At 52.2% G+C, this 139806-nt stretch overlaps 5 protein-coding genes and 4 long non-coding RNA genes across 14 annotated transcripts; 6 read left to right on the top strand and 3 right to left on the bottom strand.

Annotated features, from left to right (window-relative positions):
- Positions 1-10263: 10263 nt before the first annotated feature.
- Positions 10264-15241, top strand: LOC105416460 (uncharacterized). Of its 2 annotated transcripts, XR_003891168.1 has the most exons (5): positions 10264-11087; positions 11813-11887; positions 13138-13388; positions 14331-14444; positions 15143-15241. It is a non-coding gene; the product is annotated as an uncharacterized lncRNA (long non-coding RNA). The 2 variants fall into 2 exon arrangements; XR_964560.2 differs by lacking the exons at positions 10264-11087; positions 11813-11887; positions 13138-13388 and adding an exon at positions 14214-14234.
- Positions 12053-12928, top strand: LOC115252896 (uncharacterized). Its single transcript, XR_003891169.1, has 2 exons — positions 12053-12217; positions 12327-12928. It is a non-coding gene; the product is annotated as an uncharacterized lncRNA (long non-coding RNA).
- Positions 15242-15844: 603 nt separating the features above from the next.
- On the bottom strand, positions 15845-29120 carry wnt3 (wingless-type MMTV integration site family, member 3). The gene is made up of 4 exons (XM_003961035.2): positions 28683-29120; positions 20853-21094; positions 18700-18965; positions 15845-17661 (listed from the first exon to the last, which is right to left on the bottom strand). The coding sequence occupies exons 1-4, from the start codon at positions 28760-28762 to the stop codon at positions 17182-17184; spliced, it is 1068 nt and encodes a 355-aa protein (XP_003961084.1). The 5' UTR covers positions 28763-29120; the 3' UTR covers positions 15845-17181.
- Positions 29121-35231: 6111 nt separating this feature from the next.
- Positions 35232-38056, top strand: ormdl3 (ORMDL sphingolipid biosynthesis regulator 3). 3 transcript variants are annotated; one of them, XM_011604285.2, is made up of 5 exons: positions 35232-35490; positions 35885-36092; positions 36209-36391; positions 36466-36617; positions 37004-38056. In XM_011604285.2, the coding sequence occupies exons 3-5, from the start codon at positions 36218-36220 to the stop codon at positions 37137-37139; spliced, it is 462 nt and encodes a 153-aa protein (XP_011602587.1). In that variant the 5' UTR covers positions 35232-35490; positions 35885-36092; positions 36209-36217; the 3' UTR covers positions 37140-38056. The 3 variants fall into 3 exon arrangements, with proteins under 3 accessions (XP_011602587.1, XP_003961085.1, XP_011602533.1); XM_003961036.3 differs by having other exon boundaries at positions 35232-35646; XM_011604231.2 differs by having other exon boundaries at positions 35232-35646; positions 36206-36391.
- Positions 38057-52638: 14582 nt separating this feature from the next.
- On the top strand, positions 52639-100294 carry thrab (thyroid hormone receptor alpha b). 2 transcript variants are annotated; one of them, XM_029840904.1, is made up of 10 exons: positions 52640-53090; positions 70049-70127; positions 82158-82499; positions 85659-85720; positions 87228-87328; positions 87415-87562; positions 87747-87952; positions 91299-91445; positions 91814-92072; positions 92148-100294. In XM_029840904.1, the coding sequence occupies exons 3-10, from the start codon at positions 82444-82446 to the stop codon at positions 92396-92398; spliced, it is 1230 nt and encodes a 409-aa protein (XP_029696764.1). In that variant the 5' UTR covers positions 52640-53090; positions 70049-70127; positions 82158-82443; the 3' UTR covers positions 92399-100294. The 2 variants fall into 2 exon arrangements, with proteins under 2 accessions (XP_029696771.1, XP_029696764.1); XM_029840911.1 differs by lacking the exon at positions 70049-70127 and having other exon boundaries at positions 52639-53090; positions 92148-92398.
- On the bottom strand, positions 56597-58329 carry LOC115250802 (uncharacterized). Its single transcript, XR_003889388.1, has 4 exons — positions 57918-58329; positions 57634-57726; positions 57338-57551; positions 56597-56884 (listed from the first exon to the last, which is right to left on the bottom strand). It is a non-coding gene; the product is annotated as an uncharacterized lncRNA (long non-coding RNA).
- A 4062-nt stretch (positions 100295-104356) lies between the features above and the next one.
- Positions 104357-107029, top strand: LOC115250801 (uncharacterized). Its single transcript, XR_003889385.1, has 3 exons — positions 104357-106093; positions 106210-106318; positions 106427-107029. It is a non-coding gene; the product is annotated as an uncharacterized lncRNA (long non-coding RNA).
- Positions 107030-107249: 220 nt separating this feature from the next.
- dhx8 (DEAH (Asp-Glu-Ala-His) box polypeptide 8) lies at positions 107250-113907 on the top strand. Its single transcript, XM_011604405.2, is given in 24 exon segments — positions 107250-107405; positions 107494-107579; positions 107650-107716; positions 107790-107881; positions 107982-108085; positions 108163-108465; positions 108808-108952; positions 109290-109481; positions 109558-109645; positions 109709-109806; positions 110104-110251; positions 110626-110807; positions 110873-111067; positions 111274-111459; positions 111529-111739; positions 111799-111980; positions 112055-112195; positions 112277-112432; positions 112515-112652; positions 112750-112878; positions 113071-113267; positions 113345-113372; positions 113374-113525; positions 113606-113907. Coding segments are annotated over 24 exon segments (3543 nt in total). The 5' UTR covers positions 107250-107302; the 3' UTR covers positions 113826-113907.
- A 1-nt stretch (position 113908) lies between these two features.
- etv4 (ETS variant transcription factor 4) lies at positions 113909-131561 on the bottom strand. 2 transcript variants are annotated; one of them, XM_029840892.1, is made up of 12 exons: positions 131310-131555; positions 130788-130878; positions 130629-130676; positions 127241-127294; positions 118889-119018; positions 118599-118781; positions 118118-118500; positions 116701-116775; positions 116311-116358; positions 115768-115940; positions 114525-114626; positions 113909-114399 (listed from the first exon to the last, which is right to left on the bottom strand). In XM_029840892.1, the coding sequence occupies exons 1-12, from the start codon at positions 131364-131366 to the stop codon at positions 114172-114174; spliced, it is 1572 nt and encodes a 523-aa protein (XP_029696752.1). In that variant the 5' UTR covers positions 131367-131555; the 3' UTR covers positions 113909-114171. The 2 variants fall into 2 exon arrangements, with proteins under 2 accessions (XP_029696752.1, XP_029696757.1); XM_029840897.1 differs by having other exon boundaries at positions 114211-114399; positions 115768-115869; positions 131310-131561.
- Between the last annotated feature and the right edge of the window lie 8245 nt (positions 131562-139806).

The following is a 139806-nucleotide window of genomic DNA, read 5'->3' as shown; positions in this document are numbered from 1 at the left end:
TTTCCTGTGGTTCCTCTTCACGTAAAGAAATGGTGCAATCTCTTTCTGAATAGCAGGCCAGTTTAGGGAGGCTGGATATTCCTTTGGTTCCTCATCAGTTACAGAAGGGCTGAAATTCCGGTCTTGAAAACGGTCTTTTCTCCTAAATCTCCATCTGAATGAGGAGAGTAGGAACCTGACTCATTATCCTCCTCGTTTACAGAAATGGTCTCACTTGCTTTCGGATCTCCATCTGAATCATAAGAGCGTGATGGAGATGGGCTAGGAGAGATTGAAGCTGAGTCTTCATCCTCCTCACTGACTGAAGCTGTTTCTTTGTCTTCCTGAACTACAGAACTGAACTTTTCTCCTTCTGATTGAGGAGGGATTGAAAATGGCTCTTTGTCTTCCTGACTTTCAGGAGTCACTGAAGGTTCCTGTGTTTCTTGGTCTGTCACCTCAATCTGTGCTTCTTGTACTTGTTCCTTAGTATCTTGTGAAGTTGCAATTTCCTCACCATATATATTACCTGATAAATGGTCCTCTGTTAAAACCATGCATCTGTTGGAGACTGGGGTGTCTCCTACGTCTGTAAATACCTGATCCTTCAGTTGAATGGAGCAGGGGATGAAGCTGGAGCTGGCGTTAACAAGGCTGCTTAATTTTTCCATTATTCGTTATTGCATATAATTTCTTGCATTGGAGTAGAACATATAATATCTCTACTTCTACCTCCCTTACCTAAACAAAAATACAGGACCGAGTTGGCTTGACTCATGGAGGTGTTCTTGAAAAGGTGAAGAGAATAAGAACTGAAAGATGACTGTGGTGACATATGGTATGTCTCATAAGTCACCAAAGGACATCTGCCTTAAAGCTGTGAATAGTGGTGATTTCAGCAGGCCACACAAGGGTGTGATATCCTGACTAATAAATGTTGCACTGAGTAAATTGAAAGGGAAGGGTCTATCCCTTTCACTATCCAAAACAGAAGGGAAAATCCATGCTTGGAAAAAGTATGTTGAACCCTTGACCACTTGGAGCACCTTTTGTCACTGTAAAAAAAATCTCATTCACATAGCAGAAAATTCCCGGAGGTACTTTGTGTAGCATCATCACCAACATGGCCAACATGACTATCTTGCTTTCCACTTAGGGACAATGGATAGTGGTAAAATACAATTCCCATGGCAACGCAACACTCTAGTCTGCTAGTTTATGAATAAATGAGGGATGTGATCCAAAATTAACATCTATAGTTAAAAAAAAGGTCTTGTAATGAGATGAAAGCCCAAAACATGTGCAGAAATTCAAAAACGGCATTTTTATTTGACATTTTATGAAATAATGATCAAATTAAAACATAAATGTGTTAAGGTTGGGGTTTTCACAGGACCCGAAAGCAGGCAAAAAGCAGTGCTAAAAAGTCCAAAAACCAGTTTTTCTTTAACAAACAAACTGGTAGTCCTCCTGGACCGTGGGGGAAAACTCGTCCAGTCTTCTGGGGTGCACCAAGAGCTCCACAGCGGAGCCAACAGAGGGGTCAAGTCTCGCGCGCTCTCCACTCCCATTGGGCGCCGTGGAGACCAGAGAAAACACCCAAACTCTCCGACGCTGGTAGACAGGCGCTTCGTCCCTAAATAGGTGGCCTGATGTAAATTGCCGACAGGTTGCTTACTGCAACTATTTCTTCTAGTAATCAATCATCAGCAGGGATGATACAACATGTTAAAAACTCCCAAAGTTTCTGAGCCTTATGTGAGAAAAACCTGGAGAAAATGTTCCTCTTTTTAGATGGCCTCTTGAGGAGTTTACGCAAGATGGTGACCATGCAGTCTGCAACGACTGGCTCCTCCGAGTACTTGAGTAAGAAGAGAACCTTGTTTGGATTGCCTAACTCTTTGCGCAGGATCTTTTGGATTTTATCGTCCATCTTCTTAAATGAGTCATCGGTGATACATATATCTTCATCTTTGACTCTCTCCCAGATGTATTCATTGAGGTACGCGATGAGGTCATCACTGCATGGAGGTTTCATATTTGCTTTGGCATAAATTTGATAAATGATCTTATGTATGAACAGCTTGACATATGTCTTGTGTTTAAACGTCTCTATCTTTTCTTGTAGTTCGTCTTCACATGAAGAAATGGTGCAGTCTCTTTCTGAATAGCAGGACAGTTTAGGAGAGGCTGGAGGTTCCTGTCGTTCTTCATCAGCGACAGAAGGGCTGATATTCCATCCTATATCTCTATCTGAACAAAAAGAGACTAAAGGTGGTTCTTCATCTTCAATTAAAGAAACGCTCTTATCTCCTAAATCTCCATCTGAATGAGGAGAGTAGGAACCTGACTCATTATCCTCCTCGTTTACAGAAATTGTCTCACTTGCTTTTGGATCTCCATCTGAATCATAAGAGAGTGATGGAGATGGGCTAGGAGAGATTGAAGCTGGTTCTTCGTCCTCCTCATCTACAAAAATGACCTTATTTCCTTCTGATCGAGGAGAGACTAAAGCTGAGTCTTCGTCCTCCTCACCTACTGAAGCTGGTTCTTTGTCTTCCTGACTTTCATGAGTCACTGAAGGTTCCTGTGGTTCTTCATCAGCGACAGAAGGGCTGATATTCAATCCTAAATCTCTATCGCTATCTGAACAAAAAGAGACTAAAGGTGGTTCTTCATCTTCAATTAAAGAAACGCTCTTATCTCCTAAATCTCCATCTGAATGAGGAGAGTAGGAACCTGACTCATTATCCTCCTCGTTTACAGAAATTGTCTCACTTGCTTTTGGATCTCCATCTGAATCATAAGAGAGTGATGGAGATGGGCTAGGAGAGATTGAAGCTGGTTCTTCGTCCTCCTCATCTACAAAAATGACCTTATTTCCTTCTGATCGAGGAGAGATTGAAGCTGAGTCTTCATCCTCCTCACTGACTGAAGCTGTTTCTTTGTCTTCCTGAACTACAGAACTGAACTTTTCTCCTTCTGATTGAGGAGGGATTGAAAATGGCTCTTTGTCTTCCTGACTTTCAGCAGTCACTGAAGGTTCCTGTGGTTCTTCATCAGCTACAGAAGGGCTGATATTCAATCCTAAATCACTATCGCTATCTGAACAAAAAGAGATTAAAGGTAGTTGTTCATCCATAATTAAAGAAACGTTCTTTTCTCCTAAACCTCCATCTGAATGAGGAGAGTAGGAACCTGACTCATTATCCTCCTTGTTTACAGAAATGGTCTCAATCCTCCCTTTTACTTGTGTCTGAATATCTTCTGAAGTTGCAACTTCCTCGTCATATATATTATCTGATAAATGGTCCTCTGTAAAGACCACGTATCTGTTGGAGACTGGGGTGTCTTCTAATTCTGTAAATACCTGACCCTCCAGTTCAATGGGGCAGGGGCTGGAGCTGGTGTTAACAAGGCTGCTTAATTTTTCCATTATTCGTTATTGCATATAGTTTATTGCATTGGTGTTGAACATATAATACTTTTCCCTTACCTAAACAAAAATATATTAATGGATCAAAGCCTTATAGCACAATTAATGTGTTGTGCTTTGATCCATATCTGCTCTTTGTGTGTTAAACCTGTGATAATAACTCCAAAGTCACAAAACTGCTTTATTTATATATTGCCCTTATTCTCTTGTTTATAAATAATTTTATGCATTACTTGTGTCTATCATAGAATAAATATCTGGATCTCAATAACAAAGTAGCAATTAAACTACAAATAACATGTTTTTGGATATAGGCACTATAAGAGGCCATCAATTCTATGCTTAAAACTGTGTATACGCCATCACACTGTGCTTTTATACTTCTACAAACTGGCTGTAGTCTAGTCCCCAACTGACACGTGGAAGATATATGTAACAATCTTTAGATTCTCTGGGTGATGTTTTTATTTGACCTGGACACATTGAGGCAAGTTCCAAAAATATCACCTAAAATACACACACGCACAACCTCACCAGGTCCCAATATATTTTATTAACCTTTTCTGTTTAGTACAAGTTCTGTTTTTTGTGTCTTACTTTCTGCAGTATTGATTATACATAAATACCATTTTCATCAGCCTATTTTCTGAAATAAACTTTCAAGTCAACCTGGCTAACTTTTATTGTAGGATTTTTGGTCACTTTTAAAAACAATTAGCCTAGCCATTTTTTTAAGCTTTCATTTGAAATTCTGATGAATCCATGATCAAATGCTGCAACCTTTTCTTCTGATCGTAAAAAAGGGCATCTAAAATCCTGCTACAGACTATGACACAATATTTGTTTGGGTAAGGTCTTGTTCTTCAACTTCTGGCAGCTTATCCAGGTAGTTGGGGTAGCAGCCTCAACAGGCAAGGCCAAGCACTCCTCTTCCCAGCTACTTCCACTCCTCATGGGAATTTCATGGTGTTCTCAGGCCATCCAAAGGATACGATCTCTCCGCTGTATCCTAGGTCTGTCCCGGGGTCTCAAACATAGGCATGCCGCAAACACGGACATGCCCCATTGAGGTATCCAGGAGCCTCCCTACGGATGGTTGACCACCTCACCCTACCTGTAAGGCAGAGCCCAGCCACGCTGAAGGAAAATCATTTGACATCTTGTATTTTCAATCTTGTCATTACCCAAATGTTATGACCATTGGTAGGGGGTTGGAATGTAGATTTGCTGGTCAACAGAGAACTATGTATCCTGGCTCAGCTCTCTATACCACAGCACAGGACCTGAGTGGAGGTGTTCTTGAAAATTGCCGACAGGTTGCTTACTGCAACCATTTCTTCTGGTAATCAATCATCACCAGGCATGATACAACATGTTAAAAACTCCCAAAGTTTCTGAGCCTTATGTAAGAAAAACCGGGAGAAAATGTTCCTCTTTTTAGATGGCCTCTTGAGGAGTTTACGCAAGATGGTGACCATGCAGTCTGCAACGACTGGCTCCTCCGAGTACTTGAGTAAGACGAGAACTCTGTTTGGATTGCCTAACTCTTTGCGCAGGATCTTTTGGATTTTATTGTCCATCTTTTTAAATGAGTCATCAGTGATACATATAACTTTCAGATATATTCATAGAGGTACGCGATGAGGTCATCACTGCATTGAGGTTCCATATTTGTTTTGACATAAATTTGATAAACTAGATTACTTATGAACAGCTTGACATATGTCTTGTGTTTTAATGTCTCTATCTTTTCCTGTGGTTCCTCTTCACATAAAGAAATGGTGCAATCTCTTTCTGAATAGTAGACCAGTTTAGGAGAGGCTGGAAATTCCTGTGGTTCCTCATCAGTTACAGAGGGGCTGATATTCCATCCTAAATCTCTATCTGAACAAAAAGAGACTAAAGCTGAGTCTTTGTCCTCCTCACCTACTGAAGCTGGTTCTTTGACTTCCTGATTTTCATGAGTCACTAAAGGTTCCTGTGGTTCCTCATCAGTTACAGAAGGGCTGATATTACATCCTAAATCTCTATCTGAACAAAAAGAGACTAAAGGTAGTTCTTCATCCTCAATTGGAGAAATGATCTTTTCTCCTGAATCTCCATCTGAATGAGGAGGGTAGGAACCTGATTCATTATCCTCCTCGTTTACAGAAATGGTCTCACTTGCTTTTGGATCTCCATCTGAATCATAAGGGCTTGATGGAGATGGGCTATGAGAGATTGAAGCTGGTTCTTCATCCTCCTCATCTACAAAAATGACCTTATTTCCTTCTGATCGAGGAGAGATTGAAGCTGAGTCTTCTTTCTCCTCACTGACTGAAGCTGTTTCTTTGTCTTTTTAAAGTACAGAACTGAACTTTTCTCCTTCTGATTGAGGAGGGATTGAAAATGGCTCTTTGTCTTCCTGACTTTCAGGAGTCACTGAAGGTTCCTGTGGTTCTTGGTCTATCACCTCAGTCTGTGCCTCTTGTACTTGTTGCTGAGTATCTTGTGTATCTTGCAACTTCCTCATGGTCCTCTCTAAAAACCAGATACCACATGGAGACTGTGGTGTCTTTTGATTCTATAAATACCCGACCCTTCAGTTCAATGGGGCAGGACTGTCTCCTGGAATCTCCTCCATGCTCTTGAGACTATGCTGGGAAGACACAGCAAACCTTGCAACGACACATATCGATCTTCCATCCTGGAGGAGTTGGACTACTTGTGCAACCTCTGTAGCATCCAGGTTCCACACCATGCTATCAACAGAGATGTTGATCCAAATGAATGACTACAGCAGTAGAAAGTTAGTCAGTAAAAAATCAGCCAAAAGAGATGAGGAGGGAAAAAGTATCAATGGCCTCAACCTGGAAAGCCATTCTTGTTTTGGGGGCCGTCTCATTGCTGCCCCTCTGATGCTCCTGGTGTTGATTTCATTAATAACAAAGCAGCAGAAACTGATTAACAACCCCCGATGCTACTTAACTGACCAGATCAATATCCCAGAAGTTTTACTGATAGGTTGCTCTACTCTGATTAAAAAGTGTTCCTCTAATTTTTTTGAGCAGTATATTTCTATGATCTCTGCCTGTTCTCTCCTCCCCCTTCTCCTCTCTCTCTACCCAGCCGGCCATCAGCAGGAGGGTCCCCCTACAGGAACCTGGTCCTGCTCAAGGTTTCTTCCTGTTAAAGGGGAGTTTTTCCTTGCCACTGCTGTAAAGCACCTAGAAATAATTTTGATTGTAACCGATGCTATATAAATAAAGATTGGTTGATTGATTGAATAATGGTTAATGATAAAATAAAGTGCTATATAAAGTAAAATAGATTCTGATATTTTGAGCGTATTTCGTATATTTGTTCTTTTAGTGATACTAAAACATTACACTCAAACTTGATGTAATGGGATGGATGTGTGTGGTGTGTGTCTGTGTGTGTGTGTGTGTGTGTGTGTGTGTGTGAGAGAGAGAGAGAAATTACTGTTGTTTTGTTGGACCATGAGGCACTGAGCCTCACTCTCCACCACCTAATGAGGGCCTGAGCTCTCTCCTGCTATTTAGACAGTTTATACACACACACTCACACACACTAACTTTCATCTTCCTCCTCTCTTGTCTCCTCTGTCCTCTGTCCATCCATCTGCCCCCCCTCAGGTATGACCAACAGGCCTGACCTGATAGATGAGGCCCTGCTGAGGCCAGGAAGGTTGGAGGTGAAGATGGAGATCGGTGAGGTTTCACACCAGTTTAGTTCCACTTTAAACTGGGACTGAGAGGATGATAAGTTTTACACAGTTTGTATCAGATTTTTCTGATTTCACAGGTTTCAGTCCAGTAAAAGTGTGAAATATTCTTAAATTCGTAGTTGCCCTCACCTAATCCATGAGCATTAGCATTAGCACCACTGGTCATTACCATTGAACTGGTACCAGTTCTCGATCCCACTTCATCCTCTTTTATTTTATGTTTTATTTTTTCTCTCAGCTTAACTCTACTTGTTGACCCTGTCTTTGTGGCAGCATTATTTTGGCTGCGTTCCTCCTCTTCCTAGTTCATCATTTGTCCTACCTTTTGGACTGTTTGTCCCTCCTTGAACCTCACATACTACCTGATTAGCACAACCTGAGGGACATTTGAAATGAATGAATACTGTGCTGATATATGGTATCAGTTGTAATAACATCCGTGACCAGCAGAGGGCCCTGTGCAGTATATAGCATCTGTATGATTGGTAAGAGAAGAAGACAAGTTCCTGTTATTGCTGTGTTGTGGAACGCAGCTTATTGAAAGTTGAGGGCAGCTCATGATTGATGAAAACTAGATCTTGTGAATGAAAAATCAGGTGTGCTATGACCACACACGGTTGATTTTAGACCGTTACCCATGGTTCAGACTGGTCCGCCTCCTCCCACCGGACCCTTGCTGGTAATTTACTTTGATAGTCATCTGCATCAAACCATTAAGCAAATCAGAGGTGTAGAAAAACAAACTTAAGTTTTAAATACATTCATTTTAATAGAGCAGAGCCTGATCGTCCCAACAAGCGCATTAATGAACCTTCAGTGTTGCGTTGAGGTGTGGGTTCAGCTTGCAGAGTGTCAGGGTCAGAAGGGTTAGTTGGGATTGTCAGAGATATCCGTGCATGTGAGAGAGAAAGGGAAGGAAAACCCTCAGGGACATTCTGTTTGTGCCACTTATGTGTTGTTGACGGGTTTGTGAGAAGTGGTGCAGGGCCGGCTCTTGAATGCTGGCTGCAGTTCTCCTCTGGGGTTGTAAAGCGCTGCTCCCAGCGGGGCGTCTGGGGCCGGGGGGGGCGGGAGGAGAATGGGCTCTGTGAGAGAGCCAGGACCTGGCAGCATCGCCGCCTGTGTGGCACCTCATCTACATGCAGCATCACAACCCCCCACGCCATGGGGGGGCAGCCGGCTGCCATAATCCCCCTGTCTCCTCTACCTCCTCTCCTGTGCTGCCGTCATGTCCTGGTCCTCCTCCAACGTGGGCTTAGCGGAGCATCATCTCCCCTCTTGCCGTTTGTCCTGTAGAGGTTGACGTTTTACCTTAAAAATGAGAGTTGGATTTAAATTTGTAGGCCTAAATGTCAAGTATTTTATGTCACACTGTCCCCAAATGCCCAGATGGGTCTTTTAGCGGGTGGAAAAGGGGCTAATGATGGATTGATTAGATCGATGATGTTGGTAACCGCTGACACCCACTCCTATAATGTCTTATTTGATTAGAACTTAATTGTGCAGAGTTGTTGTTGTTTACTCTCCCTGTTCTGCTCTGGTTTACCGGGATAGGAAACCATAGATATCGTCTTTGTGCTCGTTGATGATGCCAGGAAAGTTATTTTGGGACACTGTTGTCGGCTTATGTTTAGGTTTGTGCCTGAAACTCTGAGTCTCTGGAGTGTTCTCTGAGAACCGGGCTGCAAAACATAGTTTGCATTAAACTCTCATCTTCCTCCAATTCAACTCTATATGTTGACGCCACAGCAGAACCTGTCGGGTTTGCCCGGAGGTGTTGCTAAATGGAGCCTTAGCCGAGCTGTCAGAGCAGAGCGTTGAAGACGCTGCCATCAGAACTTCCTTTATGAATCCCACAACAGAACCCTCAGAGAGATGAAGACGCAGCAGAAGAAGTGGGCCAAGGAACGCTGCCGGCGTCGCCCCAGGACGGGACTTTTCCTGGTGGAGGCTGGAATGCATGTCAGGAAGCCTCTGTAGTCATGTACGTAGCGTGGAGACGAGGGGAAACTGAAGAAGGTGTAAACTTGTGAACCTGCCCTTCAGGAAGACGGAGCTGCACACAGAGAAGCTCTGGAGAACCACCTTCCTTCGCAATTGGTGAATCATAAATAGGAAATTATCCCAGATGATCCTGGACAAGAAGTTTCACGGTAACTACCTTCACATTTCTGTAACGGCGACCTCGCAGATCAGCGGTTCACACTCGCACCCACGCTGTTGCAGGGATCCTGGACCAGGGCGAAGGAGTACTGATCATATTTGAGGAGCCGCCGGTGGACAAGACGTACGAAGCAGCTTTGGAAACCATTCAGAACATGAGCAAAGTGGTGGATTCACTTTACAACAAAGCCAAGAAGCTGACACAGGTACACAGGGTCAAGCACGGGTCCCACAAACCACCACAAACCAGCTGCAGGAACCAGGCTCTCTCCTCCTCCCGTCCATCATTTCAGAATCCCAGTTTTTGGAACGTTGGGCCCCTCTGGTTTCTCGGTTTGAGTCAAAGAGCGCCCTCTAGTTTTTATTTCTCTTTTCACCGTGTCAATGCCTTGTCTGGACTGGAGATGTCAGAGCCGCAGAGGTGTTTATTAGGGCGATAAAGGGCTCCGTCTGCTGGCCAATATCTGTTATTACATATAACCACAGCTTAACATTTGTATTATATTCCCTTTCTGACTTTTAAAAAAAAAAATGGAATCTGTATAAAATGCAGTTGATTGGATGATTTGTAGAGGTCGTCTTTACTCTAGTCTGTCTCAAACTTTTTATTTTCTCCATCACATCAGTGACTGGATGTCAACTTCCTGCAGAATAAAAAGGCAACCCTTGTGACCTGGGCAACCTGGCCAGCGATTTCATCCAGCAAATCAAAAACCAGGCCTTTGGCGTCAGCAGTAGGTGATCTTTGGACAAAAATCACGTGTTCATAAAAGGAAAGATCCGATTTGAGGTGCCAGTGATCCTGGCACCGCTAGAGGGCAGAATTTACACACTTTTCACCGTGACAGTTGCAATAGAATGTAAGCAGATCTGACAGAGTTTATGTAACATGAAATATATATTCAACTCTGTGTGTGTGTGTGTGTGTGTGTGTGTGTGTGTGTGTGTGTGTGTTTTCAGGTAAATCAAAGACCAGAGAATCTTGCCACCCGGGCTGAAACTTCAGATGGGTCTTGGACAAAGAGTTTTCACTTTGTTGCTCCTCGTTAAATCTGTGACTCAAACCTTAGAATCTCTCTGCACAAACAGATGTGTACAGTCACATCCGACCTCAGCCCCACCCCCCCAGACCTTTGGCCAGCACGCATCTCCACTGCAGGGCCGTGGCGCTCTGGGGCCGGTGGAGGCATCAGCCTGCATGTGAGCTGACCTTTGGCTGTGCACTGCAGTCGACCTTTGGCTGTGGGCAGCTGGCTGCTGTAATAAGATGGCACAATCTGATAGCACCTCAGCTAAAGGTGAAGCTGTAATGGCCAAGCGTGTAGGGGGGGGCAGCCATGGCAGGTGCTGACAGGAGCGCACGAACAGGACTCAGCTCTGAGTTTCACCTTGTCTGCTCTCAGAGAAACAGACAAACACGTCACTCTTCTCCAGGTTGCCCCCCCCCCCCATCCCAGCTCTGATATTGATCTGGGACCTCTCAGCCTGTCTGGACTAAATGTCATCCAACAGGTGCAAAGGCCACCAGAAGGCCCACGTTCTGAAGGTCGTTCTCCTCTTGCCATGTTGTCCAAACTATCATGTACATTCCAGCAGCTGAAAGTCAGGCAAAATAAACTCTTGGGAATCATCTTTGGGAACAGGGTTTGACGGCTCGGAAAACCCTGATGGCGCGTCAGATCGGCAACATGCTGAAAGCCCGAGAGCCTCAACAAGTAGGTTGAGGAGTCTAAAGCCAACATCAGGAAGCTGTTTGAGGCTGCAGAGGAAGAACAGAAGAGGGTGAGTGAAGGACGTGAGGAGGCCTGAGTGTTGTCATGGAAACAAAAGGGTTGTTTCTCCTCATCGTCCTCACACAACACAGATAAATATTTCATCTGATTGGAGAGACAAAACTCATTTCTCTAAGAGTGGAGAGATCTGCCCTTTAGCCAGACGCGCACGTGTGTGTGTGTGTGTGTGTGTGAATGAGTGAGAGAGAGAGAGAGAAATGTACTGATGTTTGGTTGGACCATGAGACACTGAGCCTCACTCTTCACCACCTAATGAGGGCCTGAGCTCTCTTTGACCTGCTATTTAGACAGTTTAAACACACACACACACACACACACACACACACACACACACACACACACACACACACACACACACTGTGTCCAGCCTGTAATGAGGACAGCTCCACAGCTGCTTTAAATGCTGCAGCAGCGACTGGCAGCTCTGTGGATGGACAGATAACCCCCCCCCCCACCCTGCTGCTCCCCTCCCTCACTTTCTCCATCTCTCCCTCTGTTGATGGAAAAGTGGCTGATTCAGATGTTGTTGTGTCACATTTATGAGGAAACTTGTGTTATTCTCTGCCAAACTGGAGCTCCTGGGAGGTTTGATGTGTGCAGCAGTGAACAGCTTATTGACAGATCTGTGTGAGCAGAGCTCCTGTGCTCCTGTTCTTTCATCTTCCCCCTCTCTTGTCTCCTCTGTCCTCTGTCCATCCATCTGTCCCCCCTCAGGTATGACCAACAGGCCTGACCTGATAGATGAGGCCCTGCTGAGGCCGGGAAGGTTGGAGGTGAAGATGGAGATCGGTGAGGTTTCACACCAGTTTAGTTCCACTTTAAACTGGGACTGAGAGGATGATCAGCTTTACAGTTTGTATCAGATTTTTCTGATTTCACAGGTTTCAGTCCAGTAAAAGTGTGAAATATTCTTAAATTCTGTTCCTCCTCCTCCTCACCTACTCCACTAGCATTAGCATTAGCACCACTGGTCATTACCATTGATGAACTGGTCCCAGTTCTCCGTTTCACATTATTGAGACCAAAGCGGTGCAGAGCTGGAGGTCCTGGTCCACCACCAGTCCACCACCATGAACACGTCAGAGTGGCGTCCGTGTATGAAGGGAGACAAACCTACAGGTCCAATATCCACATGTGCCGTTGCAGATTTCTGTCCCAGCGGGTCGACCCTCCTCCAGCTCAGGGCGTAAATACTCACGACAACACTTGTTCTTGCTGACTGTTTCAGCAGCTGTCTGGTCGACTGTGGGGGTCCTGGGCTGGTCGGAGGTCGTGAGGCCGGTTGGAGGCGCTGCTAAATTCTCTGAAACGCCTTTGGAAACGGCTCAGAGATGAACATTCGGGTCACGGGCAACTGCTCGCTCCCTCAGAACTTCACATCTGCGGCTGTGCTGTGCGATCAAACTGCACATTTCTTTGTGGAACACCTGTGCAATAATCATGCCGTCTGATCGTCTTGATATGTCCCATCTATGAGGCGGAAGGATATCGGAGCCCCGGAGAAGTGCTCACCAACGCGGATTTAGACAGTTTTGTGAACAACAATTGAGGAAAATGAGCCTTTTGTGTGTGTGGAAAAGTCTGATGTCGGAGCCCAGCTGATGAAAAGGGTGCGTTTATATATTTGAAGGGAGCGCCTGAACACAAATGAAGGCCAGACCTGAAGGCCACACAGCTTCAGATATTGGAGGGTGCTGATAAATGACTGACAAGGCGCTTTAGTCATGTCTGATGGCTGTGACATTTCTCTGCTTCCCTCCTTCTGCTCGGTCTGACCTTTCCGCTGTGAGGGAGTCCACTGTCTCCAGAATCAGCTCGCAATGTACAAAACTTGATTAAAGTTCATTGAGCAACTCTGTGTGTGTGTGTGTGTGTGTGTGTGTGTGTGTGTGTGTGTGTGTCTTGCTCTGTTTAGATACTGACAAATATAGAAAAAAAACGCCGGCAACTGCAACATTGCATTTGTTGCTTGCGCTGTTTTATTTTGAATTGTGTTTATTTTCATGAAAACTGACCGAATTCTCTTGGTTTTTTTTTAGTCTTCCCGCCCGGCTCGTCGGGATCGCGCACAAAATAGTGCACAAAACCAGAGGCCGAAACTATGGCTGCAGGCTGGGGGCGGGAAGGAAACCATTCACGGCCGGCGTGTCCCTGGCCATGAATGGACCTGAGGACGACACCAGCTACATCATGAACGGGATCATCCGCTGGGGCGACCTGGTGTCGATGGTCCTGGTCCAGCAGACCAAGAACAGCGACCGCACGCCAATGGTGTCAGTGCTGCTGGAGGGTGAGGACACAGAAACTGCTTCTCCAACCCGGTGTTCCAAGCTTTGCTGGTGCTGCTGAAAAAAACCTCTGAAGGTAAAGAAGACTGAGCTGCACCTCCCAGGGTGGCAGATAGAGGGCAGCAGATCTTCTGATGAGGGTTTGTTGCAGGTCTTTGGCTGGCCTGTGTGAGCGGATGGTTATTAGTGAGTGTTTTGTTGTGCTCTCACTGAATGGTGGAGCTGGAGACCCGTTTCTCATCACTTCTTGCTCGTGGTGTGTGTGTGTGTGTGTGTGTGTGTGTGTGTGTGTGTGTGTGTGTGTGTGTGTGTGTGTGTGTGTTGTTGTTGTTGACGGGTTTGTGAATGAGAGCATCACTTCTCTGTGTGGCTCCGTGTGCATGAGAAGTGGTGCAGGGCCGGCTCTTGAATGCTGGCCGCAGTTCTCCTCTGGGGTTGTAAAGCGCTGCTCCCAGCGGGGCGTCTGGGGCCGGGGGGGGGGGGGCCGGGAGGAGAATGGGCTCTGTGAGAGAGCCAGGACCTGGCAGCATCGCCGCCTGTGTGGCACCTCATCTACATGCAGCATCACAACCCCCCACGCCATGGGGGGGCAGCCGGCTGCCATAATCCCCCTGTCTCCTCTACCTCCTCTCCTGTGCTGCCGTCATGTCCTGGTCCTCCTCCAACGTGGGCTTAGCGGAGCATCATCTCCCCTCTTGCTGTTTGTCCTGTAGAGGTTGACGTTTTACCTTAAAAATGAGAGTTGGATTAAAAAAAACAGGTGTGTGTGTGTGTGTGTGTGTTTGTTTTATTAAACCATCCACATCCCCAACATCTCCAGAGGGGAGCAGCTGGTCAAGGCTCTGGAGGTAAACATGAAACTGGGTCACGGAGGGTTTCTGATAGGATCGATTGATCATCAGGACTCTGAGCTCTTCTTCTCTGCTCTGCTCGTCCTCCCACAGCTGCTGGGCAGTTTTCAGGACACGGAGCGGGCCAGCATCGCCAAAGCTGTGAAGGGCAGAGCTCTGTGGATCGGCATCAAGAAGTTACTGATGCTGATTGAAATGTCTCTGGAGGTGAGAACCAAACTCTCTGGACGTGGTTCCATGCGCCAGAGCCAACGTGCACGGCTCTAAAAGACTGGATCATGTGACCCTGGCTCATCCTGTGGCTGTTCTTTAATGGTTTTCATTCTTTTTTAGCAGCATTAATAAGGATTTTCAGCTTGGGGGCGGGGCATAGCAGGACACACCCACTGACACACCCATCAGCACCACAACAACACAAGGAGACATTTTCAGATACACAAACTCTGTAACCTGTAGACGCCGATACCAATTCATGACCCCCGTGCGTGTCTGTTGGCGCACGTGTGTGTGTGTGTGTCTGTGGTATGCTGATGATGTGCGCCGCCTGTTTGTTGGAACTGTTGGATGCTGTGTAATTGCTGTGGTATGCAGCCACGTTCGACACCCCGCGCCGCCTGTTCCGCTGAAGTATGAACGCGTGTTTGCCGGGACACGCTGCCTCGCCGCTCTTTTCCTCTCATTCCGCTGATCTCTGACGTCTCACGCCTTCACTCTTGTTTAGCTACAGGCGGTTCCAGACATACTGTTAGTTCTAGCATTGGCTGCTACTAAATTTACCCCCCTTCGTCTTCCAAACAGCCGTGTCGACTGGTCACAGTTTTAAACTGATGCTCCCTCACAAATAAGACGGTAACTGCAGGTGTTTCGCTGCTGCTGTGGCTGAAATCAGACTGGTTGTGTTTCAGATGAACGCTGGTCAGAGCGTGAGCAGGTTCCTGTCTTCTGAAGGAAGAAGGAGCGTAAGTCTGAGCTCAGCAGCTCTCACCTCAGTGTTTTATTGTTCCTGCCACAAATCTGTGTTGCTCTCTGGAAAATGCAATATAATGTTCTGGGACTTTGGATCTTATTCCTCGTACTCACCTGTTTTTACTCTATCTATGTTACCGAAATCTATTATTGAGGAGGAGGAGGCATTTGTGGCGTTTGTCCCGACGCATTGAATGTCAGACGTGTTGAAGTCAGCCTGTTATGGGATGGAGCAAAGCGCGGCGATCCTCCCCAACGTCCGTGCTGTGTAACCTCGGGAGCTGCTGCAGACGTTCGCTCGTGGGCATCAGTGAAAGCGCATCGGTGCCAAATTAGCAATGGAAACTATTGTTTCATCTGTCAGCGACGGAACTTGTCCTCAAATTCCTCCCAAGGCTTTGGATAAATTCCCCGTTTGGCGAAACACTCGCGGGAAACAGACGAGACCGGAGACGTTTTTGTTCTTCAAATATATAATCTTAGTTCAGTCATACAGATATATACATCGTAAAATAAATAATATTTATAAAAACATAACATTTACGATTATAAAATAAAAAGGGAATTATTCACTTTAAAACATTTTTACAAAGCTTTGGATGATAGCAGGAGTGACGGTGGGGTGGGGGGTGGGGGGGGGGGGGACTGAACATTGGGTGGGCCCACGCATGCTGAGCAGGGTCACATTAGACAGGACTTTTCTAACAAGTGGTCGAGCTCCAAAACTCCTGTTGAAAATGTTTCACAGCCAATGAAATGACCTTACAGGGACGGTCGGAACGACTGCTTCAGAGCTGATATGCGATGCGCAAATTTACAGACCAGGTTCATGGAAAAAACCAACAGACGTGGTGGCAAAAGCCTGACGTCTGTTAAAGAAACCTCACTTTGAATTAAAAAAAATGTATTAGCATTATTGTCACTAGCAGGTTCTTTCAGTTGGTCTTTTAGAGCATCACTCCTGCGGCAAACTGAAGCCTTTCAGCATTGTTGTACACTGAAAAGATGAGAAGCCTTTAGCGCCCCCTGTGGCTGGAAGAAAGGTTTCATGGGCGAAAGCAGAACGTCTCCAAACAAGACCAGAATTGATTAATATTAAGCATGCTAAAGCTTGATTTGAGGTCGGCGCGTCCCAAACAAAAACAGCCATAAATTATCTTCCACTATGATTGGAAAATATGCAGGTGTGTTGCACCACACTTGTGGAGACATTTTCCACAAGGACGTGAAGCGTTTTCAGTTTGATCGTGGCTCAAAAAGAAAAAGATCTGGGATAAACAGCCTCCCGCTGGCAGGGGTGTGGGGCAGAATAGTGCACACGTATTCGCGTCTGGGGCTGTTAGTTAGCGGAATGAACATGCTTGTTCACACACATGCTGCATACCTCCATTTCCAGCCTGATGGGGATATTTCAGAAATGCGGGGCTATAAAAATGGAGCCGTGGCAGGTATCTCTCCGAGGCTCCTCGGTCGAGTCAGTGTGCAGGGGGGCCAAACTCTGAGGATTCTATCAGCTCAGTAGTCAACAGAAGACCTGCCTGTTCAGTTTCAGTAGTGATGTTTTCCAGGGGCTGCCCACAAGTTCAGAGTCACAGCGAGGAGGTCGGCTTAGTTTAAAAATCAAAACGGGGGGGGGGAAAGAGAACCCGACCACGTGGGCCGGGGATGTGAGGCGTAAGTTAGAAGATGCTTCTACATCAAAAAGCAACGAGTCTGGAAGTTCTTTTACTGCATTAATGTCACAGGTCAAAGGTGTTGCTGTACATGCCGCGCTGGTGATGGAGGGGAAATAAATAAAGACAAAGGGGAGGAGCCTGACGCTGCAGGGGAGATGGTGGCGTTTTTGTGGAAGGCCAAAGGAAGCATCTGATTACCGACCTGTCGCTTATTGAGGCCTGTGGGTGTCGTGCAGGGGGCGGGGCGTTAGGTGTGTGTGGGGGGGGCGCGGCACTTGTAGTCCAACAGTCAGGCCACTCCCTCACTTGCATGTGTGAACGTCATAGATGCCCACGCACTCCTGACAGCTGACGTAGCAGCACCAGTGGAAGTTGCAGTGGCATTTCTCTTTACGCTTCTCAGTCCGGGTGTTGTGGCCGCGGCCGCAGCACAGCAGGTCGCAGCCCTCTATTCCGTGCGACGACACGTTGCACACGCGATCTCGAGTCCCGAAGGAGCCCGTCTCGGGGTTGGGCTCGCAGAAGTTTGGCGAGCCCTCGTAGTAGACCAGGTCGCGCTCAGTGGGGTGCTTAAAGAAGTTGTACTTGACCCGCAGGGTCTCCACCCAGCCTCGGGACTCGCGGTGCTTCTCCACCACCATCTCGGAGGCGCTGTCGTACTTGTCCTTCAGGTAGTCGCCCAGCATGCGGAAGACCGGCTGCGCCCACCAGCACGTCTTGACCTCGCAGCTCCCGGACAGGCCGTGGCATTTGCAGCGAAGGTGCATGTGGTCGAGGATGGTCTGCGAAGCAGAGAAGACTTAGAAAACAATGTCCCCAAAAGAAAGAAACTTGTGTCTTTTCAATATTTCTCTTGGTGAGGTTTGTTGTTGTGGTTCAGGGGAGCTCAGACTTTACAGCTACTTTCAGTAGTATATTATATTTACGTGTAATACAGTAGCATGCTATGTTTATTACTAAACATGTATAAACTGTTCCCTGGCTGGTTGCTGAGGGATATCAGGTGCTGAGAAGATGGTGTTGAACAGGTGGACGATTCAAACTTTACCGGACGTTCAATAATGCACAGCAGAGCAGAGTACAGATGCTCTGAAGTCCTCTTAATTCCCTTTATCTAGCATCTTTATCTAACGTCACTGCGTTTCATGTATAGCTGCTGTTTAGCTACAGAACACCCCTCGCCTAGGCAGTCGGCAGGTGGCTGGGGCACCTCTGCAGAGTTGGGTGACATCACTCTGTGGAGCTCGTTATGCCAAACCAAGCTGCCAGGAGCCCTCAGGGCTCAATAATGGAGCGTGAGAGGGCCAGGTGGAGAGGAGCGCCTCGGTTAGCCACGGTGGTCTCGGCTCCTGTGTGCTCAGATCAAAGGGCCGTGTTGTTGCCGTGTGCTCCCTCCTGTTTGCCCCTCAGCCAGAGATGTTTGAGTCCGTGCTGATGTCCTCCTCCCCCCCTCCTGCTCATCGTATTTGACTGGCAGGGAATTCCTTTCATTGGGATGCAAGGTATGAAAAGAGCGGTAGGTGTGTGTGTGTGTGTGTGTGTGTGTGCGCGCTGCAGCAATTACTCAGTCATTCAAAGCTAAGACATTTGGGATGGACTGGAACAGCACTGTACTGGAACAGTGCAGGATATGCTGACCCTCAAACTCAGTCCTCGAGGGCCACGATCCTGCCGGGTTTTCTGTCCTACCAGGCTGAAAATGCATTCAGTGGGACAGAAAACCCGGCAGGGTCGTGGCCCTCGAGGTCTGAGTTTGACATGCCTGCTCTAGAGTATGAGAAGATAAGAACATGTCATGATGGAAGTGTGGACGTGTTTACCGTGCGCCCTGCTTCATTGTTGTGTCGGTTCATCGCCGAGCGAGCATCCGGACGATTCTCTCTGGCGTCGGCGAACTCCCTGGACACCAGCACACCGAACTCCGCGTCCTCGCTGCAGCCACCCCATTTCCAGCCCTCCCCGGGGGGACCTTTGTGGTGGGCATCACAACCACACATGGTGGATGTACCCTCGGCACAGGAGCGCGTCACTGCGTACGCCACGCCTGCCGATGCTATGGCGTGGACAAACGCTGACTCCCGGGTCGCTGAGACAGACAAGATGAAGAGAGACAGGTAAAGAGAAAGACAGACAGGTTGTCAAACATGTACATGGCAATTCTTTATAACTGCCACCGACCAGAAAGGTAATGAAAGGAATACCTGCAGGCAACAACCTTTTAACGCTACATTTCATCTTTGAGACAGCATGTTTGCGTACTGGAATTTGTGGGAAAACAAGGAATCTGTAGAAAGGAACCTTTTCCAGCATGTTGGCGCCAAAGCACGAGGGTCATCAGCCATAATGAAGCAGAGTCCCTGCAGGATATAAGCTCTTTGTGGTTGTGCCATGACGGCCAAATGCTCAGCAGGATCTGACTGACCTCCTGTCATCCCTGAGGTGTGCTACTTTGCATCTGGATAGTGTTTCAGGAATGTTGTTACCCCCCCTCCCCATCCCCTGTTCACAGCCCAAGGCCTTGTGGTGAGACCTAGCAGCGTGTCAACCTGCGTCTTCTTCACCAGGATGGAGTTACACCTCCTTTGAAGCCAACAGCTTATTATGTAACCAGACACCATTGTTTCACAATCACAGCACACTTAGTTACACTCGTTTGCCCTCCAACAGGCCCCACACAACCAGCTTCTCCTGCTCTGATACACAAATTTAAACAGATTCGTATGAACTTGACAGCAGGACGAAATCTGTATTTTTCAGACCGCAAGTTTCCTCCCAAGCCACTAATTCCTCTGCAATTTAACTGCCGAAATGTGGCTTTCGAAACCCAATTAGACAAGTTTGGGAGCGGTCAAATTTACTTCTCTATGACTGACAGATTGACCCTTTTCTCAAATAATTTATTGGCTAATGAAAGAAATTAGAAATTTTCTGGCTGGTAAAAAAAAAAAAAAGGAAACCTGCTGATGTAAATTAAAATTGTGCCTTTTGTTTGACTCCTCGTTGAATCTCTACTCAGTTTGTTGACACGCAGCCTTCAATTTTAGCATCCTTGATTCCCCTGTAAGCCTGGCTTGGTTCTCCAGAACAGGGGCCTGTGAGTCCGGGGCCTCTGGATGTCTGGCTGTTAACCAAGGCTAGTGCTTCTCCTGCTACCTGCTGGGCCCATCAATCCGCCTTTGTTTCCCTTGTGTCACACTGTATTATCCACACAAAGGGCCCAGCAACTCGCGCCCCAACAGCCCCGCTCTGCCCAGAGCTGGCATTCCCTAAACTCCCTAACCCCCCCCACCCTCTCTTCTTCTCACTCTCTAGACCCCCCTCTACCAACACCCTGAGTTAAAATCCCATACACCGCCACCCACAGGACCAAAACACCCTAACAAACGGCTCAACCGCCAACAGTGCCACCATAAGATACAGAAGCCGATTGGTAGCCCTTCCATCCTGAACATTTCCAGTCATCGCTTCCAAAGTTTTCACCTCTTCCTCTGCCCTTCCTTCCTTCACTTCCCTTTCCCAAAGTGCACACCCGGCCGAGGTTGGGAGAGATCCCCTTTCAGCATGTTTTCATGACAGAGTCAAAAGGGCGTGTGAATGGGGCGTCCATGAGAGCTGGACTGTGTGAGGCGAGCACTGGTCTTCATGCACAGTAGGGGTTGAGCGGAGCCCCTGGCCCTTTTCTATTGCCTGTAATCTCATTTGGCCTCCCCTCTCCCTTTCATTTGACTGTGGAGCCGGAGCCGCTCACACTGCCCATTTCAGTCCAGATTCTTCCCCCTTTGACATACAGGGTAATTCATTTTTAACCACGGGTCTCACTCGCAACACACAATCTTCTACCTTTACAATATGGCGCTCAGGGCAGGTGAGACCCGTGAGTCTCCCGTTGTGCAGATGTTTTCCTCCGCTTGGATGTTGGCATTATAAATTGCAGTGGTTCGGGCTCAGGACTGGCTCTTTGTGAATGGTTTACCTTTGTCAAGCACAGGTCCAAAGATGGCCAGGTTGTCCTTGATGGTAGTACAGTTCCATCGCCGGCCCCTGAACTGATGCTGGCACTCCTGAATCCCCAGCTTGATGCCTTCTGCAACGCTGGGCATGATTTCTATGTAGTTGCGACAGAATCTCAGCTGCTTGGGCACCAGGCCGGGGATAGAGCCACACAGGATGGGTTGGGAGCCCAGAGAGGAGTACTGCTGCCCCAGTGCCAGGGACCTGCAACACACCAGATATCACTTTTAGTTACTTTGCAGAGCTTAAGAGACGTGACTTCTCCTTGGGTGGCACTTTTTTCACACACTCCTGAACAGATAAGACAACCCACGCTCCCCAGCAGGGATCGATCACCACAAGACGGCAAAGACCACTTAGAAATGCCAGAAACCACAATGGCTTTATTCAAGTAATTATTTTTAATTGCTTTTGCTCTTCAATTACCCATCCATGTTTTGACATGTTGTCAAAGACAAGCTCAAACTGTTTCGCTGTTTTACAGTCAAGACTTTATTTCTTTAAATTGTTTCCACGCACAAACGCGAAGGCCGGGGGCGTTTTACAGTAGAGGGATGCGACGTGGATGTTATAGGGTTCTGCTGCATTACTGAGAGGAAAACTAGTCCCGATCGCATGCTGCTGAGTCTGGGCGGCATCGTGGCGCTGGGGCCAAGAAGGGATGATGGAGGGAACAATTGAAAGCAGTCAGATCAGGCCGTCACTCAAGATGACCTCAGGACCCCCGCGGGGTGCAACCCTATCACAGCAGACACCGACTCTGACAGATGAGTGGAGAGCTGCCCCCCCAACCCAGACATAAAAGTCAAGCCATTGAAGTCATGGGGAAACCCCCTCCCCTCCCCTCCCCAGGTTCATAGCTCATGTTATGTTGTTGCTACATACAGACAGGCCACCCCCCCCACTCCCCCCACACCTCTACCCTCCTGTCAAGTGTTTGTGATCTCAGGTGAGCTCTGTCACCAGGTATTACATAAATTGTTAAACTATTAGATTAAGCGATTTGGAAAAAAAAGAAATAAAAAAGATTTTACATTTTATCACGAAATTCCACTCTTTTGAATCTGTAACACAGATTTAATATCCCACAGCATTCTATCGATCTGAGTTTGCGTTCCTGTCTGAGGGTGAACTGAAGCGGAGGAAGCCACATTAGCTCATCCTCCATCCCACTCCCACCAACATCACCCAGTTTGAGTGTTGCTGACTTCATCCCGTCTGCTGACTAAAGGACCTTAATTACACTGTCTGCAGCCTCGACGCTGCCCATTAATCTCCAAGTTGCGGGGATGGGCCAGAGGGGAAGAAGCCCTGCAAAGAATTCGGTTTCGAGCTCAATATTGTTGCAAGTTCCTCAAAAAGAAGACCTTTTTAGCCTGAGAACAAATATCTGTATTTAAATACCAGTGCCAGCGTCTGCAACTTAACCGGTTGCCCACCACCCTGAACTAGAGGCTTAGCCAGTAAATCTGTGATTTCTGATGGAATCAATTATCTAACCGCATAATACTTTGTGGTGGGCATTGCATGTTTAGACTACAAGCCAAGGATCTGCCAGCTTATTTATCTTTGTTTGCAAAGGATGTCTTTCGGGTTGATCCTTATGGACAGACGAGATGAAAGAGGGATGTATTTTTGGCCAGGTGCTAATGAGAGTCTTAACCCTCAGGGGGCCGTGAGGCATATCGCCCAAACAGACACACATGCAAGGAGGGCCACATGTGTGCCACACCGATCCCGCGTGTGCTGCCTCACTTCTGGGAAGCCACGAGCGACGTGTCTCAACCAAGTGAGGGAGCAGCAGAGGCAGAATGCTGGGGGAATCTGCTGCAGGGGAAGAGACAAGCAGCAGAGCAGCAGCAAACCACAGGGCTTGGCAGGTGCATGCCCTGGCAGGTCCGGATGGGGCCTCTGTTGGCCTGGGGTGTGTGCGTGTGTGTGTGTGTGTGTACAGCTTGGTGGGGGTTTTCTCAGCAACTAAATGGGGCTGGTGTGAAAGTATGACGGGCCACTGGAAACCGCAGAAATGAAACGGAGGAAACAAAGGGATTCCACCTCACAGCCCACCGAAGCGTGGAAATTGAAATTCACCTAACGGCAAATGACAACAACAATATTTCTCTCAACCACTCCCAAAGCAATTAAACTTCAGCTAAAACCTCCCCACACCGCAGCCGCCGTCTTTGTTCGGTCCTGGCTCTGGTCAAAGGTCACGCAAGGTCTACTGTCAATAAAATGTTGCAGCGAAATGTCGTGGGAGGTCTGAATTACAGGGGTCAGCAGGCATCGCTGCAAAGAGGAGCCTTCAGTGAGGTAGCCCTCTAAGTCCACAGGCACTGAAGTTTCAGATGACCCTCTGAACCTGTGACACCTGACCTCACTGCCTGAAACCTGATGGCTGCCACAAGGGTCTGAAGTTCATGACCAGTGCTCAGAGGTGAGTAAACACTCAGGCGCATCTCGGTTGTGCTGCTCATCATTACAAAAATACAGAGAACTAGTAGTTTCAGATCTTGCTCTGGTGGAAGGTATTAATGCAGAACACTGTCCTGCACCATTTAAACTCTTATTTTGGCAAATAAAAGAGCTGATCTGGATAAAGTAACAATAGAAGCAGACTGGTGCCTAAATAGGGTGCGTTTGGTTTTGCTACAGTGGCTATTGTTAGCTGAGTGTTGTGGGGCTAAAGCTGGCCGATGCCTGAGCTTCATGATACCAGCAGGTTAATGCTCTGATCATGGAGGTGCACACTTTTCTCAGGTGGAAACTGCTCTTATAATGTCTTATTCAATTAGAAGTTAATTGCGCAGAGTTGTTGTTGAACAAGTAAAGTTATTTTGAGACACTGTTGTTGGCTTATGTTTAGGTTTGTGCCTGAAACTCTGAGTCTCTGGAGTGTTCTCTGAGAACCGGGCTGCAAAACATAGTTTGCATTAAACTCTCATCTTCCTCCAATTCAACTCTATATGTTGACGCCACAGCAGAACCTGTCGGGTTTGCCCGGAGGTGTTGCTAAATGGAGCCTTAGCCGAGCTGTCAGAGCAGAGCGTTGAAGACGCTGCCATCAGAACTTCCTTTATGAATCCCACAACAGAGCCCTCAGAGAGATGAAGACGCAGCAGAAGAAGTGGGCCAAGGAACGCTGCCGGCGTCGCCCCAGGACGGGACTTTTCCTGGCGGAGGCTGGAATGCAAAGCTCGCCTGTAGTTTGTTGTCTTCTCTTTTTCACATGCACATTTTTGATTTGTAGTCCAACAGCTCCTGGCTGATCAGGAAACAAAACAATGACACCCCCCCCCCCCCCCCCCCCCCACACACACACACACATGCGTGCATACACACTGCAGACTGTAGCAGGGAGTGTGTGGGTATATCAGGAAGCCTCTGTAGTCATGAACGTAGCGTGGAGACGAGGGGAAACTGAAGAAGGTGTAAACTTGTGAACCTGCCCTTCGGGAAGACGGAGCTGCACACAGAGAAGCTCTGGAGAACCACTAGACGCATGTGTGACCGCAGGCCCGTCTGCAGGTGGATGTACGTGATCCAGTACTAGATCCTGTAAAGGATGCTCTGAGTCTGGAGTCTTGGGAGACCTGCAGGGTGATTTTTCCCCATTTTGATGCTTCCTTTGCAGTTAAGAATTAAGAATGTTGTGTTCTGTCCTCAGCTGGATGTCAGGAATCAGTATCACGTTTTATATTTGAAGACACAAAATTGGTCCAGGGTGCGAGGGAGCAGTTTCAAGAAGGAAGCACAGCCACTTCCACCTGCTCCTCCAGGCCTATTCCAAGGTGTTCCCAGGTCAGCTGAGAGATATAATCTCACCTGCCTGTCCTAGGTTTGCCCTGGAGTCTCCCCACAGATGGACATGCCTTAAGCACCATCCCGAAGGCATCCGAGCCAGATGCCCCTACCACCACCAGTGGCTCTACTTAGAGCTCTTTTTGGCACTCTGACCTCCCCACCCTGTCTCTAAGGCTGAGCCACCCACGGAAGACATAGGTGAGGGTTGGAAGGTAGATTGACCGGGTCAGCTCTCTCCTTACCACAACAGACCAGCTCAGGTTCCGCAGTACTGCCCTGATCCGTGTGTCGATCTCAAGATCCTTTTATTCGCTCACTTGCAAACGAGATCCTGAGATACTTAAACTGGGGGCAGGAACTCCTCTCTGACTCAGAAAGGGCAGCTGAAGACCCTGGTCTCAGATTTAGAGGTGCTCATCTTCATCTCTACCACTTCCCACCCAGCCGCGAATTGTCCCAGCAAGAGCTGAAGGTCAGCGATCGACGAGGCGGCAAGCTTTAAAACCACCGGGAAAAAAACCCAAAATGTGACGTCAGCATTTGATCAGTTTCCCCAAAGCTCTTGTCACCGTGGTAACTAATGGACCCAAATTAGCTCCTCTGTTAAGTTGAATTGTTTTCAATCTATTTTTTAAATGATCATCTTTTAGTGGCGGGATCAGCGTGCTCACTCCAGTTTTCACCCAATAAAATGTGACAACAGGGAGGTAATAAAGACTTTAAAAGGTGAGTTTTTGGCCCTCTGCACGTGGCTCTTAATGAGCTCTTGTGCCTCTGGCCGTTGGCATTTTCCCTTTGAGGAACCGTCCTGGCCTGTGTTTTTGGCTAGCTAATAGCTGTGTGCGGGGGGACTTGTCATTTCCTACAGGAGCACATTGCCTGGCCTTTGATGGAGGCTAAAGATTAGGAATGGCCTTTGCTTCTTTGAACTGCCACTCTCCTTTGAACCTCTCACCTAGCTGGAGTTGGGCTGCCCTCCCACTCGTCTGCTCCTGGAAAACGATCTCTGAATATTTGCGTATCGATCAGCTCGGGGACCTGCTCTGGGTCAAAGTCCTCATTCTGGAACATATTACATCCATGTTTTTGAGGACTTTACTTCCTTTTTGTTCCCACTTCTCTCTGGGGAGACATTTATTCTGGGATTTAGCACAATATTGTCTTTGACCCTGGCAGGCTGGAGCCATTCAAAGCGGAACCCCGACGATTCCCGTGAATGACATTCTTGTGGAATTATCTCCACCTTCTAGCGCACCATTGAGAATAATTCTCAAACATCCTTGATCTTTTCACACAGGCGGGCAGACGAAGGATTTTTCCACAGAAAGGATCATTTAAGTGATCCTTGTGCCAACGGTGGGGGATTCTGGGTTTAAAGATTGGATTGAAGATTGGAGGTGGGAGCAGGGTGGGGGTGTTGCAGTCGGATAATGACATTCCTGAGACCCAGAGATGGACTCTGGAGACCCCGCTAAGCTGCTCAGGTTGAGCTAGAAAGGTCTGTGAGCTGTGGGAATTTTGGGAAACCTCGATACCTCCAGATAAATCCATCGATTCAGAAGCTTAATTTTAGTCAGTGTAGAAAAGCATGCTTCCAAATTAAAGTGCACGGTTGAAGTTTATTTGGTTTTTTTGTCCCAGACGCAGCCGTAACAGCAAATTAATAAAAAGGACAAAGATTGCATTGATTTATTTCTCTGTGCTAATCGGATTGCAGAGTAATTGACAGTCGGCACGAGTAATGGCAAGAGTCACTGATAGAATATCTGCTGGTTCCAGGTTCCTGCACAACCGTTTAGAAGATAGGGCTTGACTCTTGATGGTTCGGGTTAGCGGACCGGGCTGAAAACCAACAAATATCCGGTTCCAACAACCCTGGAAAGCCGTGAATGTGTTATTGGACGACCTGGGAATGATACTAAACAACTGCTCGTTTTTTGTCACTCGTAATAATAAATTGAAACTTTTTGGTTTTGGAAACATTCTAAAGACATTTTTACACAGCCTGGAAAATCACAAAGACGATAATTGTGAGATTTTTCTTCTGGAAGAAGAAGTCTGTTTTGGCGGAGAGGAGGAGATATCCATTTTTTTGTGTCAAGTGTTATTTTAGGATGCATTGTTGAACCAGGATGGTGTCATTACTTTAAGCTAAAGTTGTTGGTGAGTTAAACTGATGATGGCAGAGTCAACGTTAGCGTCGGCGCTGATGTATCATCACCTCCGCAGAGATGACAGCTACACCGAGCCAACAACACAAGCTCAGACCTTTATTAGCTCGTTCTTCAAGTTCCGAATGTTTCCCTAAAGTTCTCTGAAGCGCACGCAGGCGACGGTGTGGGGCCGCGGCGCATTCGCTCGAGCCTGGACTTTGGCCATTTTGCATAAAAGATGTTTCCCCCAGTCTTCTTGCATTTCCAGCAGGCAGATAACTGGTCTGTCTCGCCTTTCCAACCCCACATCATTAGTTTGCCGCGCACCTCGCCTGCGTTCATGCATATGTGCATATCACAGGAGTTATTTATGCTCTGTTTAGTTTTCAACACCCCATCTTGTCAAAGCAAGGCTGCCAGGCAGGAAGCAGTCAGAACTCCTCTCTAACCGGTCCCACACCGCCCGGAGAATTTACGGTCGAGTCCTCGCCCCTGAGAGGAGCCCGTCCGGGCCCCTGCCGACAGCCGGCACCCTCTCGCTACCTCACATTGCTTCCTTTTGAAAGTGTTTGACGCGTCTCGACACTGTCAGAGGTGTGTGACTCTTGCTCAGGCTCCAGGGGGTGCAGCCAGCCCCCTGCCCGGCCCACGCTTGAAAACTTGTCACCAGAATCAAAGGTGGGTGAGCGATGCCGGGGTTCAAACAGCGCACCGGTGTCATGTTAGCTCCTTGAAGTGAGTCGCTGCAGGTATCTGACAGCCCTGCCTGTGTGTGACTGGAGCCAGCAGTCGGTGTTCAGTCCTCTTTACCACTTCTGCCCTGTGGCCTGCATGTTTGGCAGCCGCGCGCCGTGTAAATGAAACCAGAAGCTGCTCGTGGTTTTGGACGGCACCGGGACCACATGCTAGCCGGGCTACTAAAAAGTGCAGTAGCTCTGACAAGCACGGCGGCACGGGCCAAAAGAGTTCTGTCATCCTCCCGTGCAGATATCTCAAAAATAAAAGCTCCACGTTACAAAAGGAGCCGAGGAGCCGTGAGGTGGCTGAATTTGTAATGAGAGAGACGTCTACGTTTCGGTGGCTGGTGCCAAACCCGATCTGGGGAAATTTAACAAAGACTAAAACCCCGCGGCACCTTAACATATTGTCTCTGGAAAAGTCTGGAGCAGCTGGCGGGGGCAAAAACGACATGCTTAAGTGTTTTTCTGTGTCAACAATAAAAGAATTAATTAAATTTAGCAGAACGCTGAGAGGATTCAAACCAATAGCAGCAAAAATAATCCTAATCATACATTTTGGTTTTTTTCTGACAGGCAATAACAGTCCGGACAAACTCATGCATTCTATTACTTCCTGAAACATTCCCAGAATTGCGCAGCTGATCTGGACCCCGGACCCTTCAGCGATGTCATCTACCGGAAAGCAAAATCTGTAATAGCTATTGTTCAACGTTTTAGCTTTGCGCTCCAACACAAGTTGCTGTTGACAGTTGCTATCATCATGGCAACCGTCCACAGACGCGTCCCGAGCCGAAGTGAACGGATCCGAGCTGAGGAGCCATCCTCTTCGCATCACAACATGTCCCAGTATGATGGATGGACCCGAGCGTGGAGGGGAAAAAGAACGGCCAGCCTTTTCCGCTACACAAGAATTTGAGGTTAAGATTCTTTGGACTGGGCCGGAGAACGGTTTTTCCATGCAGTCAGCTAAAAGTACGCATTCTGCCCTCTCAGAAATGATCATTTGACCAAAAACAGGACCCCCCCCCCCCACCACCACCACCTTTAAAAACAAAATAAAAGGTCTTGATGCTGAAACAGTGGATTTGTACTCACCACCAGATGGGATAGCCTCCAAGCACCCTCGAGCTGGACAACCACACACACATCAAATATCCAATCAGATATAAATCCATGAGGTAAGCCCTGCTGTGCGTGCGCCTGCACGCGCGCGCGTGTGTGTGTGTGTGCGTGTGTGTGTGTGTGAGGTTTGAATGGATCAATACATAAAAATTCCAACAGTCAATGAAGAGTTTTCCAGGAAGAGGGCCGCTTGATTGTTGAATGATGGGGAGGTTTAAATGATATTGAAAGAAAAAGCAGTCTTCCCCCCTTCCTAGAGTCAGGCCAGGAAAAGTGTGTCTGTCTCCCAGTAGTTAAGAGAATAAGTGTCTCTAGCACACACGCTCCTACCCGTCTTCTCCTTCCCTCCCTCGCTCTGAGGTTCTTCCCTAAGGTAGATATCTCTCTCTCTCTACTTTTTTCTCCCTGAGGATGCCTCATCCAAGGCCCAATATTAAGGGGGGGGGGGGGGCTTTGAGATGTCAGCTGGCAAGCCAATCACAGGAGATGGCCTTAGGTTACGAAAAAAAAAAAATTATTATTCGTTCCCATCTGTCAATCACACGCCACCCCCTGGTAATGTGGAAAAGAAAGGAGAGAGTGAAAAAGGGGAGGGGGGGGGGTCGAGGGAGGGAGGGACACATGAAAAAGGTAGACTGGAGTTGATACTCAACTTGTTTCATCCAAGAAAAATAAAAAAAAAACACAACCCAGAGTCCCGGTGTGGCTGGTGGAGGGATGTAGGTCAGCATCTCTGCACCGGAGCGCTCGCGCACACACACACACACACACACACACACACACACACACACACACATGCACACACACGCCTGATCTCCAACGAGCGCACATTGGGACATTTACAGTGAATTTTCTAAATTGTTGTCCGCCCGCCCCAACAGGGGAGGACATAAAAGGGGACACAATAAAGCCATAAACGCTGGCGGTGGCTGGGCCAGGCATGCAGGGTTCTGTGCTCCAGCGGCCCAAAGGCGACACATTTTACATCAACGCTATTGTCATTCTGATGGGCTGCTGGGCGAGCGACTGTGGGGGGGGGGGGCAGAGAGGGACGGACACTTGTGATGGACTTAGCCTGAAGTATATTTGATTCAGGCTGTAGGAAACTGAGGGGGACAACAGCAAACAAGGCGGATGACGCAGAGCAAACATGGAGATGGTAATCAGGGTGGGGGTTAGCTTAGGTTGTGGTTATGGTTTTGGTCATGGACCTCTGCGGCTCGGTTCAGTCCAAACAACAAGACTACGCAAGTCATTGATCCAAGACATCGCATTTGACTCCAGAGCTATCGAACTCCCTTAAAACATCCCTTAAAGGCAGATGGGATTCCCCGTAAATCCCATTTAAATTTGCAACAACAAAATCTATAGGAAGCCACGTTTGATCAAAATTTTCACTCAATTAAAAAAGAGAGGGAGCGAGAACATTTCTGGCTTATTAAAAATAGATTTACAAGTCATTAGTCCAGATGGATCCCATGATGGGGATCACAACAGATTGAGTGTGCGGAGCCATATGGAAACCAGCCTTTACGGGACCCGTTTCCAAGGAAGGAAGGTCATTATAGGTTCAGCGACAAAGTCAAAGATGTTTTGCTTCCTTTTCATTAGGTTTGGAATCTGTTGCTACCAACGGATGAACCGGAGCGGTTTTAGCGAGTTCGCGCTGCCGCTAAAACGTTCCACATGTGACGTTTGTTCTCCGTTTTTGTGACCGGGTTCAACATCTCAATCGTCTCGGCCTCTGATAGGTGCTGCCCAGGGCCCCCGCCGACTCCGCTGAAAGCCTGAGGGGGCCGGAGGGTCACGCAGCAGGGGCTGGGAGCGCGAGTGCCCACCACAGAGACGGCAGTCGGGAGGTCAGCACCAGCGTGCCCCCCCCCCTTCAGCCACCACCGTCGTTTTATTCCTCCATAACAAAGAAAATAGGGAAACAGGCAGTAACTGAGCAGCACTCGACCCACCACACTGTTGGAGGGCGGCGGGACAGGAGGGGGGGGGGGGCTTGTCTGTAAATGTGACAATAATTAATAGATATGTTTGGAAGATGTGTCAGAGGCCGCCCCCCCCCCCCCCCCGGAGCCCTCCACCTTCCCCCCAAATAAAAATGCTTTTTTGTGTCACAGCCGAGTCCACGGTGAGTCACGTCTGTTTCCAATCGGCGCCATCGCCGGGTGTCCAATCAGAATTGTGCCGAGCTCAGCTCCGGGAGCTGGACGAGGAGCCGTGAGCGGCGTTCCGGGCCAGGATCTGGGGAATGCGGAGAAGCGGAGCCCAGACACGACGACACTAAACGTGTTATTCGGTGTAAAAACGTGTTGTTGGAGGTCCCCCGCCGGGCTGGTTTCTACGGCGACTTGAGAAAGACCGCAACCAGGTCCGGGTCTTTCTCAGGCCTAATCAGTGTATTATCACAAAAAAGGACATGTGTTCGGCCCCCCCCCACCGCCCTCCCCAGTCAATCCGACTAGCATGGCTGGACACAAGCAGCCAATAAAACCGGGATTAGCGGGGTAGCTACACACACTGGGCTGTGGCGAGAAAGTTCCTGAACACGCCAGATCCTGCCCCACTCCCCTCCCAAACAGCTTCGCATCACTCTTCCTCCTTCATTCCTTCCATCTCTCACTTCGCTCCACGTGTTCCCGTCTCTCCAGGAACGTTTCAGGACCTCTGACCTCCTTCATCCAGGAATTACTCTGGACCGGCACCACCTCCTTCTGACCCTGTATGCAGATGGTTGCACCTCATTTGTGCTCCTTTAAACCACATTAACCCCCTGTAAATGTGACAATAATTAATAGATATGTTTGGAAGATGTGTCAGAGGCCGCCCCCCCCCCCCTCCCCCGGAGCCCTCCACCTTCCCCACTCCACCTTGGAGTGTTTAATTAAGAGCAGAGAGCGATAATAAAACCCGAGTGTTTGCCGTCTGTACAGGAAGTGCATCATGTTTGCTGTCATGTCTGGGGAATTTTGGAAGGCCTGAGCCTCTCGGTACTTGGACCACCTCGGCCCGGAGTCCTTGCTGGGGTGTCCTGGAAATGGTTGGGTGTTAAAGATAATATCAACGCTTTTGTCAGGGGGTTTTAAGACGGGGGATAAAGGACACCCCCACGTCAACCTTTTTTCATTAGAGCAGCAAACACTTCATCCGTCGGCTGCTGGAGGGGAGCCCTTCTGGGGGGGGGGGGGAGCTCTCACACACAGGGACAGGTCTAAACCCTCAGCGGTCTTCAGCCGGACACCGAGGCAGCCTAATTAAAGGGCACTTAAGCCCCCGAATGTGCGGCGGTGCAGGTTGGAGTTGGTGGGGGCTCCTGCTGAGAGGGACAGGATTCATGGCACTAGTAAACAAGGCAGACCAGGACAGAGGGACTGAAGAGGGCTGCGAGCCAGAGACTTTGTTCACACGAGATGAAGAGTCAACAGCATCACCATCCCTCCCCCCCCCCCCCCCCCCCCCCCACCCCCACCCCCCCAGCCAGCCCCCCTAATAACCACCTTCTTCAGAGGGGCTGTGCACACAATGCCATCCCACTCCCCTCCTCTTGCTCTCAATCACTGCGGGGACAATGAGAGGAACCCCCACCACCACCGCTGCCACCCTCCTCCTGCCCCTCCCCGACCCCCAAACAGACACTTCTTTTATTGAAGTTCTTTGGTGTTCTAATCCTCCGCTTCCTCCGGGGGCAATAATGGACTCCCTGCGTCAGCCTTTTCCAGGGAGACTCTCATCCAGGCGGGCCTGGGTCACAAGTCCACCTCTCCTATTGGAGACCACCGTTCCCGTCCCATCCGGCTCATCTACAGCCTCCATTTGCATCAATCTGGAGTCTGAGAATTCATGTTTCAGGACGTTTCAGGACTGTCTGTGTCTTAAAGAGAGGGCTTGGACACTTAAACCTGCGGCACTTTGTCTTGAACCCCGAGCCCAGCCTCCAGGATGAGCAGCATTGACGGTCAGCACGAGATGATAGCGCCACCTTCTGGCCACTTTCTGTCATTCCTGCTTTCTTTTCCCCCCCTTCTTTTTTTAATGTCAGATTCAGGGTTTAGGTGACGTCAGTGGTGTTCTTTAAATGGGATTAATCCAGGAAAACAAAATGATCCAGGAGAACGCAAAGAAGAAAACGTTCTAGCGCCTTCTTGAAATGTGAAATCCGACCTGTTGACGTTGACGTAAGCGCAGTCACAAGGTCATGACTTCATTCTGCCCGAGGAGAAGCAGCTTTGCAGACGACGTGTGAAGAATTGAGGTCTCGGCCCCCGAATGCCAGAAGAAAACCTGAAACGTGCCGCATTCGAGAGCGCCGTGGAGCATCGTGTTACGTCTGGGGGGCTCTGCCTGATGACCCGTGGGCATGACTCAGCGTAGAGACACGCGCCCATGAAGCTGGGTGGACCTGATGACGCCATTGCAGGCCGCGCCCCCGCCCTGGGCCTGTGACACGGGTCCAGGCTTTGTTCCGGGGCCAGCGGTGATCTCACCGTACCGTCACCCTCCGCTCGCGGCTAAAGCGAGCTCTAGGTTTACAACAGCCGGGGCTGCAGGCGCCACAGCGGCGCCCTTGTCCCGGTTCTCACCGTTCGCCTTACAAACGTCGGGTGTCAGCTAACGTTGCTACCAGAAGGACGTAGCTGCCCCCCCCCCCCACTCCCTACCCCCGGCCCCAGGCTGCTGTGGGCCTAAATTAGTGGGAGGTGTTGGGTTGGGATCAGAACACAAAACCGTTGATCTGTGACGGTGGGACCAGAAGTTCACCTCCATCAGTCATCTCATCGGCCTGCAGCCCCTCACCTGGAGACCAGATCAGCAAGGAGCCTGGGCCAGGAACCAGTGGGCCAGGAACCAGTGGGCCAGGAACCAGTGGGCCAGGGTCCCCCCTCACCTGTTCAGCTGTTTCAATACATCTGTCGTCATGGACTGGTTATACTGGGGCAGAGAGGATACAGGGACTGGTTTTACTGGGCAGAGAGGATACAGGGACTGGTTTTACTGGGCAGAGAGGATACAGGGACTGGGTATACTGGGGCAGAGAGGATACAGGGACTGGTTTACTGGGCAGAGAGGATACAGGGACTGGGTATACTGGGGCAGAGAGGATACAGGGACTGGTTTTACTGGGCAGAGAGGATACAGGGACTGGGTATACTGGGGCAGAGAGGATACAGGGACTGGTTTTACTGGGCAGAAAGGATACAGGGACTGGGTATACTGGGGCAGAGAGGATACAGGGACTGGTTTTACTGGGCAGAGAGGATACAGGGACTGGGTATACTGGGGCAGAGAGGATACAGGGACTGGTTTTACTGGGCAGAAAGGATACAGGGACTGGGTATACTGGGGCAGAGAGAATACAGGAACTGGGTATACTGGGGCAGAGAGGATACAGGGATTGGGTATACTGGGGCAGAGAGAATACAGGAACTGGGTATACTGGGGCAGAGAGAATACAGGAACTGGGTATACTGGGGCAGAGAGGATACAGGGACTGGGTATACTGGGGCAGAGAGAATACAGGGACTGGTTTTACTGGGCAGAAAGGATACAGGAACTGGGTATACTGGGGCAGAGAGAATACAGGAACTGGGTATACTGGGGCAGAGAGAATACAGGGACTGGGAGGATGGAACCGGCAACTGGGTATACTGGGCAGAGAGATACAGGGATGGGTATTACTGGGGCAGAGAGAATACAGGGACTGGGTTATACTGGGGCAGAGAGGATACAGGGACTGGGTATCACTGGGGCAGAGAGAATACAGGGACCGGGTAGGTATACTGGGACAGAGAGGATACAGGGACTGGTTTACTGGGCAGAAAGGATACAGGGACTGGGTATACTGGGGCGGAGAGGATAAATGGACTGTGTTTAGTGGGAAGAGGAGGACCACATGACTGGGTTTACTGGGGCAGAGAGCATACATTGACTGGGTTTACTGAAACACAGGGAATGAATGGATGAAGTATACTAGGGCAGAGTGGTCATTCTGGGATGGAGGCTGGACTGTTATACTCGGGCAATCATTTAACTGGTTATGCTGGAACAAATGGAGTGGTTTTCCGCGAACAGATAACTGACTGGTCATACTGGGCCAGAGAGCACAGATGGACCACTAATAATGGGAAATTTGCGTGAGTTAATATGGCATTTATTTAAATTCACTACTGTGGTATGTTTACATGTCTGCAGACAGTAAGAACATGACAACAGTCTCAAACATCAATGTGACCGGTTGTATTTTAATTTAGTTTTTATTCTGTTACTTTGTTAACATAAGAAATGATCTGAAAATATATTGATATGATATGATTTTGCCGTATATAAAAAGCCACACATTTATATTTCATCAATAATTATGCTTAAAACTATTTTTATCGACAAAAATGCCGCTTTGTGAACGCCCCCTTCGTGGTGACGTCAAAAGGGGGCGTCGTCCTCGATGGGCAACGCATTCAGCGCTGATTGGCTGATCTGGGTCATGTGACCGGCTGCAGCCAGTGCGAGCCGAGTGCGGTGTGGAGCCGTGAGCCCGAGCAGCGGTGACGTTCCACCCCGAAGTGTGCTGTTGTGTCGCCAGCTGTTGTCTGGAAGACGACGGGAGGAGAGTGTTTGAGTCTCGGTGGGTCGTGAGTCGGCTGGAGCGGACGGTGGGACATGTGGAGCCGGAGGACGTGACCGGAGGACCGTCCCCAACTGGCCTCCAGTCCCACAGTTGCATCAGGTCCATTACTGGAGCCATCGCCAAGACAAAAACTGTGATAACGGACCAGTGCAGGTACACGTCGGAGTTGAAGCCATTTTTGTCTGGAGTGGGTGTGTTGTACGGTGGCCGACAGGTGCAAACGCGCTGCAAAACGTTAAACGCGCTCCACAATCGGTGCGCCGGGTCTCTGGGACGCTGATTTAATTCTTTGAGAGGCGGACTAAAAAGGTACGTTTGTCCTTTATGTCGTTTTGAAACACGGCTGTAAAAGAAAGATTTGCGTTGCTAAAGTTGGAGGCTTTAACCTGTCAAATCTTGCGTTCGTGTCAATAGGATTAATAAAACACTGCAAAAATCTAAAATAATATCATATAAGTTACTGAATATCATCCTCTTAAAATATGGGGGGTTTGGCTCAAACTGTAAATGACCGGTTTGTTGATTTTCATTCATAATTTTTCTTCAGACAAATGTTGGGGTCATGAGTGAGGTCACTTCCGGTCCCAGTGCTGGTCCGAACTGCTGCTGCTGCTGCTGCTGCTCAACATCTGCAGCTCGTCCGTTTCAGAGGTTGAGCGTTGAGCTGCCGGCAGCCTTTGAGCAAACGCCAGTGACCTGACAGCATATTTGAGCTCGATACGCGTTTCTGAATGAGACGCTAGTGAAGATTAACGGTGCGTTTAGTGGACTGTTACCCCGGGAGGAGCGGAGGGGGGGGCACTCAGGAAGGCTTTGAACCCGCGTGCATTTCAGCGCGTGTCGTGTGTGTGGGGGGGGGGTTTCGCAGCAGGTGTTGAACATGAACGTGGGCACGGCGCACAGCGAGGTCAACCCCAACACCCGGGTGATGAACAGCAGGGGGATGTGGCTGTCCTACGTCCTGGGCATCGGGCTGCTCCACATCGTCCTGCTCAGCATCCCGTTCGTCAGCGTGCCCGTGGTCTGGACCCTCACCAACCTCATTCACAACCTGGTGAGCCACGACTTGGGGGGGGGGCAGCTTTGAGATGTGATAATGGACTGGGGGGGGGGCACCTCTCTCTGCAGTGCATGTACCTGCTGCTGCACACGGTCAAAGGGACGCCGTTCGAGACGCCGGACCAGGGGAAGGCCCGCCTGCTGACCCACTGGGAGCAGATGGACTACGGGGTGCAGTTCACCGCCTCACGGAAGTTCCTCACCATCACGCCCATCGTGCTGTAAGTGTCGCCGCCGCCTTCAGGGGCGCTTGGTAACCGTCCTCCTGCGTTAGCGGTTCCATCTGAAAATGTTCTGGAATTCTCTGTTGTCCGGGGGAGATAACGGAGCGCCGTCACCTCGCCGCCGATAGCCGGGCGCTCCCGTCAGACCCGTCGCGGCTATTGAGATAAGGCTCTTATCAACCGCAGATGGGGGGGCGCGGCTGCATTTGTTTTGAAGAGGAGCGGCGCGGTTAGCCGCTACAGCGGCGGCAAGAGGAAGTAGCCGCGGTGTAACCTGTAACCGTGGCAACGTCTGGAAATGAGGACACGCTCCTCCCCCGGCAGCTCTCGGACCCTCGGTGACTGACCGGTTGTCTCTTTCCGCTCTTGTCTCCGATATTCAGGTACATCCTGACCAGCTTCTACACCAAATACGACCGCATCCATTTTGTGGTCAACACCGTCTCCTTACTGACCGTGCTGATTCCCAAGCTGCCCCAGCTCCACGGCGTCAGGATCTTTGGGATTAATAAATACTGACGGGATGGGCCGCACACAGCTGAAGAGTGTTGGAACCCCCGTGGGGTCCAGTCATGGCACCAAAACCCGGGAGAGGGGGGACCGAGGGACTGACACGTTGTGTTTTGTTGGTCTGACGGTTTCCTGGGGAGACATGTGAGGAGAAGAAAATCTGCCTTTAGCCTCGTTCCTCCTGCTGGATTCTGGGTCCAGATGGGAAGAAACTGTTTGCTGATCCGAGAGCTGCAGCCCGGGCCAGACTGGAGAACCCACAGAGGCTTATTTTTAGCCCTTAGTGTTCCTCTCTAGGCCCAGCTGGGAACCGCAAGCTTATTTTATCTGCCCATTTCCCTATTTGAACTATTTCAACCGACCCGACAGAAGCAGAAGTTCTGCAGAACTATTTTTGTTAACCATTTCTGGCTGCTTTGTCCTGCCTGTTACCTTGAGTAAAATTACTCAGCACCCACATCAGAACTCGATTTTTGAGTTGAACTGGATTTTAGAGGAAGAAGAAACTCCTGACGTGATTTTTTATGAATTTTTCCGACATGTAGGCGAACTCCAGGATCAGTCTGCGATGGTGCCACCGAACCTTGATTTAGCATCATGGACTCTCACGGACACCAAACCGGGACTGACGATGTCACGTTTGTCTCTCAGCAGTATCGTTAGCTGCAGTAGCACAAATATCACTGATGCTAGCTGGACTCATTGGGCTCTTGTGGTTTAATTTATGAACAATTTATTTGTGGACCAAAGAATTGTGAGCCCGTTTTTATTTTTTTTTAAAAAGAGTTTAGTGTCTGCAGTTCTCTCCGTTAAGGGCTTTTCATTAATGTCTGCTTGGTAAACACGCAGCGGCCTCATTTTGGGACGAAGGCTGATGTCAAACAGTGTGAAATATTGAATACAACATTTTCCAAATACAATCAGAATCGTTGTTTTGTTTTGTTTTTGAAAAGAAAATGAAAGAAACTGAGGTTAAGGGTCACGTAACCACGCCACCATTCTTTACAAACAGCCAGCAAGGAGCAGATGAAAGCGTGTCCAGCAGAGGGCAGCAAACCGCCGCCATTGAGCTTAATGTAAAGCGACGTTCTGCTCCTATAAATAGGGACCCCTGCTGGGGGGGGGGCTGTTGCGCTCTACTTTCACTTATGCACTTCGTTTGCCCTCACTGTGCCCGACATGTGTCTGTAACACGTCAAAACAAAGATCCACATATGTTCCTATACGAGTTGAGAGTCGTTTCTAGAACTGCTGGTTTCACTCAGCCCCTCAGAAATAGGCTGCTAGCTTCAACATGTCACTGACCCGTAGCAGATGTATGTACATGTCAATATCCGTCACTGCAGGACTCCGTTTCTGCTGCTTCAGCAGCTTCTTCTGAAGCCTGAAGCATTCTCAGGCAACGTCATCTTAGTGTGTTCTCCGTTCTCACCAGTAGGGGGAGCCAGATCTCAGCCCGGGCTCATTGGAATTATCTTCTTCTGCATCTCTCATCTTCATCAGAGGAAACCAGAGTCTCATGGTCATGAATAAAGTACCTCTGGTTCCATCAATTCAGGTGTTCCAGGTGTTGAACTGTTGCTTGATCATTTTATTTGTTTCTGCTTGTAGTTGGAGTTCGGTTCGATTCCCGAGTTGGTTCTTTTCTTCTACCAGGTTTTGGGTTTGTGTCTGCTGTCGTGCACACAAACACCTTCACATCCTCCTCAAACATCTGTAATATGACTTTTGCTTGACTTAAAGCTGGTTACGTCTGTGACTTCCTGTTAAATTGGGGCTAAAAGATCAACCTGCTGAATATTTCGAGGTTGGATTTGAAGGGTTGAGCTGATTCAGTCCCCTTGGAAACCCGCACGTTCATTAAATTTGGATATAAGCATTCAAACAGTCTTTAAAGCCCACTGGAACCAGCAGCGATGAGAGCCTGAAGCTGTCCAAAATTGTCCCTGTGACGGAGACACCGTGGTGTCTTCAGGTGGGCGGAGTCAGACCATCATAACTCTTATCATTTAGATCATGACAGCAGCCAGTTCATATCATTTGCTGGTCACTGTGGTTCCAGGATGAGGATGTAATCATGAATAAAACCCTCCATGAGTTTAGAGACCGGCCTAATTAGCTGCTTCTGCAGTTCCTCGCTTCATAAGTGTTTTTGCAGGCTTTGTGCGTTTGTTTTCGCCTTTTCTTTTTCCAAGGACGGTCAGAACAATTGTTTCACTGTTGATCTGAATGTGTGTGTGTGTGTGTGTGTGTGTGTGTGTGTGGGCGGTGTTACCTTCTGTCGTGTTTCATTACGGCTTCATGAAAGCTGCGGGGGGGGGGGGGGGGGGGGCTGACAATGAGAACACAGAACGAGGGGACAACGTGTCCTGGAGTGTCGATGATGTGATGAAACCAGCACAATGCAAATCTTCCGTCTGCAGCTTCTGAATCGATGGGAGGAGGAATCAGTCGCCCAGAAATCACTGATTATTGATTCTTGATGGATCGATGCAGCAAAGGTTCTGATCCCACTGTTCCCATTTACAGCAGCGCCGCTGTCCCAGTATGAACAGTCCATTTATCCTCTCTGCCCCAGTTTAACCAGTTAAGGAACTGGCCCAGTAGTTTTGCCATTTGCACTGTGCTGAACCACCCAACATGTCAACATTTAACTATAACCAGTCAACATGTAAACTATAATCTGTTTACAATAATCTGTTAACATGTTGACAGGTTATTGTTAACATGTTGATAAATAACCAGTCAACATGTTAACACTAACCAGTCAACATGTTTATTATAATCAGTCAACATGTTTATTATAATCAGTCAACATGTAAACAATAACCAGTCAACATGTTAACATTTAACAATAACCAGTCAACATGTTAACAATAACCAGTCAACATGTTAACAATAACTGGTCACACCTTTCTTAAGGTGCATCATGTACAAACGCTTCAACAATGACTCAAAGACGTGAGTGCTGCTAGTTTGACCTCCTGACCTTTGCAGGTGAGTTCCTGTTCCTATTGAAGACGTGAGTGCTGCTAGTTTGACCTCCTGACCTTTGCTGGTGAGTTCCTGTTCCTATTGAAGACGTGAGTGCTGCTAGTTTGACCTCCTGACCTTTGCTGGTGAGTTCCCGCCCTTTCTTCAGCCACCGTCTCTTTTCCATCATGGCAGCAGCGTTTCCGTGGCGTTCGCTCCTCTCATCCGTCACAGATTGCAATCCTCCCTTTTATCAGACTCATCAGCTAATTGCTGCGATAATCTCTCAACACGCTCCTGAATGTAAACAATTTCTTTAGTGTCACTGAGCAAATCCTCATTTTCCACTCGTTAATTGTGTTGATTGCTGATCCTATCATTTGCATGCTGTTCCATCATCAGGACCCCCCCCCCCCCCCCCCCCCCCCCCTCCAGCTGCTGCCAGAGGCTGACGCTCTGAAGAAGATTCTTCATCCCATGAGCAGGAATCATCACATTTCTCCTGCAGACGCCGGCCCGATGGCGTTGTTAGCTGCTCCCTCAGGTCAGCTGCGGCCAATAAGCTGTTGGCGGAATTTAAATTAAATGAATTCATGTAGAATCTGTTACATTTGTTATCTGTCAGGACACTTTTCTTGTTTTCTTTCCCCTTATTTACAGGTCAATCCACAGAGGTGCGCTCGTTGTTGTTTTTAAATATCCTTTTCCACCATTTTAGTCTGTTCCAGTAACTGGAAACTAGAAAAATACATTTTTGGCAGCTCATCCTCGTACAGCATTTAACATGTGGAAATACCATCTGAGGCGGGATGTTCTGCTCAGTTTAGCTTGGCTGCTGAGGGGGAAATCAAACCCACGAGGGCTATGAAGTGTGTTGGAGAAGACAAAGGAGAGCGGTTTGAATGTGGTTTCTTACGTCAGCAAAAGATCCATTAAAAAGCATCACAACATTACGAACGGAGCCGTCGAAACCGTTTCATGGAAATCGGAGACTTGACCACATTTTCAGTTTGAAAGGAGCGACGTTCTTCTGCCCCCCCTCTCCGACGCGTCCTTTTTCTTTTATTCCCTCCTCTTTGTTGGCTTTAAGATGGATGTTTGGCTCATTTGTGAGGAACCAGTCGGAGCCGGTTCGGCGTCGCCCACGACCAACGTGCCACGTTGGCAGATGCTCTCCCCCGGAGGTCTGGAGAACACACACAAACCACACACATTCATGTTGCATTTGTTTACTCCTGTTGTCAGTGTTGCTGGTGTCCTGCCATTTCTGGAGATCACAACAGTGCGAGGTTGGTTCGCTGTTGGCCCGCTGACTAAAAATGCTGTATTTAACCCTGGAAAACCTGCCTGGTCCCGTCTGGAGCTGCAGAACATCCATCAGAACGCGCACGCGACACGTTTGGATTGGCTCTAACAGCTGATGTCAGGAGCAGGACTGATGACTTTAACATTTGCATGTTTTACCCTCTAAAGTCGCAGTTTTTGATTGAAGACTTCCGGACGCAGCAGGAACGGCCCAAAAGCCGCAAATAAAGAAGATGGTCGGTCTCTTTTGGTGGCCTCGGCTTCATTAGGGGTTCAAATTGGGACCAAATCAACATAAATTCACAGGCGCGACGCCTGATTCTCTAGTTAAAGCTCACTTGATTACGCCGCTGCGTTTTTAATAACTTGACTTTAATATCATTTATCTGGTCGGCTCCGCGCTCGCAGGCATTTGGCTGCTGGAGAAGAAATTATGACCTTTCTCGATGACTGATTGGTCCGATCTAATCTAGCAGCTTTTTCAATATTGTGTCGCGATAGCATCAGTAGCTGGCGGAGCCAGTTTCCTGTTACATCCCCATTCGGCTGAGGTGGATATTACCTCTTCTATCCGTGTCGATAAATCCTGCAGCCCTGTCCAAATGCAGTTAATATATAGCGGTGGCCAGCGTGTCCTTGACTACGAATCGAGGTGCTTTGTGAACCAAACACTGATTCTAAAGGCTCTGATCAGGAATGCAACACTTAGTGGCGACCACACAGCACTCAGCAAAGGTCCTGGGAGGGCTGGGGGGGGGGTGCACAATGTGCATGTATGTATGGCGACTAGGGGAAGACGCACACGCCGCCTATTAGTCATGAACGAGGCTGGAGCAGCGATTAGCTGACGGCGAGGAGACGAGTGGGCCGTCCGCCAGTCGGGCATACATCACCGCGGTTCCTCTGCTCCCATTAGGGAATCGGCCCCTCCGTCATATTTCTTAGATACGGTCCGAGCGGATCAATGAGGTGAAATGGACTGGAGGCTAACGGGCCACTTGAGTGGAGCCGCGTCTCCTTGTCCATTCTGGAGCGGTCGCCCCCATTAGCTCGGCACTTTGCTCCGGGGTGATGACGCGGAGCGCCGCCGGTGAGCCACTTCCACAAGGTGCTCATTGATCCGCTGTCTTCTGGAACACCGGAGGACTTCTTTATCCCCCTCTCCACTCCCAGCTCATTAGCATGGAAAGAATCACTTGCAGACAACAAGCGATGCGGGTTTTGACATCCAGCACCGAGCCTGTGCATCATTTGTTCTCCTCCAAATTGGCTTTGGTGGACGACAGAACCTCCGTTGGCCGACGTGCGGACGCCAATTCATTATTCTGAGCAAAGAGACGCTCGCTTCCGAGAAACACCTCCCTGCATATTGAATTGTGCGCCGCTGATTAGAATTCCGCGCTCCGCTCAGTCCGACTTTGTGCCGTTTGTGCGCGTTTCCTCTGAGATTAAGCGTTTGTTTGAGAAGCGGATCAGAACGGAGGAGAGGGATGAAAAGGGCTGAAGAAGCTCTGACTGGTTCTCTGCTGCTGCATCTGCAGGTCCTCTGGTATCCACACGCGTGTGCACACGATACGACTCAGTTTGGGTTCAAGGAGACGCCCTGACGGCGCATCTGACCCGTCATCAGATAAGAACCAGAACATCAATAAAATAGTTGTTTTTTTTTGTTACGGACAAACCCAAATGTTCTTAGTTCCAGCATGAGCAGCTGTACATCATCTTTCCTTGACAGGAACCGACCTGTCGTTCTGGAATATGTGGAAAAACCTTTCTGGGAATCTGACGCTGACGGCGCCACCGCCGCTCCCTCGGAGTTAAACGCCAGGATTTACCGTGCGCCCTCCTTCTCCCACACTGCTTTGACATCCTTTTGCATTTGCTTCCTGACAGATGTCATTTAGGTCACGGTGGAGCGGATGCTCACTCATCTGTGAGGCTCAACACGTGGCCTGTTTAATGTCTCGCTGCCCACCGGTGTTAGCCGTTAGCCGTTAGCCGTTAGCCGTTAGCGGCGTCGGCATGCGTGCGCCTTATCCCCCTTGGAGAAGCGGGTCCAGCATCCACAGACAGTGCTAGCGTCTGTCACGATGTCCCGGTGGGTTCTGCTGGAGCCACCACCCTTCATGGTGAAGGCTTTTAATGCGGAGTGCTGACAGTAACGCTCATGGAGCCTGGCAGCTCGATGGCGGCGAGCACACACGCCTTTCAGCGGCGCTCCAAGCGCTCCGTGCACGTATACATTTATTCAGAGGGTCTGGCCTCGTGCAGATGAAGGTAAAGTATTGGACCAATACAAACGGCAGAAGGGGCTCCGGCCACACTCGACTGGATAAAAGGGCCGTATGGAGCCGTGGACTTGGCTGTGGTTCTGGAGGTTCTGGAAACCCAAATATGGATAAAAAGCCGGGGGGTGGATGAAGAAATGTCCACTCTGGGCCTGGATGGCACCCAGACTGAAACAGCAGCAGCAAAAACTCCCTTTAAACAGGAAGAAACCCCGAGTAGGCCCAGGCTCCTCCGGGGGAAAACAACCTGCTCTCCGGGATTCCCGAACAGGGAATATTTTCATGAAACCAATTAAAAGTGAGATGATCACACGTGTGTTTGTGGTGTCTTTGCTCCTCCCAGGCTTTTTTGGCAGCTTTGCTCCCAAGTCTTTCCTCGACGACCCGCGGCGATGACCCAGTCCCCGCTGGCAGCTGCTTCCCGCGCTTCTCCCAGATAATTAAGGTAGAACGACGGGACGGTTCCAGGCGCCGTCCTCCCGTTTCTCCCGGATTTGTTCTTTTGCTGACAGAATTTTAATTGACTGATTATGACTCTGAACCTGCCCCGCATTTCCATCCGCACCTGTTCACATAGCAACGACTTCCACGCCGCACGTTTGTGACCGGGACGAGGTTCAGGCCCAGAACCCACCAGCCTGGCAGCCAATTAGCTCCCGCCTGCCTGTGGCTAGCTTCTATAGCCTGAATGGATGTTTCTAAATCGAGCCTTCAAAGATCCATTTCAGAGTTACCTCGTCTTTAAATGAAAATCCATAAAAGTGGACACTGGCCTCAACTGCTCCACTTTAAAGTAAGTCGGAGCTTAATTACGTTCCTCAAAAAAAAACCTGTTAAAGTATTTTTGGGGGGAGTGAGAGAGGTTTTGAATAAATGAAAACTGGGAGGGTTGACATCAAGGCCAGGAGAGAAGGAAGCAGCTCGCAGTCGGAAGCAGCTGCGTCCTCACACGAGCGCGTCTCTTTGATGGGGTTTGCATTTTTTAAGACCTTCTCAGTCAGGGAGCCTCTGAATTCATCCCCGGGCTTTAGCCCGCTGCTGCGTGAAATGTCAGCCCAGAGCTGGCGGCCCAGGTTCCCAGGAAAACTCTGCAGCGCGGCCGGCGGGGGCTCGAGGCGCGTGCGGACCCTCTCGCGGTGGACGGCGCCACTCCCCTGTCTTTGATGCAGCTGTCCTCGGGTGTCTTGTCCTCCAGCTGCTGCTCTGATGCGACAGCTTCGTGGAAGCCGGTAATCCGCCGGACGGCGAGGCCTTAATAAGAGCCTCGCTCTCATTCTCTTCTCATCTCCTCGCCGGATTTAATCCTCCCACCTGCAGCCCAACACAAGAACCACCATTTTCTAATGACTGTCGGGGAAAAGATGCAATCTTCCGCTAACGTCTGACTGGTGCTGCTCATGGTTTTTTGTCACAGGCGTCCTGATGGTCGGGTTCGATGTTTTCCTTTGACGGTGACCCAAACCGCTCCCGACTCAAGCTGTGAGGGAAGAATCGCACCATAATAAGCTGCTGATATTCGAAAGATCAGGAAATCGGCACTGAACCGCATGATGTTCTCCATGTTCGGCCTCTGGTTTCATTCATCCAGGGTTATTTTTCAGCCTTCATACATGTTTTGCATAAATAAGTTCATTTTGATCGACAGGACCTCGGACCTGATGGTGACGTTAGCTCCGTCTTCATCAGGATGTGGACGGACTGAGAAGCATTTATACGTCTGTGCACATCGGAACTGGCCGTTGATATGAGCTTGTGTCCACTGAGAGACACCACGGTGATTTATCGGACGTTTTGTACCCTCAGAAAAGAGTGTCGCCCCCTGCTGGTCAGTTACAACCCTCTGAGTTTCTTCTGCAGCCGTTGGTGTGGAATTGATTGTTTTCGTTGGTAAAATTGTAACTTCCTGCCACATTGATTCGTCGGTGATCCAGACCCATTAAATCAAGATGTTGCCATCGGACTATGGATGTTCTTAAATCACAATAATCCAGGTTCTGCTGCTCCTAGCGAGGAGTTTGAGGGGTGATGCCCAACAGGCCAGTAAACTGAGGTAAATCAGCCTCTTAACTTCCTCCTCGGGGACTTTTGGACATCAGTGATTTGTTTTGAATCTTCTTTAATGAGTTTAAGTTCTGACTGAGTGCTGATGTGAGTGAGATGAAAAGGACCTGGTTTAAAGAGATGCGCCGCGATCGGAGACACTTTTCAGAGGGCGAAGCGCCGCGCGGACGCTAACGGGCTCATTCCCGATTCAAAAGAACGCGTCGTTCTGCGTGTAGAATTCCGATTACAGCCGAGGAAGATGAGTCAGAGCAACACCAGGAAGATGAAGCGCGCCGCCGTCCTCCCAGAGGGAAACAGCCTCGTGCTTTTTTAACGGTATGCTCGACACTTCCAGGAAATATGGCCGAATTCTCATCAATCCCAGAGGAAAAGTTACATCCTTCTTCCCTGGATTGGACGTGTTTTTGTTGCAGCGGCACCAGAAAAATGACCCACCATTATTCCTGCCGGCGACGCAGTCGTTGCCATCTGTCACAGAGTTATGCTTTATATTTTAAATCGTCCATTGCGGCTCAAAATTAAGCTCTCATATTCTTTTTCTCTTAAACAATGTTGTCAAGGAGACGCATGGAAACGGGAAACACACCGGATAAGAAGCCATGCAGGCAGTTCTGTTTGGATTCTTCCTGGATTCTTCATGTTCTACAGGTGAGCGTGATGCGTCAGCGTCGGGCCTGACCTCCAGGATCTCCTCGGGATCCGGCCTGTGAGTTTTTGATCATCTAGGCCTGAGAAAGAAAGGGAGCAGCTCCCCTGGAGGCGACTCCCTGCCGAGGAAGCCAAATTAGCAACTACAACTGTGATATTTGGAATTCCAAATGTGCTTCCTGGTGGTGTCGATGTCTCCAGGGTTGGGAATAATGAATACGGAGAAATAGGCAGAAGGACACGGCTCATTTTAAGAAGGGAAAATTTAGCTTTGGGGGTTAAAAATAACAGCTTTATTTGTCCATTAGCAGTGAATTCTGCATGTTTGAAAGGAAAAGTCCCACGTAAACCTTTGAGGGTCATTCCCTCCTCGTTCCCGCTAACGTAGAGCTGCTGCTCGCCCAGCTGCTGTCACGACTCTGCTGAAGAACCCGCTCGAATGTGGCACACCAGGCTGCAACCAATCGCTTATTCAGCCAGAACAAATGGGCCCTTCCTGCAGCTGCGCCTCCCCCAACACCGCCCACGGAATGCTGAAATGAGAGGACAAACGGTGCCGCATTCTCCCAGGGATGAGGACGCACCTGAGAGGTTGAAGACAGAGCGCCGTTTGACCCTTTGACCTCCACTGGAGCCGCCGTGCAGGAGGCTCAGGTGCGTCACAGAGCCGCTTTAAATGGTTTGAATCCCTGATCACATGGTTGTGCTCCCTCCGCAGTGCATTGTGGGATGCGGAGAACATGCAGAGGGGTCAGCTAGAGGTCAGCTGGTCGGAGCAGCGGGTCGGGAAGGTCACGGAGACCCGCTGAAGGTCAGAGTTCGCGAGGCGTCAGCGAGCGTCTCGTAACCCTACGGATTAATATTTTACACAAATGAGCCTTTATCTGCGTCTGTCCTCTTCGCTCCGTCTTCCTTCTTTGGATTCGTTCTGCAGCAACATCAGATCATCGTTGTTGTTGTTGTTGTTGGGATTCACAAATTATTCATGTGGAGAAAACGCGGTGAGGCATTCATCATCATCAGCAGCATATAAGAGGACAAATCTTCCACTCCTCTTCTGCGTTGTTGTTCTTGTACAACCATCTCTCCCTCCCTCTATCGCTCCCCCACTCTCTGCCCCCCCCCCCCTCTCTCTGTAACGCTCTGGAGGCTGCGAGTGGTCACATGATGCACCACACACACGGACGCCATGACGGTCGCTCTGGTTGATCCCCCCCCCCCCCCCCCACACACACACACACAGATTCCTGTAATAAAAGTTCCCTTTAATCCGATGCTTGACACAATCTGTTCCTGCGACGTTCCCCTTTCCAGTGGACGATAAGGTGGGTCCCTCTTTAATATTTAATGGCGGAGGAGATAATGCGTCCCGCCGCACCGCCGCTGCTTCCTGCCGCTGCTGCAGGACGCCGTTTGTCATCAATTCCCAGCGTTCCTCACTCCGGATGCTCCGGTTCTCCATAAACACAGAGGGCGCCACCAGCTCCTCCGGTGGCGACAGTCTTTGAACCTGATCTATATTTCACCGCCTGATTCAAAGAGAATAACTTGTGTTTCTGCGGGGGCCGGTCGGCGGTCAACGCATCGATCCGTCCCACGTGGCCCTCGTTGGAATCATCCATCGACCGGCCGCGTCCGAAGATCAATAGCGACCGCTGGAATCATCAGCGCCGCTTTGGTGTTAGAGGAGGACACGCCGGAGACGCCGACGGCTGGAGACGCTCCGGTGAAGCCGCGGGCTTTGTTCTGGTTCAGATCCCGATCTGATCCGGGGCCAGTTGGCACCATCCCTGCCCTGATGTTTCTGAGCGGTCGGTTCACCAGAGCAGCGTCGGCTCTGCGTCTACCGGCTTTGATCTCTTCACGCTTCACCACCACCCGCTTCACGGGTTCAATCTTCTGCTCCTGCATTCATCTCCGCAGACATTAGTGGGTAATAGACGGGGCTGCAGCCATTTGTGGGGCTGTTTCGTGCCCGTCTGGCACGTCCTTCTGGACGCCTGTAGATGTTCAATTATCCACAACACACGGGCTTCTTCGGGGCTGGCGGAGCACAGGAAGCTCCATCAGAGGGAGAGCGGCTCCGTCATTATGTGGAGAGCTCGGCGTTTCAGCGGGGAAGAGGGTGATTATGCTGCAGCCGCGTCTTAACGATGTTTACCGGCTCACTGGCGGTTCCAATCCGAGACGTTTGGAGTTCGCTTTAGGTGTTTAGGAGAGGAGGACCTCCTGACAGGTGGTTCAGGTGGTTCAGGTGGCCCCTCAGCCGGCGTCCTCGTTCTCCAGTGGGGATCCGTTTGGGGTCAGGAGTAGACATGCTGCCCACAGGAAGCGGAGGAAGTCTGGAATGGTCCCGGCAGGGATCACTGTGGTGCTGATCCCTCGCTCCGTGAATCTAGAGTTTAATCAGCCTGTTGCCATCCCTCAAATGGAGGGTGTCACACCCCCAGCGCGCCTCTTCTCACCGTTTCCTCTGTTGATCAGCTTCCTCCTGAGGGTGGAGGTGGACCGGCTCTGCAGCCGTGGATCCCGAAGCAGCACCGTCAGCTGGGGAACAACGCCGCGCCGCTCATTAGCCGCCTGTAAACACAAACGCAGCTTTATGGAGGCTTCGGGAGCCCCGCTGGTCAAGTTGTCCCTTCATCTCTGTCAAGTGTGTTTTGGACAACGGCCGTGCTGCGCTGAGCCGATTAAAAAGGGAAATTCCTGATAATACGATACGTTTTAGTCGTCCTGGGCTTTAATTTCAGGACGTTCCAGTCACACGTTGGGCTTTTGTGTTTAATCCTTTGTTAAATTGTCCAAAATGACGGTGTGAATGTAAAGATGTGCTTCCAGGGGAGGGGTGAAGTGAACGCTTTGTAGTTCTTTAGCCCCCCACCACACACACACACACACACACACACACACACACACAGATTGGTGCTGCCTCGCCAGCAGATTATTGCCGTGTGTGGGTGTTTCTGCTGGACACGGAGGTCTGTGAGTCTAGCCAGGAGCTCAGGTTGTGTTCGGAATTCAGACCCTGCAGAGGGAAATGAACCCACTACTGCTCTACACACACACACACACACACACACACACACACGCTGCTCATCCCCCACTCCTTCACACCCACTTTACATCCCAAACTCACGCCTTCAAACTGAAGTTCTCAAACGGATAATGAAGAAGTAGTGGGAGCCCACAGGATGAGCGGAGCCACAGACGGAACCCCTCGTACCTAGAACCACTCACTCACGAGGATCCGTCACGTTCCCGCCCCACCTGTCACATTCACCGACTCAGCCGGCATATTAGACGGCGCTCCGCTTGGCAGGAGAAGAAAGGTGGAAGCCGAGGGAATCTGCCGACTGGAGGATAAATGAGCGCAGCATTAGTATGCAGAGCTGCGCCGGAGCTAAAATACATCAAGACGTTCCAACAAATGTGAGGAATGATTGGATCCGACCCGAAATGTGTCACGTTTAGCACCTTTATGTGTGAGATTTCGCAGGTCCGAGCCATTTCAGATGTAAGCGGGGGGACTTCAGGCTGTATATCAAGAAGAACCGGTTTCTTATTGTGTGTGTGGATCACCATGGAGACGACTGTCCACACAGCCTGAGTTCTGTGGCCTGACGTTACTTCCATCAGCTCTATATGAGCCGTCGTGCTCGGGAGACACGTGCAGCTCTGAAGAAGGACGGATTTCTCCCGCTTTTACAAATGTCTGCGTCCCGCAGGAGCATTTCCACACGGAGAGAAGGGTGACGCGAACCCGCCAGAGGTGCCGGCGCCGGCGCCGCCGCCAGACGCCCGGAACGCTGTTCTGACCAACAGTAATAGCATAAGACAGCCCAAACAGCCAGGCGCCGCCGGATTCTCCATTATCGGCCTCTCAAATCTTCCCGATGTTCAAACCAGGCGTCAATTTTCTCCCAGAAAAAGGTTTTTGATTACAGACGGATGAGGATTGTCAGATTACCTCCGGGGCTTCACTTCTCCTCTTCATTTAAATGGAGTTTCCATTACCTGCTCTTCAGATTACTGCTATTTCATCCCCAAGCGTTGGCAGAAACAGGGATCAGGCTGGAGTCTGGGATAACAAGCGTGTTGTCTTCCTTTACAGTCAGGTTTTCACTCTGGACGATTGTTCCTGCAGCCCGGGCCCCCGCCGGAGAGCCGGGTTGCTGCTCAAACAGGCTTTTTCATCCATTACAAACGTCCGTCACGCAAAAAAGGCTCCATCTTACTGAAGAGGCCAAAGCAAAAGAGCCCTGGGCTCGTTAGAACAAAGGTTTTTGAGAGTTTCCTTAAAATCCCCCTGAATTTAACAAGAATTTGCACCGTTTTTGTGCTGGGTCAGAAAAGTCTGGATTTCCAGGTCACCTGAACCTTGACTGCTCCTATCCAACAGGTCACCGTTGGGAATTCACCTGGAAAAACCTGTTTTTTTTACAGCGTTTTCCCCGAGAGCACCTGTGAAAGTCGTCTTCTCGCCCAAATAGATCATCTCTCTAAAGTTCTCCCTCTGATCCATCCCAGAATAATCCCGTCCAGTTTCCAACGGCCTGTGCGGTTTATTAAAGACGGGAAGACTTCCGGCATGAATAAATGATCACGTTTAGACCGTTTGAGCAGCGGCCGCCTGATCGACAAACCTGCGGCGTCGGCGACTTCGCCTCGTCCTCGGGATGCGTCGGATTTTAATTCGTGCCTTTCCTTTCACGCCAACTCTCCCTCATTACTCCCAAACAAACGTGCGCGTCCTCCGAGGAGCCCGGCTGGCGTTTCAAAGGCCTATCGCTTGGATTCTGCACCGTGGGGATTTCGCTCCTCTCATTTCCTCGCCGCCGCCGCTAAACCAAAGGAAATCTGCCTGAGCCTGAACTGAGTGCCAGCCGTAATGAGATTTGAGGGACTTCAAAGTGCGTCTCCTTTGAGAGGGAGCGATGGATGGGATGAAAAATAGGCCTGAAATGCTAATGTCCCACTGTGATGATGGGGATGAGTCAGCTACGGCGGCGGCGCGGCACAAAGGCGAGTTTGGGCTGATCAGAAGTTGGCTGGTGGGTCCGCGTGTTGCCACCACGTCCACGTATAAAAAAGGCCGGCGGGGGGGCGTCCGCGGGAGAGGCGGACTCATTAGCATCGCCGTGCACCTGGCGGAAGACCGGCACAAAGGTATCGGAGTCCTTCACCCCTCCTGAGGTCGGCGACGGATTTCCAGGCCGTTCCTCGTCCCGTCGGGCGGGATTAGAGGGTCTGGCTGGCCAACTCTCACCTGAACGTCAAGGTCAACCGGAGCGCTGTCGCCCCGGCAACAGGGAGCCATCGACGAGGCTCCCCACTTCAACAACAGACGCGCTAATTACGTTTATACTGCATAAATTGACTTAGAGGATGTAGAGTCTGCGTCCCTGACCTTGTTGACCTCTGACCTCCCTCAGAGGAAAGAACCTTTAGATCCAAAAGTAGGTTTATGCCGGGCTCCTAAAGGTTAAAGGTCAATCTGACCCAAAGGCGACACCAAAGCCGGCCCCAACCCCCGAAGCCGTCAGAGAGAGAAGGCGACAGGTTAGCGATGCTAACGGCCACGACGCAGACCACAAATATTTGTTTGCTCGTTTGTCTTCTCAGCGACCCAGAACAGCCCGCGAGCTTCAGTCAGTCCAGAACTCGGTGCCGCCGGGTTATTTTAGGTTCTCGGATCATCACCGTGAAGAACAACTGCTTCGTTTAGAGTTTTACACCCCAACAGCCATCAGCTCTTTAGACTTAAATGACTTAAATGTTAAATGGGTCGGTGCCGTCCGGGTTCTGCATTTATACTCAGCCTGGCTTGTTGCTCATTTGTGAACGTGGTTCTTCACCGTGTGGACGAGCGTCACAGATTTAACGAGGGGCAAGAGTCCGAGCCGCGGGCGTGAAGATCCACCTGAGGTTTAAAACCCAAAATTAGTGCCACTATTGTGCCGGGCTGGAAACCGGGAGGAGTTTACGGACCCCAAGTTCTGCCAGGGCGGAGGATGAAGGTCGGATGAAGGTCAGTCTGAATCACTCACAGCGTGCACGGGTGTCAGTGGACACGTGCACAGCCGGGCAGCATCTTGACTGGGTCCAAAACAACGGAACCAGAGTCTGTTTCAGTCCTCTGGTGGAGTCATATTGGGTGGGAGGGGGGAGGCGGGGGATGGAGGGGGGCTCCTCGTAAATAAATAAGAGGAGCAGAAGAGGCTCCGGCCGCGCGGGAGGCTGGGTTTGCGGTGCTGACATGTGTTGTGCATGTACAGTGCGTGCTTTGCGGTGGCGCTCCTGTAGAGAGCGGTAGACGGTTTGCAGAGCTCGGGCCGCTCTACTGTACAGCCGCGGAGGGAGGAGCGAACCGAGGGGGCTTGCTTTTCGGTTCCTTCCCTCCTGTCGTTGCAGCCTGTTCAAACGCTCCTGGAAGACCGCGAAGGGGGAAAACTAGTCGTTTCCACGCGGGCAAAAACAGAGCTTGTTTGTCGGTTGGAGGTCGTTTGGAGCGGAGGGAGATAATCCGAGACCGAGAGGAGCGGCAGCCCAGCGGAGGAGCACCGGGCTCGGAGAGGAGGACCGGGGGAGCCGCTGCCGCTGCACTGCTGGAGTACCGGACCACCATCCCGCCTCATTTCTGCCCCGATATCCCACCCGAACTGGAGTCCGCGCTCGGCTGACGGTAAGTGTGATTCAGCTGAAGGTTGCGTGCGGTGCGTGCGGTTGTTGGCGGTGCTGGCGTCGGTCGCCGGAGCTCCCGTGACAGGTCAGCCGCGGCAGGAGTGAACCGCGCCGGGCTGCTGTCGCTGACGCCCCCCTTCCATTTCCAGGCCGTAGCCACGCACGGCTTCATCGTTAGGAACCGCGCACGGGCCCGAACTTGGTATGGCGCGCGCGCGCGCGCGGTCCAGTCACGCACGCACGCACGCGAACTTCTGGTTCCATCGCGCTCGTGCCAGCTGTGCAGGCGCAGCGCTGCCCTTTAATGTTCTTTAAGTGTTTGCCTCACGCGGACGTGCCTCTTTGATGACATCACGCACCTTGACGCTTGACCTCTGACCTGTTTCTTCACTCCTGGGATCCTGATCTCAGAGGAGGACTGTCTGAAAGCTCCGCTCCTGCAGGCGCAAATGTGCATTTCATTAGAGCTGTCAGGGCCGCGGATTAAATTACCGCAGATGTTGTGCAAAAATTCTTATGCCGAAGATTTTTACAGTAACGTGGAGCAAAAGATCAGAGCAAAAGATCAGCGCGCGCCTCAAATTCTGGCCGCCAGCGGCTCCTCTGATACAGCCTGAGGACTTTAGAGCTGCCGCATGCCTGACGGCAGGAGGCTCGTTCCAGGTCAAAGGTCGAGGCCCTTTCGTGTCACCGCGGCCACAGTTGCTGAGGAAGTTCTCAGGGTCAGGTGGATTCAAGCTGCAGGTGTGAGCTGGAGGAGAAGCTGAGGAGAAGCTGAGGAGAAGCTGAGGAGAAGCTGTGGAGAAGATGAGGAGAAGCTGAGGAGAAGCTGGGAGAAGCTGAGGAGATGCTGTGGAAAAGCTGAGGAGAAGCTGAGGAGAAGCTGAGGAGAAGCTGAGGAGAAGCTGGAGGAGAAGCTGAGGAGAAGCTGAGGAGAAGCTGGGGAGAAGCTGGAGGAGAAGCTGTGGAGAAGCTGAGGAGAAGCTGGAGGAGAAGCTGGAGGAGAAGCTGGGGAGAAGCTGGAGGAGAAGCTGGGGAGAAGCTGAGGAGAAGCTGGAGGAGAAGCTGGAGGAGAAGCTGGAGGAGAAGCTGGGGAGAAGCTGAGAGGAGAAGCTGGAGGAGAAGCTGGAGGAGAAGCTGGGGAGAAGCTGAGGAGAAGCTGAGGAGAAGCTGTGGAGAAGCTGGGGAGAAGCTGGGGAGAAGCTGAGGAGAAGCTGTGGAGAAACTGTGTAACTGGAGCCACTTTCCTCTGCAGAACTAAACTCTTCTGCTCAGGCTGAGGTTACTCTGCAGCTGCTCGGTCATGTTTAATTTATTCACACAAAATCGATCTCCTCTCTCCTCTCCTCTCCTCTCCTCTCCTCTCCTCTCCTCTCCTCTCCTCTCCTCTCCTCTCCTCTTCTTCTGGGGCCCCTTCAGGGGGGCCTAGAAGTGACCTTCTAAAGTCCCTTCCAGCAGCGACCTCCCCAGCGGGCCTCTTTTTCAGACTCTTTCTGCTGGGGCCTCCTCTCTTCTTTCGCCTTCTTCCTCCTCCCCCCCTTCCTCCCTCCCTCCCTCATCTTCCAGCCCTCCTTTGCTCCTCGTAGTTTGGCAACGGCGCTGAATGCATAGAAATGTAGAGCATGCACTTATATAACCTTGGCTGTGCAGCTGACGGCCACCTCTGGATCTGCTCTGCTATGTGATGATGTCAGAGCTGCTTGCACAGGCAGAGTGCATGCTGGGTAGGCCGGTACGTCGGGAGCACTTGCCCTGGGATGTTTGGCCATTTTCAGATGTTCTTCTTAGACCTGCAGGGATGGGAAATAGCGGCACATGCCCCATATTTGTTCAGGATTAGCAGCAGTTAGCTTCACGTGCTCGCTCTCTCCCTCCCCTTCGACCTCGTTGGGCTCTTTCTGCGTGTGTTCGGCCCCAGCCCGCGTCCGCACCCACCGCTGTCGCCTTATCAGCGGCCTCCCGCTGATTGTGACGTCTCAGCCGGCGACCTGATGCAGCAAAGGGGGCGCGACCCCCCCGCCGCTGATAAGCGCGTTGTCATGGTGAAGGTGTCAGGAGATCACAAGCTCCTGTTGTCTCCCAGATACCAGGAGTCGTTTACAGGCTAGCAAACCACAAACTGTCTAAGAGGAAGCATTCGTAACCTCACGGTCGTTAATGTGGCGGTTTCACTTTGTTGCCGCGGCTCCCAGAAACATCAGCGATAATAAAAACTCATTAAAAACAAAGTTTTATTGACCAGAGGGAAAACTGAGACTGTTAAACTGGGCGACACCTCTCACTTGGCTCTGGCCGACTACAACCGGGGCCACTCACCGCTGGCTCTTCATCAACGGGAACACTTGGCACTGTCGCCCGGGAGGATTATTTTCACCGCAAAGCAGCGCAGCTCTCCAACGGGGACTCGCCGCCGTCGAAAAGTGAAGCCGGGGCGCGTTTGCAGAGGAGTTAAAGTGTCCCAGACGTTTCCCGTCGTAAAGCGATGATGAGGAGCGCAGAGAGATTCTCTGGAAGACGAATACCATCACACAAAGCCGTTCCTACTTCAGCTCCTCTGAATTGGGAGGCGTAAACGTGGGGGAAAGGTCGCGCTCTCTCGCTCCCTGTTCCGGATAATGTGGGTGGAGCGGTGCCAGCGGGACCTCCACCGCTAGCGCCAAATCACTCTTCTGGGCACCAAAACCAACGTGGATGTTTTCACCGGATTTTCCACCTCGTCAGAGAGTCAGAAATGGCAGCCGAACTTCACCCGAGACGTCATCGGATTTCATTTTCGTTCCGATTTGGCGCTTTAAACGCGTATGCTAGTCTGAAACCCGCGTTGGAACACTGCTGTAGCTGCACCAGTGTGAGCAACTGTTAGCTGCTAGCATCTCTGCCGGCTCGCGAGCTTGTTTTGCGTCATTCGGACGGGTAAGAAATCGAGTTTTGAATTCTCGTGCAGACAAACTTGGACGTTTTGTCATACGGGATAAAAATAGCCAAACGTTTCGTCATTCTGAATATTTATTGCACATTATTGTAACAACTTAGGAGAAGTGATTTGAAGCCTGGCTCCAGCTTTAATGACTTCATTGCTCTTATTGCTCACAGCTGGTTCCTCCATTGGCAAATGCCCCAGATTCTGGTCACGTGTCCGGTTACAGCGGTCGGATAACCGACAATGTGAGAGGGTTAGCGGGCGCGTTTGTATCCTGGCAGGCAGAAGGTTTAGCTCGGCTTTTATGTCTGTTTTTGAGGTTACAGATTTCCTCACTCTAGTTGAGAAACATCTGAACAGACGGTGAGCTCCTGTTGACTGGATCTCTCCTTTTCTGCTCGGTTTCGTAAGGGAAATCCTCGACTGACTTCGCGTCTACAAATTTCCGAATTTCACTTTCTGCGCTTTTTGAAATCGCTTCCCGAAGGCGTCATGATGAAGTCATTTCCTTAAAATGTAATATTCTTCCAATTAAACGTGGAATGACAGTAAACTGTGACTCTGAATTCAGCTTCATTTCATCTGATCGTTGTGCCGTTTGCAGAGGTTTTTAGAGAGGCTATTGCTGGTCTCCTGCACTGCCCCCCGTGTTGGGTGGTGGTACTGCAGGCCTCGTTCAGAAATGCGACAGAAATGAATCCCGGCTCGGAGTCGAGCTTCCTGGTGCGGCGGAGCAGCTTTGGCTCCGGGGATCACACGTGGATCTACTTTTGGACGTTCTCTTAAGGTCTCGATGTGCATTCTGTCCACGGCTGCTGGTTGAAATCCGAAGCTGGTTTTCTTTCATAATACCTGTTGATGGCCTTGGCATGTTTCTGTCAATGAAAAGATCTACTCTGAGCAAGGAGAGATCATTTTCACATTTTCACAATCGGCACAAATGTGGCTCTTTGGCAGGGGTGGGCAAATCCGGTCCTCGAGGGCCAGATCCAAGCCAGACTTTCTGTTCTACAGGTAAACAATTTCACCTGGGCTTGCGTCCCACCAGGGACGCAAATCTCGGATTGAATCCAGCCCATGAGGAATGGATCTTCCCTCCACTGATGGGCAAGTCCAATCCACGAAGGCTGGAATCCAGCCAGGTTTTGCATCCTACCAGGGAGAAACCGCTTTCTCCAAGGTAAATGGAACCCCAGGTGAAATTCTTTACCTGTAGGACAGGAAGTCTGGCATGAATCCAGCCCTTGAGGACTGGATTTGCCCACCCCTGCTCCTGGGCATGTTTAATAAAGGTGCAGCCCCTCCTATATCACCTCCGCAGGCTTTACCTGCTCATCGCTGCTGTTCTGCTGGATTTAACCCCTCAGATCTGAGCGAGTGTGAGTGTCTGCTGGGTGATGATATCCTGAATTTGAGGTTCAGGGCTGATGTTCCTCAGACGTTCGTGCGATATTACTCGTTCATTCAGGTGTGGAATTTTCAGGTTTACACCTGGAGGGCTGCTCCTCGGAGATTAAGATCGCGGGTAATCTCACCTGAGCTCTGGAGACAGGAATAATCATTAATGAAACGAGCCGAGTGGCCGACGTTCAATCTCAGCCTGTCGTTAATCCGAGGAATCTACCTGTTTGTGCTGGTCGCCAAGTAATAAAGAGCTACCTTCAAGGAGGCCCAAGGAACGCCCCTGCAGAGCCAAATGCCCTTTGGCAAGTGCACACTGACACACACACACACACACACACGTGCATTGTGAGAATTGCTGCCGTCCACACTCGTCATCCAAGACGTCTCAACTGCAGCCAATCAGCTAAAGTGTGTGTCGGGCGCCGCTCCCAGTAGATTCGCTTTCTGGCTGGATTTAAAAGAATCACGTTAGTTTATCCGCTGTGTGTTGGCTCCTGGAGGTACCTGCGCCGTTCCCTGGCGTGCGTGCGTGCGTGTGTGCGGAGTGTCTTCCGAGGGGTTCTGGCGTGGAGGAGGGGCTACAGAGAACACTTCCTGTTGGCAGTAGCTCCGGTCCATCAGCACTTAAGCCGGTTGAGGAATGACTGCGGCGCCTGCACGCCGTCAGAGGCAGCTGTCCTTGGTTAGCCTGCTATCGCGCGCAGCCGCGGCCCCTCCGAGCGGCACGCGTTGCATTACAGACAGCCAGTGTTTGCTCAAAAGCACGCTGTCATTTCTCTACCAAACTATTTGTTCAACCTTTAACCGTTGACGTGGGGCCGTTCCTCTTCAACCCAAACAGCTTTTTCTCCGGATGTGCTCGAGGCTGTTGGTGGTGCGGAGGTGTGGGCGGCGACTTGTGTTCCCTTTGGCTGCATCCCCGACCGTGGAACTGGTTGGGAACGCTACAACCTGCCCCCCCCCATCACAGCTGTAGCGCTGCTCAGTGCCAAGGCTGGCAGCAACTAGCCGACTTGCTGTGTGTGTGTGTGTGTGTGTGTGTGTGTGTGTGTGTGAGGGATGTTTGACCAGGTAACATCGGTCTGACGGGACTGAGGCGAGGCGCCGCTGCACTGCTCACGTAACGTGTAGAACCGTGTAGGAGAGACATTTACCGTCTCGTTAATGGTCTGAGTCGGGGCGTGGCGGGACTGAAGGTGACCTCTGACCCCCCCTCAGGTTGTTACTGAACACGTGAGCTGCTGCATGTAGAAGCGGAAGGCTGTTTGCCTTCATTTAAAATGAAATTATACGTCACATGCGTCATTTTTAATGTGTACAGAGGCAGTACAATTCTAATGCTGTCGCTCTTGTGAGGATAAAAGATTCAGTCCTAGCAAATATTAGCAGAAGCCGCTGGCTAGGATTAGCTGTTTTTCTATTAAATTGATGAATTACTTGGCTGGCGTATTCACAGCCACGATCATCAGATGATTGTTATGGTATTTAGAATGTGGAATGAGCCCCATTTGGGAGACTTAGTCTGGCTGCGTGTATTTATGCTAAAGCGCATGTGAAACGCAGCTCCGACACATTCCAGTCATAGCAGCGCACGTTTGTGCTGCCCGATTTTATTATTAGAAATGAGCACGAGCGCCTTTCCAGCCCATGAATAATTGATTATTGACCCATCTCTGTCCCGGCAGCGCTCTCGTTACGCGCACGGCACAACAAGCAAGCGCTCCGCTTCCTGTCAAATCCCACACACGGAGCGTAAAGCGACCGTCTGCCCCGGCCCAAAACGCTGCGTTCGGGCCTTCTCGCTCTCCTGGATGAGTCTGAGTCTGAGAGGGAGGAGAAGATGGCGATGGAGGGCGGACATCGGAGACGGTTCTTCTGCTGCGGAGTGGACCGGGATGATGTCCAGCCCAGCAGATCCATCTCCACACTGGTTCAGTTACAGCCCTGCGTGTGTGTGTGTGTGTCGGGTTCCACTTCAGTCTTTTACGTATGCAAACCAGCACTTCTGTGACAGCGAAACACAGCGTAGTAATCTGCCGTGGAAAAGGCTGGTTTTTCCCACAGTGCCACCGGGAAGCAGCGAATAGGATTAACGCAGAAATGAGCATTAATTGAATAAACGCACCCCTCATCTGGAACCGAATACAAATGGAGGAAATTAAGTTAATTCCAGCTTGAAATAGATGCTGGATGTGGCTGCCTATAGGTGAGAAGCACGGATTGATGTTAGCCTAAGAGCAGATTGTGGAAAAGTAGTTCCTCCAGCTGATGATGAAGATTGTGAGGATAACAAATCCCTGAGCGTTCAATATTTACAAGGTGTGGTTTTTCTGTGTGTGTGTGTGTGTGTGTGTGTGTGTGTGTGTGTGTGTTACATGAGTTGCTCCTCCCTCTCTGACGCTGACACGTGTCCTGTGGAGGGTCAGAGTCATAAACACCAAACCGTCTTTAATGGTTCGAATATCCTGCTGTAGGATCTGGACTCTAATCTGTCACAACCATCTGCTGGATGTTGGAGCCACCGCTCGATGTCACAGGACCCTTGTGTGTGTGTGTGTGTGTGTGTGTGTGTGTGTGTGTGTGTGTGTGTGTGTGCGGCATTCTGTTGCTAGAATACTCTTGAGATCTTGAGAAGGTGGAGTCGTTGCAAAAAAAAGCATAATTCCTAAGTGCATCTCCTTTCTGTGCATTTCTGAGAGAATCCCTATTCACATATGCAGCGAAACGTGCACGTAGAGCGCCCGGCGTCGACCGGCCCGAGCGCCGTCAGGTCTGACCCCGGCCTGTGAGCAGATGCCCCTCTTATCTGCTCGGCCTGCACCCTTGCATATTTATCCCTCCAGCGCCCGAGCGCTGGCTTAGCATGTGGATTAGCTGGAGAATCGCGCGCACGGATGATCGGGGCCGGTCGAGACAAAGTGTTGAGCTTCCTCAGGTGCAGCACTGCCTGAAATCCCAGGAGGGGGGGGGGGTTAGCTTACTGCGGGAGATCAATCTTGTCACGCTTCAACCGGACGCCTGAAGACGCTCCTCAAACCGTAATTTTCGAAAACAAATCCTCTCGATTTCTTTGCCCGAGAGCAGACATTCAGCAGTAAGCACGGGAAGTATCGTGTGATGGAAAGCTGATAGTTTTCCAAAAGCAGGTGGAGAGATGAGAACGATCAGCAGACGACCAAACAACCTTGAAAACTGCTTTTGGTTCATCAGAACATGAAGCGGAATCACAGTTACAGAGAAAAGTCTGTGAAGCCTGTGGTCCATGTGGGCGGGGCAGTGGGCGGGGCAGTGGGCGTGTGGGCGGAGTAGTGGATGTGTGGGCGGTATCATGGGCATGTGGGCGGGGCCATCATCCCTGGAGGTGCTTGGTTATTCAGCAATTTGAGTCAGAAGCTCGTAATCTTCCCAGTTTTATGAGGACTACTCAGTCATCCCCGCACCCTCATGTTCCTGCTGTATTCCCACATGCACACGGATCATCCAGACTATGAAACCAGCTGGATTTAATCCATTCCATAAGAGAACCGGGAACAGAACAGAAACAAATAACATTCTTCAGCAGAACTGCGCTTCCGGCTCTGAAATTCTTGCAAAGTTCACGCTACGAACTCCTTTTTTGATTCCTCCAGCCAGCCTAAGCCTAAAGTTAGACACTTCATTTGGCTCCAGGATTAGACATCTAAGCCCTTAAGTGGTAATCTGGTCACATGAAAATCTAAAATCGGTTTACACGGACGAGGAGCCCTCCCTCTTCCCTGTGGGATTTTCCTCTCTTGAACTGCTGAAACTTCCCCCGTGTCATGCGTGACATGGCGCTGCGTGCATGCATCAGCGGCCGGTAGCCACTCCCGGGCCACAGGTTTCCTCGGTTTCACCGTGTTCACCGTGTTCCCGGGGACATGTGGGACTCACAGACCTTCTCTGGTGTGATGAGACCTGTGCTGGGTCACAGACTGGAACCACATGGCGCCTCTCTGCAGCTTGTGTAGTCAGCTTTAGTCTTGCAGAGAGACGATCCGGTGTGGACGGTAGCTACACGTACGCTATCGCCCTCGCCTATTTTTTAGCTAACTGTAAAATGCTGACAATTGTAGCGAGTTAAAGCTAAAACGCTGCAGTTTGCTCGCCTCCTCTCAGGTCCGTGTTGACGCAACAACGACTTAAGGCTTTTATTTACAAGCCAAATGAGATGTTCCTGAGCGGAGTATATTCACACATGTGTTTCCTCAGGTGGAATTTGAAGGTGAGGCTCTGGTTTTCTGTCTCTCCCAGTGGCTGAGGCCTCCATATGGAAGCTCTGTGCTTCCAGAGTGAGAACTCCGGGAGCTCCGTTAGCCTGGTCCGGTTCCGCTCGGGGAGCGTTGAAACTCTCCTGTTTTCATAACTGCGGCGTCCCTCAGCCTCGCCAGCTGGGTCACGACCTGTGACGGGATCCGGAACAGGATCTGAGCAGTGTTGATGCCTCTTTTCTCTGCTCTTCACAACATCGCAGGTTCTAAAAGGTCGTAGGCGTTGCAGCGCTAGCACGTGTAGCTCTGACGCTACAGGAGACGAATCAGTATTAAAGTCATGATGGCAAACTTTGAGGTTAGCTGAGCTGGTTGGACAGAGGCTGTGCAGCACCCCCGAGTCTGTGGAGAAACAGGTGGGATCAGGCAAAGTCCCTGGATACCTGCCGTTCAGTTGTGCACGCCCTTGAAAAAAGCTCCGTTTAATTAAGCGGCAGCCCTGCTAGCCTTGGGAAAACCATTAAAAAGGAATAATAATAATTATGTTATGGAATTAGCAGCTGACATATTCATGTTTAGGCAATTAAGTCGGAAAAATAACATCAACTCACACTAATTAAAAACGCTGAGATAAGGGAGCGACAAACCCAAACTCGCAGCGCGTTCGTTCGTCGTAAAAGAAAGTTCGGCCGAGACTTTGGCTTTTCGCTGTTTTCAGCTAGCTTCATATGCCGACACGCACGCGCGTACCGATCCCGACGCACACGTTCATCACGGCAACCTCAGTTTCTCTCTCTTCTCTGTTTTTGATTCCAGTAATTTTTTTTCACGCGGCTGCACTTCCTGTCTGGTCATAACCAGAGAATTGAGACATTTCAAGAGTGTTTGTTTCCGTTGTCTCTTTCTCTCTGTCTGACATGAAGAGCTGTTTGTTGTGTGATTCCCCCCACATGCTTTACGTGCAGGATCAACCAGCTGCAGCTGTGATGCGCTAGCGTAGAGTGAGAACCTGCGGTTTCTTTGAGAGCGCCCTCATTGACTGACAGGAAGTGGCTTTTGCTGCCTCCCAAACAGAAATGCTCCTCGTTCGCTGCTCTTTGTTACCCAACTGTTGCCTTCAGCCCCACGCTGGGATCAGTTGGAGGGGTGGGATCTGTTCAGAGCACCTTAGCCACGCACAGCAGAAGCATTTTAATGAGCCTGATTGTTCCCTTTGTGGCTCTCGTACTTCCTTACTTCCTGGCAGGTGAGCAGGCGCCCTTCGACTGTAGCTCCTGAAGTGTCCTGGCCCCGCCCATTTAATCAAGTAGATATGACTAGTGTGGACTTTGAGCAGCTAGGCGTCCCACAATGTAGGTCTTGCAACGTTAGCACGTGTAGCTCTGATGCTAGACCTCACAACTTCCCAGGTTCTTCCCACACATTTTCCCGATTGAATCACTTCCTCTTTGCGCGTGCAGCGTTCCCGCTGCATTTGTTTATCTTTGCACCACAAACCACCACTTATCTTCCGAGGCCCAATCATGTCGATCTCCTCTCTTACATGGAGACGCTAAGCTGGTTCCGAAATGTGATGAACTTTAAGGGACTGCCGCGGCTCCTCTCGGCTGGGTCACCGCAGGGTTCCTAGATGAAGGCAGCGGCGAGGAGGACGGCGTCCCGGGGGCGGAGGAGCCGCGTGCGGGCGGGTTTACAGGTTTAATGAGTAACGCCTTGTTGATAAGTGCGCAGTGAAAGTGGGTCGCTCGTCTGAACACCAGCAGGGAGGCGGCGCTGGTGCACGGCCGGGTGATCGCCTCTCACATGCTGGTCAAAAAATCCGCGGCGGCGGCGGGCTGATCTGAGAGGCCACAGGGAAGCGAGCGTGTTTACGGCGTCACCGCGGGTGTCAACAGGGTCCCACTGCCGACGCTCCGGTAATCGGGCTGTGGCTCCTGGAGAGGCAGCGACGCCGAGACAAAGGACCCAAATGTTTGCTGGGCAGTTTCTCCCAGCATGGGGGGGGGGGGGGGGGGGGGGGGGGGGTCCATTCCAGCGCCTTTGTTTTTGAACAACAAATATTCCAGTCTTCTCTCCGCACTGCTACATGAACTTTAGAGGGCTCCAATAAAGGCTGGGGGGGGTGGGGGGTTGGAGCTGACACTGGCGCCCTTGTGTTTGGGCATGTGGTCGGAACCCACTTGGTCTCCTGACAGAACTCTTCATCCCAGACTCGGAAATCACTTTTAATAAAGGGGATCGTTCACCTCTGATGCTCGGCGGTGTGTGTTCATGGAGAAACAGGCAGGTGCCCCCCCCCCCCCCCCCCCCCGCCTCCCCCCCCCCAGCTCAACTGAGCGGTTCCAGGTCAGTGAACTGCTCTTCACACCGTCTCATTAAAAGCATCATTATTGGGCCGCTCCAAACCCCCTAGAACCCGAGCTGATGCCTCGCCGGCGTCCCTTGGAGGAGGAGATTCGCTCCCCTTTTTCATCGAAGGTGCCGGATCCTCGGCGTCATCGGTGTTTTCGGTTTTATCTCTGTTGCGTAAACTGCCCACGTGCCTTTTGGCACTGAGCGTTTGGAAACTTTGCCAAGTCTGTCAAGGCTAGCGGAGCTAAAACTGTGCCAGTGTGTGTGTGTGTGTGTGTCCATGGTGCGTTCATGGAACCCGTCGAGCGCCGTGTTTCTGACGCGTCCAGTGACATCATCCCGACTCCTCTGTTACCAGGGTGAGTTTTGTTTTGGCAACAGAAGAAACCAGACTTAGTTCAAAAGTCTTTTATTGACTTAAATGTCTAAAATCGATAAAGTCCTGCAGTTTCGCCCCCCCTCAGTAATGTGATCTTTCACATTCGTTGATGCGTTTAGCGCCCGTATCGGCCTCAGCGCGCACGTCTGTGTTCAGTCAGCGCCAGACTGGTTCTGCGCTGCTCTTCCCCTCCGGCAGGAGCGATCCCGGAGGATCATGTGTCCACGGGAGGCCCATATTCCTCGGAACACGCTGTACTCTGCAGCGCCGCAGCCCAGCGGCTAAAAATAGAAGGTGCTGATGAGGAGGAAGAAAAACCCGAGTCAGGGTAAGAAACAGCCTCAGCAAACCGGTGTGAACCCGGAGACGGGGGCCAGATCGGGGGGGGGGGGTTCACAGCATGCTGCTAGTTAGCAGGAGGCTAACACGCTTCAGAGATTTGACTCGGGAGTTTGCAGGTTCTCGGGAAGGGTCCAGAATCAGGGTAGGGATCCGGTTCTGTGCGGTTCTGTGTTCTCTCCGTCCCAGACGCGAACCTGTGCGACCTTGTTTTCCTCTCACCCGTCGTCTCAGCTCCGGTGCTGCTCTCCGCCCCCGACGTTCCCTTTTTTTTTTTTTCAATTCTCCGCTGCGACCGTTCCTCACGCCTTTGGAACAACAGTGGAAAAACCCGGTGGATCCTGTGGGGAGGAGAAGGTGGCGCACACGTGCGGGGATGCGGGAGGCCGGCTGGCTGGGCTCGTTGCTTTTACAGCCTTTTACCGGGCCCTCGGCACACATCTAGAGCCGGCTCCCCCGGCGGCCGGCGGCTCTCCCGTCAACATTCCCACAATGACACATTGTGCCGCCGCTTTTACTGTCGGACCATAAAAGAATCGGAGCAGCAACTGCTGCAGCCTGGAGGTCAGGGGCAGCCTGGAGGTCAGGGGCAGCCTGGGGGTCAGGAGCAGCCTGGAGGTCAGCAGCAGCCTGGAGGTCAACTGCAGCCTGGAGGTCAACTGCAGCCTGGGGGTCAGGGGCAGCCTGGAGGTCAACTGCAGCCTGGAGGTCAGGGGCAGCCTGGAGGTCAGGGGCAGCCTGGGGGTCAGGGGCAGCCTGGGGGTCAGCAGCAGCCTGGGGGTCAGGGGCAGCCTGGGGGTCAGCAGCAGCCTGGAGGTCAGGGGCAGCCTGGAGGTCAGGGGCAGCCTGGAGGTCGGGGCAGCCTGGGGGTCAACTGCAGCCTGGAGGTCAGCAGCAGCCTGGAGGTCAGGGGCAGCCTGGGGGTCAGCAGCAGCCTGGAGGTCAGCGGCAGCCTTCGTCCTTCCTCCCGGAGGGAACAGTCGGCCGGATGCAACGCCGCCGGCGATTAAGGGTTAATGAAACAAACCGATCGGCGGTGCATCGGCAGCTCCGGTCGGCTCAGGCAAACCGAACTAGAGCAGCGCCCTCACACACACACACACACACACACACACACACACACACACGCTTACCCAGCATCCCCCAGTTTCACAATAACACCCTCATGTCTGCCTTCACACTCTTATTTACTGCCTTCCACCTTTCCTGCCGCTGTGTTTTCAGCTGCATTCCTGGGTTAATATTTATAACTGTTTTCAGTGCTGCCCCCCCCACCCCCCCACCCCCATAACCCCTCCCTCCCCACCCCCCCAGAGGAATTTGGCTCGTGTTCAGACGTCTTAAATCAACTGCAGGCTGCTGCTGCTGCTGCTGTGGAGCCCCGGGCCCCTTCGGGCTGCAGTTGTCACCCCACACGTTGGCGAGCGTTGGCGCAACCTTCTGCTGCCTTTTGTCCGTTTCCGTGTCGTGGGCGAGGGCGCGTCGATGACGGGGACAGTACCGTAACGGTGGAGAACGCCGCCGATGACGGCGAAGCCTCCCTCAGCTGGAGAAACGAAGAGGAGCTGACTGGTTTTACTGGGCAACGCCTCACTGGTGCAGCTTCAGCTGTTGGCCTCTGCAGCATCAGATCTGTAGCCGTGACCCCCCTCCCCCGAGAATATATCGATCTCTCTCGCATTCGTCCATTAAACCCGTCCATCAACCAACCAGCTGATGACCTTTTAAACCAGTTGGCCCCTCCCACTGAGCGTTAATGGTCTTTTTTCATTCTGTTGCTTGAGCTCAGAAACTTAAATAACTTTAGAAAACGAACCAGGAAGCACGTGGCCGCAAAAACAACTTCCCGTGTTGACCAACTGCCAGCGCGCGGCGGCAGCGCGTGCGCGACTCGTGCGCACGCACGCGCACTGGCAGCAGAGTGAAGCAGGAGCTCCGGTCACGCTGCAATAATGAGGGGAAGGAGAGAAGAAGGTAGAAAATACTGAGAAGTGGAGGGGAGGGGAAGGTGAGCGAGGCGAGCACGTGTGTGCGTGTGTGTGCGTGTGGGTGCGTGTGTGTGTGTGTGTGCGTGTGTGTGCGTGTGTGTGTGTGTGTGTGTGTGTGTGTGGGTGAGGGAGGGGCTCCACCGGCGTCGGATCGTCTTACAGATTCCAGCACACGTTTTTCTGAAATCTCCAAAGTTCTGAGACGCGTTTGTTTGTGGTTTTACGTAACAGCCGATTGGATTCGGTCTCCTCGTTATCGTCTCTCTTCCTCTGCATCCCGAAATGAATTAAAGCCGGAGGGGGCGTGTGTGTGTGTGTGTGGGGGGGGGGGGGATGAGTTGTGCAGATGTCGTCTCGCTGAGGCCTTAAAGCATCTGAGCATGACCCAACCCCCCCCCTCCCTACCTTTACGTGACCTCTTCTGCTCTCTGGTTCTGTCTCCATGGTACCATATCTGTCCATCGCACTGATTCAGTGAGGTGGGGGCAAAGGTGTGTGTGTGTGTGTGTGTGTGTGGGGGGGGGGGGGGGGGGGGGGGGGGGGGGGGGGGGGGTGTTGAGCTCAGCCCTGACTGACTCCTCTCCGAGACACCTGCTGCTCATTAGTCCAGGAACCATCTTCGCCTCGTTTCCCTGGTCTCCTGAGCTTCTTCTTCTTCTCTGAAGGAGCGATTGCTGACGTCACTTCCTGTGGTGCTGTTTGCTGGGGGGGGGGGGGGGGGGGATTGGCGGGGGGGTTCAGACGGGTCTCAGACACCCAGGTGAGAAGGAGGGTCTTCAGTGAGGAACGCCGTGACGGGTCAGTCATATCGGGCCGTGTAGATCCCCGTGTGTGGCTGCTTTTGTTCACGCCGTGTTTGCCTCTGCTGGGGGGGGGGGGGGGGGGGGGGGGTCTGGGCGGAGGAGCTTCGTGTGTTGAGTCTGAAGAGCTGAAGGCAAGTCGAGACAACGGCGGGTTTCATTCCTGCCGCAGAACTTGGCTTTTGTGACCCAGCTTAAATTAAACTATTTATCCCGGAGCCAAACCGCAGCAGGGTGGCGCTTATCTATAGGTGATGGGGGGGGGGGTCAACACGTGTGGAACCTGTCCCGGAGCGGAGGGTTCTGCAGCTTCAGCGACCCCAGGAGGGGGTACCGGGCCCGGTTCTGTCCCGCTCGGTCAGCTCCCAGCGCCCCCCCCCCCCCCCCCCCCCCATCTGTGCGCTTTCATTGGGAAACAAAAGCGGAGCGGGCGGCTAAGTGCTGGCAGATGGTCCCGGAGACGGATCCAGAGCCGTAAATAACACATCTGCGGCCACATGTGACGTCTGCGGGGAGGTTCTGGAGCGCTCGGCCGGGCCGGTCGCGAGGATGAGCTCAGCCGCCAACTTTGAAGTCTTTGGTTTCCAAAAACACAGATTTAATGAGCAGTTGCTAAGTTCTGTGTGTGTGTGTGTGTGTGTGTGTGGGGGGGGGGGGGCTGAGACGCTGTATTGTGATCATATTTCAGAGGTCAAAGTCATGAAGTCCATGCGCTTTGTGTGCACGTGTGCGTGTTTGCCTTCCAAACACCGGCAGCTCGCCCCCTGAGGGTGGCCTGTTCCACCCCTCATCGTAGGGGGTGCCCCCCCCCCCCCCCCCGTCCCGTTAACCCCTCTGTCTTCGTGTCCCCTGTTGCGGTGGCTAATGCTAATGACGTGCCGGAGCAAGGATCCACTCATCGCCTCTCTCTTTCTCCCATTTCCCTTTGTTTTCCTCCCTCTCTTCGGGTCAACCCTAGCGGGGGCCCTCTGATCCCCCCCCCCCCCCCCCCCCCCCGCCCCACGAGCAGGGGTGGACTAATCCTCTGACTCAAACGTGTCACTTCCTCTAAGTGGGAACCAACAGGCAGTAGATTAGCGGTGGACGCTAATCGCATTGAGGCCCAAAGTGATCGCTCCTGTTCTGATCCGAGGCCAGCGTGGCTGCGGGGCCGTCCCAGCTCCGTGGACACCCAGGACATTTTGATTACGAAAACCTCCCAGCGGATTGAGGGGACACCGTCCCACCCCAACAGGAAGCCCATGTGGGAGCAACCTCGAGCGTGTCTAAACGGCTAAATGGAAGTCATCAGACGGGCATGAACCGTCTCTGTGTGGCAGATTTCAGGATTCCGGAGTCTCCCTGAAGCTCCGTCTCTGTTTCGGAGACATTCGGAACGACCAGGAATGATGAGTGACCTTTTCTCTGCTTTTCCTCTGAAGTGAGACAACAAATCAGCACAGTTCCTCCAGTGTTGTCCCCCCCCCCCCCCCCTCCCCCCCCGTCCCCTCCTACACCTGTCCCAGTCAGATGGCGTCCACGGAGCCCGGAATGTCCTGCCGACGGCCCCTCTTGTGATTGACACCACTGTCTCTGGGTCCAGCTGTGCGTCCTCCTGCGTCCATTGTTGGCCTCCTCTCCAGAGGCCGCCCCCCCCCCCCCGATCACCCCAACAACAGCGGGATGGGGTTGGTGGCGTCGGCCGGGGCCCCTCCCCACAGGGCTCCGACCCTCTGGTTGAGATGATCTTGGCTGTCCTCCGACAGCTGCAGCAGCCAGACAACATCTGACTGTTAACCCCCCCCCCCCCCCCAGCATACTGGGCCTCCAGGGGGGGCCCGCGGGGGGGTGAACCTGTCTGGTCGTGACAATAATCACTGTTTGACTCTCCAGAATTCTTCAGTTCATCAACATAAACTCTGGGTTTCCTGCCTCGCTGCATCCTTTCACCTGTTAGCATCCGCGTTAGCAGCAAGCTAACATGCTTTCTCATTGCTGGTGCTATAAATGCAGCGCTAGCATCAACGCTGCAGCCGTGTGTGTTGGACTCTCAGCGCGCGTGACTTGTGTCTGCCCCTTTATTCCCCCTTTATCGAACTCCATCGTCCAGATAATTGATGTGTAATTGGTGTCGGACCTGCAGCGTTAGCGCTGCTGTCGTGCTGGGCTGGTAAAAAAAAAACAAGTTTTAGAAGTGGGAAAAGTGGACTTCCTGCCTTGACGAGCTACTCGGCTGCTTTTCCGCTCAGGAATTCCTCATTGTTCTTCCTGCCCCCTGAGCATCTGGTTGCCCCTCTCCTGTGCCCGCGCAGGTCTGTGAAGGAAAAGCCCTGCAGCTAATTACGGAGGGCAGTTTTAACTGGAACAAAGACAGCTATTCATGCCACCAGGACGGCGGAGAGCCTGTCGCGGCGGCGGCGGCGTTAGCGTAGCTCGGAGGGGTTGGCAGAAAAGACAAGACTTGACATTGAAGCTCACATTCTTCCAGTGATACTTTAGCTTTTAGCGCTATCTTATACCATCGGGAACGACGCCCGTTTCATGCGAGTGTTCTTTTCGTCTCTTCCAGGGTGGAGGTCGGACAGAGCGTAGGGCGCAGGAGGCCCGGGGGGACCGCTAACCACACACAGACACGCGTGATCTGCCCGGTAGGTTCAGCTCTGCCCGTCCCCATGTCTGCTCCCACGCTTTATCTGAGGGCCTTTACGCTATCTTGATTGGTCACATGGTGCTAGCTTGCGCGCTATCTGCGCTGCGTTCACCCGCTTGGCTGCGCGTCATCGTGACTGAATCCGAGCACGACCGATGTCGCGTTCAGGTGAGCGGCCGGCGTTTGTGGCTTTTCCCCTGACTCAGCAGAACATCGGCACCTCCCGCTGGTCCAGTTGTGCCGCCCCCCCCTCCCCCCGCTGGCACAGCTGGAGACTAGGGAAGCGCATAATTGTGCTTTAATCCGGCTCTAACTCCCGGCAGCATTAGGGAGGCGGCAGAGGGGGATCATGCACAGCAGCTTAGGCCGAGTCAGATGGGCGGAGCGGCGCCGTTTGGACAGATGCAAGAAAAGGTCTTAACAGCGGACCAGTGGGGAACCGGTGTCAGTCAGCAACCATGGGTGGACGTTCTGGGCCGTGACTCTGGTCCCTGGAGCCCTGACTCTGGTCCCTGGAGCCCTGGCTCTGGTTTCTGGAGCCCTGACTCTGGTCCATAGAGCTGTGACTCTGGTCCCTGGAGCCCTGACTCTGGTCCATAGAACCCTGACTCTGGTTCCTGGAGCCGTGACTCTGGTCCATAGAACCCTGACTCTGGTTCCTGGAGCCGTGACTCTGGTCCATAGAACCCTGACTCTGGTTTCTGGAGCCCTGACTCTGGTCCATAGAGCTGTGACTCTGGTCCCTGGAGCCGTGACTCTGGTCCCTGGAGCCGTGACTCTGGTCCCTGGAGCCGTGACTCTGGTCCATAGAGCCCTGACTCTGGTCTCTGGAGCCCTGACTCTGGTCCCTGGAGCCGTGACTCTGGTCCCTGGAGCCCTGACTCTGGTCCCTGGAGCCGTGACTCTGGTCCCTGGAGCCCTGACTCTGGTCCTTGGAGCTGTGACTCTGGTCCATAGAGCCGATGACTCTGGTCCCTGGAGCCCTGACTCTGGTCCCTGGAGCCGTGACTCTGGTCCCTGGAGCCGTGACTCTGGTCCCTGGAGCCCTGACTCTGGTCCCTGGAGCCGTGACTCTGGTCCATAGAGCCCTGACTCTGGTCTCTGGAGCCCTGACTCTGGTCCCTGGAGCCGTGACTCTGGTCCCTGGAGCCCTGACTCTGGTCCCTGGAGCCGTGACTCTGGTCCCTGGAGCCCTGACTCTGGTCCCTGGAGCCCTGACTCTGGTCCCTGGAGCTGTGACTCTGGTCCCTGGAGCCCTGACTCTGGTCCCTGGAGCCGTGACTCTGGTCCCTGGAGCCCTGACTCTGGTCCCTGGAACCCTGACTCTGGTCCCTGGAGCCGTGACTCTGGTCCCTGGAGCCCTGACTCTGGTCCCTGGAGCCCTGACTCTGGTCCCTGGAGCCGTGACTCTGGTCCCTGGAGCCCTGACTCTGGTCTCTGGAGCCCTGACTCTGGTCCCTGGAGCCGTGACTCTGGTCCCTGGAGCCCTGACTCTGGTCCCTGGAGCCGTGACTCTGGTCCCTGGAGCCGTGACTCTGGTCCCTGGAGCCCTGACTCTGGTCCCTGGAGCCCTGACTCTGGTCCCTGGAGCTGCTCAGCTTATGGACCATTGTGGGACTGTTTTTGCTTTCATCTTTAAGTGCACGTTGGAGATTTGTCATCTTTAGCATTAGCGTTCTGCGGAGTGTCGGAACAGCGTGTGGGTTTAATCACAATTCCAGAGGCCTCCGGCAGCTGTGGCCCATTAGCCTGCCAGGAACCTGATAGCAGGAGAACTCGGCTGCGTCCTCCCCTGCACCCTCAGCCGAAGACGGTCCGGAGAGAAGCCGCGTTGCGGCTGCGCTCGCATGCTTCGCGGTTCCTGCCTCCCAATACCGCGCTCACGGAGCCGGTGCCGCTTGCTAGCGCGCCTGATTCGGGCTCACTCTGCAGATCCGCCTGAATTCCATGATTCCGTGATTCGTCTGCGTTCCTGAAAGTAACTTGTTTCATGCTTGAGTGAAGGGAATAATCTGCTTGGGGGGGGGGTTGGTTTAAATCCTCTATTGTGCTCTTTGGGCTCCAGCTAACAGCTGGACGTTAGCGCGGATCACGTTACCCAGAATTCCCTGCCGACCGCACGTTTACCTGCAGCCAGGTGGAAAAAGCTTCCAGAACCGTCTTAAGTCGCAGACCCACTTAGCGATGGCGGCGTGCGCTCCGCCGCATATGACAAACACGTGCGCGAGTTTGACGTCAGCGGTTCAGGACGGATAATTGATCCCGCTTTAAAGGCCTTCAGCGTTTTATGGGAAAACTAATGAAAAAAGCAGCTGACCACCTCCGGCCGACCTCTCCGCTGGTTCCGAACGTGCACGTGCACGCCTGCCTTTGAGGCGGAGGGATCTCTTCCAGGGTGGACGCCCCGCGTCTGATTCCGCGCTTTGATCCGGGACGCGGCGGCGGCGGCGGCTAAAACGACCACACACGGGCAGAAACGCCGGCCTGGCCGTCGTCCCGTTAACCAGCTCGTAAATCCCGGGGACGCGGCAGCTTCAGGTGGAGCCCAGCGGGATCCAGCGGGAGGTGGGGCTGGTGTCCATGAGGAACAGTTTGGGCTCCGCTCCCACATGTCGACTCGGAACCGGTGGAAGGAGAAGAACCGAAGAGGAGCGGATCGGACTGCAGGAAGTTAATGGCCCGTTCAGCACAGGCTCCGCCCACACACGCAGACTATAGAATATATAACACAAACACATCACCTCAAAGCTAATGATCTGGATTATTGGCCCCGCCCACCTCATTAGTGTGGACCACCGTCTGTTTGAACAGCTAATGAGCTCACACACACACACACACACACACACACACACACACACAGAGTTCCTGCCCCCCCTCGTTTCCCTCCTTCCTGGTTGCCTTTATTGCTGTTTTCAGGCAACTTGTGAGATGGGGCACAAACTGCCGTGATGGGTTCGACTCCCGTCAGCGTGCAGAGGTGGGCGGAGCCTAGCGCTCTCTGCGCCCGACCTTCATGCAGGCAGTGATTCGGCAGTTCCAGCTGCTAGCAGGCTAACGCCGCGGCCGCAGGAACCGGGCCGTTTGGACCCTCGCGACCTCGCCGCTGCGCCTCCACGCCTCCACCTCGCGATGCAGACCTGGGGGAGGATTAGTCTGGTTACCTGGCAACAGAGCTGCGAGAGATCTGATCTCAAGGACGGAAAGAAGTGCTCCGACTGGAGTACCGGTTGTGCCATCATCATCATCCTCTTCATCTTGATCGTCATTGTGACTGACATGGCAGCGGAGATGGAGATCACACAGCCAGGACCTGATCCAGCGCGTGTGTGTGTGTGTGTGTGTGTGTGTGTGTCATAGTGGCGTAACACGGATTCAGATGTCTAATTGCCCAGGCAGGAGGGCAGGAGGGCAGAAGGAGCCTCAGCCAGGGTTTCCTGGTGGGCGTGTCGGAGGTGTGTTCCGCTGCCGACCAATGGGCTCCGAGCAGGAAGCTGCGGTCGGGAGCATGTGTTGCTGCAGCGAGGGCGGCGAACAAAGAGTGGAGGGAGCTGTTTAGTGCCTGAGCGCGACCTCCGCCGCTCTGGATGTTTAATTCAGCGCGTTTAGCAGCGTCACCGGAGACATAAACACCCCGATGTAATTACAGATCTGAGATCAGCTCCACAATGGCGTCTCTTCAGAGAGTAAAAGAAGAGGAGCGAGGGTGTTGCTGAGCGCTGGAAGTTGGTCTTTGGACACACACACACACACACACACACACACACGCAGAAATTAATGCAGCTCTTTATTCCACACACACAATTTCCAATAAAAGAGAATCAGAATGGAGGCTTCTGATTGGCTGCCAGGTATTCTGTTGCGTAAAACTTTTCTGGCATCCTGATCAAACATTTTGTCTGTGTGTGTGTGTGTGTGTGTGTGTGTTTCGGGGGGGGGGGGGTCTGCATCTGCAGCTCATGAGTGTAAAACATGATGAAATAGGCAAGAAATGCCAGAACGGGAGGGAGCAGCTCCGGCACGTTAGCAGCAGAACGGCGTCCTGATCAGGGAAGAATCTTTATCCCCGCCCCCCCCCCGAGTAAAAACAGTGACGCGGGAGTGTCGGTGGAGGTCCGTCGGCGCCGCTCCGGCCGTCTTTTCCATAAATGCGGAGCATCATGCTAATCAGGTGCGTTTGGTCCTCAGTAACGAGGTGTTGATGGAATTAAGGGACGTAAAAATGGGAGCAGTTACGGCATCAAAGGAGCAATTTAATCTGATCCCATCATCATTTTCTGCCCCCCCCCCCCCCCAACGCCGCCCAGACACGTTCTTGTCCTCTAAGGCCCTAGAACCTGGAGCGCCTGAGCCGTGACATCGCCGATCAGACACACCCGTGCACGTATGGCGTCACGCTCGTGTGTCACGGCTCTGTGCGCACATGCATGCGTGGAATGTATGCGAGCGATTAGGGCGTCTTTCCGCGCCGTCACGGAGATGCGTCGGTATGTGACAGTTGAGAACGGCGCCGCGAGGTCAGGGGCCGCGCAGGGGCAAGACGTGGTCGAGGTCGGGGGGGGGGGTCGACTGTCCCCTCGCCGTCCTCGCCGTTCCCAGCGCTGGGCTTCATCGCCACCGATAGTGGAGCCATCAGGTCAAATTTAGGAGCAGATAAGACGGCGCCGAGGAGCTGCTGCTAATTACGCCGCGGGCGGGGGCCCCGCGTGGCGGCCTGAGCAGACCTGAGCAGCCACGGCTGTCACAGTTCCAGCGGAGTTAATTAAACGTGGTCGTAACGGTGACATGTGTCCGTTTCCCCCCGGACGCTCGGCCGGGTATTTAATAAGCGCCACCCTGGGGTTTGGGCTGGCGACAGAGGTAATTACACATCCTGCGACGCGATTAGCTGCAGCGTTTGGAGGTTAGCTAGGGGACACCCACACACGTGTTCCTCTGAGCTGAGGGAGGGGCTGCGGAACGCCTTCCATCCTCTTTCCCGGTCCCCTGAGGTGCCGTGTTATTTAAATGTCTCCCGTCTGACGCTGGCCGTGCGTGTCCGCCTCCGTGAGCAGGCGGCGGCGAGCAGCCAGCCTAGCGCTACCTCGCGTGATGGTGCACCGGCTGGGTGGTTTTTTTTAGCCTGACAGACGAGGCAGACGCAGTCAGCTATGTAGGTTATGTCTTTAGACCGCCTGTTTGGTCACCGGGAGGCCCGGGGGGCCCGATTATGACTCACCGCGCTTGGGCCCGAATCTTCTTCTTCTTCTTCTGCAGTTTTGTCTGCAGCGGCGCCGCTTGCCCCGCCTCTTATCTTCTGGGTTGACGCGCGTGAACCCGGCGTGAATCCGTCCCCCGGTGCGGACGGTTGGCGCCGGCCGCTCCCACTTCCTGTCCGGGCTCGGCTCTCGTTGTCGCTCCCACCTGTTACGCGGAGTGAATTTTAATAAAGGAGAGAATTAAGTGAAAGTAGTTTCCGCGGTTGCCGGCGGCAACGGCCCCCGTAATGAATTCAGCCGGCCGTGATGAGTCCGGCTGCTGGCGGCTTCAGCGCGTTCACGTCTGAACCAGCAGCAGATGGGAATTTCAACGTTGGGACCCCAACATCGACCCCTCCACCGTCTTTAACGTCTCGTTCCCCAAAGAACCGAAACCTTCAGCCAAATGCAAGAGTCTGACATCAGATAAAAATGTCCCTGGAAGCTGAACCCGATCCCAGTTTTCAACCATTTAAGCGCTTTAATTCCCCTCTGTGGCGGAAGCCGACCCACGTCGGATGGCTGGTACGACCTTCGCCGCCTCTCGTTCCATCGATAAAACGGCGGATCGCCCGATTGTTCCCATTCCTGCGCCTCCTGTAATTCCAAACCAATCACAGGTTTGATGATCAGGCAGATTTCAAATCCGAAGTTCTGCAGGAACCAGAGATGAAGCCGGACGATCCGTTCCTCCGACCTCCGTGTGGAGGTCAGCTCTGAGCTAACGGCGGCTCTAATGAGCCCATCATTCTGTCCAGGGAGACGAAGCAGTCCGAGGTTAAAGAGGGACACCGCTGCTTTTAGCTGGACGTTCCCGAGGATCCAGCCGCGTTGCGCAATTTCCTCGAGCACGGAGACATCTGGGAAGTTTTACAGACGACAAAAAGGAAGAAGGTTCCCGCCCGGGATGGAGGACCAGCAGGTCTTGGCGGGGAAACGGTGGATTTCCCGGCCGGGAAAGCCGGGAAAGTCGGTTCCTGTATTGATGATCCGGAGACTCGGCTGATGGGAGCTCTGCTGGCCCGGGAGGCTGCTCTCCTAATGAGGAGCTCGCTTGTGTTGCAGGCAGCTGGTCCAGGTCTGGTGTTTGGGTTCGGGCTCCCTGTTTTGTCTTTGAGAGCTGCTGTTCGAGGGCCGGCTGCAGCGTAATCGCGCCTCCAAACCGTGACTCACGGAGCACTTGTGATTCCTGTGCACGGATATTTCATCACTACTCGGAGCGCTGGAGGTTGCCAGACAGTAAGTGGGGGCTGGATCCTCTAAAAAGGCTCTGAAAGGACGAGGAGAAGGTCAAGGAAGACGTTTGGGCTAATGTCGACGTGCATCCTGCTCTACTTACTTAGCATGCAGTCCTAAAATAAAACCACAATGCGCTCTTTGTTTCTGGGACCGTCGGGAGCTTGGATAAAACCCAAGGATCAACTGAAGTCTTACTCATGATCCGGCGGGAGGGGGGGGCGGGGGTTGTGTGTTGGATGATTCCCTGTTTGCTGTAGGAGAACGGCGTCTTAGGAGCACGGATGCTACCAGAGGAGCAGACTGAAGGTCACGGGGGGGGCGGAGTCACCTGAAAGGACCCCTATCCCTCCTCACGCTCCTGCTGTGTACACATACCCAGAGCTGATCACATGACTGGATGACCCAGAATCTCCGGCTCTTCTGGGTCTCTCACGCTCAGGCAGCCAGCGCACATTCCCCACCGATGTCATCTTCGCCGTCTCCTCGCTGCTCCGCCGGCTTCTGTTTCTGTTGAGTTCTGGCCCGGCGGAACCTCCCCCAGAGCGCCATCTTCCTACCGTTTAAAGTCAAACATCCTGCTCAGGGTGGCAAATGTTGACTCGGCCCCGGGCAGAGTGCGCACGATAAACACAAGTCCTTTGTCTGGGCTCCTCAGAACATTCTCACGTCTGTGCGGTCGGGGCGGCTGAAACCCGACGCCTCTGTAAACACCAGAACTTCTCCACCTGCTCGGGATTGGAGCCAATAGCTGAATAGGAAGCTGGACCTTTCAGTGCCTGCAGGCACTGGCTCACCCTGGACCGTTTGCATTGAGTCGGCGACCCGTCTGACGACACCCGGGTCAGAACCGGCGTAAATGTGTTATTACAGGGTTCCGTCTCCCCCCCTGCACATCCTCTGAGAGGTTGGGGGAAATTGCTCTGCAAATAAAAATTCTTCAGCTGCTTTTCCACCGCAGGTCCAAATTTAGCTCTGCGGTTGCTGCCCCCCCCCCCGCCCCCCCACCCCCAACCACCCACTGAGGGGGGTGGGGTCTGTTTGGAGGGGCGGAGCCTGTGGTGCATCTTGTTTCAGTCAGCATGTATTTATAACTCCTGTTAATCACAATTGTTATTGATCACATGCTCAACACGAACCCCCTGCATCATTAGCAGGGCAGATTTGGAGGTGGGGGGGGCAGATTTATGCACGCTAATCCCGACTGACGACATTCCGTGGCGCCGTGTTTGTGCCTATACGCTGCAACGGGACTGTATGGAGATCTATGGGCTGGCAGGTCAGTTATGCAGATATTCTATATCGGCTCCTCTTCTTCCTCGCTCTGCCGACTCGCCGCTGTCTTTGATCCCGGGCCGCCGGCGGCGGGAAGCGCGCAGGGGTCACGGGCCAAATTAACGCAGCTCGGCGTCCCCGCCGCGAGGGAGGAAGGACGCGCTCGTTGCCCGCGTTTGATTGCTTAGTGGCCTTAACCAGTGAACTTGAGCTCAGTGAACCCCCCTGACCTTTCTGTGTGCACGCATCCATGCGTGGGCGTGTCTTCCCTCCACCTGACTGCGCGCATGCTCGGAGCGACTTTGGCCGCCATCCGCATTCCGGGAAGGCTGTTAGCTGGTCTAACAGGATCTTCCTCCTCAGGGGTCGGAGGGCGGGTTTAACATGATTAGCTGGATGCTAACTGTTGCTCTCCCGATTGCCGTCACTCTTCAGTGTTTTCGGTTACTAGGCAACCAGGTTTGGGACCGCCGCAGTAATTAACCCGACCTGGCTCGTCACTGAGGCTCAAAGGCAGACGCGAGTGCGAAACCCGCCCACAGAAACGACCCGCTGGAGGTTACAGCAGTTCAGGCCCGAGTCTAAAGTTTATTTGACTCTTTTTTTTTGGGGGGGGCCTTTTTAAAGCCGCTTTATTATACGTTGAGACGCAGCCGGGCGGTTTTCCGGCCGCCACGCCGGCCCACTCTCAGCTCATCCCACACCATCATTACGCAGATTCCGTCCAGCCGAGGCAGGAAAGCGCAGCGGCGAGGCGTCGGCGACGAGCCGCCGACAGCTCGCCGTGCCCTCTGCTCCTCCCCCGCTCGTGTTTGGTTTAATTTCCTCTCCGGAGGCCCGTGGCTGCTCGCTCAATTAGGGAAACGAGCACGCCGGAGTTCTCGCCAGATTTTTCAGCCTGCCGTGATTGAATGAAAAAAAAAAAGGTTGCGACTGTCGGGTTAGAAAAACAGTTTAGTCGCTGCCGAGGCCCCGCGGATCCCGACCTTCAGACGGTTTCTTCAAAACTGGGATGGAATCGAGTGAAATTCCCAGACGGAGGTTTTTTTCCCCTGTAAAGCCCGGTTGAACCTCGTCGATAGGCGGTGCGCTGGTCCTCGTCACTGTCACGTGTCATGAAAAAAACCCAACCTTCCTGCGTCTTCACTTGACCGAGGGCGAAACGCTGGAGCCAGAACCAATAAAACGGGTCCATCTGTCCTGCAGCGGGTTTCCATTTCTCTCCGTCTGTCTTCCATCATCCCGTTTTATCCGAGGAACAACAGTCGGGCTTCGCTTTCATGGAAACAGCTGATTCGGTGGGAGCTGCACCGTCGCCGCTGTTCTCCTGCTTAACTGTAGTCAGGAACAGCCGAATTAGTGTTGCTGTGTGTGTGTGTGTGTGTGTGTGTGTGTGTGTGTGATTTCTTCTCGCTTACGTGAAGGCGGCTGGGACCAGGTCAGGTCCAGGACCACACAGCTGGACCTCGGCACCCCCAGAATGTCTGCCAACAACAACTCGACGCCCCCCCCCCCCTCACACACACCTACACACACACACACACACACACACACATGCGCCCTTCTCCTCTTTCATAGATTTTGCTGTGTGCAGTCAGGAGATGACTCCATTGGTGGGGGAGGGTGTAACTCTGGCTTGGTGGGGTTCAGGGGCCTCACCAGGCTTCATTACACCCCTGGGTAAGAAGGGTGGGGGGGGGTGGGGGGGTACATGTTAGAAATGACCGCGCTGTTTCTTTTGTGAGCGAGCGCGCACGTGTGTGTGTGTGTCTGTGTGTGTTCTGCCCGTGTTTTATTGCTCATTACGGAGGTGACAGAGACATGAAGATGAATGGAAACATGAGGAGTTGGGTGGGGGGGGTGACATCTCTGTGTGTGTGTGTGTGTGTGTGTGTGTGTGTGTGTGTGTGTGTGTGATTAAAGACGTGCGCCGGTGTACAGTGTGACATGAGCTCAGTGAAAAGAGCAGATTATTTAATCCTCAATAAGCCCTTTAACAACTCCTAGTTGATTTTATGTTTTGTATTGATTTATTATTGATTATTTTATCAATTATTTCATAAATTATCATTTGTATAAAGTTGCCAATTCACGGAAATAGATGTGGGCCGTCGCATATTTCGAAGGGGTTTTCAAACGTGAAAAGAAGAATGCCACCGTCAGATGGATGAGATGCTTTTATTTTGAAAATCCAGTGCTGTCAGGAGCCTCACTGACGTCAGCCATCTTGGCGTGACCGCCGCATATGGCGGTGCCACTCATGCCAGCCCGCGCGCCCGGGCCGGTTGCCATGGCGAGGCAGCAGCTGCCGATGTCGCCCCGGCAGAGAATAAAGAATGCGTGAATGTAAAGGTCAAGCTAAAGGTCACGCACTTACCTGCCGATTTGCCCCCCGGCGCCTGCACACCGGGACCCAGGGGGCTTATGGGTAAATGTGGCGCATCCGCTTCCAGGTTTCATTCCTGCTCTTCGGTTCAGAGAAAATCCGACCGGGTTGGTGCCGACCGGGTTGGTGCGGGAGGGCTCACGTCTGCTTCTAGCGGCTCCGTTTCCCCCTCTTTGGCTCCGTTTTCCAATCGGATGAGACGGGAATTAGATGTTCGGTTTTCCCATCTGTGCTCCTCGCCGGCGGGACCTCGTGGGCCGGGCCCGTGGGGGCGCCGTTGGCCCGTGCTGTTGTAGCCGGAGCGATTTCAGCAGGATGCTAATGAGGGGAGGTAAACAGCCGCGTTGGCGCGGAGCTCCGGGCTTCCCGGGAGTTTTCCTTGATAAATCGTTTCAAAGTCGTTATTGAAATGGGCTTTTCGGGTCGCAGCCAGCGTTTAGCAACAGCTGAGGGAACTGAACCCAGAACAAACAAGGAAAATCGGTCAGAAGGGGCAGATAAGGCCCGGTGAGGGGTGGAGACGCTCTTTGCCCCGTGCTTGTTGACAGAAATGTACAGTATCCACACGTCGCACGTGGAGCGGAGTCAGACCAGGACACGGCCCGGCTCACCGGCCCCACGTTCAGGATCCGTCGGCAGAAGTGGGCGCTGCGGATCCCCGCGGCTCCGTTAGCATCCGTTAATAATCCCGGGATAATAATTACCCCCCCCCTGAGAACACGATCTCGGCACTCACACCCTCCTCCGCGCTGCTGCGCTCTGTTGCTAAAGCGCTAACTGCTCGGGCCACCTGAGGGAGAGGTCTAATGAGGTTCTCCTCAGGAGCTGGAGGCCTGGACCTTGTTGTATCGGCTCTGATCCGGTGCTGCAGCTTCACCTGCATCCGTGCAGAACCCCCCTGGCGGTTCTGCACGTACCGTTTGGCATATTTAGCGCTGGTCCGACCTCCTCCGAAGAATTCCCCCGGCGCTTCGTTCCTTCACCTTTTGAGGAGAACAGAGGAACGTGGAGTTCTGCGGCCCGGCAGCGGAGAACACAAGCGGGTCGGAACACAAGCGGGTCGACCTTAATTAATTGGGAGCTTCTCCAGGCGGCGGCGGCGCTCGCTTGAGAAGAAAGGAAGCATCTCGCGAGGTGACTCGCGCTGCCGGGCCGCTAGGAAAGTGTTTGTAGGTCCAATTAAAATATGAAAGCTGTCTCACAACAAAGGCATTAATGTGTGTGTGTGTGTGTGTGTGTGTGTGTGTGTGTGTGTGTGTGTTCTCAGCGCAGCTTCTTGAATGTTTGTTTTCCCTCTGACAAGCTAAATTAGATCTTCACGCCGCTCTTTTGCGTGCGGAAACGTGCACGTATACGTGGCCGCCGCTCTGATATCGTGGTGCGTTCAAGGCCAAACCTGAGTCCCTCTCGTTCCGCACACGTGATGGAACTCTTTCGTGGCTTCTCCGTCATTTTCCCCGTCACGTGGCGCGGTCCCAGAGCTGTACCCCTCAGAGATCCAGCCCGTGTCCCCTCGGTGTTGGGGGGGGGGGGGGGTATTTTCACCTCGTTTTCAGCGATTCTTCGGGTAAATTAGCCTCTCCCCTGGTCACCATCTGAAGCTCTTATGCTGGAATCCTGGATTATTGCCTGGGATTATTGAACAGGGAAGAGGAGGGGGCGGGGCCTATCGGACAGGGACTCGTGGACTCCTCGCGCTCGTCATCTGGCCACTTGTCAGTCAGCCCCCAGCGTCAGCAACAGCAGCAGGAGGTTTAGACATGTTGCCCTCTGCCCCCCCCAGGTTGCCTGACCTGGTGCCATCTGTAAAGTCCGCGGCTAACGCTAGCTGCTACGCTAGCTGCTACGCTAGCTGCTACGCCTGTGTTGTAATCCGTTTTCTTTTCTTTTCTTCCAGGCTGGAATTCTCGCCATCCTCTGCCCTCCCGAGACCGACCACTGAGACCCCCCCACCCCCCCACCCCCCCGTTCAAACCGCACCAACCTCACAGGGGGTTGACTCCCCCCCCACCCCACCCACACCCTCTACCTCCACCTTCGCTCAGAGGCCCTCCCCCCTCTGGGACGGGGCTCTGTCATGTTCCACTGACCGACCCCTCCCGACCAGCGAATGACCAGTGTGCATCCGAGGGTGGGGCTTGCCTCAGTCTCTCATGATTGGCTGCTGGATGGAATTAAGGTGAATGGAACACGTTCCCAAGGAGCAGGACCCTAACCCATCAGAGGGAGAAGAGAAACGGTGAGTCTGGGGGGGGGGTGGTTGTCCACTTGACTGTACAGCTGGCTCCTCCCTTCAGCCTGGCTGGTTCTCACAGCAGCTCCTCACGCCCCCGACGCTCCTCACGCCCCCGACGCTCCTCCCGCTTCAGCTGGCGAGGAGCAGCCGGTCAGACCGGTCTGAACGCAAACAAACGCGGCGCTGTTTGGGCCCCTTCTCATTAATGAAAACATAATATGAGTGGAATGGAGCTCCCTCCCGCCACGCCGGGGAGGGAGCTCCTCTGAGCGTCGTCTTAGAACACAATGTGAAGTTGTTGTTGAAGCTGCGGCCGACAGTCGGACAGTAGTCGCCATCGCCGCCGCCTCGCGGCGACCGCGGGACGTCTGAGGTCTCAACAAACCCGATGTGGCGTGTCATCGCTCCACAGGAGATGCACGTCTTCCACCAGACCTGCTGGTTCTTGGGGCCTTTTTTAATCCCTGAACCTTGACACTTTATGCCGTAGCGCAATGATGCTAACGTCCATGCTAACGGCGTTGAAGAGAGATTCAGTGAAGATACGTGGCTTCCACAGCAGGATACGGCCTTTGTTCACCTGTCTGCTGTGTCCTCCCAGCATGCACCTGGGTCGGTTATCTATACCTTTGTGTTTACTCTAGAGGGAGTTCCTTATTTGACACAGGCCAACCAGCCTGACACACTTTCACGTAACCGTGACGTTGATCAAACGCAGTTGGACGTGATAAATCTGACACTAATTCGCTTTCTGTAGCCTGCCCGTTGGTGCTGCTAAAGGACTCCATTTTTTAAAAGGGGTCGGTGCTGTTGTGCGGCCCGGTCCGAACAGAGAACTGGGTCAGGGCCCAACAGGAAGGATGGGATCTAAGCCGCCTTTTAGCCGAGCAAAGCACAAACAGCCGGAGCGAAGGCCGGTGAAGAATTCATAATAGCTTGGCGGCTAAAGTTGACAAATGCGCTGCGTTCGAGAACATCCTGTGAAACTATTCAGGTGGAAACAGGTTTATTCTGGGGTGCCGACTCAAATACCTCTGATAAATATAAATCCCAGCCAGAGTTTTTTTCTCACAGGGGAAATTTACGGCGTCCAGAGCGGGGGGGGGGGGGGCGGGGGGTTAAGGGAATATGAGCGGCGCATGAAGGCAACACTAGACGCGGGCCGTAAACGTCACGTGGTCCGGTGTGAGCCGCTCTACGTTTCATCCACGGGATTTCTGGCGCTCTCCGTGCGCTTCCATGGCAACAACCCTGTTGCAATGTAGCGCCGGGTTCTCCGTGTCCCACATTACAAGCTGGCGTTAAGGCGGTCGATCTGGCGGAGCCTGGATGGATTTTCCAGCTAACACGGGCACCTGTCAGGAGATTAATGGCTCCGCTCTGCTGCGGGGGGGTGGGGGGGGGGGGGGGGGGACAGTTGGCGTGGTGATGGATGTCGCCCTTCGCCTCCACTTGTGCGCGAGTGTTCGGTGAATCTCCGCGTGTTTTGCTACACCTGCACTAAGCGGGGGCAGATTCCGCCGCAGCCCGGTCTCTCCCTCCTGCCGCTTGTGTTCAAGCCTTTGAAGTGGCGCCATGGTTACGGCGTCTCTACGTGCGGGTGACCTCCGAGCCGCCGCTGACGGGGGAATTCGGTGTCGGTTCACCACTGCAGGACCGTCTGCTTTGATTCAAACGTTAAATTTGCCCTGTTGCCCTGCGATGTGACTGTAGCGCCGCTTGTCTCCATGGTGACCGGGTGCTCGATTGTTGTCCGGGGGGGGGGGGGGGGGCTGCTGGTCATCGAGGACATGGCTGACTGTAGCGCGGAAAAGCTTCCCGTCCAGCCCTGTTGAGGACGACTTCCTGTATTTCCTGACTGCTGCTTTGATGTTTAGCGTGTGTTTACGGTCCAAACCGTCCGTGTGGGTTTTCTCTTGACCTTTTCCGTCAGCGGTTACGCAACAACGCAGGATCTCAGGTATGTTCCTCACACCTGCGCGTCACACGTGCACCCGTCAGAAGGTGCTGGCTCGTTCTACCAGCAGAGCCAGTCCCAGTGTGGTCGGAGGGAGGCGCTAGCTTGGGTCCACAGGCTAAAGATAGCACACGCGGCGGAGACGTCGGCGCACACGAAGGCTGTGCAGCAGCACGTCGGATCCGCCTGCAGCTCGTCGCCGATGCATATTTTTCGCCCTCGCCATTTGATCCGGTCGCCGCTGTAAGTTCCCCGGATCTGCTCGGCTTCCGCTTGCTCTTCCAGGCCGTGTTTGCATTGAGACGTACGGGAATGTGCAGCCCGGACGTCTGTGCGAGGTTGGTTCAGGTTGCCGGGGGCGACGGGGACTTTCGTTTGAGCGTGTCCTGAGTTGCCGTGGAGCTTCTGGGGGGGGGGGGGGGGGGGTGTCGTTGTTTGACTTTCCTCTCCGAGCTCAGGCGGGGAGATAAAAGCCGACCTGCAGCATCTGAGCAACCTGTTGTTGAGGGAAAGCGTTTTTCTTTCATCCTGTCCAAGCTGTGGTCCAGCTCTAGTCTAAAGGTTTAAAGCACTGGGAGCCGGTCCGCTCACTCCGATGATCTGGACCTGCCCCCCCCCTCCCGGAGCTGCTGGGTCCAGGAGCAGAGCTGGAGGTTCTCCAGGCCGTCTGCGCTCCACTCCTGGGACTCCAGACCCGTCCAGAACACAGGAGAACCTCCCTCCTTTGCTCTCCCTTCAGATGATTTTCTGCCCCCCCCCCCCCCCCCCCCCCCCCCCCTTTCATAATCCCCCCCCCCCCTTTCATAATTCCCCCCCGGAGCAGCCAGCTCCCATCTGTGCTTCACATGCCTTTCACATGTGTCAGCGCCTGCAGGTGTTTCTCACTGCTCACACACACGATACAACTGCGCCGCCATCGGCTTCACAACTGTGGGTCGGAGATCCGCGTCGGACACCATCGGGGGTCAAATGAAGCCGCCGGGAGTCGGATCGGCTCTACTCCAACAGTCTCGGACGCCAGCCTCCGATGGGTCGGAGCCGGCTGAGGCGTTCGCGCCCTCTGGCCTTTAGAAGTCCAAATTCGGAGGCCCCTCAGCTCAAAACGCGTGTTAAAGTTTGTGCTTTCGGGCCTGGGAACCCAGCCAGGAGCAGAACAGTTCCAGATGGGATTGGGAATAACGTTCCCTCTTTTCTGTCCCTCTCAGGTGGCTCAATGGCCCAAAAAGGAAGAGGAAGAACAGCCAATGTTCGATGAAGAGTATGACTGGTGAGTACAGCCCACACACTCACACACACACACACACGCACACACACACACTCCTGTGGATGAATCGTTCCGATGGTCACGCCTCGCTAACCGTGTTTTGTCAAGATTTGCATCCCAAACACACCCGGGTCTGATTTTCCTTGGCTGACGCCCAGTCGCTCCTGCTGCAGGAGAGAGAGCGCGGCCGTTGGCGTCGCCGTGGTGATTCCTGACGGACGCTGCATTATTCATCGCCGCTTTGTGAACGTTGCGATTGCAGTTTGTCAGCTCCGGAGACGGAGCGAGAGAGGAAAAAAAAAACCCTTCCAGGGGTTTGACAGGGAGAAATAAATTCTTCTGCTCCGTCTGCTTCCTTATCGGCTCGTAAGTGACGGGTCCGAATCCTCCGAGTTTAAAGACGCCAGCGGAACGGGGATTCCGGAACGCCGACGGAATCTGGTGCTCGGCGTGGATACGAGCGGCCTCCTGGGAACCTGGACTTGGACGTCTCCGTCCCTCTCTGGAAGGGCGTGTCCTCACCTGCGGATTAGGACACCAGCGTTCCGACCCGCCCGTCACATGACTCCTTACAGTTTGACCCAGTTTTCCCAAACGCAGTGAAACGGAGGCCGAGCCCCCCTGGAAACATAAATAATCCCTCGTTTGACCTTTGGGGGAGGTCGTCTCGTGTTGCCGGGATTGACAGATATTGTGACATCGGGACATTTACGGGATCCACCTCATCGGATTTCACCGGTGACCTTGTCACGGCCACGCCGGGGGCCGACCTGGTTTGTTTTAGAAAAAAATCCGAAAAAGCGCCAAGACATAATATTTGTCTTGTGTGTGTTGGAGGTATTGGCGGGATGGCGGCGGTGGCGGGGGGGGGTGGGAGGGGGCGGAGCCTGCGGGAGCCGCAGCAGTATTGATTTCCGAGCTTGAGCCGCTGCTCTTTGCTTCCTCGGCACGCCGGACCTGACACTTTTCCTCCATGAGCGTCCACTTCCTCCAGTTTTCATCCCCTTTTCTTGGCTTCACCTCCCCCCCCCCATCAACAACAGAGCGTTTTTATGAAAATCAACCCAGTCAAACCCCCCCTCTGCCCCCCCCCCCCTCTCTTTCCCACCATCCTTTTCTTGTCGTCACCTTCCTCCTGTAATGGAGCCAAAAGGCAGAGCCCAACTGACACTGCCAGTCACAGCTCGCTGCACACACACACACACACACACACACACACAAACACACACAAACACACACACACACACACACAGCCGTTGGCTGTTTTCCCTGAGTACGTGTGTGTGTGTGTGTGTGTGTGTGTGTGTGTGTGTGTGTGCAGCGAGCTGACACCTCCACATTTGCATGCTGTGGGGTTCCAGGCTCCGCCCACTCCCTTTGTCAGGGTGGTGAAACCACATCAGAGCCCCCACATTCCCCCGCAGCCTTCCACCCCCTTTTGAGTGACGGTTGTGCCGATCGTGGAAAGCCGTCCCATGTTTGTAACGCCCCCCCCCTCCCTCTCTCCCAGGGTACATACCCAGCTACCTCGAAAAGGATGAGCCATGCGTGGTGTGTGGCGACAAGGCCACCGGTTACCATTACCGCTGCATTACCTGCGAGGGCTGCAAGGTGAGCGTGCACGCGCGACCACGAGCCCGACGGGCCGGGCGTGTTGGTGAGAGGACGCCTCCTAAATTCCTCCCGTCCGTGTCCAGGGTTTCTTCCGCAGGACCATCCAGAAGAACCTCCACCCTTCCTACTCCTGTAAGTACGATGGCTGCTGCATCATCGACAAGATCACCCGCAACCAGTGTCAGCTGTGCCGCTTCAAGAAGTGCACGGCAGTGGGCATGGCCATGGACCGTGAGTGCCGCTCCCAGCTTCCTTAGCGCACATTATCAAAGCACCTCTGCTCGGGAATCTCCACGTTTTGGGATTAAAACGGCTCGTCGTTCGGCTCCTTTTAAGAGCTGTTAAACGATCCGTTTAAAGGCCCCGCCGGTGCGTTTAGGGTCACCCCGGTTTCTTTTCCTCTGCCGTCTCCCAGTGGTGCTGGACGAATCGAAGCGGGTGGCTAAACGGCGCCTTATCGAGGAGAACAGGGAGCGTCGCAAGAAGGAGGAGATGGTGAAGACGCTCCAGAACCGTCCGGAGCCGACCGGGGACGAGTGGGAGCTGATCCAGTCGGTGACCGAGGCCCACCGACACACCAACGCTCAGGGCGCCCACTGGAAACAGAAGCGCAAATTCCTGGTAAGATCCCGGCTGAACACGGCTCCGTTTTCCGTCAGCGTTCCTCGGTCTCATCCGGAATGTCTGAGGTAAACGCGGCGGGTTAAGCTAGCGTCTGATAAATGTTGCTAACTGGGAAGAACTTTGGGGGGAAAAAAGGGAACAGTTGTGCTCTATGGACTGAATTCCCAGTTTTCCATGATGGGTTGTTTGGCGGCGCCGCTGTAATCTCTGTATCTGCACCTTTGAACTCCATCGGGGAGCAACGGCGGGACAATGCGGATTAAACTTGCTCTGGAATCAGGAAGGATGAAGTTTAAGTTGATCTTTTTTTTCCTCACGTTCCGACTGTACTGGCTTTGTATTCCCGGTTTCTGCTCCTGTCTTCATTCCGCTGCGCTCGCCTGCAGTTGGCAGGTTTATTCATCCTAATCCTCTGGGCTCTTCCCTATCTAGACTTAATTCCCGTCACCTCTCTCTTTTATTTTGCCTTTAATCTCCTTCCCGTCTCCGTTTCATTGTTTCCCCTCTCGCCGTTCCTCAGAGTCTGCTCCGACTCTCTGAGCAGGGCGCAGATCTGTTTTCCTGCCGCTCAGATTTATCCGGGACCGCTGCTCCTGCCCGGCCGGGCCGGCCCCCCCTTCGGAATTATCTGCGTCGTTTACACACTTTTAATCGCCCGATTAATGTTTTGACGGCACCGGTGGACCGGAGCGAATGACCTAATCAGGGGGCTTTAGGAAGGGGGGGGTGTGGCAAAGGTGGGTGTTACAGTGTGGGAAGTGTGTGTGTGGGGGGATTCAACGTGTTTGTGCGAGTGTTGTGGAGGGAGTTGCTAGGCAACAAGGGGTGCGATGGAAAAGGGGGCCATATGGGGATAATGTAGCGTGCAGATGGAATATATTCCAACTCTTTGAAGTTCTTCCCTCTTTTGTCTCAGGCCCAGATTCGATTTTCTTCTGATAATTGTCCACACGGTATTCCCCAAAACAGGAAAACCGCTCTGGAATGCTGCTGAGTTTGTGTAAATATAAATAAAATAGGCGAGTGTGGCAGAACCCGGTGGGGATCGATGCAGGAAAATGAAAAGTGAACTGAAGTGGTTAAATCCAAACCAATCTCCGTGACTTTAGCCGTTTATGGGATTGGATGAAGACCGGATTGATTTTTTTCGCCCCCCCCGGTGACATCCTGCATCGATTTCTGGCCTGATACCTCCTGATATTCCCAGAACCTCCTCCAGCTGCCCCCACCAGATCTAAGAAACCTTCTCGCGTGCATCTGTATCCCCATAGATTCCCCCCTGTCCCCCGTGCACATGGCAACGTTTCAGAGGATTCCCATCACATTTAAATGGAAATCGGGCTGGGAAAGGGTGGGAAACAGGTCTCTGGAGCGTTGCGAGCTATAACCTATTAAATAGCCCAATTAGCTGAGTGGTGTCTGTGGAAGTCGGCTTCATCTGAAGGGATAAACGCTCCTGTTTGACACAGGCTCTCCTCGCTAACGGCGCTCCGGAGGCTGAAGCCGCCGAAGCCTGAACATCGGAACGAGCCCATCGGGACGAGCCTCTCGGTCCCGCGAGGACGGCTGCAGCCACAGAGACCGCGGCCCTGTATCCCGCCGCCCACTACAAATAGACCCACTGATAAACGGAACCTGAGAAGTGGCTTAGTTAATGATTTGGGAAATCGGGGTCGGAACGGTGACAGCCGTTCCCAAATTTAAAGAGGCGATTGAAAAGTGAACCTGTAAGACATTAAAATAACATATTTGACACACAGCTCCTCCTCGCCGGGGCGGCGTTAAACTCCGTCGCCGGGCGATTCTGTGGGGTAATCCCGTTTATTCCAACCCTGAACTACTCAGCGTTTGCCGAAACATCCTTGGGAAAGTCTGCTCTGCCGTTTTCAGGGGCTAAAACAAAGATTCCCGCGTGTGCGTGTGGAACACATTTGCTTCATCCATCAAGGGTTGTGTGTGTAGCTCTGACTGGTTCCTGAGTCCCGCTCACAAAGGTCAGGCGGAATTTTTACGCTCCAGGATTTTAATGTTGTTTTCCAGGCCGAGTGAAGCAGAAAACCTGCTGGCAGCCGTTCAGACTGCCCAGATCTCGTATTCCTGTGTCACGGGGGCTGCGATGAACAGCTGCGCCGCCTGGATTCCTGGTTGCACAGGGAACATGTGGTTTTCCGAGGCGTTCCGTTGACGCTCTGCAGCTTTGGAGCCGCGAACACGCAGCAGCCGCGAGGCGATCCCAGCCTGACCCGCAGGGATGATCTCACACCTTTGTCAGAGCAAAACGCGCTCTGCTCCTATTGGTCACTTTTAAAATCACGGCGCTTTATCACAGGAAGCGAAGGCCGGCCCCCCCGCGCAAACAAGCCCCGCCCCTTTCACCCAGCAGCCGGATTACAGGGTCTCGTGGTGCGGAGGGACGGACTCCGCCGCTCTAATCCGTCCCATCAAAGGTCCAGAGTCGATTCTGGGCACATCGCTGATGAGGCCGCAGCTTTTTTCTCATGTGAACTCGGAGGTTGTGGATTCACAGCGGCCGCCGCGGGCTCGCCTCCAAAATCTTCATCCTGCGCTTGTCTTGGGACACGCCCCCCCATCCCCCCTCCCCCTCCATGGGCTGTTCCTTCAGCGCAGCTTATAAAACGTCCTGGGCAGAGATCTTCCACCCCGCTGCCATCCAGATGTTCATAAACGAGCTTCTGCAGCGGCGGCTGAATGGGACCGACTCCGCGCTCATCCTCCGGCCAGCTGGGGAGACTGGGAAACACTGTGGGGATTGAGATGAAATTCCTTATTAAAATTGAAGTTCTCCCGAGGGGGATTTAGTGGGATTTAGAGGCAGAACAGGAGAATAATATTCGTAATCGTGTTTTCATTAGTGCTTAATCACCTGAAGCTAAGAACTGAGTCTCTTTATTGTGGGGATCTCCTCCTCCGCGCCGTGTGTGTCGACGCAACGCCTCCCGACCGGTCCGATCTTTTCCAATTTTGTGGAAAAACGAGCCCTCCTGAACTCCGATTCACCCCCAAACCTTTTGTCAGCTGTGAATGTTGAGACGGATCGTTAGGGTCGGGATGAGGCTAATTGGCGGCGGTCACGCAGCTCCGGCGCTGATGTTTGCAGCGTCGCCGTGGAAACCGGAGACAGCCACGGTTTGGAACGAGGCCCGTCCTGTTCAAGCGTTCCGTCCGGAGCCCAGAAACCTTTTAAACCCCAGATTTGAGTTCTGCTAGACCGTGCGGACAGCTCGGAACCGGATTAAATCCTGTTCCTTTCGTCGTCTGTAATGTCGGGGGGGGGGGGTTTTATGTGTCCTCACGTGTCGCCCGCTTCTGTTCCGCCGCGCAGCCGGACAAGATCGGCCAGTCTCCGGTGGCGCCCACATCAGACGGGGACAAGGTGGACCTGGAGGCCTTCAGCGAGTTCACCAAGATCATCACTCCTGCCATCACCCGCGTCGTCGACTTTGCCAAAAAACTGCCCATGTTCTCAGAGGTGAGTGCTGCTCCGCTCCGCTCCGGAACGCCGCAGAAGCCGCTTTAATATTCCAGGCAGCGAGGCAGATAATCGGGAAGTGTTTGATCATGTAAAATTGCGTTATCGTTACCCCAGTAGCACATTTGCAACATCGGGCTAACGAGCGCTAATAATCTGCCCAGCAGTGGGGAACGAGTTTGCACCAGGGTGGGATTTAATTCGGAGCAACAGCCCGTGGATTAAATCAAATATTTAATATCCATGGAAATGAGGGAGACACAGCCTCGCCCTCTCCACCTCGGAGAGGAGCGATATTGAACGCAGGGTCTTCTCCTCACCCGGTGATGACAGCGGGATTTTCCCACTTTTCCCAACCTCTCCCTCAGCTGCCCTGCGAGGACCAGATCATCCTGCTGAAGGGCTGCTGCATGGAGATCATGTCGCTGCGCGCCGCCATGCGCTACGACCCGGAGAGCGAGACGCTGACGCTGAGCGGGGAGATGGCCGTCAAGCGGGAGCAGCTGAAGAACGGCGGGCTGGGGGTGGTGTCGGACGCCATCTTTGATTTGGGCAAGAGCCTGGCGCAGTTCAACCTGGACGACGCGGAGGTGGCGCTGCTGCAGGCCGTGCTGCTAATGAGCTCAGGTGAGGTGGCGATCGGCGAGGTGGGTGTTTCTCCCCGACCCCCCCCCCGCTCATTCCCGTCCCTCCTCCCCTCAGACCGCTCCGGCCTGACGTGCACGGACAAGATCGAGAAGTGCCAGGAGACCTACCTGCTGGCGTTTGAGCACTACATCAACTATCGCAAGCACAACATTCCCCACTTCTGGCCCAAGCTCCTGATGAAGGTGACGGACCTGCGCATGATCGGAGCGTGCCACGCCAGCCGCTTCCTCCACATGAAGGTGGAGTGTCCCAACGAACTCTTTCCCCCGCTCTTCCTGGAGGTCTTCGAGGACCAGGAAGTGTAAGACGCAGCCGCCACCGTGGAAAGGGGAGAGGAAGTTGGGGCCAAAACTGGGAGTAACCAGAGGAAGGGAGGGTGGGTGGGTGGGGGGGGGAGTCATCTCAAGGGGAATCTGCGTTTCTCTGCATCTTCGTGGTACCAACAACAACAACAACAACAACGACGACGAGGACAACCCACCAGCAGGACCTTCACAGCACCAGGATCTTTTGTTTCCTGAACACCCTCCCTCCTCCAGCTCTTCCTCCTCCTTTTTCCACCTGTTTTGAAATCCGTGTGGGGGCCCTTCTGTCTGAGCACGATGTCTTATCCAGTCAAAGTTGTAGCCATTTGCCAAGACACACACACACACACACACACACACACACACACACACACACACACACACACACACACACAGCCTGTTCCACCTCAGTCCTTTCCCTTCTCTGGGAGCAGCTTCACGTCTCCAGCTTCCACGCTGGTCGGCACCTCTCAGTATTATTTAACAGCAGTAATTTAGAAAAACAGTCATGCAGGCGTGCACACACACACACACACACACACACACACGCACTCACACACACGCGCTGCTGGATGATATCAGACCTCTCTCATTCTTCGTTCTGCGAGTCAATCTGAGCCGTCACAGCTGTTTGTGGAGCTGCACCGTCGCTCCCGATGAAACTGGTGCTATATTTATAAAAGATATTCCAGTTTTACGAAAACTCTACGTCGTCTGAAAACCGTACAGACCGTGGCTCCATATCTACCTTCGTGTGTGTCCGGCGACACACACGCACACGCACACACACACACACACACACACGAGCTGCTTCTGCCAGCCTGTCGTCCTCTGAATGACGATGAAGCATCGTTCTCGGAGAGCTCAGAGAGGGAGAACATTTCACCAGATGGAGTCGGGAGGGTCAGCGGCAGGTTAGAGGAGCACACGTGCGCACGCACACGCACACGCACACACACACACACTTCCTGTCCGAACCATACACATATAGAAAAACACACATCACCTCAAAACATGAATGCCTCATTTTACTGAATGCACTGTGCGGCAGTGTTGACACGGAGCCCCGACCTGCAGGGTTCCGACAGAGTCCAGGATCCTCACGGACTCCGCTCAGTGTGGCCCCTCCGGGCCTCCATACGCATTTGCCTTTTGTTAACCATGGCCATCACTGAGAGCGGGCAAAAGGCCAAGACGGCTACCATTTACCTCAAAAAGTGGACACACACACCCCCAGGCCGGAGCAGCGAGACTGCCCCCGTGGTGTCAGGCACTACCTCACCTCTGTGGACACAGAGCCTATAGAGACACACACCGTTCAAGTTGGCGCACGTGGAGACCAGCACACGTGCACATATATGAATATATGAATATATATATTTTTTGTTTTTCCTATGTGAACACTTGTTATGGAGAAAAACACTCAGCAGACACACACACACACACACACCCCCTCACTGCTATCACTTGGTTAAAAGTTTAAAAAAACCAAAAAAACACTGAAGACGGGAGGGCCGACCACCCCGGGGGTCGCCGTCCGCGGGGGCGGTACCATCACGTTGGCGTTAGCGCTTTTTTTTTTTTTTTGTTACACGGGACCAAGTGGTGTGTTTTTTTTTGTTTTTAAAAAACTCTATCTGTGCAAACAAACTCACGGAATCCACAAACAGACCGGAGGCGCCGCCCGGCGGGACCACGGGGGACGCCCGGGAGAAGGGCGCCGCCGACCGCCGCCGACCCGCGGAGATGGGCGCCGTCGTCTCCCGAGGTCTCCTCCCGGTGTGGAATTTTCTGGAAGTGAAAACTGAGCGTGCGCCTCTCTAATCAGCCCCCGGAGGACTTTCCTGGACTCTGGTGGACGTCACGGGAGCAGCCCGGAACGCCCGGCCCGGCATCGATCCGATTCCAAATCAAGAAAAGAACCGATGGAGCGGCTCAGTCGGGCCCAGCAGCGTTTGTTCGGGCTGTTGAGGTTCATCCGCGTTCCACACTGGTCAGAGTGGAACTGCTGTGATTGAGGGGGGGGGGGACAAAAAGCCGTGTGGTCAATTCCCAGGAAAATGAGCACTTTGCTAGAAGTAGATTGGAAAAACCCGGAATTTGCACAGACTGATTGAATTTGCACTACAGCGTAGTGATTTCCTGCCGGTCGATTCTAGGAACGGTGGCAGACATTGAAAATGTTCTCACCAAATGACCGGCGGCGAGTGACCCGGTGACACAAGTCCACTCTGTTCATTCCAGGCCGGACTGCCCCCCCGCCCCCCCGCGACGAAGACGGGAATAAAACCAAGAATTAACGTCATAATCAGCCGTCTGGGATTGATAAACTGGGAGCTGGAACGCCTCCTTTGCCCCAGTCTGGTCTGACTGGTCTGACCCCCCCTGCCAGAGCCCTTCTGGAGCTAAGCTCGGACAGCACCGCACCATTATGACAGCCCCCACCCAGCCAGGCTGGAGTTATAGTGGAGATTTTGCACTACTGCAACAGTCCTCCATTCCCCCCCCCCCCCCAGTCCCAAACCTGTCCCGATGTCAGTATTAGACCAAAAACCACATCGCCATCAACAGCTGAGCCGACCAGGGTGGAACCTGACCCCCACCAACGGAGAATTGGAGGTTTTGTAGCACTTAAACTATTCCCCCCCCCCCACCCCCCCACCCCCACCCCCCAATCGTTATCATGCACTCTTCTCCGGGGTCCGGCCATAACTGCCCTCCACCGCAGAACCACCGGATGAATGTGAGAGGACGCGGGAGCGAGAAAACAGGGCCGCGGTGTTGAGTCCCGCCCCCCCTGCCCCCCCCCCCCCCAGGAGGATGGGGGGGGGGCATCCTCACCCAGTTTCATACCAAAAAAGATCAGGGCCACCACAGAGAGGCCGCGGAGAGACCTCTGGATTTGTGAGCGGACTGCAGACGTCCTGGATCCTGTCAGCTGACCAGCCAGTGTGTGTGTGTGTGTGTGTGTGTGTGTGTGTGTGTGTGTGTGTGTGTGTGTGTGTGTGACAGAAGGGGTGAAAATGCTGCTTCTTCTGATGCGTCTGATTTAGATTTTTAAGAAAAAAAAAGAGAGAAATCCCCCCCAAAAAAACAAGATGATGACTTTCAAAAAAAAAGACTCCTAAACAAAATGATGGGAGATATTTTGTTTGTTTGTTTGTTTGTTTTTTTATCATTGTTTTCTTATTTTTATGATTGTTTTTCACGCTTAAACTGCTCTGTGTAAAAAAAAAATAAGAAAGAAAATCGTCACTTTTGACCATGCGTGCAGTGTAACAGGAAAACCTTTCACATCATAGTTTGTGTTGCTATGCCAACCGTCTGTGCGTCTGTCCAGCCGTCCGTCCCCTTTATCAGGGGGATCTACGGCAAAACAGGATTTTATATATATATATCTAAATATATATATATTTAACTTCTTTTATTTAAAAAAAACAAAACAACACAACAATCAGCTCTGTGGAAAAATGCGGAGAAACGGAGAAAAAAAAAAGAACTGAAACTATCTCGTCATACCTCACACGACACGAAAAGACAAGAACCCGGAGGAGTCGGACCTGCAGGCACACGTGGAGGTTCAGGGACGCATGTGTGGGGATCTAAACAAACGTATGCGTCCAGACTATATGTGCTTGCGTGGACGCGCCGGCAGAAGGACTCCTTCCTCCAGCTGTTCGCCTGCGCATCTGATCCGTTTGGTTCTGGAGGCGGGGACGGGACGGCGGCGGCGGCGGCGGCGGCGAGCAGCTCCCCGGCTGAACGGCGTCCGTTCAAAATGTGAATGGGACTGAGGGACTCCGACTTTTGTAACGCTCGAGTGTTTTACGGTCTTGAATGTAGCTGACGGGAGGCGCCCGGAGCCGAGCCCGGCACCCACGACCCCTAGCTTCCACACACCAGCAGAAAGGTTAGCGGGTCACGCTACAAACAACAACAAATGCTGTGTTTTTTTTTCTCTTCTGGTTTTGTTTACATTTCATTTGGGCCGTTACCCGAGGATGTAAATAGACAGGCGGGACGCTCCCGCCCGGGCAGCAGCTTTTCCCGGCTCCATCCTTCTGTCCTAGGAAAACCGTGTACTTCTTACATGTTTGTGTGCACGCTCTCACATGCGCATGCCATGCCCCCCCCCCCCACATTAATCATGACCCCTGTGCCTCATCTTGAGACTCCCGTGTCGTGTTCACGCGTGGATGCCAATCCAGGGGGGTTTCTACGCTATGGATGTGGGCGTGGCCACTTCGCACCCACCTCATAGTCGGAAAATTTCCCCTGGATTTCCTGTCGGCCGCATCCAGCCTCCAAACTGACTCCATCCTGGTCCGGATCGTCCCTGCATCCATGTGGAATAGTTGAAAGAGATTAAATCCCGAGTGCAGTTTTGGGGGCGTGCGGTTTCAGGGCTGGCTGTGGGAGCTCATCCCGCCATCGTTATGGTCCTGGGTTTACCGTCTCATGTTCGGAACGTTGCAGGAGGGCGGAGATGGTCTCTGGTAGTTCGGTTCCCCCGATGCCAAATGTTGGGATGTCTGTGCAACCATCCCTCCAAAAAACAGAGCTGGTCTTCTTCCAGATTCGGCCTCCGTCTCCCAACCGCCTGTAGACCCTCGCTCCTTTGTTAGGGGGGGGGGGGGGGGGGGGTCGGGACCGCCAGGGCGGGCCGGCATTTGGCCCCGCCCTGGTTTCAGAATGAAAGAAAAGGGGGCGGCGGAGGTGTTGTGGAGATTACAGATTCTATCAGATGTGCTGTTTTTGTGTAAATCGTTCAGAAAGTGGTGTGTGTGTGGACGTGCACGCGCGCGCGCGTGTGTGTCGCCTTCGGACCGGGCTCAGGTTTTACTGGATGCTCTCAGAAGACTCCAGCTTCAATTCTTCTCCGTCCCGAGTCCCAATTAAATGCAATTTCCCCCAGAATTCAGCGGGGCCAGGCCTCGTTCCCCCCCCACCACCCCCAATCATCGATTGTATCGTGCAAACGCATCGGCAGCAGCGCTCGCCGCCGCCGCCCCCGCACGACTAACTGCAGCTGGACGATAGCACTTAACTAAAATGCACTTTGAACGGCCCAGACGGACCCACCAGTGTGGATTTGATGTTCGTGGTTATAAGAACTAAACATATATGCAGTATGTGTACATTTAAGAAATGAGCTTACTCTATAATTGAACTCTAAAGTTTACCCCCCCCCCCCCCAAAAAAAAAAAAAAGCTAAAAGCTAAAGTTTACATTTATTTGCAGTGATTGACCCTTTTTAACGGACAGGTCATCATTAGGTTTTATGTGTTACACCTGTGTGGAATCACTGGTGATGATTCTCTTTACCCCCCCCCCCACATGAGAGCATCAGCCAGACCCCCTCCAGACACACACACCACTTTCTGAGACCGCGTAAAAGAAGCTATTGAAGGATTCTCTCAGGTAACAGAACATTTTCTAATAAATGATGATGAACATTAGAAGAAAACACATTGTTAGTTCTTTTTGTCCGCCTGCTTCTGTCTGTTTTGCCGATGGATTCCCGTAGAGGTTTGTTTTCCTGGGGGGGTTTAATGTACGGAAGCCCATTCCTGCTGGGAAAGACTCGTTTAAGGCGAGAAAAAGATAAATCTAAAGTGAACTTAGGAGGAGCGACGCCCCAGATGAAGGTCCGTCCAGCAGCTACATTAACCCACATCCTGTTTTTCTTTATTTTTATGTAACATCTCAGAAAAGTTTACTTTTAGCACTAAAAGATTAATCCGACCTTGGAGCGCGGTTTGGAACAATTCAAGTTTTTTTCGCCAGAGCGGGCGAAAACTCCACTTGCCTCAATTTATAACCTCCCGGGGGAAAATTGGACATAAACAAAGACTAAAATGAGGATTTATTGTTGTAAATAATTGGATTATTTAGTATCCTGAGGTAAAACCACAGCCCAAGTGACAGGAAGTATCACCAGCTGGAATTTTCCCACTTTTCTCGTGCGTAAACATAAACAGAACATCGTCAACAAACATTGTGCTATCGGATCCCGACATCATCGCCCACGTGCACGTGGACGGCTAGCGTGACAGGCTAGTGTGTTCCCACCAAAAACAGCCGTTGATGCTAATTTGACGAGCAGATTTTCGGAATAACAGCATATTTAATTGAAATAAATATGACGAACATTTGCTGAGCATGTCCGACGCATCCGAGGTGATATTTTCAGCGACGTCTAACGTCTAGGCTAACGTTGACATTCCAGTTTCCGGACGGAAACGCGAACGTTACTGAAAATCGGTGGTTGAATGAAAATGATTTGGTCAGAAACGAGCAGTTGTGCCTCAGAAGCACTGCAGAAATGGGCTTCCTTTCACATTTGGGCTTTCATCCAAAGGTGCACGTCCTGTTGTGTGGCTCGAAGGGCCGTCAGCCCGCCCACGGTTAATGATATGCGGCGTTAGCTCCGCCCACCCCGTGAGGGGCGGGACTCGCTTTGCTCCTCCCTCAACATACCTGCTCTGTTTCGGCTTCATCTGTGTGACTTCTCAAAGATTAGCATGGCTGCATCCAAGGCATGCCTCCGTGTGTGTGTGTGTGTGTGTGTGTGCACGTGAACGCCACCGTCCATGTTCATGTGAGAGATTGTGCTGTAGACCCTCACGTGGTGCTGCCATCCAATCACAACGCTCCGTTTTCCCTCCAGAAGCACCTTTTCAGGCCGCCGTACGTGACAGAAGTCTGTAAAACGGAGTTTTGTCATCGGCTTTTTAAAGAATGTAACGTTGCGCTCGGAGTGGCGAGGTCACCAGAGGGGAGGTTCTGGGTAACAGAAGGCTGTTCTCCGGAATGATTCTTTTTCAACTGTGACTCTTTTCTTGATGATCCGGTCGTGACATTCGGATACGTGAGCAGACCAGCGATAAACATCCAGTAGGCAGTGTAACCGTTAGCATGTTGTCTTTGTTTTAAGCTAAAAAACAACAACAAAAAAAACAGTGTTAAATATCCGCATGGATAAACTCTGAAGAGACAGAATCAAATTTTCGCTGTTGGACGTGAGCTCGTCCCAATTCGACGGCTTTTCCGCCGCCTAGCATGTTTGAACTTCCGGATCTTTGGGCGCCAGAGATCCAGCGGAATTATGAGTGATCAAATGTGCACGTTTGGGAGACGGAAGACACAACAAAGAGCACTTAGACCAGGACCTCAACTCTGAGTTGGTGGCTGTCTTACAGTGGGATATTTTTTATAGCGGGGTGGGAAAACTGGACAGATAAGAATGTACTCAAGATGAGCGCGTCTAGCTAGTTTAGGGATTTTTCGCTCTTTATGAGAAAAATATGCAATGCTTGTCAGGTCGAAACTGGGTTTTGAACCGATTCAGAACCGCTCAGGTTTGAAAAAGCGGCCTCAAAGGGTGCTTTCTGTCCTCCGTCTCCATTCTCCCACCCGTCCATCCACCCGTCCGTCCGTCCGTCCATCCACTGGGGGTGTCCACTCAGCTCTCCGGCCACACGCAGAACACGAGTTCGCTTGTATGCAAAAGAAAAGGAAAAAAAAAAAAACAGCTCAAAAGGTTCAGGCGACTCTGTAGCAGGTCCGAACAACTCTACCAGCACCAGCAAAACCACCAACCGACCTCTTCAAGGCTTCACGTCCACCAGGGAGCATCTTCTGAACCAACTCACACTGTTTACAAAGGAACGGACTCGGCTCGGCACGCCAGAGCTTTAGCCTCAGCAGGATGAGCGGAACACCTTCTCCACCCTGGGGGCAGCCGTCGGTGCTCGGGGGTGTTTTTCCTGACACCAGGCGTTTGAAAACATCCGCTGTCGCTCGTGTGATTTCTTTGTTTTTCAACCTTTTTTCTTCCCGTTCGGAGTTTATCCAACCAGCAGTGAAAACAGGTTTTCAAAAGAAAAAAAAAGAGCTAAGACCACTCTGAATCTCTTCTTCAGACGTTCCTCGCAATCACTGTGAGTTCAGAGGCTGCTGGGGGAAAAAATGGGCCGTGTTCTGCAGACACTCAGGGGTCACGACCTGTCGGGTCAAGGTCAGGGTTCGTCAGAAGGTGCCAAAGACGGATGCTTTGCTTTCTTCTCTGTAGTGAAAGCTTCTCGTTATCCACGCGAACCGCAGTCTAGCATAGAAGAGTTTATTTATTATCTGTCTTTATCTCTGGAAGATCATCTGAGGGCTCCAGGTCTGTTACCTCTTCTGGTCCAGGACAGAATCCAGACATGTGTTACAGGAAGAATGTTCTTAGCTGTATTAAAAAAAAAAGATTGCAAACACAGATACCTGCTTCCACCTCTGGAATGTACTCGGTGGCGCCCCCTGGTGGTTGTTTCTAGTCTTTTCTAGTCCGGCTGGTTCTGGAGTCGTTCCTGTGAGTCTCCTGACTCTGACGTTTCAGAGTGTTTCCAACATTCTTCCTGTAATCTTGCGATGTCCAGACCTGTCTTGGATCAGGACCCCCCCCCCCCCCCAACCACCACCACCTTTGTGAAGACGTTTGGTCATCGTGTCTCCTCGCCGTGTCCAGATGTGATTTCAGGCCAAAACCAACATCCGTTTACATGTTTTCAATTTCTTCAGTTTACAAAATAAATAACAAAGTAATTATTTTTTTTTCCCAAGAGTGGCCATGATGCAACGAGCCCCGTCCATCCCAACCAAAAATCCTATTTTTATGACAACTAAATGTAGGTAAACGTCATATTAGCAACGGAACAATGCTCATGGTCCATGAAGCGCACACCCCCCTTCACACCCTCCTCACCTGGACCTGTCCTTCGTGCCATGACCCTTTCTCCTGTCCCCCCCCCCCAACACGCAGTGGTGTCACGTCCGGTTCTTTTGGTGGGCTGCTTACGACAGGTCCAGACAATCAGCGTGTTTGTAAACCTTCGAGTGACTTTCAGTTTTTCTTTGAAAGGAGGATATTTTTACGCTAACTGTCGCTGGTCTATTTTACTAACTATTTATGTAAAAAAAGGAAAATCTGTGACTAAATTTACATCTCACTGGCTCTTTTTGGCATTCAGTTTCCCAGCCGGCTTCGTTTCCGTGCTGGAGTGTTTTCATTGATGGACTAATAAAATGAACCCGTGAAAACGTTTATCTCGTCTCCTCCTTTATGTTTTTAGAGGTCAGGCGACCTTTGGCCACTCGAGGTCGAGGCGATGCGGCACTTCAGGGCGTCTGCCTGGAAAATGGAACAGAAATACAAATCAATTAAAAGATTAATACACAACAATTAAGCTAGCAGAGCAAATGCTGTTCGACTCATTCTGCGCTAGCTAAAGAGTTAACATTGGGAGCATTTTGTTCCAGGTTTAGGCTTTCTTTATTTTTGTTATGTAATTTTCTGGTTCAAGGTAAAACTCCCACCTCTGTCAATGACATCCAGATTTAAAAAGTCCCGGAGTGAACGCCATTAAGTTAATGACACGGTGTGATCTACTTTAGCTAAGAGAGTGCAATGTCTGGTGGCAATGTCACAATATTTACTGGAATATAAACCTGTCAGGATGCATTTTGTTTTGTCCAGAGTGGAGCAGGCGGCTCTGCCGTGTTGGTCAGCAAGCGTTGCATCATTTCCTGTCAGGACGTATCGTCCCAACTCTCTCTATGCTGATGATGGCGCCTTATTTCCCAATAAGATCAGCCACCAGGTTAACCTTCATGTCATGGCCAAACCAGAGAAGCTTCAGCTCCACGTTGGAGAACTTTAGATGAAGTAGCTGAGCAGCTCCTGATGGTCACCAATCCAGCGTCACTGAACCTTTTAAATGTTCATTTTTTCCCAGTAAAGTTCTGCATCTTTATTAGCTTTCAAGGTCAACCTGAGGTCAAGCACATCTGCAGCGGCCGACCCACCAACCACACTCTCTCTGCTAGCATCTATGCTAGCGACCTGCCGAGGTGCATCCAGCAGAACGTGGAACGTTCCATCATGGGGGGGGGGGGGGGGGTTCTGTTCTCACAGCGTCCACCATGTAGGAGGAAGCTGTTGTGGGGGCTGTGATCTCACAAAGGCAGCTTTCCTGCCAACCAATCCCTCTCTGGCTGTTTGGACCTTAGCCCAACCCCCTCAGATCACCCTTTTTTTTCTCTTTCTTTTCATATGTGTCACACACGCGCGCGCACGTGCACGCACACACACACGCTCTTCATGCAGTGTCATAGATGGAATTTTCCGCTCTGCAGCAGATCTGCTGTCAGCAGCGCTTCAGTCGGATCTCAGGCTCTTGTCTCTTCATGCAGCGCTCTTTTCTGAAGTCCGTACAGTCTCACGTGCACAGAAACCATAGTTACATAAAGTGCATCCTCATCATTATCATGTGTGTGCACGTGCGCGGCTGAAAACAACTTCACGGGGGACTAGTGGAATGCAAATCCAAGTAGGACTCCAGGGATAGCGGATGGCTGCTAATACCCCCCCGCCCCACCCAACCCGTTCTTGGCTCTCGCACACGTGCACGCCAATTTCTTCTTCTGTGGATTAGCTCCTGCAACTCTCGCTTCATTCTTCTTCTCCCGTGCCTCTAATCCTCTCAGACTTTTCCTCCTTCGTGTCCACTCCCCGCTGTGTGTTCAAATTGAGGGCAGTTATATGTGGAGCGCGTTCTCATACAGAACAGGCCTGTTATGTAAGCACCAGCAGCCCCCCCCCCCCACCCCCCCCCCCACCCACTGCCCATACGTTTCCCACGTGCTCTCAAAATCAGGTCAGGTGAGGACTTGAGCGGCGGAGGAACAGAGTTTGAGGATGAAAATATGGAAATGCTGCCTGCTTGTGTAGAAAAGCCTCAATCCGCCAGCAAACAGCCGCTGAAATACGTCTTTTTCTCCTCAGCTACCGTAAGAGTTGGAACTTGTTATGCTCAGGGTGCCAGTTTCAGCCACGAGGAAGGGGGGGGGGGGGCGCTCCAGCTGTAGGTGGGGGGGCAGAAAACCAGATTCCTAAAGACAGTCTAAATTAAATCAACAATTTTTCTTGTGTTTTGAGGGTTTTATGGCTGCCGGAGCTCCAGATTAAACTGTAGGAACTTGTTGGTGACCATGTTGCTGTTGTGCTTTTGCAGGGCAGCAGCATTAATCTAGTGGATCGGTTTAGATCTCAGAGATTCCGCGACCGTCCCTGTTAATGTTTAAAAAGCAGAACCTAAGTTAATGTTCCGCTCTGCCTTTGGAGACCTGAACAGCAGAACTCATCTGCTCTTAATGGACTTCAACGTCCTCTTGTTTTCAAATTCCTTTCAGCACAAAGATTCCTTGGAAAAGGAAAAAAAAATAAAAAAAATTCAACCTCCTGGGGAGGATCTCTCTGAGAGATTCCATTACCGTCTAAGTCAACATGAAAATGTAAAACGTCTGCTTTTAAAGAGGCCAGCCTGGGAATGTGAGATATGACAAGTGAGGCATAAATAATTAGACTATGGTGCCTCGCTGTTCGTGGTGAAACATAAACTAGCAGGACAAACATTATCTCATAGGTGGAGCTAAAAACCTGTGGTTGCACGTCTGTCGCTGAGGTGTGTTGATCAAATATGTCAATATTAGAGCCACAGAGGGATTAGCGCGCAGAAATATCAAGATCAAAGCCCGCATTTGTGTGTCTGTCTCAACAGAATCTGCACAAATTGCATTCATGTGTGATTATAACTGCAGCGTGAGTGTCAGCTGGGGCACGATCCATCAGGAGGCTCTTAGATGGGGGCTGAGATTAAGGCCTCGGCACACAGGGAACCATTTATGTGCCATTTAGTTCATGGCGACATGCAGGAACATGAAAGAGTTTCTCCACAGGCTTCTCACAAGCCAGCGTGGTCTAAAATAGGACTGCCAAACAAAAAAGAGATGTGTAAATTTTTAATTCTATGAAACTAATTATTTAGGCTGGGGGAGGGGGGGGGGGGCGTGCTAGATTCAGGCTTATGTAACCAAGGACCGTGTTTATTTCTGTCGGCGCACAAACATCCTAGACACAACTGCGTGTTAGTTGTTTTTGTAGTGAACACTTTAAGAAACGGCATTTCATACACGTCAATCGCGCTGTTGTTACAATTTGTACTTTATTTATTCGATGTATTTTAATATCGAACAACATCGTCACACGTTCAACATAAAGGTAAACACGACTGTCGCAGCTCTTTAAAGGTTTTATTTTAATTTTATTGCCCGAGCCGCACCGGAACTGGCGCTGCGCCATATCGCTTCTGCGCATGCGCAGATATTTTTACGACAGGGTTTTTTTTCTTTACAGTCTTTATTGATATAAAAACAATGAGCAAAACAAGGCCGTAAGACACCAGGCATTTTAGAGAAAACATAACTTTGGTTTGCAAATCTATAAACGAGACTAAATGAAAAAAACATAGATAAATAAGTTGTTATGCGATAAACAATCAACAACTAATATAAAAGAATAATACACTTAATTGATGCAAACTTTAATTAAAGACATTACACATTGTACAGATGTTAATGGTTTTTATCGCAAATTGATTTAAATGACAAATGATTCTGGGCCTTCCCCCCTTTGTAAATTCGCATTTGTGATTGTTGAATTTGGGAAAAGGTAAAACTAAATTATAAGAAAATATGTGTCGCTTTATGTTCTTGTAATAATTAAAACCAAATGTGACATCTTGGTAATACAGTATAAAGTCTGAAAAATAGAGCTCATAACATGAGGGAATGTCTTTCCAGTGTTTATGTATACACATTCATGTCACAAAAAACAACACATCACAGTAATTTTTATTATTATTTTTTATACTTCAGAAATTCAGCACAGAAGTCCTTCTTTTTCGAAAATATGGCTTTTTTTCCTCTTAAAAAGACACATATATACAAACATGAGGACATTCTAAAACCCACCGGCAGCAGAATAAGTGGAACAACTATTAAAAACAATGTAAATTACTGCGGGGTAACAACAAGATGTGAAGCAGCGCTACTGGGCCAACGGCGCCACCTACTGGTGGAAATACAACTGCAATTAGAAACAGCGCCTGAACACGTCGGGACACGCGCACGCGCGTCAGAAAGCAGGTTAGTGAAGCCCTGAGATGAAGGAACTCGGGTTTTTGTGTTTACACAAAGAAGTTCGGCGTGACTCCGAGTCAGTTACCATGGCAACATACCTACAACTAACCCCGGGTTTCTCCTACTTTTCAGTTGAGGCCAGTTGATGTCAGATCACAGATTCACGCGAGAGAATTATAATAATAATTGTTATTATCATTTATGTCTTAAACATGGTGAACTTTTTTTTAAACAAATATACTAGCTGTTTTAGTTTCGTGGATTATAGATATATATTATTGATAAACTCCCCATTTAACTCAAGCTATCGGCTGGTACTTCTTCTACACTGGAATTGTTGTTCTTCTTCGGGTGTTGCCCAGTTATTACAGCTCCCGTTCTTATACTGCCACCTAGCGTCGAGAAGGAAACAAGGAAAAGCACGTTTTAATGACAAGGTTAGGAATCCGGGACAGTAACTGGACAGAACATTTGTCATCGTGGGAAACATTTGCAAATATTCTCATGAACAAGAAACAACTGAACACGTATTTTAATGTGTAGGCGATATACAGTAGTAGGGTGTGAATGGGCTGAGGAAACGGGTTGGGGAAAAGAGCTGTTGGACACATGGAGAGAGATCAAGTGGGAGGAAAGAAGTTCCTGTTCCTTGTCTGACCTCTACTGGAAAATGTAAATTCCAATTTTTTATATTTTATATATATATATATATATATTTTTAAATGAAATGTGTTTGTTTTTCCCACAAAATTCACCATCTTACGTATTTTACTCTTCCTGAATAAAAGTAACATGACGTCACAACGGCTACTTCCAGTCCAGCCCGTCCCTGATTGTGGTTCATCGGGAGGTTCCTTGCAGACCCAGCCGTTCTCTTTTCTACCACTCAGCAGCACGGTTGGTTCAGCTATTCGAAAAGTTGTGGGCTTTAGATTGATGTGATATTTTAGGATTGTTTGTTGCCCTTCCTTGACTTGTTGGATTGTAATTCTCCTTGTTTTCCAGGTGAAAAGAAAACATTTGATGGACTCAAAGCTCTGGTGATCCACAATGGAACTGAGTCTTCCCAATCAGGAAGCCTTGGATGACAAATGGTGTCCGGACTCTGATCAGAGATACAAGCTCGACCTTCAGGATGGGGGACAGAGGTGACCTGAGGGGGGCATCAAGCAGACCAAGGACCCCTATTAGAGGAAATTATGGGATACCAGAACAGATGTGGAGGGCCATCCGGGGCCCCAGCCAACTATAAAGACCCAGCAGCAGCAGAACAGCTTCTTTGCCCAGTTTGAGACCACCATCACACACTTGAAGAGATGCTGACCATCGTCTCCATGCTGTCGGAGCAGAACGTCTCCTGGCCTAAAGGACGCCCCATCAAAATGATTAAAGGGCAAATTTCTTTCTCCTTTTCATTTAAAAATACAACACAACTGCTATACTTGCATGTGTAATTTCTCATTTATACACACAACAGCTCAATCTCCCGTTCCTTTACATGAAGAACCTTTTGAAGCAAAGACCTGTCTTTTAACTTCAGACTGTGGACTGATTATTCTAACGGTAAATTTAATGTATCGACTTCATTAAACATATTGTGAATGTATTGTGAAGGAGAGAAAAGGTTAATTGGGAAATAATACATTGTAACTTCATTTAAAGTAGCAGATTATATGCACACATTTACAATGAACCCACATCTCTTTTAAGATTAAAAAAAACAACAACACTTTACTCAAATATCCCAGTAAGTTCCTGTCTAGTATACTGCACTGACCACTACCTCCGTCTGACCACTAGGGGAAGCAGCGCGTCTTCACAGCACAGACTAAAGTAGAAGAAGAAGAGCCACTTCCTGTTTGGGCTCTTATTTCGAGAAAAATGGACGCTTCGGATGATATTAAACGTCTGGAATATCTGTCTTTGGTGTCTAAGGTGTGCACGGAGTTGGAAAATCATCTGGGAATAAGCGAGAAAGATTTAGGTAACGTGACGTCTCACTTCCAGCTAAATAATGATGTTAAAACGTGTGTGGAACTGTCACATAAACAGTCTTCAACTCCCCTGTGCAGCTGAATTTGTCATCTGTTTGGCGGAAAAGAACCAAACGTTCGATGAGTTCAAAGCAGTTTTAATCGAGAATGGAGCAGAATTCACAGTGAGTGTGGACAGAAATCACTGTTACTTTGTTTCGATCGCTTAATGAAACACATTGTCCCCTGTTTCAGGACACGCTCATCGCTAATCTACTCAGACTTATTCAAACGATGCGATCTTCACCATCCACCAGTAACGGTACAGAGACACTATTGATCAAATGCCAATCATATCTTTTTTATAAATACAAACTCTTCTTTCCTTTGGGTAGCAGATCAGACTGAAGGAAAGCCAAAGAGTGAAAAAGACAATCTGAAAGATAAATATCCAGCTTTATGTCAACCAGATGCTCCAGTGTGGACGGTTAGACCTGGTTAATTGTAAACTAGACCTCTACATTGCACATAGAAGCAAATAAACGACAGTTATCGAGCACATCTTGTCTTTATCCGATTATCGTCAGGTTCCATGTGGCCCCTTGGGTGCAGAAGATGAGCGGGTCGCAGCAGCGGCCATGAAGCAGCTGGAGATGCTGATGCCAAACTTCAGTGGAGCAAATGCTGCTGCGTCAGTGAAAAGTTTAAAAAGAACTCTTTACAGCTGCTGTTTTTGTAACGCGTGCCGTCTCCTCATCGCGTCCTCAGGTCGGACACGTCTGCGCAGGCCGATTGTGGTGGGGGGTGTGGACAGAAGGGAAGTCACTCTTGCTCCAGGTCCAAAGAACGCGAGGGAGAGGTCCACCCCAAGCTCAGAAGGAAACGGCCTTCTCGCTGGAGCGATCGTCCACCCAGCCCACCTGGTGGGAGCATCGGTTCAGGGGGTGATGGTGGGCGGGAAGCACCTGTAGACCGACCCCCTACAGACGAGCCTGTGGTTGGAGACATCTACAACGGAAAAGTCAGCAGCATTATGCAGTTTGGCTGCTTTGTTCAGCTGGAGGGTCTCAGGTGAGTTTACATCTAATATTCCACTTATTTTAGCCTTTAACTTTTAACTTTTCTGCCAGTTAAAAGACACAAAGAGTCAATTCAGCCACTTTTGTGTTAAAGTGACAGTCATCTTCGGTCATCATGGGGCAGCAGCTCGATTGGCTCAGACATCAAAATGGTGCAAGTGTTTTTCTCCTGCTGGTGAAATCTTTAAAAATGTTTCAGGGGTCCAACATGAAGCTGTGATCGGTGAAAGGGCGCCACCTGCTGGTCGAATGCATTTAATCGGCCAGGTGACTCCTGATGATATGAAACGTTTTAATGTTGTTTTCCTTCTTGTCGGTCTGTATTTGTCTTCAGGAAACGGTGGGAAGGTCTGGTGCACGTCTCTGAGCTGCGTAAAGAGGGACGAGTCGCTGATGTGGCTGACGTGGTCACCAAAAGTCAAAAGGTTCTGGTCAAAGTGCTGTCGGTCACCGGAACCAAAGCCAGCCTGAGTATGAAGGCGAGTCGCCTCAGTTGGTTTAAAACTGAAGAGAAAATGTATTGAACTTCAATAATGTAGGTTTTAGAATCCTGAACAATCCGAATCTCATAAATCAAATTGATGAAATGATTCTGCAGTTCCCCTTTTCTACCCCTTGATGGCGCTAAAGGGGCGTTGGAGACCCACAAAATCCCCACAAAATTCATCAAGAGTTTCTCAAAGTTGTAATTTCACTTTTATTGAGCGTTTCAGTCAAACAAATATATATGGAAGACTGTCGAATTTGACGTTTGTCGGTTCTCTTGATGGAGTCGAGGTATTTGTTTTACACTTTACTCTTTTAATCTTTCCCCAGGACGTGGATCAGGCGACGGGCGAAGACCTGAACCCCAACCGGAGACGAATGCATGACCCTGTGGTCAGAGAGGAAACGCTGAGGAACCCGGATCGTCCTGCTGAAGCCACCGTGTTCGAAACGCAGGACGACTCGGCGAAACGCAAACGACTGGCGAAGATCACAGACCTGGAGAAGTGGGAGATCAAACAGGTTCCTCACACACGTTCTCCCCTCTGAAGCCTTTAAAACGCTCCAGTTTTTGGAACAGATCCTCTGTCTCCTTCAGATGATCGCGGCCAACGTACTTCCCAAAGAAGAGTTCCCGGAGTTTGACGAAGAGACGGGGATCCTTCCCAAAATAGACGACGATGAGGGTAAAACTCCCCGTCGCGAAGCTTTACGAATATCAATGTGAGTTTAACTCCGCCCACTTGCAGATGAAGAGCTGGAGATCGAGCTGGTTGAGGAGGAGCCGCCTTTCCTGAGGGGACAGACGAAATGGAGCACCAACATGAGTCCAGTCAAGATAGTGAAGGTATAAAACCAGAGCAGAACCCAGAACAGGCTCCTCCTCCCACAGCCCACATGATTGGCAGAAGTTCCCACATGATTCACTGACCTTCGACTCCCATATGTTTATTTATCTTAACTAAATGAGATATTCTGATCTTTATTCTGTTCCACTAACATTTAACAGTCAAAGTGAGGAAAAAAAACAAAAAAAACCCTGCACTTTTAAAGCTGTCTGTTCATTGCCTCACCAGCAGGTGGCGTAGTTTTAAAAACCGTCAATTAAATATCAAATTTCACGCCGTTTTATTTCCGCCATCAGAACCCGGACGGCTCGCTCTCGCAGGCGGCCATGATGCAGAACGCCCTCGCCAAAGAGAGGCGGGAGCAGAAGCAGGCGGTGCGCGCGGCGGAGATGGACCTCATCCCGACCGGCCTCCACAAGAACTGGATCGACCCCATGCCAGACTGTAAGAACCCGGAGCGTTTTAGATTCCCAGCGAGGAACAAACAGGATTTAATTACAGAAAGTTGTGTTTTTGTGCGGGGATTTAAAATGACGAAGCTACATCGCCGCCGTCCCTCGTCCTGCCAGAGCTCTAACATCGTTAGATGATTATCAGCTTCCCTGGCAGCAGCCATAATGGGACTTCCAGAGCCGGAGGGAGGTTCCTTCCATCCCTGGTTACGACCTCTGACTCATAGTCGGATCCAGAGCTGCAGCTCGTTGGGAAGCTCGTTATCGCCGCGGCTCATCTTGATGAAATCAAAGGGGCAGATTAGAGGTTGGGTCCGGGCGGAACGTCGCTGTAATCCCACGTCTCTGTCCTCCTCCCGATTTAAGATGAAGGAAGGCAGATCGCCGCCAACATGAGGGGCATCGGCGCCATGCCCGTCAATCTCCCGGAGTGGAAAAGAAAGGCCTTCGGCGGGAATCAGGTGTCGTACGGGAAGAAGACGGAGCTTTCCATCCTGCAGCAGAGGGAGAGTCTTCCCATTTTCAAGCTGAAGGAGCAGCTGGTGCAGGTACGGACGCTCGCACCACGCCGGCGCCGTCTCCTGTTGATCATCGACGCGTCCTCTCTTCTCAGGCCGTCCACGACAACCAGATCTTGATTGTCGTCGGGGAAACGGGCTCGGGGAAGACCACCCAGATCACCCAGTACCTGGCGGAGGCCGGGTACACCTCGCGGGGGAAGATCGGCTGCACGCAGCCCCGCCGAGTGGCCGCCATGTCGGTGGCCAAGAGGGTGTCTGAGGAGTACGGCTGCCGTCTGGGCCAAGAGGTGAGCGGTTCTGTCGCCGTGGACTCGACCCAGCGATTGTTCCTCATCACTCATGTGACGAGTACTAGTCAAATGTGGATGTCAGGCATTTGGCCACTAGGTGGCGCTGATCCAAACCGTCCAGGATGAGTGAAAGTCATTTATGCATCATTGTCTCCTTTGGCGCCGCGCTGGGAGGTTTTGAACCTGTGACTCTGGTTGTCCAGGTGGGCTACACCATCCGCTTTGAGGACTGCACCAGCACGGAGACGGTGATCAAGTACATGACCCACGGAATGCTGCAGAGGGAATGTCTGCTGGACCCCGACATGAGCCAGTATTCCCTCGTCATGCTGGACGAAGCCCACGAGAGGACCATCCACACCGACGTGCTCTTTGGCCTCCTGAAGAAGGTGAGAAGGTGCCCGCTCGGACCCGAACGGGCCGCCGGCTCCTGTAAACGCCCCCCTCGTCTCCTTCAGACCATCCGGAAACGCAAAGACATGAAGCTGATCGTGTCGTCCGCGACGCTGGACGCCGTCAAGTTCTCCCAGTACTTCTTTGAAGCTCCCATCTTCACCATCCCGGGAAGAACCTTCCCCGTTGAGATCCTGTACGCCAGAGAACCCGAGACGGACTATCTGGACGCCAGTCTGATCACCGTCATGCAGATCCACCTGACGGAACCTCCAGGTGAGAGACCTCAAGCGCCGCCGCCGTGTTTCCATACCTGACGTTCGTCCCTCGTCCAGGAGACATCCTGGTGTTCCTGACTGGACAGGAAGAGATCGACACGGCCTGCGAGATCCTGTATGAGCGTATGAAGTCGCTGGGGCCTGACGTTCCTGAGCTGATCATCCTCCCGGTTTATTCCGCTCTGCCCAGCGAGATGCAGACCAGAATCTTCGACCCGGCGCCGCCGGGCAGCAGAAAGGTCCGCCGCCGCCACATCAGTGGGACTCCGCGCAGAATTTTGTGGACGGTAACGGCGTTCGTGTTTCCCGTCAGGTGATCCTGGCCACCAACATCGCCGAGACGTCTCTGACCATCGACGGGATCTACTACGTGGTCGACCCCGGCTTCGTCAAACAGGTCGTCTACAACTCCAAGACGGGCATCGACCAGCTGGTGGTGACGCCCATCTCACAGGTGAGGCCCGGTCCCCAACGGGAGGACCCGAGAGCCCGGGCGGCCAGATCCTGGGAGGACTCGTCTGTCTTGTGATTTCAGGCTCAGGCCAAGCAGAGGTCGGGCCGAGCCGGCAGAACCGGACCGGGGAAGTGTTACCGTCTCTACACCGAGAGGGCCTACAGGGACGAGATGCTGACCACCAACGTGCCCGAGATCCAGAGGACCAACCTGGCGAGCACGGTGCTGTCTCTGAAGGTAGCCGCCCCCCCCCCCCCCCCTCCTACCTGAACGCCCCCCCTCCTGAACGTGCTCAGAGGTGTTTGGTCTCCCCCGTCAGGCGATGGGCGTCAACGACCTGCTGTCCTTCGACTTCATGGACTCCCCCCCCATGGAGACGCTGATCACGGCCATGGAGCAGCTCTACACGCTGGGGGCTCTGGACGACGAGGGGCTGCTCACGCGGCTGGGGAGGAGGGTGAGCGTGCTGGGGTGTCTGGCGTGACCGTCCGGGACCGCGCTGAGCACTCACAGCGACCTGCGCACGAGCGCGTGCGCGTGTGTGTGTGTTTCAGATGGCAGAGTTCCCCCTGGAGCCCATGCTGTGCAAGATGTTGATCATGTCCGTCCATCTGGGCTGCAGCGACGAGATGCTGACCATCGTCTCCATGCTGTCGGTGCAGAACATCTTCTACAGACCAAAGGTGCGATGTCGCCCCCGCTCCAGCTCGCCTGGTTCCCATGGTGACCAGCGTTGGGTTCTGGGAGCAGCAGGAAGCGTTCTGACGTCAGCCCTGATTTTATCGATGCGCATTTGAAGCTCTCGCTGGTTCTTTATTGATCTTTTTGGTGGAGTTTAAGATGATGATGATGATGATGATGTTTGATGTCTCCAGGACAAACAGGCTCTCGCCGACCAGAAGAAGACAAAGTTCTTCCAGCTGGAGGGGGACCACCTGACGCTGCTGGCCGTCTACAACTCCTGGAAGAACAACAAGTTCTCCAACGCCTGGTGTTTCGAGAACTTCATCCAGGCGCGCTCCCTGAAGAGGGCTCAGGACATCCGCAAGCAGATGCTGAGCATCATGGACAGGTGAGGAGGCGGAGCTAGCGTGAGCGAGTGTCACGGGGGCGGCGTCGGCTCACACTCTGCGTGGAAACCTTCCCCAGGCACAAGCTGGACGTGGTGTCCTGTGGAAAAGGCGTCGGTCCAGGTTCAGAAAGCCATCTGCAGCGGGTTCTTCAGGAACGCCGCCAGGAAGCACCCGCAGGACGGGTACCGCACCCTGATAGACCAGCAGGTGGTGTACCTGCACCCCTCCAGCACGCTCTTCAACCGCCAGCCCGAGTGGTGAGTCCGATTGGAGCCGGGGTCACATGACCCTGCGGGTGCACCTCCATGTTTGTGCAGTGACGGCTCCGTCTCCACAGGCTGGTTTATCACGAGCTGGTGCTGACCACCAAGGAGTACATGCGGGAGGTGACCACCATCGACCCCCGCTGGCTGGTGGAGTTCGCGCCGGCGTTCTACAGGGTCGGCGACCCGACTCGGCTCAGCCGCCAGAAGAGGCAGCAGAAACTGGAGCCGCTCTACAACCGCTACGAGGAGCCCAACGCCTGGAGGATCTCCCGCGCCTTCAGGCGCCGCTGACGGCGCGCTGCTAGCCTGCTGCTAGCCTTCAGGACTACAACACGTGTAATAAGAAGTGTAATAAGAACTCATGCAGACACCAGTTTGAGTATAATGGGTATTTATTAAGCATCTCTTTGACCACAGTCATGTTTACGGGTCGAGTTGGCCTCAGATGTGAGAGGAACGCAGCTCTGGAAAACAATCAAATCCCTACCGAGATTAATTTAAAACAAAAATCACCATAGCCTTATATACAAGTGGGTGGGGCGGGCATGTGCGGAGGGGGCGGGGCTTTGGGATGTGTATGATGGTGGGTGGGTACAGCAGGAGGGGTTCTGAAAGCAGGAGAGGGGTCGGGGGGGCTTTAGTACATGTAGCCTTTGGAGTAGGGCTGGGGGCCCATGTTTTGTGGAGCTTGTTCTGTCGTGTAGGACACGCCCTCGTCCAGGTGGGACAGGGGGACGGTGTCCTCCTCGTTGACGTAGCGCTCAAACTCGGCCTTCAGGCTGGGCCGCTGATTGTCGGGGAACGCCAGAGAGATGAGAGCCTCGGGCTCACACACGAACTTGTAAACGTAGCGCTCGCCTGCCACCTGGAGAGGGCGAGAAGGGGGCGTGGCTTCAGTCAGGCATCAATCAAAGTCCTCAGTGTTTTTAAGTATAGGAGCTGTATTCAGAGGCATTTAATTAGAACGCCAGACATTTAGCTTCAACATACCTTTTGCATGATTCCCTTCTCGTAGTAATAGCGCAGTGAGCGGCTGAGCTTGTCGTAGTTCATGGCCGGACGGTTCTTCTGCATCCCCCACAGCCGGGCCACCTGGGGAGGAACGTGGCTGATGAATAAAACGTGCACAGTCACGCAGTGGGAAGCCAAACGATCAACACATCTTCTCGCCGTGAGCTTCTTCGATCATGGATGTGTACATTCAAGAACGGTTTAGCATCGTCCTGCTACGGGATGCTAAAATGCTAACCCCTCCTCTGGTGAAGGAAGCGGGTGTAGTTTCCAGATGCGACCACTAGGGGCCCTCGTTGGCCTCCAGTGGTCCCCCTTCGCTGTTTTTGTGAAACAGTGTCAACACGCCAAGGCCGGGGCGAGTCCCCACATGTGGATCCACTTCCTTTTTATGTAAGCCGTTACCACTTGAATGCAACCAGAGTCGTACAGCGTTAGCAGTGAAATAGGAGCCGTGGTTGGCTGTCAGGGCGGCCATCAAACGCACCGCCAACCCTAAAATCCCCCCCCCCCCCGCCCGCGCTAACAAAAGACATCCGCCTGCGCCTGAAGATTCTCACAAACAGCGAGGGGAAAGTCTGCCGTGATGTGGCAGCAGCGGGGGGGGGTGTGAGGGTCGTGTTGACAAACACGGAGCTCGCGGAGAGAAGCGGCGAGGGGGAGGGGCCGAGGCGTTGATGACTCAGGAGGAGACGGGTCGTATCCCACCGTGGCCATCAGCCCGGTTTGATCTCTTAGCGTGCTCTCAGCCCTAATTGCGCTGGTAAAAACTCTCACCGCATCCATTATTCATGTACAGTGAAAAGATAATGGAAAACAGTAACGGCGCAGGACCCGCCTAAATGGACGCCGCCTGATACGAGACTTCAACCTCGCGGCGAGAGGACGCGAGGGCTGGTGCGGGTCGATGGTTCCGCGATAGCTCTCGCCCTTCGTTTATCAGTCCAGCATATGGGCGTTTTGAATAATGAATGTGGGACTAATGGGAAGTTGGATCAGAGCAGACCTGCGAGGAAAGTGGCCCAAACTCTGATCGGGCCGGTCCCGCCACCACCTCAAAGGCCTTCCAGGAATCAACCCCCAGCTCTTCTTATCAGGCTAACGTTAGCGCCACGACGGGCACCGACACGGACCCTACGTTCGATGAACATTTTTGTGGAAGCATGCTGGAGCTCTAAACCCAGACCCGCGACTTCTGGTCTACCCTGGCGAGGCCGCTCACCTCCTCGGGTTCGATCAGTTTGAACTCCATGCCGCGGCCGGTCCACGCGATGAAGTGGGCGTTGCCCGGGTCGTCCAGCAGGGCCACCAGGAACTGCCAGAGCTGCAGAGAACCTCGGCGTTGGTAAGGCGTACCCTCGCGAAAGACGCTTCCGCCCTCCTGCTTGACCTCACCTGGAGGAGAGAGGGAAGAGAACAGAGGTTGGTTCTGGAACAGCCATGTTCCTCTAGCACCCTGTTGCTACGTTGTAACCTGAGGCGACAAAACCCGAATACAGGTTAGCAAAGATAACTGATGGACAGGGAGGGCAGAGGTCAACCAACACGGATTGGTGTTCCTGGTTGTTTACAGGTCACCAGATACGTTGTGCACACGTGTGGGAACACGAGAAGCTCAGCTAAGTTACCGCTAGCACTCCCCCTCAGGCTAACCACTCCATCTCATTTAGCGTCACTCCCCAACAGCACCACGGGAAACGGCCCCGCGTCGCGTGAAACCAACCCTGCTAGCGCACAACAAGAACCAACAACAGAGAGGACTCACCTTCAAACTTCTCCGGAACCACACGGGAGTCGTTTTCAAAGAGATAACCTGGAACCACAGAGAGAAGCGCGTCAGGGTCTCCGCAACCTCAAAGGGGAGGAGCCAATGGCATAACGTGAAGCTAACACGCTAGCAAACGCCGCCCAAGTGAAAGCGGGAGAGTCAGAGTAAATGTGAGGGCGCGATTGTTTTCCTATTTTGCCGAGGGGATAAGAGCGGCGTTTTCCAGGACTCTGAACTGAACTGGGCCCAGCTTCCAGTTTATTCAGGAACGCTTGAGGCGGGAATGAGGCCAACGCCGCTGCCAATGGAAACAAAGCTAGTCCGCGCCGGTAAGCCAATGACCGCAGCGCTCTAACCGGCGTGACCAAGATACCGAGGCTGGGGTACCTTCAGTGTTGCTGTGCTGGGGGGGGTTGGGGTAGCCCTCGGAGCGGTGGTACATGGAGGGGCATCCGGGCACGTCTGAAACATAAAAAGTCCAGATTAAAACGGCTCTTCTCAAACACAGGGGGGGGCGGGGGTGATTAACCAGGAAGCAACGAGGGGTTAAAACAACAAGAATCGCAGCGTGCGCGCGTACGTGCACGCCGTGGTTTTGTGTGTTCAGCAGGAGCGCCGCAAGGACGTTTGTCCTATCGCTGCTCTGGCCCGCTGGTATTTTTAGGCGGTGATCCGGCACCTTCGGGCCTGTCCACACCTCCGCCGCACTCCTCCTTCTCCCAGGCTATCGCTTCTTCTGGGCCCCCGTCATCACGTCACCTTTGTCCGCGCTCGGTTGGCTCTCGTGCCCCGTCTTGTCCCGCCGTGTGTTCGCCTCTGGCCGTGAGTCACTCGCGGAGAATGTGGCGGCGATAAGACGCCGGAGGGAGACAAATAACCCAAATTCTGGGGCGGCAGCTCCCCATCACGCAGTAAACGGCGCCTTCCGCTGCAGTGAATGATGGGTAGAGCGGCGGGGTGCGACTGGCGTGGCTTTCGTGCGGCGGTTAAGCCCCGGATTTGCCGAATTGTGTGCGAAGCGGAGACGCGAGGCGTCTGCCTTTCATTGTTCTCGATAAAAGAAAACACTTGTTGTTTTTACACGACTTTGTCTTCAGGACGCGTCTGAGCCACCAGCCGGTCCGTTCCCGGCTGCCTCACGCAGCGAACGGAACCTTCAGCGCCGCCAACGTTTGATCATTACAGTGCAGATGAATGAAGCTGCCGATTTAACATGAATGAGGACTTAAAGCTTCTTTAACCCCCTCCCCCAAAGCTCCTCCCCCAAAGCCCCTCCCATCCCAAGCTCCTCCCCCCACAGACGTTCACAGAAACCAAAACATCCTTTTCTGACGTTCTCCAGGTTTCTCCTCAGAACTTCCTGGTGCATCAACAAAAGAAAAAAAGGAGGAGAAGCGCCCTCCCCTCCCCCCCCCCCCCCTCCCCGGTGGTTTGACTTGTTGTTTAAGTGCCTGCGCTGCCCCCCCCCTCTGGAAGCCCAACCAGTCAGAGGTTCAGGTTACTGCGGCTACGCTCATTTTTCCATTATGAGTTCATCTGCCTGCAGAAAGAGGAAGCCGCTGGTGCAACCTGAAACCCCAGAGCATTCCACCGGGGACTCTAGTCTTTCCAGTGCCCTCCATTTTCTCAATGAAATTCCTCTGCCTCTCCGAGAGGGAGGGAGGGAGGGGACAAGTAACACTTTTCCTCTTTTTCTCTGCAAGCAGTTGGAGGTGAAAAGAGTTTTCCCGAATCCCCGTTTTGTCGTCTGTTTTTTTGGACTTTGTCCACCTCCGAAGCAGCAACGTCAACGTTGGAGACTCACCGGGGTCGTAGGTGTAGTCTGTGGGCTCCTGCTTCACCATCATGTGGGCCGGGGGGAACCTGTGAGGGTGTGGGTGGGGTCCCGGGCCATGTCCTGGTCCGCTCCTGGGCCCGGAGCCTGTCATGTGAGCCGCCCGCTCATACAGGGGGTCCAGGTACTCCTGCTTGAAGCTCTGTTGCAGGTAGGGCATGCAGGGGTCGGAGTGCTGGCGGTGGTAACCCCCACCTCCTCCTCCCCCCCCTCCGCCACCACCCGGACCCCCACCCCCCCCCACGCCACTGCCGCCATGCCCGGCTGGGGCAGAGGGCATGCGCTGAAAGGGCTGTGCTGGTGGTGGGAACTGGGAGCACATGGGCTCTCCGGCCGCGCCCTGATACCTGGAACTGACCAATCACAGAGGAGACGCTGCAGTCAGCCCCGCCCACAACAAAAACCCAATACGATATTGATGGAATTAAACATTTGAGCGCCGCTGTATCACCTGGTGTTGATGGGGAAACTGTTGCTGGGCAACGGCTGTGAGGCGGCGGTAGGGTTCATGTAGCCGGCGTCGGGCCGTCCGGCCGTGGCGGGTTTGGGGGAGTAATGCTGCTGCATAGGAGACATGGGGGTCCCGGGACAGGAGCCTTTAGCTCCTCCTGCACCTCTCTTCTGCTCATAGGCACTGAAAACACGGAGGAGAGCGCGAACACATCCGTCAATGTAGCAAACGGAACGCCGCGGTGACGCGTTCAGGGACAGTAGGACGTTTGTACAGGTGTGAGGAGCCACCTGGCATAAAGGCACTGCTCTCCGCTGGGGTAGCTGAAGCTCTGCTTATGGCTGCAGGACTGGCTGGGGTCCGAACCCGGGCTCTGCGGCTCCTTCTTGATGGTGACGGGAGGGCTGTGAAACGCCACCGCTGAGGATAAATAGAGAGGAGGGTTAAAGCGCGCACGCACACACACACACACACACACACACACTTCGACTCCAGTCACATGACCTGGACTGACTAAAATGTCTATTTACAGTGAACCAGAACTCTTTATTTCCCCTCATTTCCTGACTCCTCACTCGACCTTTGAGCCGATCCGACAGCGACCAATCAAAATCCAGACGACCACGAAGAGGTTAGCGGATGAACGGCACCTTTAACGCGGACGGCTTCCAAGCAGCGGTTGAAATGTTCGAGAGTGGAGTTGAATATCCGGAGGACTGTGAACTTATTGGCATTATTTTAGTGGGCGTAAAACTGCGTTAAATGTCACCTAGCTTAAGAAAATGGCGTCGATAGAGAACAGGAAGCTAATATGCTAACGTGACACCAAACATTCCAATTGGCGTCCAGATGTGGGAGGTGGGATTTTCTCAAGATGGCGGCACTTTAAAGCGTCAGCCTGCGCCACACATCGGGTCGGAATCTTGAGGAATGTCGTCCCAGATTTCGCTCCGACGGCGGCCGCCTCTCTGTCCGTCAAACGGGACTCCTGGAGGCGACCTTTGACCCCCGGGGCCACAGAAACCACCCAGACTGGAGCGTCACACTGCGCCCAGGGCCCGTGTTTATTATGCGCAGGGAGGTTTTCTGTACAGGATGTTTTCCTGGTCCCGACAGGGTAAACAGCAGCAGCTGTGCACTTCCAGCTGCACGCGGCGGGTGTGTGTGTCTGTGTTGGACCTTCAGGGCCACCGTACCGGTCACTGTTAAACCCGCCTTGGCCTTATTTGGGAGGAATAAGTTGTGATTAATGGGACCTGAACAGCTTTTTGTCATCATTTGTGGCCGTGAAGAAGAAGGAAAAAAAAAAAAAAAGGAGATAAATAAAACGTGCGCGCCAGCGCCCGGAGCGGAACATCCCGTCCGACCGCGGCTCTGACGTTTGTTCCACTTGTTTGACTGAGAACAGGAAGAGGTTTTAAAAATGATAAACGGCGGCGAACAATCGACGGGCGCTGCTCATCGTCACGAACCTCCTATTTTTGGCCGGCGCTCGCTCTCCCGTGGCAGGCGGGCAGGTGAGGAAGTGTTGGCTTTAGCGGAGGATCAACAGGATTAGGGAGCATTTAGCCAGATTTCCCAGTCAGACGCGATGGGATTTCTGCCTCCTCTAAGTCTCCGGCAGCTCGTCTGCTGGTACTCGCCCGGTGGCACATGACCGCCACTCTAATAATACCACGGCGTTCACCTTCCCTCTTTCTGCGGGGCGGCCGTGAACGACCGGGGGTCCTGGGAGGCCGCCGGCGCTCCGAGCAGCCGGGCGGAGCCACTAATGCGATTGTCAGGAATGTTGCCCTTGATGTTCACTTTATGAGGATGTTCCGTTCCAAACCGCCCGGCCTGGGAACGCCGTCAGCTGCGTACGGACGCGCGCCGGAGCTATACGACCTTCACGGATCATCGCCAATTAAGCTTAAAGAGGCGGCGACGGAGAGCTTTTAATGTTTGCATATTTTCGAAAAAGCCGTCTCCCGGGTCGGGATTTGGAATCCGGTTGATGGATGTCCGTCAGGACTGAAGGCTGGTTAATGACGGCGAGGAATTACCGCGCGTTGGCGAAGAGGGACCAATCGAAAGTGCGAGGACGTTCGTGAGCGACAAAAACGTAGCTCGTCAGGCGACAACAAGGCGGCGGCTGGAAGCCAAACTTGTTGGTTGGAGCACAGAGGAAGACGACGACGTTTGGGCCGAAAAGACCTCCTCTAGCTACTTGCTCGCCGCTTCCACGGCGGTCCTCGTGTGTCATCGTTTAAAGGCAGATGTGGCGGCGGCGGACGATTGGGAGAAGAGGCAGAAGTCCGAGTTTTGGCTTCCTTTGGAGGGCTGGACTGCAGCACCTACGTGGTTAAGGACAAAGGCCTCATCCTCGCTGTTCCATCACCCACTTCCTCCGTTTGTGGCTTCCCATTCAGGCCCAAAGCCCTGTGTATACACCCCCCCCCCCCCCCCCAGCTTTAGGCTGGAGTGGCGTTTTACATATGTAAATGTTGGGTCTTCCAGCGGGGCTGCGGGGTGAAAGGTGACGGTCATGGCTGAGTGCTTTAGGAAGTAGAGGGATCATTACAGGGGAGGGCGTCCCATTCAACAGACACCCACCACAAACAAATCACAGAGGCAGGGATGGCACCACCCCCCCCCCCCCTCCCCCGGGGAGCCGGGCCCCTCAGCCGAGCCGCGCAGAGCCGGGATTCCTCCACTCTGGCGGCGTTCACATGAGGATGTGAGGGTCTGAGCGGAAAGTTCTGGTTCAGACAGGTCCGGTTTTACATTTCCAGGCTGAACTGGGCCCAGCTGCCGCCTTATATAAGAGCCTTTCCGACCATTAAAGTCCCCCAGCGGAGGGAAATCCAGTCTGAGGACGGCAGCGGATCTGGAGTTCCTTACACGAGATGTTTGTGCACGACTTGGCTCTGGAAGTCTGCAGCGCGACAGCCCCGCTAACCCGCTAACAATAACCCGGCGGACGTCAGGCCTGATGTCTTCCAGGGTGACCAGGTCTCGCTGAACTGAAGAACATGCTAGCATAATGTAAATATGCACTCAATAGTGGCGGCCGTGAGGACCGTTTGGCTTTTAGTCTCATCATCTCCAGGACATCTGGGGATCTGGTCTTCGTCCGGTGCCTCGGCCCGACAGTAAGAGCCAGCTGCCAACACGTGACTTCACCCCCCCCCCCCCCCCGCCTGTATGCGGCGAACCGACCCATACAAACAGGGACGCCGATTACGCCACCACGGTTTCAAAGGTTAAAAAGGAAGCTATCGATTTGCATGGCCTGCAACTGTCATTAGCAGCTTTGCTGAATACACAAACGTAGCAGCGCGAGTTTAACGTAACCCGACTCTAATGGCACGTTAGCGTCGGAGCTTCTGGGTTCCTGCATCCAGTAGCTCCAAGGCTAGGCTAGGCTATTTGGCTACGTCTCAAGCTATGACACCAACGGTGTTTGACCACTTTGTTAGTGGGGAAAAAGCCGCTTCAGAAAGTTTCCATTATATATTTTAATGGTGATTTAAGATTTCAACAACCCACCAGAACAAAGTTTCACTTCATCTCCGTCCCTCAGTGGAAAAACTGCGAGCAGCAGAGAGTGAAAGGGAAGTGATGCAGCGGCGCAGGATCCCGGCAGCAGGTCTGGCGTCATTCCGCTGGTGCATGGAAACATGTGCGGCACATGTGTGCCTCTCAGGTCACTGCACAATCAGGGTGGAGAGAAAAGCGGGACGCGCTCGTCCTCTGCACCAGCAGAGCCGGGCGGATCCACCCCGGCAGGGTGGGATCCATTAGCGTAGCGACGCTCCTCTCATCTGATAATGGCTCGGATTATTTAAAGCCCGGCTGTCAGGAACCTGCCGAACAGGACCGGCGGAGGGCCCGACAGCAGCGGCCGCGCTGCTACTGGGGGCCACGTTGGTCAACAGGAAGTAGATCAGACCAACGCCCGCCGTGACGGGTTTTTTTTTTTTTTTTTTTGCAAATGCCAGAGTTTTACTTCCACTTTTTCCAACTGGAAATAGTGTCCAGCATTCGTTTCGTTTCGTCAGAAGGTCGAAGAGAAACCAGCGGATCCCTTTGATTTCAGCGGGAACCCCCCCCCCCCCCGAAACGGTGCGACACCATCTTCTGGGGCGGGGGCGGTAAAACTTGGGAGGCTCACCTTTTTCCCCCGTCGTCCACTTCCTGCTCTATTGTGCCGACTCGGCTTTTCATAAATGACGATTGAGCGGTCGTAAATCTCGCTTAATGGACATGTTACAATAGACGCCTGTCCCGGGACATGTGCCGCGAGGGGGGGGGGGGGGGCACGGGCGAGGGGAAGATGTGATTAATCTGGCCCAGTATTGACTCCATCCCTTTGCCCCCCGATAGAGCCGCCCCCTCTTAATGTTTAATGTAGGCATCGATCCAGGCACCACACTGTTAGCGAGATGATATAATGAGCCCCCACTGCCCGCTGGAGGGGGTGGGGGTGAGGGTCATGGATCGGGGGGGGGGGGGGGGGGAGTGCCGCTGCTCTTGTTTGTTTCTCTGGATCATACGTGTCTTTTTTAATTGCCTTATCAGCAGGTCGACACGGTCAACGTGGCTAACGTATCCGGTTCTCCCCCAGAATCTTGACCACAGCTTTCCCGAAACCTATGACCCCCCCCACCCCCCACCCCCGACACACACACACACACACACACACACTCTACTCTCTGCTGATTTATCTGGGCTTTATCTTGATCAAGTTATCCATCAGCTCTCTACATCTCCTCCATGGCAAAGATCAATACACCCCCCCCCCCCAGCACGCCCTGCACACCCCCCCCCCCCCCCACTCCCGTCAGCAGGTTGCCACAGCCCCACCCTCTACGCCATCCGATCAAAGTTCTGAAGAAACTAAATTTTAACGTTCAGAGCTCAGAGGTGAGCTAAAAACAGCCATTTCCACCCTGATGGGTGCTAATAACCCTCGTTGATACAAGGCCGGGGTCAACGGGGGTCGACGGGGTCTTGGGCCCCAGACGAGGAGAAGAACCAACCACCACAACAACCAGTATGTATCTATAGACGTCTCTGTGGGCGGAGCCACATCTATATGGGCGGGGCCGCGTCGCTGTGGGCGGGGCCACGTCGTCCCTGCAGCATCTGGTCCCGTTCCATCAAAAAAAACAATCCAGCTGCAGAGAAGCCGAGCTGAAGTAAACACACGTGCACAGGCACGCACACACGCACGCACGCACGCACACACACACACACGCAGCTCCTCTCAATCCCCGGTAATAAAACACACACTGCCGCCCATTCACAGAGTCCTTCTGCTGACAGTGGGGCTGCGCCGCCTGGCCCAAATCCCCGAGGCCCCCTGGTTTGGACAGAGCTGTTCTGATCCAACAAGCAGCGGGGCCTCGCTGGAAGCTGTTAAACCGCCATTTCTCTGCACGCCGCCATTTCCAGGGGAGCTGAAAGAGCCTCGGACGACGCTGCCGAACGTCTGCAGGAACGCGCAAAGTCGGGCGGGACAAAGGCGCGATTGTGTCCCGGGAGACTTTTAACCGTTTTAACCGGAGAGACGCGAGCGGTGGTGTGTGATTGGGGGGGGGGATGTGGCCCAAAAGTCATGAATGAAGGTTCACTCCCTGTAATTCAATGTGCCGCCTCAGCCGCTCTTTCACAACACACCCATTCATAAAACTGCAGGAGAGAGCGCGCGCGCCTGCGTGTGCGCGCGCGCGCGCGAGAGGAATCACATGTTTGCTGCTAAAACGGCCATTTTACTGGCCAGCAGGACAAAAACACAGTTGACGTCTGAAGTTCTGGCTGCGTTTTGGGTTTTTTTGGATGTGTTGCGTTGCAGCTGTATTTTGGAAAAACCGGAGAACTCAGAGCTGCACGTCTGGTCTCTCAAGGAGGGGAGGGGGGGGGCTCCAATCGGGCCCAAACAGGGCCCTTCTGATCCAGAACAACAACGGAGGCTGAAGGCCGCGGGTTCATGACTAAGCAGAACACAGGCGCTCTGCTGGGAGGATTCAGCTGCACTTTCTTCCCCATTTCGCTGCGTCTGCTCTCCTCCTCGCCCTCTTTCGGGTCCTTTTTTTTTTGGACACCGGGTCACGGCGGCTGCACGCTCGTGAAAAAACAAACCCTCCTAAATGAGGAAAGAATACCGGAAAAACAAAAGGAAACACGCCAGAACAGATCTGTTGGCATTTCCAACAACAAAAGTGCAAGAAAAACCAGGCGTGTTTACAGACGAGAAATCACGTTTTTGTTCGTGTCCCTGTCAGAAAAGGGGGCAAATCCCACCTATGGAATCCCACCTATGGAATCCCACCCATCCCAACGCAGGAGGGAATCTCTCCGGCTACAGTTTGTGCTCCGTAACGCCGCTCTAGAGCCACAACTTCCTATATAATTACTGCAAGACGCAGTCAAACAATCGTCCCACACAGCTCTGGATTAGTTCACCATCTTAAAACACTCAGAGAGAGAGAGAGAGAGAGTGTGTGTGTGTGAGTGTGTGTGTGTGTGTGTGTGTGTGTGTGTGTGTGTGTGTGTGTGTGTGTGGAAAGAGAGAGAGAAAAGGGAAAGGGGAGGGAAGCGGTGGGGGTCCAGATTTTTAAATTCTACTTAGTTTGTGCAGAAACAGGAAGGGAGGGAGGGGCCTGGTGTGTCCACTTGGAGACGAGGGGGAGGCCTCTAGTACTGGAGGGCTTTTTTTTTATGAATGAAGAGCGAAGGAGGGAGAAGCAGCGGAGGACTGGGGGGGGGGGGGGGGGGGGGACACGCTTCCTCTTGCGCACACGGGGAAGAAAATTTATGAATGGGTCACGTCTCCGACGGGCTGCTCCAAGTGTAAACAACATAGTTGGACAAAGAAGCTGCAGCCTGTGCGGAGCGCTCTCCAGAGGCAGCGCGCGCGCGCACGCGCGCACAGTAACGACGCGCTCTCGTCAACTACGCGCACCATAAACTCGAGTGACACCTCCGCGTGTTTCTTCCCGTCAGGCGGCGGACGGACAAAAGAGTCAGTCGGACAGCAAACACCCCGAACATTTGGCCCTGAAAGAGACCCTCGGGGGTCCTTCGGGTCAAAGGGGACCCAGCAAGAACCTCGGGCCGGGTCCGCCCCTCACAAAGGATCACAGGAGCTCATAAAGATGAGTTTGGAGCTGCTTAAAGGCTGCGGCGAAATGAAATACGGGGGCACCACGACATCGATCATCATCGGCTCACACACGCGCGCACACACGCATACACACACACACACACACACCCTGTGCAGCAGCGTCGGGCGCGAGCTGAGCGAGAAACCAGCCGATGAGATCGATTTACCAGATGTGCAGGTGTTGCGCAACCCTTCCCAATCAAACATTCCACCCGCTGTTTTCCCGCGCCTCCCTCCCGTCGCTCACGCGCGCAGGTAGCAGCCTGACTCGGTAAACGCCAACGTTTTATTTGACCTTTCTACTTCTTCTTCTTCTCTTCTTCAAGCCTCAATTATATCCTGCTCACATGGGATCGCAGCTCTGCCACGTGCTCTTTGTTTTATTGCCGGAGTTTCCAAAACAGGTGAGTCACCTGTTTTGACACCAACCAGACACAGACTGAACACAGACCGAGCACAAAAGAGCTGCTGGGGCTGTTTGCAGTCTCCGGGAAACACTTTTACCAGTTTGTAACCTTTTCGCAGGCTGCCGCTAAGGCGCCGCGCTAGCGTCATTCCCGCCAACCAAAGGAAGCTAATTGTGCTAACACGGACGCGCTGGACAGCCTTTAAATCCCGGCACTTTTACGAGCGCGAGGGCTCGTGTAAACACGGACGCGCGTGTTTCTCGTCACTTGTCAGCTCCGGATTCTGGCGCTGGACGCTGCGGCGTCTCATCAGCGGCCGTCCGTCAACGCCGCAGCGCCTCTGCTGCGGATAAGCGAGCTGCCCGTCAACCCGGACCCCCCCCCCACACCCGTGACCCAGCATATCAGGCTCCGGTCAGCCGTTAGTGGAGGCCTGACAGCTGATTGGCTGACAGGTCAGGGGGTTAAGTAGACATGGCCCCCGCCGGCCCCTGGGGTTCATTCGCACTTCCTCCTCCTCATTGTTGGCCAACACAGAGCGACGGCGCCGTGTGTCACCGAGGGCGGGGCCAGCAGTCGCAACAGGAAGTGGCTTTGACTGAGAGCTGTCAGTTTTGGTTTGAAGCCGCGATTATTCCCGAGGTGTTCTGAGAGACGGGGCCGCTGGGGGGGGGGGGGGGGGGGGGGGGGTTGTCCTCCCGCCCTGATCCTGAACCGCCATTGTTTGGGAACACAAGCAGAAAGGGAAACCACTGAAAGAGCCGCTCAGCTGCGCTTCCCAGGAATTTGCTTTCCCATTTCACGTCTTCCGAGCGGCACAAAGGTCCATCTTTGTACCTGCGCCCCCTCGCCCGTCTCTTTACTGGTTTCCTGCGTCGTTCCCATTCAGCCCTTCAAAGGCATGCAAATGGTTGAGGGCAGCGCGGGATGTCGGCTTCCACATGCGCTCCCCGATGTCCGGCTCATTAGGCCGCTCGCGTCTGCCACCACCCCCCCACAAAAAAAATAGACCCTAGAAGCGGAGCTAACCCGCCTGGACGCTGCTTCGGACGCGTTTGCCGGGAAAAAACGAAGGAGTTACTCACAGTTCTCGGAATGGAAGTCGGGAACAAACTGCTCGTCGCTGTCAGGAACCTGAGCTGGAAGCAGAGAAGAAGAAACGGGAATTAGAGGGAAGTTTCTCCACACACGACCTCCGGCCTGACCTTCCCGGGACATTAATCAATGAGCAATAATGGCGACTCCACCCCTCCAACCAGGAAGGGGGCAACTAAGAACACCAGAGGAAAGAGGCACCCCAGTACATCATCCCAGTTGGTCTCCATTCACCACCAGTTAGTTGCTTCCATGTTTCCAGGTTTCTTATTCCCACCGCAGGACTACAAACGGAACAAGTGAGGGATTCTCTCTCCGCTGGTCTCTGGACCAGCAGGACGATCCGGATGCAGTCTGGACTTCATCGAAGATTAAGGGGAACACATTGGTCCGCCAGAACCTCTTGGATAAAGAAGCTCGGAGCTTTCAGAGAACGAGACAGGAAGTGGACGTCCACCTCCTGGAGGACGTCCTCCAGGAAGTGGACGTCCTCCAGGAGGTGGACGTCAACATTTAGGTTGAACCAACCCTGCGTCCTTCAGCCCACTTCTGTCCCATCACGTCGGAGATCAAAGAACCTTCTAATTTCCACATAATTTGGCGTTTGGAATTCTGCAAATTACATTCCCCCCCCCCCCGTGAAGGATCCGGGAGGAGGGACACGGCTGCGGCCTCGGGTCCGCCCGGTTGCTTCCTCCGTTTCCGGTCTCCGGTGAGACAAGACAGAAAGCAAAACTGTCCAGAGGAGGACGAGAAACGGGGAAGCAAGAAATTCAAATCTGCTTTGTCGTCACGCCGCCGCTTCCTGCGCAGAGGAAACCGGATGACGGCGTTTTGGAACATGTTCGGATAAATGGCATCAATTTCTTGGACAGCGGCGCATCCTGTGGCCCACTATTCCGTAATGGAATTAGCCCCTCTTAACTTTTCTGCCTCTTCGGCCCCCGGGGGCAGGAGGACACAGAGACACAGCAGCCGATATTCTTGTCCAACAAATCAATCAACTCTGCCGGTTCCCACTCGTCCAGAAGCTGCTGGACCTCGCGTGGATCCCATTATTTTCCTGGAACACCTTGACGGGGGACTTTGAGATGCGAGTCGGCACATAAGGAAAGTGGTTTTTTTTGTTTTTGTCAGCGGCGCACGCTCGTCTCCGTGCTTCCAGGCGCTCGGAATGACTCCCCCCCCCACCCCCGGTTCCCTCCTCCTTCTTGGTGGGAGATCCTGGGAGGAGCGAAGCAGCCTCAGTCGAGGCCGAAAGGAGACAAGATGAGACAAGTTCCTGAACCGTCTGTCTGTCCGACCGTCTGTCTGTCGGCTGCTTCCGGGGAGAAACAGAGACAGAACGACCCCCCCCCCCATCATCCCGCCAGCTGCCCGGCTTTTACAGCGTTTCTGAATCCCTCACAACTGCAATCAGTCACGATAAAGTCTTTAATTAATGCAACAGGAAAGAGGAGTTCTGAGCTGGGGGGGGGGCTGGAAATGCTGCGTACTTACAGTTAAATAGTGCCTCCATCTCTCCGTCCTGTGATTCAGCAGCGAGCAGCCGCCCGCTTCATCAGAAATCCACTCGGGAGTTTCATTTTTGAGGACACTCCGGCAACCTGATCCTTCCCGGCACCTTCAGGATTTCGCCGTTCCTGCGGTGGCGGCACCCATTTTGCATTTTCTGACCGTTCTGCGGCCACGGTTTGGACCTGAACGTGACCAGGCCGCTTGTACAGGAAGTCACTTATTACCGTGGTTTCCATTAAACAACCAAACAAACAAAAAGCCTCGTAGCACATTAAACACACTCGACCGCGACTGGTTTCCACGGTAGATGTCACCAACACAACCCGTACGGCCACTCTTCCGGGTCTGGTTTACTCACATTTGGAACCGTTTGATTATTTTTTTTATTAAGAATGCGGACCTGGCCCGGGCCACACTGCAACACCCCGTCGCGGGGACGAGGAACAGCCAAGCACGGACGCTAACGTTTGGCAATAGTTCCGAAAACACGAGTTATGCTTCGCTAATTTCAACACGTGCCAAAAAAAGCAGCATAAACAGCATCCTTGTCCACGCCTGACCTTATGTTTGTTTAGTGGTTGCTACGGCAACCAGCCCTTATAAAGGGATAGCGACCACCTGCTAACAAAGAGCAGTTAGCGTCTTCAGCGGCGTGTCCCATTGACGGGACAAACGTGCGCCCAATCCATAGGGTGAATTCCTGTGGGGTGACTTCAGCATAATTACAGAAAAAAAAAAACAGGCTTCCAATGACCTCAGAGTCGACAGATGTTAAACGGGGGGAACCTGACCACGCCGCAAACCCTTGGAGCGGACTTCCTTTCTCTGTCTGGAGCCACCGAGGCTTCGGCGACGCAAAACTCGCTGCCCTTCGACGCCGAATAAGAAAAGCTGAGAATGCTAATGTGACGACAACGGCGTCGACGCCGAAGGTGCCGTTCCCGCGGAGACGTCTCCCCACTTCCTGCCCCACCTGACCCCGTCACCCCACTCATGCTAGCACCTTTAGCCCAGCAGCCACGGCCAGGTCGGTTTCACCCATTTTCTGTTATTACTTTCTGTTATAGAACTTTACAGCTCATATGGGAAGTTCTGATTCTGGCTTCTGTTGGAGTGAGTAGCAACGAGGATGCCAGTGCCCCCCCCCCCCCAGTCCAAACACACCAGCTCACTGGTCTCACACTGGAGCGCGACTGGTCTCCACAACTGGTGTGATGTCAGGAACACCGGTACCAGAACCGCCGCTTTCTCATTTCGGAGAAGGGAGCCAACAACCAGACCGGGTTCCCTTTGTTTCAGGGGTGGTGGTGGGGGGGGGGGGGGGGGGGGCGGGTTTAAACAGGATTTATCATGTCGATGTGGTTCACATTAAATGTCAAGAATGAAGCCGCGCTCCCCTTTAAACCTGCACATCAAACGCGCATCAAAGCAGCCGAGGCAACACAATCGACACCTCCCGGTTCACCCCCCCCCCCCATAACACCAGTCTGGCTTCCCACCTCCTGGACCATCTCTGTGCTGCGTGAGTGACACGAGCCCAACAGCCTGTTTGTTTGCCCTGGCTGCTGCTGGCTGGCTGGCACGCACGCCACATGCCAACATGGCCAAAATAGGACATGCTCCAAGCTAATACTGTCCCGTCTGTGTTCTCCCCTCCGGCCTCTTTCTGACCATCCAGGGGTTTATGAGCATATGTGTCCCGTCAGGAAAGTTTAGAACGAACACGCGAGGTCACCTTCTCGCCCATTGGGGAGGGAAAAAAGCCCAGCAGGAAAGCTGCGGCTGATTAAGTCCATCACCACGATGAGGAGATCGTCCACAGAAGCAGCGAGCAGAAGAGAAACAAAGAGGAAATCTCACCTTCTGTGAGCCACGTCTCCTGGAGTTGGCTTAAATCCTGAAAAAGATCTGGGGAGTGGGGAGACAGAGTTTAGAGAAGCTGGGTCCGACTCAGACACGTCCCGAGGTTCATCATAACCTGAGCCGAGGTCAAGTATTGAGATTTGAGCTGAGTTTTACCTTCGGATTCCTGAGGTGGCAGCTCTGTTTCCATGTATTTCCTCTTGGCTGCCATTAACAGTCTGTTTAGGGGCCCATTTCCATGCGATTTCTGCACAAACCCGGAGAGCAGAAGTGAGAAAGGGGCAGATCAATCAGCGAAAATGGCAGCTGTTGTCATTTCTGCGGAAGGCTGCGGCCGTGCGTGACCATCAAACTGCTCAGAAAGCGACACGTTTCGCGTTCGCGGCGGGGAAAAAAGCAAAACAGACGCGCGCCTGCGAGGAAAGTGGCCGCTCGGCTCCCCAAACATCACCAAACCCGGCGCGTGATTGACGTTAGCGCAACATTTTCACTTAGTTTTAGGACGAGTTCGGCGTCGCACACAAACACACACACGCACACTCGCTCTCGCGCGCGCACACACACGCGCACACACACAGGGCTGCTGCCACGGAGCAAAACTCGCTCGGACGCGCGACGCGACGATTAAAACAAATAAAGCCGCGCCGAGCCGGACGGTCGAGCTGCATCCATACGTACATTTGCTAAAGTGTAAGGCACTTGCTGGTCCAAATATCCATCCATCTTATAATCCATCCGTTAACCGTTTGTGGTCATCGGGGCTGAGCTGGTCCGCGCAGCTCGCAGGGACTCAGATGAGAGGAGGGAGCTGCGCGTCAATGGAGCTGCGTGGAGGCTGCATGCATAATGAGCTCCATTCACAAAAAAAAAACACCGAGGGGAAGTGATTACCCAGCGGGCCGCTGCCCCCCACCCCTACACAGACCTGCCTTTTTTTTTTTTTGTTTGTGGGTGCGCGCATGTGTGACGGACGGGCGCTGAAGATTTCGCACCTCCGCGCCGGACTTTCGGAGCACTTTGTGCGTAAACGGGTCAGACGGGCCGTGCTGAGGTCGGGGAGGGGGCGGGGGGGGGGGGGGGGGCACGGCTCGGCTTTCAGCGCGTTTATCTCCCCACAGTCAACAGGTTGAACAGCTTTTTTACGCATTTCTGGACGTATATAATCTAGAGTTTGCACCGTCACGGCGCCTGCCGGACAGATTCGGGGATAAAGTTGCTTCGCCTCCTGATTGGTGGATTTCCTCTTTCAAGAGCTCGAATTTCTCCCCTTTGTCCCCTTGAATACGCTCACTTATGAATGAACCCCCCCTCCTCTCCCCACGCGGGCCAATCGGAAGTGCTGGAATGAGGACGATAACGTCGGTGGGCGGGGCCGAGGTTGCGCGGCAGCCAATCAGCTGCTGGGTTTTATTCTGGCTTTTCCAGTTGTTTTTCATTCACAAAAAGAGAGAGAGAGAAAGAAAAGGGGCTCCATTCATAAAAACCTGCCCTGGCACGAAAACTCCCGACATGTTTTTCTCTCTATCTATCTTTTTTTGTTTTGTTTTAACTTTGACTCGCGTCAGTGTTGTTTTAAAATGAAAAACAGACAAAATAGAAGAAAAAAAAAGCAGCCCTTTATATCAGCTCCCAAACTGACGCAATCCTGAAGAATTCTTGAATTCCTGAGGTTTTTTATTTAGGTCTGCGCCACACGGAAACCGCAGGATCTAAAGCTCCAGAGGCTGCAGCTCCAGAGGCTGCAGCTCCAGAGGCTGCAGCTCCAGAGGCTGCAGCTCCAGAGGCGGTACCGATCCAAAGTACCGATCCAAAGTACCGATCCAAAGCAACTTCTGGCGGGTTTCAGTCTCACTCGTCTCATTCACTTCCCGTAACAGGTGAAACGATACATGCTACTTCCTGCTTAATGATGTTTAGATGCGCATTTAGATAGAAGCCGAACGTGACCTCAGCCCTGGGGGGAGGGGGGGGGGGGGCAGGCGCCACGGAGGTCAGTCAGAGCAGCCAACAATACAGATGTTACGCAGCTGTCGGGCCGCCGAGTCCTCAGGTGAGAGGATTTAATGGATTTAAAGGCTCAACCAGTCACCCAACTTCAATGCGTCCCACTCCACCCAGTCATACCAGCGTGGTCCTGCTCAAGGGTTCTCCCTGGTCAAGGCAGTTTGTCTTTTTTCCCCCGCAACTGTTGCCTGTTTGGGGGGGCAGACTCTGGATCACTGAACATAAAGGTGCACTAAAGGGAGACCTTTGGTCTTTGTTCGCTGAACTCTTCTTCCTCTCCGATCGTGAAGGAACTTCTCACGTTACGTGACTTCAGTTCTGCAACATCGTGACTCATCGTTCTGCCCTCGTGGCCCCGGTGTTGGCAAATCGCTGCATGTGACGCGTGGCGTCAAAAGCTCGCGCGTGTTTCGGACACAAAATTCCTCATTTCTCCGTCTGGCTTTCATGGCGGGGGACAGGGAACGTCTCGTATTTAAGGGAACGGAAACAAAAGAAGCCCCGGCGTTAGCGTTAGCAGCAGCGTTAAATACCTCTACGCCGATTCGGCTACGTTCAATAATCCGCTGATGCTGTCATGTTGCTGCGGCCCGGAGAGGATTTACGGCTTCTTTAGGTCCGTTAAGATCAATAGAAACGTAAAAAAGAAATCCCATAGATCACCGTGTCGTTCATTTACAAACAGTGTAAAATCTATCGGAGGTCTGAGCCGGAGTCTCATCCAGCCTCGTCAGCAAAGAGATAAGTAGAGGCGGGAGACATCTGAGGGGCCGCGTGCTGCTGTGGAGTGGACTCAAAGTGCTTATTGATCAGAGCTGATGGATAAGTGAAATGCTATTATAGCTTCAGCTGCTCTGGTCAAATGGAGGCGGCAGCGTGGAGGAATATCCCAGAGAGAGGTGCTTTCAGTGGTGGGGGGAGGGACGGGGGTGGAAAATCAGCAGCTACGGGGACAGAAGGACGGTTAGCATCACGAAGGGACGGAGCTGAGGTCAACAAAACCTGTCCAACTGAGGCTAAGCTGCCAGCGCAGCAGGAGGTAGCGACAGCTAACAGCAGGACCGAAGAGGTCAACGGTTGCCGGGATTGGATTTGGTCCTCACGGCATCCTGCTACGTCCTCCGCTAGCGTAGCGTCAGACGGGAGCAATATCGGGCGAATATGGGGTCTGTAGCATCAACCATGGCGCCAATACGCTCATGTTAAAGGTGCTAATGCCCGTTTCTTTAGCAAACAATAAGAATTTTCAAAGGATCTGGGGCTAAATTTAGCACAAAAAAATAGTCAGAATTCTGTTTTTAATGGTTGATTTTAATCTCCTCTTTTGACCAACACATCAAATTAAAACCGTGTATCATAAATGAGGTGCGTGAACTTTAGCACGGTTTGAGTTTCAATGCTTTTACACTGAGGAGGTGAGACAGATGTGTTGGGGGGGGGGGACCTGTCAACAACATGTCCCTGTCTCTCTCTCCGGGGCTTCTCCTCTTCCGTTCCTCCCACCCTTCCCTCGCTCCTGATAAGGCCGATGGTGATCGATAAACCGGTGACAGACGCGGCTAACGCGGAACAGCGGGACGGGATCTGGATTCGAGGGGGGATTCGTCCATGTTTGCCCGTCTCTGACTTGTTTTGGGGGCCAAACTGACTCGTCTTTTATTTCACTCAACTCTCTCCAGGGTTGCTCAACTTTTCCAGGGAAAACCAAAACCATATGGGATCAATCCGCCTGGAGAAACCCAAATTCCTCCCAGTGAGGAGAAATGTTTGTCTTGTTAATTTTTAGTTGATCAGACGACGACCAAAAGACAGCTAATAAAAACCTGGTTTGTTTGTTGCATTATTTCTCTTTTGCATCACCAACGTCGAAAGACAATAAACTGAGGTGTCTCTTCCGCCCCCTGGTGGTGGACAGCAGGAAGCACCTAAGCCCCGCCCCCAATAACGATCGGGCTAGCTCGACAAAGCCCCTTACGCTTATTACGCTTGTTATTATTGGACTTTTACTGGGTTTGCTGGGGCGCATCTATTGATGACTTCCCGAGGGATGAACTGATCACACGTGCAGCGTAATGGGGACACTGGAGAGGCCCAGTTTGGGTCCGGCGGAGGGTTTTTAGCAGAGATCCCCTCCCGTCAAACGCGACCTCGGATCGCTCCCGTAACCTTTATGTTCAGTTACTCTCCAGAAATAATCAATCCCCTGTCAACTTCCTGCCACATCACACATCCTTTCTGTGCCACGCTGCCAAATCTGCAGATCCGAACCGCCTGGACCAAAACACACAGTCCTCCGATGCCCCGGGAGAATATTGCCTGCACAAACAATACACACCTGAAAATAACTCAGACAAAACAGAGCCGGCCGTGTTTGTCGCTGGATTTTTGAATCCCTGAAAGGATCCCATTGTTAAAGGTCACCTGTCACGCTGCTCTTGGAAGTGTTTCAAACACACAGACGCCAAAGGTTCATACGTTTTATTTTGTTGTTTTTTTTACTGTTAATCAGGCTGGAGATCAATTTACACCTACCAGGCTGAAGCTCACGTCTAATTAACAATGTCTGGTTAAAAAAAAGGGGGAAAAATCTCCCAGAAACGCTGAATAATTAACTAAACTGAAGCAGAACGGTGGCTAACTGGTCTAACTAAAGCAACCCAGCTCCCAACGGGATCAGATTCATCGCGGATCGGAGGCAAGCGTTTGGTCGTTGCACCTTGGATCAAAAATACGAGAGGCTAACTCTTTAAAAAGGGGAAGAAGTGGCAGAAGAAGACGAGGGAGCGGCTGAGAGAGGCCAAATATGGAGCCGGTGCAGCGAGATTCCAGCCCAGCGGGGTGATTTCCCGCTGGTGCGTTGACCCTGAGGAATTCCTGACTCCGATACAGACCAGCTTCAGTGGAGGTGAAGAAAGAGGGCGAGCCAGAAAGAGATCTTTATGGCCGCCTTTATGAGGAGCTGCGTGTGCGTCTCCTCCTCCTTCTGCCAGCTGTGTTGTAAAATCTGCTCCTCATTCCCGCCGGGACGCTGCACCGTTGCCGGGATGCCCGTTTGTGTGCAGACAGTCAGGAAATGTCACCGTTGGCATCTGAGGGGGGGGGGGGGCCCGCGTGGCCGCGGCCACCTGCGGCCCGGCCTCCCCGGGCGCACACACTGACTGGCTTGTTTGTCCGCGCTCTTTCCTTACCATTCCCCTCCACGCACGGCCTGTCTGCCCCCCCCCCCCCCCCCGAAGATCAATCAGGTGAGCACAATAGCATTTAGAGGCTGTTTCTGACTGGAGGAGCAGCTGCACTGGCCCAGCTGAGCCGCCAGATACCAGACAAAGGCGGCTGCCAGAACCTCCATCTTTACCTCGTTTCAAACGTCATTGAGAGATTCGATCCGACAGAGCGTAAAAAAAAACGTTAAAGTATCGGATTATTACCGCAAATCGCACCTTCGCGAGTGGCCGATCGGCTCTGTTGCCCTAAAACTGGCGCAAAATGTTGAGCTTTAGAGTGACTTTTAAAAGACACGTGCACACACGCGCGCACGTGCATTTGCATTCGTGTGTATCGACACATTCACGCCGCCATTAGCAGCTAAAAGGACTTTGTTGTGGGAGACATTGTTCCAAAAGCAGGATGGATTAAAGGAGACACAGAGGAGCCTTGTTGACGTCGCCTGGCTCCCTCTCTCTCTCTCTCTCTATGTCCCTCTATGTCTCTCTACCCCTGCCCACACGGCGCTAGTTCTGTATAAACGCTGCTATTGTCGCCACCAGCCGCCTCTTCACCCACATTTCCATTTATATCCCATTTTCCACATCATCTCCATGCTAATTTTAGTTCAAAACAAAAAGAGGAGCCATGTTATGTCATTTATAGTGATGCAGCTGGTTTATCGCACCACACGAGGGGAAAACCGGGGCGGTTGGGCCGTTGTCCCGGGGCGGTTGGGCCGTTGTCCCGGGGCGGTTGGGCCGGGGCTTTGGTTCCCGTCCATCAGAACTGCCACGGTTGCATCGACGGTCGCGATCCGTTCCCGGCCGGACCGTCCGGAATACTGACAATAAGGAAGATCAAGAAACACACAGTTCGGAGGTGAAAAGCTAACAAAGAGCATCTTTTCGGAGGTCCGTTTTTTTTTTTTTCCCTTGCGGGTTTTCTTGTGTTTTCATAAGGGAGCCGGTCTAATTTTCCCGGATTCCTGCTCGTAATGACTCGGAATCCTTGTAAACTCTGCGGTGTAAACAATGCCTGCAGGTCTTTCCACCAGAACGACACACAAGCCCCAACAAGCGGCGCTCGTGTTTGCTTTGAGGGTTATCCGGTGCTGGGAGACCGATAAAACAAGGTCACCGAGCGTGACCCCGGACGTCCTCACGCCGCCGGCGCTACGTGGAATCGGTGAAATCCTGCTGGAGCCGGAATCTGGAGAGGTTTTACTCATTTCTCTCATTTAAGGTGGCAGAAAACGTCGAGTGTCTCATCAGGCAACTGTGAATGGACCAAAGTCTCTGGTACGAAAGGACCCATGTCCGTTGGACACGCTAGGTCCCTACAGACACGTACATCCACTGTAGCGTGGGAGCGACCTGGAAGACCGTTGGAATTTGCTCTGAAGAACTTCCGGAAGAAATGAACGTCGCATATTATCGTGACCACAAACCAAATAAAACCCGTTTGGCGTTGTTCCTCTCTAAACAACACTCGACGAGCCGCGTGTTGTAACAGGCAGAAACCTGAACAGACCCAAAGTAAGCCCCGGCTCACAATACACGGGTTCTGGGAGGTATCAGCGGGACTCCACCGTGGAACAGAACACGGGGGCCAACACCAACCCTAAAGCAGCATTAGCACCAGCCACTGACGCTACCAGCATTAGCATTAGCACCAACATTGACGCTAGCCAGAAAAAAGATGCCTATCTTCCGACCGACCTCCCGGACCTTTAAGCTAATTTAGGACCCAACAGGGATGAAATGTCCGCCGCCTCGCGCTCTTTGAAGCGGGCGAACAGTTGGACCAGTGTGTGGGACGTCCTGGGACGTCTCCAGGCCTGGAATGTGCACATGAAGGAGGTGTGTGAAATGAAACGTGCGTGTGAGGCGGTGAGGACACGGTCAAGAAGCCAGGACTACGAGCTCTGTCCCTGCGGGGGTGGACACCTCATCGAGTTTGAGCGATAGGACGATAAATGAAAGGTGTCCTTTGACAGACACCGATGTCCCTCAGTGCTATAAGCTAAAGGCTGGTGACTTGGGGACATGTGACCCTGTAACTGGGCGCCATTTGGCTTTTTTCTCACGCAGGACAAGTTTGACAAACCGCTGGACGTTGGCTCTGTGGGTGCAAAAATCTCCTCCAAGGGTAAGATGGTGACCTAATTAAGAGGGCGGGGCTAATTAAGGGGTGGGGCTTGGTTCTGGATCTGACCTTCCTATCAGAAGTTATTCAGGTTCAACAGGACCCCACTACTGACCCCTAACTCTGACCTTAACCCAACAACTTAGGACCGCCAGTCACACACACACACACACACACACACACACACACACACACACTCACAGACACACAGGAATGTACATACGTAAGTATACACAACACACGCAGTACTTGACAAACCCTAAGTGGAACATGGAGGCGGAGCCTCCACACATTACACCTGTGAGAACAGACTGTAACAAACAATACACTGATACCAGCACACACACACACACACACACACACACACACACACACACACACACGCACACACACACGCACACACTCATCTCAGCATGACATCAGCTCATCCTGGGTTACTTGGCCTCCCGAGTGTCCTGACGGCAGAGATAAGACAGGAAAGTCAATGATTAGCTGGGAATCTCGTTACACAGGGAGCAGCTACCCCCCCCCCCCCTTCCTCTTCCTCCTCCTCCTCCTCCTCTCTTCTTGAGTGATGTCACACATGAGCAACTCTGTCAAACCATCGTTAAATCTTGTGTTGTTAAAAATCAATTTATTAACAAAACCTTATTGAACCATTTCCTACCACATCGGAGCTGTTTTAAGCTAGCAACCCCCTCCAGGGGTTCAAGCACGGACGTTGGTCAGTTTATCGTTCTTAAAATCATTATAAGTGACAAAAATTGATTTAATCAAACAACTTTCAACTACAATAATCAGTCGACCACATCACACGTTTTCAGATAGAGGGATTGACGGTTAGCTAGCTATCCTGGCTAACTTTGGTGGCTACTAGCATGCTAGTTTTAAGGCTAACTGACCATATCTATGGCATGAACTCAACCAAAGTGCGACTGTCTGTGTTTATCTGTCTCTAAGACTGGAGGACAGGGGTTTACAGCTGTTGACCTGAGCTGACAGCAGTAACGTTGCCTTGGTTGCGTTGCTTTGATGCCTGCTCGTCTGACGCAAGAGCAGCAAACGCGTGCTCGAGAAAAAAAAAAACCTTTTTAGGACTCAATCAGTCCTTTTGTGGGGTCCGCTGACCCAGAAAATGGGTTTTCACAGTTTCGCAGGAAATGATAATCAGTCACTTCACTGAGGAGAATGTTGTTTAGCTTCTCACACACGCTGGCTAGAACCTTAGACGCAGGCTAGCCATTAATGTGCTCTAATATTTCGTTAGCCTGTGATGGTTCTTTTTGAACCAGTTTTCTTTGTCGCTGTTAGTCATTTGTTTGTAACGAATGCGATTCCCACACATTCCTCTCATTATTTACTCCCAGGAGTGTTTTCACAGCAACTGCTGACTCTTTGTGTCCCTTTGTGGAAGGTCATAAAGGCGAATTATGGTATGATTAAAAACAAGAGAAGCAGCCTGTGTTCCTGTTAGCATCACACGTCAGTGCTAAATAAATACTCCTATTCACTGACTGCCAACTGTGAGCTGTCAATCATGGTATTTTGTTCCATTTTTCCCATTAGAACAACTCATTTTACCTAAAATTATGAAAATTTTAGCAGTGCTTTATGTTACAAAATTTTAAATTAAATTACCTGAAAGAGGGAGGAGCTTATTGCCAGGTCTTTAGTTACATTCTACAATGAAGAAATTAAGGTATTAACTGAAAATTAGAATTAGTAATTTAGTTTAAATGTTTTAACTGCTCATTTTTAAACAAAATATGTCCACACACCTGTGAAAATAGTAATTATATTTAAATCTCTATGTTTTCAT

Source organism: Takifugu rubripes, chromosome 1 (assembly GCF_901000725.2).
Source record: "Takifugu rubripes chromosome 1, fTakRub1.2, whole genome shotgun sequence".
Classification (NCBI taxonomy): domain Eukaryota; kingdom Metazoa; phylum Chordata; class Actinopteri; order Tetraodontiformes; family Tetraodontidae; genus Takifugu; species Takifugu rubripes.
Note: the sequence above shows the minus strand (reverse complement) of the source record. Positions and strands in the feature narration are given on the sequence as shown.

Coding starts and splice junctions, on each gene's coding strand:
- wnt3 (XM_003961035.2), bottom strand. CDS start 28,762: ATGGATTTATATCTGATTGGATATTTGATGTGTGTGTGGTTGTCCAGC. Junction 18,966..20,852: donor TGGACCTGTGCTTGACAAAG/GTAAACCATTCA, acceptor TGTCTGTCTCAG/CGACCCGGGAGTCAGCGTTT. Junction 17,662..18,699: donor ACAATGAAGCAGGGCGCACG/GTAAACACGTCC, acceptor TCTGCTTCGCAG/ACCATCCTCGACCACATGCA.
- ormdl3 (XM_011604285.2), top strand. CDS start 36,218: ATGAACGTGGGCACGGCGCACAGCGAGGTCAACCCCAACACCCGGGTG. Junction 36,392..36,465: donor CCAACCTCATTCACAACCTG/GTGAGCCACGAC, acceptor CTCTCTCTGCAG/TGCATGTACCTGCTGCTGCA. Junction 36,618..37,003: donor ACCATCACGCCCATCGTGCT/GTAAGTGTCGCC, acceptor TCCGATATTCAG/GTACATCCTGACCAGCTTCT.
- thrab (XM_029840904.1), top strand. CDS start 82,444: ATGGAACACGTTCCCAAGGAGCAGGACCCTAACCCATCAGAGGGAGAA. Junction 87,329..87,414: donor TTACCTGCGAGGGCTGCAAG/GTGAGCGTGCAC, acceptor GTCCGTGTCCAG/GGTTTCTTCCGCAGGACCAT. Junction 87,563..87,746: donor AGTGGGCATGGCCATGGACC/GTGAGTGCCGCT, acceptor GCCGTCTCCCAG/TGGTGCTGGACGAATCGAAG.
- etv4 (XM_029840892.1), bottom strand. CDS start 131,366: ATGGATTATAAGATGGATGGATATTTGGACCAGCAAGTGCCTTACACT. Junction 127,295..130,628: donor GGAGACGTGGCTCACAGAAG/GTGAGATTTCCT, acceptor CTCTGCTTCCAG/CTCAGGTTCCTGACAGCGAC. Junction 119,019..127,240: donor CGACTTCCATTCCGAGAACT/GTGAGTAACTCC, acceptor ATTTATCCTCAG/CGGTGGCGTTTCACAGCCCT.